This window comes from Rhyacophila brunnea, unplaced genomic scaffold (assembly GCF_057557595.1).
Source record: "Rhyacophila brunnea isolate RB1 unplaced genomic scaffold, BYU_Rbru_1.0 scaffold_22, whole genome shotgun sequence".
NCBI lineage: Eukaryota > Metazoa > Arthropoda > Insecta > Trichoptera > Rhyacophilidae > Rhyacophila > Rhyacophila brunnea.
This window is the reverse complement of record NW_028232882.1, coordinates 24058442-24202620: the sequence shown is the minus strand read 5'-3', so window position 1 is coordinate 24202620 and position 144179 is coordinate 24058442. Positions and strand designations below refer to the sequence as shown.

The window sequence follows — 144179 nt, the reverse complement described above, 5'->3', positions numbered from 1 at the left end:
GATACTCAACAACTAAATAATTAAAAATCGCTAAAAATACACCTAATTTTACTGCGTACACCATTTGGAAAACGCTACTGCAGTGCACCACACTGCCTTTACCCTTAGCGATAAGTAGGGGGGCCCGCTTCAGGATGTGGGGCCCATGATGGTGATAGTATATTAGTCTATGGTGAGAGCCATAGACTCATACACTACACGCTGCCAACTGTGTTATAATAATTAATTATAGTACAACAATATAATTTTGATTCCGCAAAACAATATAAAATGGTAAATCATAGAAAGTATTTGTATTCTAAATCTGCCAAAGATTTTGAAAAATGTTCGGTGTACAGTCCTACCAGAGTCCTAGGTGCAAACTTATCTGAAGAATGGGATGGGGGAGCTACTGTCGAAAACTAGGTACCCAATCAAGACTCGTGTAACTGGACAAAATCTGACATTCGAATGAAATTTTCAAAATGGCGTTCTATGGTAGTTCGTAGATCCATTTTTGGCCATTCTACTGATAAGTTTGTAGGTTTTTACCTGCGTATACCTACTATAGTTTTTTTTTTAAATAATATTTGTTTACTCCAATATTAACATCGATAAAGATGGTAGGGTGAAGTAAGGTTATTTGGTGATAATTTTTAAAGAAGCGCCATTTACAATCTTATTTTTTATTATAGAAAAATAAAAGACATCGAAATATCAGGACAATATAAAATTAAAACCTTATAAGAAATAAATATTACACAAAAGCCAGGAAAATACACGATTTTTTATAGTTTAGTTAAGGGGGGACATGCTCGTCGAAGGTCAAAATTGAGTTTTTATTGTATTTTCAAACCATGATTCTGGACACTCCTTAAACGTTGTAGATAATCTATTTATATAATTTTGAAGCCTTATTATCCTTTATAGTTATTTTGAACATTTGATGACTGCATAAAGTATTTTTGTTACATAAAATAGTATTCTTTTAAACCTCTCGCTCTAATGTTTTAGAATATAGTCATATTTCGGTACATAACTGTGCAGCGGTGTTAAAATTTTTTACATTTATTAATTTTTAAACGCATTTATAAAACCATTAGTATAATTTATTACGAGATAATTTTTGTAAAATATCCACGATAAAAAATTATATTTATAATCTCTGTGATCCCAAATTTGACAAGAATTAGGCATTTTATTATTCAAAAAATCGGCAAGATTAACACATTTGAAGATAATTTTAAAGATACTTATTATAAGCTATGTCTTTGACCATTCAAGTGTGATAAACGTCTTATGAATAATGATTGCTTTATAATAATTATTGACCTAAGAATAAGGGAGTGTTTTTTTGAAATACGCCATTTCTTTTGTCATTCCCCAGTGATTAAGCTACAACATACGGCCGTAGCCATAAATTGACAAACTATAATTGAAGTAGGGAGTAAAATGATATTGACGCGCGTGTTTGAACATATACCGTTTAAAAAAAAATAAAAAAAAATTCAGTTAGGTACATGTTCAAACACGCGCGTTAACATAATTTTACTCTTTACTTTAATTATAGTTTGTCAATTTATGGCTACGGCCGTATGTTGTAGCTTAACTACTGGGGAATGACAAAAGAAATGGCGTATTTCAAAAAAACACTACCTTATTCTTAGGTCAATAATTATTATAAAGCAATCATTATTCATAAGATGTTTATCACACTTGAATGATCAAAGACATAGCTTATAATAAATATCTTTAAAATCATCTTCAAATGTGTTAATCTTGCCGATTTTTTGAATAATAAAATGCCTAATTCTTGTCAAATTTGGGATCACAGAGATTATCAATATAATTTTTTATCGTGAATATTTTACAAAAATTATCTCGTAATAAATTATACTAATGGTTTCATAAATGCGTTTAAAAATTAATAAATGTAAAAAATCTTAACACCGCTGCACAGATATGTACCGAAATATTACTATATTCTAAAACATTAGAGCGAGAGGTTTAAAAGAATACTATTTTATGTAACAAAAATACTTTATGCAGTCATCAAATGTTCAAAATAACTATAAAGGATAATAAGGCTTCAAAATTGTATAAATAGATTATCTACAACGTTTAAGGAGTGTCCAGAATCATGGTTTGAAAATACAATAAAAACTCAATTTTGACCTTCGACGAGCATGTCCCCCCTTAAGAACAGTATAGGTAATTTGGTGGTGGTGGGTATTTAATTTGGTGATATTGAGTTTTTTTGAAGATTTGACTACCTATTTACAATGCAGCATCATAATTTACACAGAAATCGCACATGAATACGTTGTCAATGGCACCCGTTTGACATGTTTCATGATATTTTCCCATACAGATACAACATTCAATCCATTTCGCGTCGTAAGAATATGTTTTTTAACACACTCTACAAATCCATTCGTCATCATTTTGTTGTGATTGTTTTTTTGAGTCGCTAGCGGAGGAAGTGAAGCAACTCGAGAGCATCCAGGTTGTTGCACCACAACTACTGGTTCTTCTTCAGCTACTTCTGGTTGTTCTTCTTCAACCGGAGTTAGGCATTTTGCCGAAGAATCTCTTTTATTTTTCACAGGTTCTTTACACCTGGCAGTTGGATATACCTCTTCAATAATAACGCTAGTCTGAGTTCTACATGTCTCCGGTCGTTCTGTTAACCGTGATGGAGTCAAGGCCTCCGGATAAATCGAATTTGGATTAAAGGGTATGATGCATGCCTTTTCAAATCCACTTGTGATGTTTCTCATTGTAAAACTCGCCACAAATGCTGGATTAAAAATTGTATAAATTAAATCTGCTTGGTTTGTCATTTGGAAATGATTTCATATAAATATTGAGTTGTTTCGTCCAAGCAGCTTTTAATGGTCTGTAAACGGAAACGTCCAAGGGCTGTAAGAGATGAGTTGCGTGGGCTGGGAACGTAAACAAAAATATTGCATGGTCAGTTGCCAATTTTATCACATCTGGATTAATATGCGACGCATGAGAATCCATTAGAAGGAGAACAGGTCTAGTAGGCGGAATAGCTCCGAATTAATCCATCCTTTTGGAGATATTCTCACCATCGAATTCGGAAAACAATCTTTGTTGAGTAAATCGTTCCACCTTTTCTCTTTAAATATTAGGAAAGGGGGAATCCATGTGCCATCAGCACACACACAACCAACAAAAGTATGAGTATCTCCTCTTTCAGCATAATATGTTCTTTTATAAACAAATCGTTTGCCAATTTTTGCTACAACACGACTTGCTTTAACGACATAATTCATCCCATTCTCATTGACATTCCAAATCTGTGACGGCTTATTTTGCAGATTCAGTTTAGTCAACAGTGCTCCCAATTTTTCATAAAAATCTTAGAGAATTTGCGGATTGGCCATTGATGCACGATATGCTGAGAGATTTTCAGGCACACGCACTGACAAACCATATCTTGCTTTATACTGACTCCACTACCACTTACTGGCTGAATCACTTTTCGGGTTTAACAAACTATCGCGACCTACAGACTTGGCGATTTTATGAGCCAACTCCCTTATCTGGAAAAGGGTCAATCTGAAACCCAACTCCTGCATATTATTAATATATGTGAGCAATCTCTGTTCATGTTCTACTATCAATGCAAAAGGCCTTCCTAATTTTGAAAAATGCGTCGCTGAATGGCTGTCTTCTCCCTCGTTCTTCGAAATAAATCGTTTTAAAGATGACCGTGGAATACCCACGGCTTTTGCCGCTCTATATAATGTAAATTTTTGATCCCTCACCAGGTCTGCCGCTCTTTGTACGTCAAAAAATGAATACGTCCTGTAACATTTGTAGCCAACTTCCCTTCTCTCTCTTCTTTTAGGTGCCATCAAAAAGGTGGTAGGTAATTTGGTGATAGTCTGTATAACCTGGAATTATTTTTTATAACAAAATTAAACACCCGTAAGACAATATAAAATAGTTTTTTGTAATTTTTTTCACTGGTTAATTCATTTTTTTTAAATAAGTCTCTAATAGTGGCCTAAAAATGTAGGTACTGTCGAAAAATGACAAATCTCTTAAAATTTCTATGATATTTGTAAGCCTATAATGTTTAAATTCACTAAATAATGACAAAACCGTATTAATGGAAACATATAATAGGCCATGAAACATGGAAAACAATTATAAAAACACAAATAATGTGAATATTACCTTGATACAGCTTAAATGTTGGAAAACGAAAGATTTTAGTTGAAAAATGTGTCAATTCTCCGAAAGGCGTTTAATGCAAACACGTGTGCGTCAACCGATAGCTAATAATAGCACTTTGAAAATAATTATGCGAAGTCAAAGAATTTCAAGGTGTCAATAATTGTCAAGGCATTTCCATGTAGGTATCAAGTTATAGCTAACTTTGTAGATCAATGACCGCGACAATAATCTTTGTATATCTGTTCTCACTTAGTTAGTTAATATAATAGCCTAATTATTACATAATTATAAGTGCTCGTCCGTAGTCATCTGGCGGGCGCGGCGCGGCGGCGTCTTGCGAAACTCAAACGTAAAACCGTGTGTATTATCCTCCAAAAAAGACACTGTCTACAAACATTTTAAACACGGTTATACGTTTGAGTTTTGCAAGACGCCGCCGCGCCGCCCCCGCGCGATCACTACGTTCTTGCACTAAGTTGATAAAATAATAATCAGTACGTCATGATGGATAAAAAGAGAATTATTTGATTGTAAGTTTTTGACCGAAGCACATCGCTCTGTGCTGTGATTCGCATTATTTTAACAATTGTACATATGTACTTACGCAATTTAAATAAACTCACACCCTTCATAATCACGACAACGACTTCTCATCAGCTCTCCTCATCACCACACCATTGGCCCTCACATCGACGACCCCTACAGTGGTGAACCCGACGTTCCACGCAACCGCAAATTCAACATATTCAAGACAATGCCGAGAGGATACGACGACACCCACAGCCCCGCCGCAACCAGTAACAGCGAACTTTCAAAGGCCGTCGGAGAAGTCAATAGGGTCGCTGTACGAATCCCACTCTTCTGCCCAGAGGATCCAGAGATGTGGTTCTGCATGGCAGAAAAGAGTTTTACAGCATCAGGAGTCGTAACAGAGGAGACCAGGTTCGGGTACATCCTGGGAGCATTGGACCCACGGTATGCGTCCGAAGTGCGAGACATCATATTATGCCCACCAGACGAGGGAACATACCAGCTCTTGAAAAAGGAATTGATTCGTTGCCTCAGCTCCACTCAAGAGCAAAAAACAAGACGGTCTTCTAGAACACGAAGAGATGGGGGATCGGAAACCGTCACAGTTCCTACGTCATTTAAGGACTCTTGCCGGTACCGCCATCTCCGACGAAGTTCTGAGAACCTTGTGGATAGGTAGGTTGCCACACACCATGCAGGTAGTGCTCGCCACCCAAAAGGACACAGATCTGGACAAAGTTGCGGACCTTGCTGATGCCATGGTGGAAGCCACAGCCAGACCGTCAATCTCGGAGGCAACTATGGAAGCGCTGATTGAGACCAGGATGCGGAAACTCACGTTGTCATTGCAGGAGCAAATGACAAGCATCCGAGATGAAATCGCCGGCTTCCACAGCCGCGACTCACGTCCACGGGTAAAGAACCACGGCCGGCGATTCAACAGCCGCTCACGAAGCCGTAAAAGTGGACGTTCATCCAGTCGCAACAGAGAAGATACCAAAGGCAAATGCTGGTACCACCATATGTTCGGAGCAGCCGCACAGAAGTGCAGACAACCCTGCAGCCATCAAGAGGGAAACGCTCCGGGCAATCACTGATAGCGGCCAGCAAATACAGCCCAACGCCAATCCGCCTATTTTTCACCGACCACAACACGAAAATACAGTTTCTAGTCGACACAGGTGCTGATCTCTGTGTGTACCCACGTTCTAAAGTTCCGGGACGTCTAACAAAAACGACATACGAGCTGTCAGCGGCGAACGCTACGGTATTCGCTGCATACGGGAACCTTCCGTTGACATTAAACTTGGGCCTACGACGAGACTTCACATGGAGGTTCGTCATTGCCGATGTTAGTAAGGCCATCATTGGAATTGATTTTTTAATCCATTTTGGATTGTTAGTCGACGCCAAGAATAGACGTATGTTAGACCAAACCACTCATCTCACCACTTCCGGAAACCGCAGTACGGGAGAGGTCCTGTCGATCAAAACCGTTTCAGGCAGGTCTGCGTATCATGACCTGTTGCAACAGTTTCCAGATATCACACGTCCCGATGGCACAGTCAAAAGGCCGCATAACACAACGAAACATCATATCAATCAAACACCGGGACCACCAGTGGCTGCGCACCCAAGGCGACTCGCTCCGGACAAACTACAGATTGCGAAGAAGAAGTTTCAAGATATGATGATACTTGGGATTGCTCGACCATCAGGTAGCAGTTGGGCATCGCCGTTACACCTGGTCGCCAAATCGAACGAACAATGGCGTCCGTGTGGTGACTACCGAGGTCTGAACGCCAGATCCATACCAGATCGGTATCCGGTACGTCACATCCAAGATTTTGCCCAAGCTCTCCGCGGGAGGAAGGTATTCTCCACCATCGACCTGGTCCGAGCATACAATAATCCCAGTCGCCGAAGAAGACATACCGAAGACTGCCATTACGACACCTTTGGCCTATTCGAGTTTCCATATATGTCGCTTGGTCTCCGTAACGTGGCGCAAACCTTCCAAAGATTCATCGACGAAGTACTACAAGGCATGGACTTCTGCTATGCCTACATCGATGACATCTTGATCGTTTCAAGCTCAGCCAATAGTGACGCCTATCAGTGACGCCTCAGACACCGCTGTTGGCGCAGCACTCCACCAATTGGTCGACGATCAATGGGAACCACTTGCGTTTTTCTCCAAGAAACTCAATCCAGCCGAGCAGAAATATGGAGCTTACGACTGTGAACTTCTAGCGATCTACATGGCAGTCAAGTATTTCTGACACATGGTAGAAGCCCGATCATTCGTCATATACACGGACCACAAGCCCATCACTTTTGCTTTCAGGCAGAAAGCCGAGAAGTGTTCTCCACGACAGTTTCGGCATTTAGACTTCATCGGACAATTTTCCATCGACATCCGTCACATCTCTGGCAAGGACAACGTTGTTGCTGACGCTCTTTCTAGAGTGAAAGCGATTGCCGAAAATCCACTCGATTACGCAAGCCTGGCAGCTGATCAACAAAAAGATGAAGAGCTGAAGATATTCCTACGCGACGGATCCTCCTTACAACTGAAACAGGTGCAGATTCCGGAAGTTAACGTAGCTATCTTTTGTGACCTGTCTACTGCATACGCAAGACCCTTCATCACCAAGCCGTTCCGTGAAGCTGCATTCAACGCAATATACCGACTTTGACATCCTGGCATTACCGCGACCACAAAACTCGCAACACAGCGTTTCGTGTGGCCTTCTATCGAAAAGGACTGCAAGCGATGGGCTCGCAGTTGCATTCAATGTCAGAAAAATAAAGTTACACGCCATGTCTCAGCACCATTAGGCGCGTTTGTGCCACCGTCAATTCGATTTGAGCACGTCCACATCGACATTGTCAGCCTACCACCGTCGGAGGGATATCGATGCTGTTTAACATGTGTAGACCGCTTTACTAGATGGCCAGAAGCCTTCCCGTTGAAAGACCAAGAAGCAGAGACTGTGGCACGAGCATTTTACTCCGGATGGATTACGTGGTTTGGAACTCCAGTCCGAATCACTACGGACCAAGGAAGACAGTTTGAGTCACAGCTAATCGAACAACTAAATCGTCTGGCAGGTACAACTCACATTCACACCACCGCGTACCATCCCGCAGCAAATGGCATGGTCGAGAGGTTACATCGTCAAATGAAAGCAGCCATCAAATGCCATCAAAAAAAGCGTTGGACAGAGACACTACCCACATTCTTGATGGGAATCAGTGCAGCTTGGCGAGAAGATCTCAAAACTACCTCAGCCGAGCTGGTCTATGGCAAACCTCTACGGTTACCGGGCGAATTCTTAGGGTCAAAGCAACCCAACGACTGCGAACCAGCCAATTTCGTCAAATATCTCCGACAACATTTTTATGAGTTGCAACGCGCCGAAACAACGCACCACGACGGGAAGCACTCATTCATGTTCAAAGATTTGGATAAGACCTTGCATGTGCTACTCCGAGATGACATGGTCAAAGTACCTTTGCAGTCGCCATACACTGGCCCACACAAAGTTATCAGCCAGAATACCCGGACCTACGTCATTCAAGTTCGAGGTAAGGACACCACAGTCACTGTAGACCGCCTCAAACCTGCATACATAATGGTAGAGGAGGATGACAACTCATCAAAGGAGAAACCGGCACTGAATGATCCAGCACCAGAAAACATCAGCCAGCATGATTACGTCACACGTACAGGCAGACGTGTACACTTTCCTGACCGTCTAGACCAGTGCTCCGCAACCGGTGTGCCGCGAGACGATGCTAGGTGTGCGGAATTTTGTTGAATTGAGGAACGACGTGACGCTAAAAATGAATTTCGCCGATGTTCCATTGAGTATTTTCTGGATTTCGGTTAATAATATATGTAAGGCCGAAATCCCGAATGCTGAAATCCCGAATGGCCGAAATCCCGAATGGCCGAAATCCCGAAAGCCGAAATCTCGTAGCCGAAACCCCGAATACCGAAATCCCGAATGCTGAAATCCCGAATGGCCGGAATCCCGAAGGCCGAAATCCCGAAAAATAAAAAAATACAAACGTCAATAATTGCGCAATCTTGAATTACGCAATTTTTACCAGAGAGACAGAAGCTCATTTTTTTGCGGAAAATGGGTTTTGCAGATTGTGCATTTTTTTGCAGGAGAGACAATTTTGTAGAACAAATGAATTTTGTCTCTCTTGCAAAAATTGCACAATTCGAGATTGCCCAATTATTGGTGTTTGTATTTTTCGGGATTTCAGCCTTCAGGATTCCGGCCATTCGGGATTTCAGCGTTCGGGATTTCGGTATTCGGGATTTCAGCTTTCGGGATTTCGGCCATTTGGGATTTCGGCCTTCGGGATTTCGTCCGGCACCCGTCGTCACCATACCATTGGCCCTCACATCGACGACCCCTACACATATAATATATTATGCCTTATTCTTGAAATTTTTCTGACGGCGGGTTATTTGAATACACTTTATACAAACTATCACCAAATTATCTGTATCACCACATTACCTTACCATACCCTACCTAGCACTGAAGTATGATTTACGACAACAGTACTATAATGCCAGCGCTCCATTGGCGAGCCAAAAGTCCGACGACAATAAGTCTTCAGATTTTTCTACGTTCTGCTACTGGCCAACAGACGTTCAACGAAACGAGTATATAATTAATTTGACGAGTAAAACAGTCGACTTTGACAGCATAGATAATATACGTATATCTGACAGTTAAATCGTGATGGCGTTAAATGATACCGACGTTTTATGTTTTTTGGGTTATTGGGTGGCAGATAATGTAATAACGAAGCAAAGGGTACACAAATACTGGGTGAAACATTGGATAAGGAAACGAACGACATTATCCCACACAAATTTAATACGAGAATTGCGTTTGCAACCGAGCGATTTCCGCAATTATTTGCGAATGTCGGAGGATGTATACACAGAACTGTATAATTTGGTCTCCCCATTTATTAAGAAAAAAATACTATGATGAGGGAAGCTATTTCTCCTCATGATAGATTATGTGCAACCCTGCGATTTTTGGTTGCCGGCGGAACATTCACTGACTTGCATTATAGAACTGCGATTGGAAGACAAACTCTGGGCAAGATAATTCCCGAAACTTGCCAAGTCATCATTGACGTTTTGAAAGGAGAATATTTCAAGGTGTGTATTATATTATACGTCATCTAATAAAGTTGGGTAAATTTACAAATATATCATTAACAAGTAGACATTGGTTGGTCTTATAAAGTGAACGTTTAGTGGATTGTTTTACCTATATAAATCATAGACGGCAACATCATAAGAATGGCAGACAAGATGCATTTGAGATAGGTATATATATAGTCACAAATAAGGCCATCGTTGACATGCTAAATATTCAATAGACCATTAGAATGCTGTACCTAGCCAGGACTCTCCATATAGGCTGTAAGCAAGCTGCTTAATTATTCCTGTTGAATGTATTGTAATACTAGTCATATTCTTCGAAAAGCAAGCATGGAATTTGATTTCTAAATGAGGCCACATAATAATATAGGTTTGCTAACATAGCTCAAATACTTACCATTTGTTGTATCGCTTAAGCTAAGGTTTATAGGCATAAAAACAAACAAAAAAACAAATATTTTTACAAGATATTTATTCATACAAAAAACATTAATTTATTATACCGGCTTTTGTACATTTTTGCTTAATATACGATAAACTGGTTGAGTATGAACAGTAGTTGCTGGCATTATTTTGTCACTTTGTCCCATAAAGGCAACTTCATGCATCAGCTTCTCGGCCAGCAATCTTTGTCCCTGTGACATCGATCGTAGTTTCATGGCCATCATTTTGCCAAAAACATCAAATTCATCTTCAGTCTTGCTTAGTTTGTCGGTGATTAATTCTAACACTTTCTTGGCGCTATCATTCGATTTTTTTCGTTTGAACGATGGGGGTTCTGGTGCTCTATTGAGATTCGACCTTGGAGTAGTCGACAACGTGGATGTTGAAGGCGAATATTCTATCTGTAAATAAAATGTTGATTATTTTTTGTTGCAGTTCCCTGATACGCACGAAGAAATGGAGACGATTGCAGAAGAATTTAATAGTAAATGGCAATTTCCAAATTGCCTGGGTGCAGTTGATGGGAAACACATTGCAATCGTGCCACCTGCAGGCGCCGGCTCCCACTTTTATAATTACAAACATTTCCACAGCATTGTTTTGATGGCGATTGCAAATGCTAATTATGAATTTATTTATGTTGATGTTGGAACAAATGGACGTATTTCAGATGGAGGCGTACTGAGAAAATCTGATTTTTTCAAACGTTTAGACGAAGGCAGATTAAAAATACCTGCACCAAAAAAATATTTTAATACTACCGGAGCTGTCACATGGCAAGAAAGTATGATAAGCAATAGATAAATTAAACCAATGTAACAATTTAGTTAAAATGTTTTACCTCAATACAATCTTCGTTGTTTAACGAGTTGGAGTAACTCTCATCAGGAGACATGTATTCCAAATCGTCCACCATGCTGGATATTGAGCTCGATTCTGTAAAACAAAATGTAAATTGTTAAAATACAACATAATACTCAAACTTGTTTTTTATTATCTCTCCCCTAAGTACCCATTCCTTCATACGGTTAATATTGATATTGGTATAATTGGTGTAATCCAGTATATCGGGTATTTTCAAAATGTGTTTTCCGCTGTATTCCTCATAACCAAACTGTACCATTAATTTTGATTGATGATTGACGATTTATTGATTGTCTCTGAAGGAACCTAACTCGAGCGATTTTTGATTTTATGATCATTTCTTTTCTTCTTCTTTCGACCATGTCCGATCATAATATGGACCTCCACGGAGTGGAGGTTTGTATTGACAGATTTTGTTTTTACGAGAAATGGATGTCAGCCACTTGCTCAACATATTAGGTCCATACTCTGACTCATACACAAATTGAAATTCAATGTGTACTTGTCAGACCCAGGATTTGAACCTGGGACCCGACCACGACTCAATAAGCCGCGCTTCCACCGCCATGATCGTACCTATATATTATTATTTCTTACCTACCTCAGCAAAGAATAAGTAATTTTATTGTGACTAGAAATGATTCATAGCTGTATGTTTTAATTGCTTAATAGTTGCTAATCTAATGCGATGTCACTTTCAGAGCTACGACAATGTCATAGTCTGCACGTGTATAATAAATAGCTTTAAAGCATTCCCTCGTACCTATATATTATTATTATTTATTACCTACCTCAGCAAAGAATAAGTAATTTTATTGTGACTAGAAATGATTCATAGCTGTATGTTTTAATTGCTTAATAGTAGCTAATCTAATGCGATGTCACTTTCAGAGCTAGGTACGACAATTTCATAATCTGCACGTGTATAATAAATAGCTTTAAAGCATTCCTACGTACTTCCATTTGGTCGTTCAAGAACTCCAAATTTTTATAGTACCACAGTTTGGGTAGATAAACTGCGTCTGTGCCGGCTCCGCTTCGATATGATGTCCTTACTTTATTTCTCTCCTTTCTGTAACCCGACCTCAATGTCTGTATTTTCTTTTTGACATCGTTGACCGTTGCCTGCGGCTCCACTTTGATTAATATTTCCAAAAGTTCCGCATACGCCAAGGACTTGGCATCACGATTCTTGTATAGTGGGCTGGTCGTCTTCCACAACGACGGGTTGTCTTTAAAACAACTAATAAAATCTTCCAAGAAACTTTTCGAATGCACTCGTAGATCTACCATTGTTGTTTTCGATGTCCGAACACTTTGAATGACAGTAAAATAATGATGGCGCTCATAGACTAATATATGGCGCTGTCGTCCGTCGGCATAGATATAAATAATGTGACGGTAAAGCGTGGTGAACGTACGAATTTCAGCGGCTCGGCGAGTAAAATATCAAACATGTTTGAAATCCAACGAGCCTGGTCTGCGGATTAAAAAGTCCGCAGACCTGGGGTGCTCCACGCGAAAAAAAAGTCCGAAGACTGTAAATCGTCTGACTTGCGTGCCAATGGAGCGCCGGCATAAAAATAATTAGGTAGGTACCTACGTATACTATTATGTACGTTACTACGCTCAAAATAGGTACTATAATTTAGAATATCAAAAAAAGATTTAATTTCAAAGAGATTGGACAATCTTCATTCTTCAATTCTGAATTCTTTAATTTCTTTGTTTAATTTCTACGTTAAAAATAGTTCTTTAATTTCGGTGTGAAAATAATAAATTATTTCGTGTGAGGAAAATTAGTGAGCTGAGAAAAAATCTGGCGACATTAATAATATACCTCGTTTCGTTGAACGTCTGTTAGCCAGTAGCAGAACGTAGAAAAATCTGAAGACTTATTGTCCTCGGACTTTTGGCTCGCCAATGGAGCGCTGGCATTACCTTAAAAGTAGTCTATGCTCTTTCTATGGTTTATGGTACTTTGCATAGATAATAGGTAAATTGCATGTACTTTGTTTTCTGTTGATTGTCGATTGTCATTCTTCCATTTGGGCATTTCGGATTTACGGAAATGTCTTCATCAGAAGATGAATACTGCAGTAATACTGTGAAGAAATTTCAATGTAATGTATCTAACAATTTTACAGTGTAATATTAATCTTATCTGCCAATTTTCATGTCGAAATTTTTAGAACTGTCACTTCAGAGCATGAAGTTAAAAATAACAAAAGTTGTTGTTTATCTCTGGAAGAGTTGAAATAAATACTAATAATTAAGATTTTGGTAATTTTATAGTACTTGTACTGTAACCCAAAAATGAGTAGGTTGTATTAGGTTTTGGTTTGGTTTTTTTTGTTAAAACACCTCAACCAAAATGACGATATGGAGTACTAGTTATAATATTACCAAGATTTTAAACCAAGAGTTTATAAGTTAATTTGATTCATTTCTTTGTATAATAAATACAAAATTTGCAAAAGGATGATTTGAACCTATTTTATTTATATACTTGGCCCAGTCGTTCCTGTCAAAAAAAGGTGTTTACCTAGAATGTTTCGCGTGAATTTTTATACTTATGTATTTTGTGTTCTCTTTTTGAATTTTCACTTTGCCACCTCAAGTTATTGGCGGTAACGTCGGAAAATGAATACTTATAAACAGGTTTCTGATCATAAATCTATGCTAAAATAAGTTAACCAGTAAAATAAAGTAGAGAACATTTACTATAATTTATATCCTAATATATTTTTACGTTAGATGAGTGGTTTGGACGCAGGAGAATGACATATATTCGACTCTATTGTGGCCCATGTACGGAAATTTGTACATATGCAGTTTGCCGCACTTTTATCACGTTTATCACACTTCACTGTGAAATGTTGTATCGGAAATATATGGTCGTATATTAAAGACCGTCCAACCTCTTTGGCTCGTATAGTACTGAGATAAAATTCATGTCTAAATAAAACAGTTCTTGTCGGTGTGTTTACAGGAAGCCAGTGGCAAACAAATTTTGAAAATAGCGGATATACTGGATTATTAATTGTTAGGTTAGGATGGGTTAGGATCTAATAAAATTGGAACATTATTGTCTGCAATGCTCCACGAACAACATGCATTTTTTTCATCTCGATAAGAAAGCTCACGGAGAACTGTGCTACGGTGAAATGTAATATGTACAATTTTAATTTACATGTAAGCCATTGTGGTCTAGTGGTGAAAACAGTTTTACAATATATGAATACATTGTAAAATAAGAGCATTCTCAATCAGTGATACTTTAGAACAGCGATTCACAAAGTGTGTCCCGCGGGCTAATTATGTCCCGTGAGATTTATGTTGAATCTATATTATTTTTTATTCTTCATATTAAATATAAAAAAATACATTTAGAATTAAATATCTTCTGGCAAGAATGAATGGTCAGACACTTTGATATTTGTGTATGCGGATGTGCGAACTGAGGGGGTTCAGTGCAGGTGCAGTTACGGGCCACAGTTGTTGTGTTGTCAGCTGTCAAATTTTACCGGTTATGTTGAAAAATATAGTTAAACATGCTCATCAAATGGCTTTTTTATTTGGAAGTACCTATATTTGTGAAAAAACGTTTATAAACAAGTATATTAATTAGATAAAAATGTATATTTAGTTAAAAATATAAGTTTACACTAGCTGAGCCAGCTGGCTCTCGCCAGTCTGTCTCGCTAGGTCTTGGAGACGGCTTGGCGGTGTTGGATTTTAATATAATTGTGAAGTATGCATAGATGGCGCCATAGTTTTCTCTTCGGGATGGGTTTTTTATTCACGTCAGACAGTTTGACATTTCGCTGATAGTAGTAGAATGAGGTTGCGGAATCCTTCATCTAGCAGTGGATTGATCCTAGTTGATGATGATGATGATAACGATATGAATATGTAGATAAATATAATTTCACCGATTTTGATAAATACAGCAATTCAAATGACAGAAAGGAGTAGAATATGGCTAGGGAGGCCTTTATCCAGCAGTGGATTGGATCAGGTCGATGGTGATGATGACAATATTAATATGTAGATAAATATAATATCACCGATTTTGATAAATACAGCAATTCAAATGACAGAAAGGAATAGAATCAGGCTAGGGAACCCTTCATCCAGCAGTGGATTGATCCTAGTTGATGATGATGATGATGATGATAACGATATGAATATGTAGATAAATATAATTTCACCGATTTTGATAAATACAGCAATTCAAAAGACAGAAAGGAGTAGAATCAGGCTAGAGAGGCCTTTATCCAGCAGTGGATTGCTTCAGGTCGATGATGATAATGACAATATGAATATGTAGGTAAATATAATATCACCGATTTTGATAAATACAGCAATTAAAATGCAGAAAGGAATAGAATCAGGCTAGGGAGGCCTTAATCCAGCAGTGGATTGGTTCAGGTCGATGTTGATAAGGATGATATAAATAGGTATAGTATCACAAATTCGTTTAACTGCTAGTAGTAGAATCAGGTTGCGGAACCCTTCATCCAGCAGTGGATTGATCCTAGTTGATGATGATGATGATGACGATACGAATATGTAGATAAATATAATATCACCGATTTTGATATATACAGCAATTCAAATGACAGAAAGGAGTAGAATCAGGGTAGGGAGGCCTTTGTCCAGCAGTGGATTGGTTCAGGTCGATGATTATAATGACGATATGAATATGAGGATTTATATAATATCACCGATTTTGATAAATACAGGAATTCAAATGACAGAAAGGAATAGAATCAGGCTAGGGAGGCCTTTATCCAGCAGTGGATTGATCCTGGTTGATAATGATTTAAATAATATGTATAACACCAATTATTGTTGAATACCTTTTAAATATTTTTGGGTTAAATGAGCTAATTGAATGTATATAAGTTTCATTGGTTTAAAAAATTATCATTTAACAGCCATAAAAAAAATGTTACGTTATCAAACTTTGAAATAATATTCAATGGTTGATCCAGTGTTGCCATGTCTACTGAAATTTCAGTAGATCAACTGATATTTTTCGCCAATATACTGAATTTTTGATTTTTTTTCGAAATTCAAGAAATCTACTGATATTTGTGTTTCCCCATAATTGTAAATTAACTGATGATTCTTTTAATAATAAACTTGAAATGATTTACGCATGACCTTTTTTGATGTTATACACTTCTAAATTGACATAAAAAGCATTGTAACTCTACCCAAGAGCGCCATTTTACCCATTAATATCATCATTGTTTACAATAAATTAATATTATTAGTTATTGTTATTCTTATTAGTTTTAAATTATATCTAATAAACCACATTTTTCAAAATCTACTGATATTTTATGAAATCTACTGAATTTTTTGTCAAAATCTACTGAAATTTTAAATTTTGACTTGGCAACACTGGGTTGATCGCATAGTCAGTGTTGCCATGTCTATCTACTGAATTTTAAAATTTTGACTTGGCAACACTGGGTTGATCGCATAGGTTGATACCTTTTCAATATTTTTGGGTTATAATGAGCTAATTAAATGTATATAAGTTTCATTGGTTCAAAAAAAATTTCATTCGACAGCCTTACAAAAAAAAAACAAAAGTGACATCAAATTTTAAAATATTATTCTTTGCGTTGAAATGACGTACGCGCGCACCCGCAGTGAAATGAAATAAATATTTTTAATGTGAATTCGTATAAATGTTATTGTTTATTTGAATAATTATAGTTATCTATAGGTACTTGCTATAAATGTGAGTTATTATATAGTGATGTGCATCTTTAAAATCATTATAAGACGTAAATAATCTCAGCTACAACTTCGTAATGATGTCGGAATGTAGTTTTTAAAGTGATTTTTTTGTGACTGTGTTGAGTTTTATAAAATTGTGCTCACTTCGAATTACAGCCACTCGAATGCATCCGATAAGTAAATATGTGGTGAGTAAATTGGGATAATGTATGTAAGTACACATAGCGTGATAAATTCGTAGTGTCAAAAGACTTCCTTTCCGTCAGAGGTGTAGAAACTTAACTAAAAACAAAGAACTTAATTCATAAAAATTTAAATAAATCAGTTCTAATATGTTTATCGGTTTATCTTATTATGATTAGTTTGTGAAAATCGATTGTATATATCGGTTAAAACGCATTTTATATTTAAAGCAGCCATCTTTGGTTAGTCGGTTTGAGTGTTGCAAACATTGTGAAAAAATAAATTTCCGACATAATCAGTTGTCAATAAAGTGGCGTGTCGCTGGAAAATGTATCGGGAAATGAATAAAAATCACCGATTTTGGGTGGAATTTCGTCAAACGGCTGTCAACTATGAAAAACCCATTTTTAACGATCCGAAAACTGATTTTTTTTTTAACCCATCGGACGTGACGAATAAGGCACACAATCGTTCGCCAAATATCGGGAAAGCTGTAGGATAATAATATATAGGAGATAATGAAATATTTTTTTGCCTTATGTTTGTATATGTTGTATTAAGTGCCGGGAGGTTTTATATGGCGGCAAGTGAGAGGCTGCATATTTTTATCAAAAATAAAACTTATCATTTTTTATTTATTTTTTTTAAATATATTGAAGTTTGGGTGAAATAGAAATAAGAAGTGATTAAAAAGAAAGGGTGGCCCGCCAAATGTTCTTGATTTCAAAATTGTCCCTCAGACGAAAAAGTTTGTGAACCCCTGCTTTAGATTAAACAAATACCTATTTAAATACTTTCTAATTGACAATGGTCATGTGTATATTTGTGTAAAGTATACCGCTCAATTTATGTAGTTACGTTTGTAGGTGGCTTAAGTGCACCAGTATTTTTAACTATACCAGTGTTGCTATCACAATATGATACAATTTTACCCTATGCACACTCCCATATAGCCGGGATCGCAGACGGGAAAAACAAAAAAAAATTATAATTAGAATCTTTCATTTTGCAGGCATGAAAGACAAATGGGTTCCCGATATAAAACCTCAACCTGTTTCAAATGACTTAGATCACACTTTCGATGATTCTGCAGTCACAATTGTAGAACCAAAATCGGAAGAAAAACCAAAAGAGAAGATGAAGAAAGGAAAGAGGGTATCCAAAGCTACCGCAAAGAGTGTTGCGAAAATCACTGATCGATGCGTCACATCCAAAGCTACCGCAAAGAGTGTTGAGAAAATCACGGATCCAAGCGTCACATCGAATACAGGTAAATAACTCCACATACCTAACACACAACAGTGGCGAAGGGTGACTTTTGGAAAGAGGTAGGCTGTGGAGATCTGGAAGAAGGCATATCTTTTATTCTTTGATTATTTATTTCCTTGTTTTCAAAATTTTCAAAGAGATCGTGGGAGCATTTTAAAAATGCTTCTTTCATATATTTCCCATAACTGAACTGTTTCTTATTTGGTACAGCCATTTTTGTGGGTAGCAATGAAATTGTTTGTTACTGTATTACTAAGCTTGAGTATTTACGTACAAATTGATACCAAAATTGCTCCGATCAGATGAGGCATTCTCTCGCTACAGTGGTATCAAGCATTGTAAATTGATCAAAATCAGAGGTTCATGGTGCGGTTTCCTTCGCCACCTGATGAGGTCAGTGCGATAATATTATGTGTGATGCATAAATCCTAAAGACTGACCTATGCAATTATACACTTATATTAAAACGTTATTCTTGAAGTGTATTTGCCTGCAATTTTTTATATAGTGCGATATGTCATTTAGGCATGAACTTCATTGTTTCCGTTTCTGCATCGATTGGTAAATATTACTGGTTAGTTATATATTATTTTTAAATAATTTCAAAAACCGAAGAAAATACGCATGTCGTCATTATTTTTTAATATTAAGTATACATTATATACTTATACATACTTATATTTATTGGTAAAACATTTTTTTTCGTCAAAATAAATTCACGTGCCATGCAAAATCATCTGCCTACTGGTGGCACGCGTGCCATAGGTTTGCCATCCCTGCTATAGACTGACAGGTTACGTAACGTTAAGTCCATACGAAAAAATAACACAATTCCTAGAGAAATAATCCGACACTTATTTATGTGAAGACAGATCGCGAGCCTAATACTACAAGGTTCTAAGTGTTCGTCCTTGAAAAAACAAACTCAACAATGAAGTAGTATTCTAAGCTGCCACATTGTTACTTTTATTTCGTCAAGGACAAACACTTAGAACCTTGTAGTTCTCCACTCGCGAGATGGGTATATTTTTTTAAACCTTTGCAGATTGCAACATTTATTATATGACATCTGTTTGTCATTGGTAAATTAAATTATTTTTATAGAATATAAAATAATCAAGTGATTATAAAAGATTAAGTAGGTAGGCTTTAAATAATCGCATACTATGGAATCTTCGCCACTGATACACAACACTAATATGATGCTTGATCAAAACCATAGAGTGGCTGGGCTCATTCTCATCAATGACCCACAGTCAGGGTGGAGACAGAGATACAAAAACTAGTTGTACGCTTCATACAGGACAGGAAACTTGACATTCTAGAAGCCGGAAGGCAAACGAAAATCTTGTCAATCTCATACGAAACGGAGGGATGGTGTCGACTTGGATTAAAGACCTTGGACATTCAAAACAAGAGGAAGCGGCTTTGGACAGACCTGGATGGCGATAGATGCTAGTGGGGGCTTAGTTTTGTAGCGCCAGAATAAAGAATCAGAAGAAATAGCTCCACCTCTATGATACCTAATACCTCTATGAGCTCCACATAAACCAATGTTATTTAAAATTAGAATGAATGTATTCAATTATTTTACTGTAGTAGACATAGACATATCGCGAACCTAATACTACAAGGTTCTAAGTGTTTCTTTGTAACAGAAAAAACAACAATAAAGTAGTACAGGTGGCTTACGACTTTCGAACGTTCTACTTTCACACAATTCGCTATTTCGTACATTTCTTAAAATTTAGATTTTTGTTGATAAAACAAAAACTGTGTACTTCCATGCAGTCACTCCTCTCTCCTCCGCTCCCCGTCACCTTCTCAAATACGTAAAAGGGTGGTAATGAACTATCTCTTAACAAATTTATCAAGAATACACCTGATTGCTAATACGCCTCGTTAGCTTCATTATACCCATTGATAAATAAATATTTTAAAGTTGTACACTTTTTGATGTTGTTTTTTTACATCCCCCTACTTTCGAACATCCAACATTCGAACACATCAGGAACCAAATACGTGCGAATGTCGAGGGCCGCCTGCATTCTAAACTGCCTCACTTTTATTTTTGTTTTACCAAAAATAAACACTTCGAACCTTGTAGTTCTGCATTCACGATATATTATGTTAAATACAGGGGTGTCGCAATATGGCCTTTATGTTATCTTTCCATTGGTGTAGATTTTGTAGGGGGTTGAAAAATATCGGTTTTCCCGGTCCTCGAAATTTCTCTAAAAGACCCTATGTGTCATTATGATGCCATATCTCTTCTCATTATGCAAATCTACATTTAATGATCCGATTAAAATATTTTTAATTAGTTTTATATCAAATGTCTTTTTGTTTAACGTGCGTGTAAGTTTAATTTAATTTCCAATAATTAACTTTAGGTATATAGTAAATTATATTCAGTAAAGTTTTTATTGGAGTTTGCAATTTGCATACTTTTTCAGATCAAGAAAACGTGCAACGCATGACACGGAGCACCTCCCGGGTACCGTCGATTCCAGAGTATTTGACTGAGTTAATCACAACGTATTTCTCGGGTGCCGCCGCCGTGCCACAGATAACGCCTAGAAACTTAAGGGGCAGAGGAGCGCGGAGAAGGACGTCCACTGGTGGCAGACGCCGGACTCCCAACCGCGGCAGGCGGTCGCGTGGTCGGGCCAGCTATGCCAACAATTATATCAATTTGGGTAATAATTCTTTTATAACCATCGAGGAACACTCAACTCTGCATGATATCGACCCTTAATCGGCAGAACAACGTAAGCGACAATTCATAAATTTTAGAGAAGGTTTTTTTTAAATTATTCCCGTAATTAGTTCCAAAAATGAATTCTGTTAATGTGGTTAATAATAATTGGTTACTGCCTATACGGAAATTATAAAACAATTGTATTAGTGCTTTTAGTTTTCGAGATAGTGGCGGTAACGCTGTTTTGCTTATGTCTATGATGCAATATTTTTTCCAGGCCTGTCGCTTACGCTATTTGGCGTAGTCGTTTTTATTTATAAATTTCATGCTAATTATCATGACAGGGCATTACTAATTAGGTATTAAAATAAATAACATAAGTACCCATTTATTTTACGAAAGGGGGCGTTGTTAAATAAATTAAAAATACTTTGACTTTTTAAATTAATATTTTTGCTTGTAGATACTTAATCACATATAGGTAAAATAAAAATAAATGATTGGTATTTTTAAGGTTTCGCTTATATTATTAATATTATCAAGTATTGTTATTTTTCAAAATGAAATAGGTACGTATCTATTCGTACATAATTAAATATGGGGACCTACTAATTATGATAAAATAAAATTCAACTATTCAGTTTTACAAAAAAAATATTGTCCCACATTTTTTAAGCAGTAATCGCTGTATTATCCTCATTCACATCTTCCTGATCGGATTCCGGTAAAGTATCTTCCACTGATAATCCATGTGGCAGTTTCATAAACTCATCCGTCATCTCTGAGGGATATTACATTTAACACAGAGACTTTTAAGATCGTTATACTCGATCTCCGATATTGGTGATTTAGCACTATACAGCAAGGGTGGCTGCGCTTAAAGCATCACAGCACTTGATCGGGATCTGATGACATTTTCTAGGTCTAACAGTTTAGTCCTACTGTCACCAGAGTAGGTACAATATTTGGTAAGTTTTTTAAATTATGCCTTTCGTAATTCACCAAATTTAATTTTGAAGTTTGAAGGAATGCAAGTAGCAGCGAAAGATTTCCAGTCACGGAATTCTGCATATGACATGATGACCTAGCGTTGAAAATGATAGTGGGTCATTCTGATAGTGCCCAAACTACTCTGAATATAAATGACTCAATTGTCGCATGAATCGAATCAACCGGCATCGTAGTACGACCAGTGGGTCTATTCTATACTTATCGACCGCTAAAGTGATAGATATTATCAAACTTAGGGTAGGTTTATATAAAAGTGTTAGTACTTATTGCAACAATTACAATCAACGTATTGTAATTGTTACAATACGTGCTAATTCTATAATACAAACCTACCCTAAGTTTGATAATATTTATCACTTTATCACTTTAGCGGTCGATAAATTACAGAATAGACCCACTGGTAATAGAAAATGTATTTCTATCAATTCAATGAAAGTTGAATTTTTCATAAAATAAGATAGCATACCCAGTGTTGCCCGGTTCTTATTCTGACCAATCACAGTATAATAATTCCTTGATTTTTTCCCGCTTTGTCAGTCCTGTCCAAAGATTTGTGCATGATTGCGGAGATCTCATTACTGCCACGTTTACCATCAGTTTCACCCCATAAAAAGCAGTATCCATTATTTGTTCCACTTTCGTAGATACTTTCATTATAGTATGCGTATTTCGACTAGGGAGTGTTTAGCACCTTCTCGAGGTCAAAACTTGCGCACAAAACGTCATTGTGATTTTTACTTTTGGCCAGATCATTAAAGAACATCTCCTTGCATTTATCCTTTACGGTAAGGGGACATTTGTAAGTATCCGTTTCAATTAGCCGAAGTCTCTCGTCACCAGACATATTTGTTACTTTCTCGCAAAAAGAACACTATTATCGTTTTTGGTAGATGAAAACCCAAGTTGAACTTACTGTCTATTAAATACGTTTCTGAAAACATTCCGAATCACGACATTAGTGGATTCATTCAAATAATCCAAATTTTCAGTATAAATTTTATATACATTTTTAACATTTCAAAAATCTACAGGAAGATACTATTCTTCGTAGATTATTCCGACAGTAGTGACATGGAACGGCGGGTAATTATTGTTTAATAAACTCTATTACCAGGTTTATTTTATCTCAGCCAGTTTAACTGGACGGCGCGAGCTTTGCTCCCAAATCGGTTTTCGAACAACTCACTACCAGACGGACCACCGAATAAACCGTACCGTAGCTTACACTATCAAATAACGTCGGTTACGTTGTTTTGCTCTACTTTATAATGCTATACAAGTTGAAACGCTAAAAGGCACAGACCCTAAAAAAATGTCACGCGATTGAGATCGGGCTCTAATATTTTTGTTACTTACGCGCTAGGTGATATTGAACAGTTCTCAATTTAAAACGCAATTTACCAAAAAGTGTCGCTTACGTTGTTCTGCCGATTAAGGGTCGATATATTAAAACACATTTGGTGCAAATATGTTTTATTTTAAATGGTTGATCAACTCGCACCGTAACCAAGGCATCTGCATCTATTTATGAATGGGAAGTCCATGTAGGTACCTTCTTTCGACCATGTCCGATCCTAAACCTAAGCCTTCACAAAGTGAAGGTTTGTATTACAAGATTTTGTTCTTATAAGAATCATCTGTCCAATTCAAGCTTAACTGGATGGTTTTAACAATAATTTTTTTTTCTATCATTTTAATTACAAACTAGAACAATATGCTTATTTCTATTAGCTGATTAACCTCTTTTTGCAATAAATTCATGATAAATGAAATTAGACATGTCAACATTTTTTTATATTAGTACATAATTAATCAGTTTTTAATAATTATCCCTTTGGATGCTATGATGCTTTTCAAAATCCTAGCGAGAAATACAACCATTTATAATTTTATTATTGTTGATAAAAAAAATTTGGTATTATTTTTAAATGCCTTATCTTTCTTATTGATTGTGCGAGAACGGGTTAATATTTTAACACTGAGCGTGCGAAAGACTAATAGCAACAACTTGTGGTAGGTTGAATTAAGTAGGTGTTGGATTGAATAAAGGATTAAATGAAAACTTGCCGATTGATGATAGATGAATCCACATTCCCTGCTCACACATGCGGTTTTTATAATTTGTCACACCCGTTTTTACTTTGCTCGACTTTGAAAGTTTCTTCGAACGTCGTTCTAATAGTTTTGTCAGCGGAACCTACCGCCATGATGGAGACAGGACCGCACAAAGCCAAAAGTGACAGTTGTTGGTTTCATATAAAATATATATTTCCACTCATTATAGGTTGCGATTCTGATGATGGTGACAATAGGCAGCCGCTTTTTTCTTCACCTCACTCTGCCAAACCAGTTATGTTAAATGTAAGCTATAGTTTATTACTTATTTAATTATATTTCTTCATTGAAAATACATAACTAGATGCCATTATGTAGTTTCAAAGTCACTAACCTCCGTTTTTACTTTTTTTTGATATTTTTCTTAATTTTAATTCTGTAAATCGGCTTCTTAAGGATAAGCCACACACAAAGGAGCATGGCGGGGCGCGCGCACAAATTTCACAAGTGGCGCAATGAATCATCGAAAATAATATGTAATCAAATACGGCAGAGCACACTGGCACTGTCGAGGCGCTGCGCCCGCCCGTCTCGTAATTCAACGCACACAGGTGGGGTGCATGCATCTTTTTGCTTCTCAGCGCGACGTTTTACTATGTATTCACAGGCGAAAGGGTTACTGGGGTCTCTAATTTAGCCGCCTGCTGGAGCGTCGTCAACAAGCGCGCACTAATAAAATTTTCAAAGTCTTCGTAAATTAGTAATAATATTAAAATAATTATTATGTGAGTATGTAATTATGTGCCGCCAAAGAAATAATTCAGATAGATAATAAAATATTGTATTATTCCATTATGAATCGCGAGTGAGTGAATAAGAGCCGACAAAGGACTAAAATTATAATAATGCTTCTTCGGCCACCTGAACCTATGCCAATAAACAATATTATAGGCAAAGAGGTGTTGCGCGGGACGCGGTGTATGATTTCTGGCGAGAATGCGTCGCTTAACTCACTTTGGCCACGAGCACTCTGATCCGCTTGTTTTGGTGGGCTTTGTCGCTTAGGGTCAAAAAATGATTTCTCAATTTTCTCTACTTCGAGCCAAAACACAGTTAAATTTAAATTCCATACCACAGAATACCAACCTTATAAAGAGCTGCCTGCCCTGAGAATTTATGTATTTAGACTTATCAATATATTCACGCCATACACGGATATTATGTACTAATGAATTACTTTAAGTCATTTTTTGATACTTTTATTTGTCACTTAACGTGATAATAATATGTAACATTCAATTACGTATATATGTACATAAATGTACAGCAGTGGTGAAGGGTGGAGATAGTCGGTGGAGATCCGACATAAATGGTGCACACTAAACTTTGTCAGTCACACTTATTTATTTTTTACAAATTTCTGATGGTGTTGGCAGTCAGTACAACTGACAAAGTTTAGTGTGGACTATTATATATTATACCTCCACCCTTCCCCACCCTTCGTCAGACATTATAATCCTGTTATTTAATTGTAGCAATAGTGCATTGTTAACCGATGTTATAATTTTTAGGATTCGGTGGCGGATTTGGAACACGGAGGTTCGTTCTCCGAAACTCTGGACAGCACCCTCGAAATGGACAATGAAGAATTGTCTGTCAAAGTACACTGGAGAAGCAAAGACTATCTCAAATTTAAAATTAGAAAGGTAACAATTAATATTTGATTTTTCACATCCCATTTTTGTGTCTTTCCTTTCAATGATGCCAATAATGTGTAGCGTCCCACTCTACTCAGTCATGATTCAGTCCATTGCACGCCTCAGTAGAAGGCACACGCGCATTACACACTTTTTTTTTATGGTTGCTTTAATTTTTCTTGTGTGTGTGAGTGTGTAATGCGCATGTGGTTTCTACCGAGGCCTGCAATAGACTGAATCATGTCTACAACTGTATTCATACATGTATCGGCGGTGACTTGCCGATATTGCAAATCTCTGTCTATGTTTTGAACAAACAACATTAATGAGGAGCTGAGGATTGAATGAATACAAATGCACTGGTGTTAATCGGAACTTAGAAATGCCAACAATATTGTATTCACTCCCACGCACGCTTCCCAGTTGGAGACGCTATGTATAGTATTTAGTGGCCTTTCAGGTTCCAGAATCTGGTTGGCTTGAAGATCAGAAACTGAACCATGTCTGACTTCACTTCTTCATTCTCAATATGATAAGAGGTTGCGCGATCTGTTTTTTTTATCTTCTCGTTACTCATAAAGTTATACCTAGCATCTGCTGCAAGTATCTGTCCTCAGAGCTCAGTATACAGTTGCTCTGAGCCTTGGTAACATTTTCATAACTCTCCACTGTAAAGCAGCATCGTTAGAATGTAAGCATTGAACTGACAGCATTTGGTTTTAACAGAGTACACCCGTGGGTCCCAGACATTCCTCGTTGTTGATAGCTGAGTATTTCTACAACCATTTTCCTTGGAAAGCGAGCTCTCTTTATGTGTACACAGATGCGATTTAATCCATAGAGTCGGAACATCAAAAAACCAAACTGTTGAAATACTCAAGCCATAACGAGTGAAATAAAATGAATTGTGCATAGAGGGCAGTTACTTAAAATTCCTTCATTAATGCTGCTACAAAAATTCTCTTTCCAAGATATAAGTACCGCTTCCGCAATAATATTTATGACACAATATTATTTAACTAAGACATATTGTCAAAATGATTTAGTGTTCAAAAGTACTTAGCACTTAGATTGAAGTTTTGAGATTTCTCGCAGTAGGTTCCTACCGACTTCACAAAGCTTGGTTTTTGTACATGCGATTTCAACCATATGCGTGGATACTTTTTCAATGTTGTTGGCGAAAACACCAATTAGGTACTTAGACACTTAACTAATGTCATAAACGTAATCCAATCCCGGCGGTATCGGTCTAGTTAACTGCCCGGTAGGATTTTATTGCTTGGGTCGAAAATGTTTTTAAACGATCGACACATTAATAGTTTTGCTCGATATACCCGAGAAGTAACTCGTTATAAAAGTGAATAAATGTATGGAGAAAATCATAAACTAAAATGTCAACGAATGTTTCCTCATTACATCCGAGATCTCCCTATTTCCGTGATCGTAATAAGCAAGTTCGACTGTATATGAATTGTATTTCTCATTTGACAGCACCAGAAATTGACAACGGTTTTCGAGCATCTCGCTGAGTTGGTATGCGAACCGATAGATCATATCCTGTTGACCCTTGGAGATCGACTGCTGAGGCCTCAGGATACACCTGCACTAATTCAATATAACATCTGCCAATTTATCGGTATGTCATCAATTATAATATACATCGAACTTAATGTCTTATCTGTCTGTAGACCAGCAAGTATTGATGGGTGAATACCGGGTCGCAAATCACAATATATTATGTATCATATCCAAGGTCCATTTAATCAATTAACCTCTGATAAAGCAACTATTACATTGTTAAACTTTTATGTTAAATACTTTAATAATAATTTAAATTTATTTAGTTTACATAAATGTTTTGTACTATAAACATTGTAGTATCGTCATCAGCTATGGTCGATCCACTGTTGGATGCCCTAGTTTTTTGCTGCCACGTACATCAACAAATTTTTTTGACCTCGTCAATCCAGCGAGTTTTAGGGTATGGTTGTTTAGTGTCCCATGTGTACCTACTACTGTATGACGGCATTTGTCTAGTGATTGTCCAGTCGCCGAGCGACATGTCCAGCCCATTACTATTTCGTCTGTTGTGCAAGCGCACTCTTGTTTACCTCTTATCCATTGGTTACTTCCATTGTAATTTGGAGACACGGTTGAGGTCACCACTGTGGATGTATGTGAAGGTGGATGAGCGATAGAGGAGTGAAGAAGTGAAGTCTGAGGATGATGTAGATTGTGTGTTTATTTGCGAGATGGACAGAAGTACAGTTTACATAGGTACATAACAATATTACACGATATAAGATACAATGAGGATATATCGGAGTGAGTTTACGAAGTGAATATTACGAGTGAGTGATTTGTTCCATCATGATAGCCTTTTATTGAACCCGTCATGATGGAAAATGCTTACACTCAGTATCTCAGCCATTTGGTGAGAAAATACATTTTTAGTATCATCATCATCATCAGGGGCGCGACAACCCGGTGTGGGTCCTGGCCTCCTCCAACAGCTCCCTCCACCTGTCCCAACCCAGTGTGGCCGCTTTCCAATTTGGTACCCCCAGAATACGGCAGTCACTGGCAGCTCCATCTAACCAGCGAATCTTTGGCCTCCCTCTTCTTCTACGTCCTATTGGATTGCTGGACATCACCCTCTTTGCCGGTTCATTGTCATTCATACGGTGCACATGACCTAGCCATCGCAGTCTCCCAATCTTAATTGATTGAACTGCGCTGCAATCTTCGTACAGCCCGTAGAGCTCAGCATTATATCTTCTCCACCAATTGGTGCCATCCCTGATCGGTTCATATATACGGCGGAGAATTTTTCTTTCAAAGATGTTCAGGGCTCGTTTATTTCGCAAAGTTAATGTCCAGGTTTCCGATGCGTAGGTGAGCACTGGCTTTACAAGTGTCTTGTAAAGAGTGCTTTTAGTTCGGCGAGATAGTAAGCGGGACTTAAAATGTCTTAACAGACCAAAGTAGCATTTATTTGCACACATGATTCTCTTGTTGATTTCTTCTGTAATATCATTGTGTCAAGTTACAAGAGATCCAAGGTATATGAAACTGTCGACCGTATCAAACTTGTATGCACCAATATCTAACTTTGGTGCGACTTCTCGTGGTGTGACATAGATAGGCATGAATTTAGTTTTTGCCTCGTTTATTTGTAAACCCATTCTTTTGGCAGAGGCTTCTAGTGCTGTGAATGCCTTTTTCAGCACCAATTCTGATATGGCAATGATGTCGATATCATCGGCATACGCCAGCAGCTGCACAGGCTTAGTAAATATCGTGCCGCTGCCACAGGCATCAATCTTTGCATCCCGTATCGCCTTTTCTAGCGCAATATTGAAAAAAAGGCATGCCAGAGCGTCACCTTGCCTTAGGCCATTCAGTGATATAAATGGCTCGGATATTTCCGTTTGAAGCTTTACCCGGCATTGTACTGGTGTCATTGTCATCTCTACAAGTTTAATTATTTTCGTCGGAATTTCAAATTCTCGCATTGCTTCGTATAACCGGTATCGATTAATGCTGTCATAAGCTGCATTAAAATCAACGAACAGGTGATACGTGTTAATATTGAATTCAGTGGTCTTTTCTAGAATCTGCCTTAGAGTGAATATTTGAGTAATTTATAATATTTTATGATATTTGTAATATTTTTAATATAATAAACATTAATAAATATCGCCGAGGTAAACAAAGTGCTTGCTAAGTAGTAATTTGATTGTGTGAAAAATGTATACAAAGAAATTGCGTGTATTACCCATTAATTAAATAGATAATTGAATGAATTTTGAAAGCGATCCGTATGTCATAGATTCTGCTGACACTGCTTGGTTCTCATGGAACCATCGATAGCCACAGTGATATAATATATAATTATAAAGGAGTTTAGCCATGTAAACGCCAGTTCAATTAATGTTTAAAAAACCTCATTGACATTTTCAGAAGGAGGCGTGGTACCTCACAGTGTCACAAACATCGCCCAGGAGTCGGCACTGAAGTACGGGGTCACCGACATTGCGACCACCGTTGACCCCAATCAATTGAAAATCAAAATTCAGACAAAGACCATGAAGTCACCCATAGAAGTGGCGATAGGAAAAGATCAAGTAAGCACATTAACATCCGTGCAATTGCTCAGTAAGACAATTGAAAAGCAACGGATTTTTCACTACAGATGTTGTTTTGTCTTCTTCGTTTGTGTGTCTCTCACTGATGAGGATTGTGACTCTTATTAATAATGTTCTAGTTATGTTTTTAACAATAATACTTGTCTATTAACGTATTTAAATAACTTCATTATTTTATATTCTACACAAATCATATAATTTGCTAACGACATGTTCGTATTATAGACTGACATATAGCCATTGGCACTAATGCGTAAGCAGCTATTAGACCATTGACACCAACACAATCAACCAAAGGCTTCAAATAATTTGGTGAATTTCATGCATACAACACATACATACAACTTCCCACATGTTACAAAAAATATACCTACACAATGTCATAACCCATTGTCTTTATTAATATTGTCAGGATGCCTTCGATGTATGCCGATAACCTCCTTTACACAACTGTGAAAAATATCCCTTATTTTGACCGTTCAAATTTGTGGCCTGTATCTATCGAGTCAAGGCTCATGTTATTATTTTTTTCTTCCAGAAAATGTCAGTTGCGATGGTGAAATTCTCGGAGGAGATGGAAATTCCGCTGGCAAAGTTGAAATTTTACTTTGACGGCGATATAGTCGACGAGAATTCCACGCCTGAAAGTCTGGACATGGAGGGCGGAGAGTGTATAGATGTCATTGTTCATACCTGATTCTTTTTAATAATTAATGGTTTTTTACATAAATATCTCAAAATTTTCCATACATCGACTGTTTAATCTGCAAACCGGCTAAATCCATTTAGGCAAATTGTTCAGGAAGGAGAAAAAACTTAATTTAGTGAGCGGGATTTAACAATTCTAAAATTCATTGGAAATTTTTTTTTTACAAATAAGCTACACTACTGTCCGACAAGAAGATCTAGCCAATAACTGGAAGTCGGCGGAGTCGAAGTGCGATTAACTAAATAGGAGGGGCTTGTTAGTTCACAGTTTTAACACGAGGACAACTCGTCGATAACCAGAAGTCGATGCAATCGAAGTGCGGTTAAAATAGGAGGGGTTATTAAAAGGGTCACAGTTTTAACACGTTGACAAGAAGACTTTGTTCGACAGTATGAATTATTGCACTGTCTTAGCATCCTTTTTATATATAAAGAAAATTTATATTATGAGTGGAGTTGTTCCATTTATGATATTGGAAATTTGGCACCTGCAGTTGGCTGTTTTGTGTGAAGAACGATAACGCATTTATTTATAGGTTTAGGAAATTGAAATTTCGTGTGTGCATAGAAAACGTGCTTTATAACAAAATTCCATCAAAATCTCATTTTTGGTCAAAAGTGCGGTTAGCTGGTTTGCAGATTAAGCAGTCGACGTGTGTGTATGCATTGGTATCCATACAGGATCTGGATCCGTTCAATAATGCCATTGTAGTTATCAGTTTACAGAAAGTTGAAAACATTTTAAATTAATAGATGCCAACTGACCAAAATTGGTTCGTTTTGTGTAAATACCATCTACTTGCATGAAACCGGCAAAAAGTCAAAGTACAAAATATTTAACAGATACCCTCCATGTGTAGATAAATACTTAAAAATAAATTGTTATTATGTTTATTACGCCTCTCTTAAAAGCCTTCTAGGCATTTTGATTTTACTAACAGTTATCGTCAATTTGGTTATAGGACATCTGTAGACGTGTTAGGTGACATTTTTCTGTCAGAAAATGTAGGATGATATTGGGTGGTCAAGTCATCCAACTGTCGAATTGACCCCATAGGCCTTGTCCAAATAGCGCGTGTCTCACGTCCTATACACTCAAGTACCAAATTTGTGCTGCGTTCTTATAACGCGTTTTAGTTGGCAGTGTGTGACATACTACATTTTTAAATAGGCATAAAAAACGAGCGCCACTCACAAAGCTCCTGAGATTTAACGTCAGCTAACAAGATGTATTCTCAGCATTGTACAACGTAGGTGACGTAATTTATTTTGAAATGGCCATAAAACTATCGTTTCAACTTCAAAGCGGTCGTAATTTATTTTGAAATGGCCATAAAACTATCGTTTCAACTTCAAAGCGGTCGTAATTTATTTTGAAATGGCCATAAAACTATCGTTTTGACCTCAAAGCGTTCGTAATTTATTTTGGAATGGCAATAAAAATGTGGCATTGTCGAGAATCTAGTGAGTGCTTGCGCTTGTCATGTGACAGATGACATGCCGCTAGTCAAATCGTGCCATCTGGACAAGACTTTAGGGTCAAAGAAGCGTATCTTATTTTTCTATTCTTTACAGGTGAACCCAAAAACAAGTAAATTTACATTCCACTGATATTACCAAGACAGTATTCACAGGTGTAACATATTGAACTATCTTTTATACTCTCTTGATAGACTCTTTCACTTATGCTAGAAACACATTATCATCGCGTCATGTGAGCTCACATGCTAGAACTTTTTTTTTTATTGGGTCTCAACAGGGTGGATGTTAGCCTTTTTGTCTTTTTCGAATTAAAAATTAATTAACAAAAGCCAATCAAGTCAAAATAGCCAAAAACGTAGTTCGGACCTTTTACGTAGGAGGTGTCGAAATGTTACCTTTAGCATACATAGCATATTTAAAATCTAATTTTATAAATTGCAATGAGACTAGGGATTGCAATACCGAATGAATATTTCAATACCGGTATTTCTTATTAAATATCGGTATAATACCGGTATTCATCAAAACACATTTTCGACAAAAAAAAGTAGGTACCTATCAATAAATATAGCTGTTGAAATCTATTAGAAACATTATTTTATAGCAACCTAAAGTACATACTTACATTTTTTATTATGTTGACCTTTATGCATATGTATAGATCATAATATTTTAGAACTGCTAGAATTTTTACAAATAATATAAGTTCAGGTATGTACAGGAAAATCTCTCTCAAATTCATATCAATGATGGATCAATAGTCATAGAATAATTGGAAATATCTGCCATGGATGTTTTCTTTTTCGAAATATGTTAATTCCTCGCGACAATTCTATAAGTATCTTTGAAGGATTTTGTCCTATTGTTATTTAACTTTGTTGGTTTTAATCGATATATTTGCATTTATTCAGCATTAATCTTATACACTAAATTTAATATGCAATATAGTTGTAAGTAGTGAACAAAATAACATGTAATTCATTTTCGAAAAACATAAACGTGTATGCTTTCTTAATACCGAAAATACCGGTATTTTGGATTTGTGAAACCGGTATTTTGGTGTCAATAAATAATTGAATACCGGTTTTAAAATACCGGTATTGCAATCCCTAAATGAGACAATAATATAATGTGAAATCTCTGCATACACTAATGAAGGATTTATTGGACATTGGGATATCCATATTATATGCAATAATTTATGATTCAATTTAATTATACATGTTAATATATCTCTTATTCATTGTGAATAAACTACTAAAATCTGTGCTTTGGTTAGAAGCAGATAGAGATTTCTATGAATTTATTAGTAAACAAAATGCTCTCTAAAAAATTTTTTTGATTACATTAAAACGTAAAAAATATGATTCTTTTTTAATTTACCGTACTGTACTAACTAACCAATTCACCGAAAAATGGTAAAGCATGTTCTAATTTCAACTGCTCAAAATTGAAATATGTGGTTGGAACATTAGATTTCATTGTGATGACCATAGACCAGTGGCGGAGGGTGGAGGTAGCCTGTTAATATCTGACTTAAATAGTGCACATTAAACTTTGTTAGTCATGTGTATTTGTTTTTATTGAACCAAGACTACAATTTACAGATGGTGTTGGTTATTTTTAAAAAAATCAATTAACCCTGCCCAACCAAACCATAATAGTTTTGGTATATTTTGGGCGATCCCACAAAATTTTGCACACTTATTCATTTTTACTTATTTGTTTTCATTGAATTAGAAACACATATTACACAAGCTGTTGATTAATTTTTTTTAAATCATTAAGCCCTGCCTAAACCAAACTGCTGCCAAAAAAAAAAAATATTATTCTATCTATGAAATATCCAAAATTAGGTGTGTATGATTTAATGGCCTAATTTTAGATAGTTTGTAGATAGATAAGTATTTTTTGACTATTATTTATTATGGTTTGGTTTCGCAGGGTTTAATTGAATTTTAAAAAATAACTAACACCATCTGTAAATTGTAGTCTTAGTTCAATGAAAATAAAGACGTATGACTCGCAAAGTTTAGTGTGCACTATTTATGGCGTATCTTGTCGGCCTACTTCCACCCTTCGCAACTGCCATAGACAAATATCACCCAAAATAATTGTAATGTCTAAAGGGGTTTTTCTTTACCTGATTATGCTCCAGCATCAGAATATAAAGCGAGCACAATGTTGCGCCAATTCCAACAATCCATTGCCACGTCTCCCACCTTCTAAGATAGTGTGTAGACCACTTTTATCGCATCGCTGCATGGTGAGGAAAGGTCGACCACAACGACTGAATCCGTGCAGCTGTGCTTCAAGAGTGTGTGTCGCCCTCTTGGGTTTTACTGTGTATGACAGGAAAAAACAATTAGAAATACTTAACGACTGTTTATGAAAAAGGGTGCAACCCTAGATTTTTTGTGTTTTTGTAAGTGCTTTTATTAGATATTAACAATGTATACAACTAAATACACGTTCTGTAAAAAGGAAGTAAGCCGCAAAAGCTGAATTATTATCTAAATTCAGGTTTTAATTGAGCTCTAATTAAGTTTTAATTTAAGGAAAAAAACATTTACCCTCAATTTTAATGATTTTTCTTTAATAACTTATTTAATTATTATTAGATCGCACAGATATTACACCAAATCATCAATCATCATGCATGCGATGTCTGTGCCTATTTTTTTTTTTTTTCTTAATATTGAACCAAAATCATTCAGAAAATGTTTTTTACCCCTCCTGTAAAATTTGTTTTGTGAGGGTTACACCCTTTTTTCTAAACACTGTCGTTAATCTTTGGTTTTACTTCGAATTGAATGAAGTTGACATAAATAATATTATATAGATATGTTTTTCGACTCAAACACGTTATTATTATGTATAGTTGTTTTATTAAATATTTGTTGAGATGTCGCAGATGCCGGTACTTTAAAAGTGAGTGACATCAGTCATGTCACTGGTCTGCCAAGTGCCCAATTTTATACGTTCCATAATCAACCCCAATTCTACGGTTTTCAAAGGACCCTAAAAAACGATAAATACGAGTTATATAGACAGTTTCCAGGTTTCAGTTTTCTTCATGGGTGGCATTTTAGTTGCTACTTATTATTATAAAATTATTATATTATAAAAATTTGTGATACTAGATGTGAGACAAGCTCGAGCGCCGACGGACCTATACAAACAAAGCGACATCACTGAAAGATCTGTATGTATCATAAACAATTCTACGAAAACGAAATGAAAAATATTCAACAAAAACGGTCAATCGGGATAATATTTAGACGATAGATCGAGGAAAACGATAAATCAGGGAACGGTTAATGCGGGATTATTTAACATTATTCTTATGGGTGTTTGGCGGGACTTTTAAAAATGAACCATCCGTGCGGGAAAACAATTTATGCGAGAACGGTAGATTGGGGTTCCACTGTAGTAGTTTTTAAGAGAGTTTCACTAGAAACAGAAAAATATAATTTTGCATTGAATAATTTCAAACAAAACATCTGGATTAGTGTACATAATCGTGTATGTCCAGATTTTTATGTTTTGAGAAAATTGAAGGTGAAATGAACATACATTTTTTAATGAGAATCTTATTTAGAAATGTGATATTCTATTCAATTGTTACTTGTGTGGTAAACTGTTACATTGCAATAAATGATTTGTGTCATAACTTGTGTTTTAATGAAATGACTTTCTTTCTTTTTATTTCCTGATTTTAAATGGTTATCATACATACCAATGGCGAAGGGTGTAACGTGAACGTATTTGTTGTGTGAACTAAGACCACAAATTGCAGATATTGTTGGTTAGTTATTACAAATCAATTAAACCATGCCTCAAACAAACCATAATAGTTTAGGTATGCTATGGGTGATCCGACAAAAATAGTGCACACTTTTTCATTCATACTTATTTGTTTTCGTTGAATTAAGAATTGGTACATATTACAGATGTTGGTTAGTTTATTAAATTCATTAAGCCCTGCCTAATCTAAACCATAATAGATAAAATATATTTATCTATAATATATCTAAAATTATGTATGTTTTAATGGCAAGACAAATATTTTTTGACTATTATCTATTATGGACTTGGTTTATGCAGGGTTTAATTGAATTTTAAAAACTAACAAACACCATCTGCAATTTGTAGTCTCATTTTAATGAAAACAAATACAAATTACTGAAAAGTTTAGTGTGCAGTATTTATGTTGCGCATCTTAACAGCCTACCTCCACCCTTCGCCACTGGTACTTACAAATCATATCATAATAAATAATTAAAAACAAATACCACAGACAAACGATCATCCATGAATTTTGTTTGTTGTCTGGCCTAATAATTTTAATTCAAAACTAAATAGAACATTCATAATTTTCTTAGAAAAACAAATGACAATGATTAACTATCAAAAGAGGACCAAAATGAACATTATCAATAGAATTTGGTTTAAAACATTTCTTTACCATGGAAACTGATAATGTTTTTGTTGCTATGGGATACATGATGTGTTTGTACATTGTTTACATGACTTAACCTCAAATAAAAACGCTAGTTATGAAAAGATAACACAAAATTTATTTAATATTTTCACCATGAAACCGTACAGCAAATATAATGTGAGAAGAAGTGGAGCGACTACCGTTTCGCGGTTTCCGGAAACAATCAAGAATGTCAACGAATGCACAAAGGTTATCAACACCATCAAAGACGAAGAGCAGAGTCATTTTCATTTTCCACCTTTGATGGAAGCCAAAAATATGAAAAGCGTCCCAATTAAAGAAACATTTGGTTCTCCGGCACCTACTGATGGTATGAATCTTTTTTTTTGACTTATTGAAGCACAAGGTCAGTCGGACTTATAACAATCCTTATCATGTCGTCGCTATAGTACTTGTTTTCCGAATAGACCAAATGTCGATTGTTCAGGAAACGAAAAACAAAGTTCCCTGTCTTATATTTCAATATCAGTTTATATATCAAGCACTCTGTCTCCTTTTTATGATTGCCACATTATCCAAGAAGAGATTTGATGAATAATATATTAGTATAATTCATTAAACTAAGAGAAAATACGTTTTATTTACAAGTAAACAATGTGGATATACGGATCATTCTCAGCGCTGGCTCCGAAAAGTGGATATTCGGAACAAAACAAGGACATTCGGAATGTAAGACCGTAGCTTATCGTTGCATGGACCACGGTATACCGTGTGGTCAAAAAGTACAAACTTAAAAACCTAATATTTATTTACGTAATTTTTAATAAATTCACTGATAGGTACATGATTTTTTGTAAATAGGTGATCAAGTTGTATCAATGATCGTTTTTACCTAATTTCATAGGTAATTATAAAATATGCCATTCACCATTTTCTGTTTACAAAATTGGGAATCAACATAAAATTATATACCTAATTATAGTTATAAAAAATCTGTATCCATAGATTTACGTAATAATAATGTAGGTAGTAAAATTTTCCTAATTTCTATATTAAAACGGTGGCAATGATATTTTTATTGGTCACAAATAATGCTTCATTATGGATTTTAATCGAACTTGATACAATTAAACTTATTACAAACCATATATTGCATATTATATACTATATGTTTTATGTGCATGGAACAAAAAATAGGGGCATGTGTTATTTAATAACCATTGATTGCGAATATATTATCCTGAGTATAATATTATTATATAAAATATTCACTCACGAAACCAGAATTAATCTTAATAGATCGTACATTTACTAAAATATCTATTGGATAGCCAATAGTATTATAATTATACTTAATGAAAATACAATCAAATGTACTATTCAATGGAAATCCACCAAAAAAAAAATAGGTATAAACATACATCTTATTAATAAATGAGATTAAATATTTGCGTACATTTTAACATGAATAGCTATAAAGTAAATTTAAAACAGAAAAAGTTTTGATTATAGACATTAATAATAATTATTTTTTAAGACAGTAGTTACCGAGTCACACTGTACAATTCGTATGACCGTTGGGATATTATCTCTGTTTCTCAGTACAAAATACAGTAATTTAGGTTAAAATACTTACTTCCATAACTCTGCTGTAAGTTCAGAGCAAACTGGTGATGTACCAGACAAGATTGATAACTTTAAATTTGATAAATTCACTATTTAAACGATAGAAACTTAAAATAACACAATAGTAGTCAAAATCGCGCGCTTTGAAAGACGAAAAACAGACATCAGTCACATATGAAGTGAGCGACATTAGAAGTACACAGCGCTATATGAAAGCGATATGCGAGAGTGAGACCGAGCTATTCTATTTGACATTCGGAAAATAAGCACAAAGCAATCGTTGCGAAACATGGCGTATTCGGAGTTTTTAAAAAAATATCTCTGTTTCTACATGAAAATATACAATTTTTATAAATGATTTCGATGTAGTTAGACAAAAGAAATATAACTGCATTAAAATGTCGATTTTGACAAAAATGGATATTCGGAAAACAAGTACTATAGCGACGATGTGCCAATCTACTTGCTTCTACATAGGTAATGTCAGGTCTGCTGAAATCTTCTGTTAGTAATTTTTATCGGTATTCTAGGACTCGAAGAATCCTGTTGGTTTGAAAAAGAGAGGCAATGTATATGTCACCTCAAAAGGAGGTTTCTTATTAGATTTATGAGAAACGGTTGTCAACCATTCATTTTATTCATTAATATTATATAACATTACGAAGTACATTTTGAAAACATTCACATAATACAGAAAAGCAGTGTATATGTTACGCCGAATCTGCGAAATTGACTATTACATGAAATGGGCAAAATTTTACCTAAATCATGAAAAATGCAAGCCCGTTGCCTTATTCATGAATTAGGCAAAATATCTGCCAAGTGCGTGAATTCGGCAGTAATTTTTCTGCCTAGTTCATGCATTGGACAAATTAGATAGTAGCGCTACGGTGGTGTTTTTTGCAACTAAACCAAATGTGTCAAAATGCTCATGCATTGGTCAAAATAGATGGTCGCGCTCCGGTGGTGTTTTTTGCAACTAATTAAACTAACCAAATGTGTCAAATGTCATTGATTTTATAAAAATATACCAATCAATAACTACAATGACGTTCATATCCATTTACTATGCCCAAAAAAAATCTAGAACTATAATATATGATAACGGAAGAATTTTATTAAAAGGTATTTTCGCGATTTGATTCGTGCTTGGGTATCAATCGTGCAACGGTCGATTGTTTGTTTGTGATAGTATGATCTGTTAGTTTGTTGACACTTGTTAGCTAACCTCAAAGTGGACATTCAGTTGAATTCAGAATTACAAAACCTAACCTAACCTAACCTAACCTAACCTAATAATAATAATATTATAATATGTCCAATTATAACTCATAAAACCATCCGTATTAAAATTACTTTTTCTACTGTCATGTTGACAGCTTAAGAATTCCATACCCTGGTGAATTCACGCACTCGGCAGATAATTTACCTAATTCATGAATAAGGCAACGGGCTTGACTATTACATGAATTAGGCAAAATTTTGCCCATTTCATGTAATAGTCAATTTCGCACATTCGGCGTAACATATACATAATTTGAATACACCTACTAGATTTATTTTTTTAAATACGATGCCCTACTGGACTAACCACTGCATTTGCGCCAATGTGCTTTACCAATTACGCTACGGACACCCTACTTAATTACGACAAATTTAACTTGTACCTAGTTCTTACATGAAATGCTTATATGTAAATTATTCATTGAATATGTAATAGAAATGGTTTATTATATTATAGGATTTGGATATACGGAAGTACACCGTGTGAGACATATTTAAAGAATTTATAAAATATTCACTTATGAGGTAGAAGTGGAATATGTCGAAAACTGAAGCACTTTGAACAAATTTATTGCCCTCCCAATTGGTGTCACCAATGGTACGTCATTACTGCAGCGTAGGAGAACAAACACTTGCTAACTTCTTACATAGTTATTAGGGATACACAGATCGCAAGCGTTCTAAGTGTCGATTTTTAATCAAAACGTATAACCATTAGTTCTATGCCAGCAAGATGAAAGAATGTATTAGTTCAAAAGTTCTCAATTTATTATGACAATGTTCTGGACTCGAACATATTGAAATGTAAATTTGCCAAATGCGGGATTTGAACTTGCAACCCATGGTAACAGAACCTTGATTATGAAGTGGTGAGCTTGAAGGCGTCTCATTTTTATCTTTTAATGGGTTTAACCTGGAGTTAATTTCCAAACCTTTTCCTTGGTGATTCTTCCCAGTGTGATAAATGTCTCATTGAATCAAGCATTAGCATATCCAAGGAGTAATATTTAACTACCGCACATATATAGGGAATTAATTTTAATACATATTATATGGTCACTATCAATATGCCATGCCACATCCACATTCGCCGAGACTACACAAACAAGGCCGAGCACCTGAATGTAGCAGTCGCGCTCGACCCTCCTTGTGTACCAAATAGTATCAGAAACGTCTTGACGAGAGTATGGATACTGCATTACTCATTACGTTTTTCGTTATTATTTGCTTGTTTCAGGATATGATGAACCAGAATCGAGGATGCTTCGATTAGCATATTTGCCGCCGAAAAGGAAAGCGAAAGAGAAATTTTATGGACCGGTAGACGAGCACGGACAGTTACGCTTTCCGAGGCAAAAGACCCTCGCGGAAATTGAAAAACATAAACTTTTACAACAGCAGAGAGACAAAAAATTAAAACCTTTAATGACAGGTGATTAAAAAAGCCACTTTAGTTAGAGAAACTAATGTCGTAAGTCATGAATTTGATTTTTGGATAATTTGTAAATATGTTAATATTGTGTACTTGAGAATCATTAGTCTATAGCGGGCATATTCAATGTGACAATCACACCATAGATAGGCCATAGGAATTCAGTTGTGAAAATGTAAAAAACCCATTCATTGAGTTGTAATATAATATAAGAAGTATTCGTATTAGAAGTATAACGATTCCCATTTTTTTTTCTTTAACCAGTTTATGTGAAAGTTGTCTTCAAATAAACGACAAGAATGACCAAATATCACTCATAGATAACCGCAGGAGTGAGAGAAAGAGAAGATATGAATTATTACACTTTAAACTGAGACGTAGTTTCGCCTCGTGTGTTAGGCTCTTTGCAGCTCAGAAATCAGTCAGTCTTAGCAATCAGCCAATATCAGGATATATCCATTGCGGCCTAAACCTAAGTCGACTTGTTTTCAAGTGTTCAACAATAATTTTACTAGAGCGATATAGTTCAATAATCGCCGCTAATCCTTATGGATTGTTTTTTGCGCAATGAAATGAACTCGAGATACTATCCAATTGTTTCACCAATCCTCCATAATATGACATTGCAGATATGCAATATAATTATGTCACTGTCCCCTAAAAGTTTTTATAATCCCTCGAATATCTGATTCAATCCTTCTCATTTATTTATTTTAAGGAATCGGTGGCATATGTACATAATTTGGGTCCTGAGAATATTTAGCTCTAATTTATTAAGAATGATATCAGAATTTTCTTAGTTACAAAGAAGAAAGTCAATAGTGGGCAAAAAAGACAGATAACTTATCATTTTCATGACCGATACGAATTTAAGTATTTCTTTATGATAGTGAAAATAAGTCTTGTTTAATTTGTAACGCTTCAGTGTCCTTTACCGAATTTCCTTATTATTGGCGCGTTTTGTCGATGCTGCCTTAATTTCTCAACTTAGCGAGGTCACTTCTGATATATGAAACATTGTGTTTATTAATTATTTCTATCAAAAAATGTTGAAACAGACACTGTTGACACACTCACTCAAAGGTTCGTAAACAACCGACGGCCATGTTGTTATAATCGTTGTCAGTGATTGGCCTAAATGGACATGGCTGAGTGTGATATAATTAGTTTGGTGGATGTGGGTGAATTTGAAAAAACTGTCCAACTAAAGTACCGAAGTTGAAGAATGACAATGAGAGTGTGTGGTGGATCGCTGCCAGTTTTGGATACCGAATAGTAGATAACAACCTACAGCTGCTCAATATGATAAGTATAAAATAATAATAGTTTTGTGTTGTAGGATTCGTTCCGCTTATGGACCTGATCAACGGTGAGTATTATAGAAGGAAGGCGCAGGAAAGAGAAATGAAAGCCCAAAGAATAGCCGTAATGAAATTGCGCAAACAGCAATTGAAAATCATTGCCAGGGACAATGAAATAAAGTATATAACATTAAATATTCATATTTAGTATTTTTGTTAATTTTTTTTATGTAAACCCAACGAAAACACGCGAAAATTTTGATACCATTTTTAGTTCATCAAATTCCGGCATATTACCGGCGATTACCGGCGTGGCGTACTGATGCTGTGTTATTGTTATGATTGTTCTTACACAATTTGATAACGCCTTATGCCGGGTCCACACTGGCAACATGTCGCCGGCAACCTCACTAAATTTTACGATAATTATCATAATTGCTTAAGAAATTTTACGATAATTATTATATTTATCGTAAAATTTAACGAGGTTGCCGGCGACATGTTGCCAGTGTGGACCCGGCATTAGATACACTTCCGGCGGGATTCGAACTCTGCATCCATTAGGTGTGCCTTACCAATTGAGCCACCTGCGTCCTACCTAATTACAACGAAATTGACTAGCATTTATACAGCCGAAACGCTTCATGAATTACGTTAATATTGGCAATCGAATTTTGTGGTTTGACTCAAGTTACCAATAGTAGTTACTTACTTCGATTCCTAGCCGATGTCGGGATCTATCCAAATTTTGGTCTTAGCACACTTGCACAATTCACAAAAATTGAAAATGCAACATTCTTAATTTTAAATTCTCAAAACTTATGAATTACTTATTATGAGTGTTCCGTTTGATTGTGGATCGGCATTGGGACTTCGTATCGCGCTTCTAGCTGATGAAAATGCACTGTAATGGATTGAGACTCTAACGGTGTCTCTCTAGTGATAATTTCTTCTCGACAATGGGATTTTGTATTTGTATTTTTGTGAATATCTCAATACTGTCACCTACAGCATGCCACCGTTCGAGGGAATTAATGAATGGAACATTAAATATTACACTAATGAGCATAACTTTTAAAACACTAATAACATACATTTAGTTTTTTTTTTAATACTTCTTTAATATGATTGCAGATTTTTGGCTCAACTTCAGGCCACTTTACCGAGTACTCCTGAAGAGCAGTTAGGAATACTGTTAAAGCAAACGGTTTCTGAATGCATGGTTTCCATCAATTGCGATGACGCTGAGAGGATTCAGCATTATATCATAACTGTAAGTCAAAACGAGAAGAATTAATGACAGCTCAATATTATTGATTTATGGGGCATTGTCAATTTTACTCAACGGTAAAGTTGAAATGAGGACGTTAAAGTAACAATCGTATGGTTTACCTGTAGAATTTAATATTAATTATATTTTCATTTCTTGTAAAATGGAATTCTACCAAGTAAATGCTAACTCAATTAATAAATCGTATGGTTATTCATAATACAGCCGATATACACAACACATTGAACCGTCCGGTTTCATTGTTTATATTTTTTTCGAAAATTATGTTATGAAATATACATATATTTATGGTCAGAAAAATCAATTATTCAACAGTCTATTTCATTCATTGATATACTACTGGATGAGGAGTTCCCATACAAGTGTCATTTTAAAAATGTACCACAAAAGATATTACGAATATCGTCTTATAATATTTCCTTGTAGGTATAATGCGTTAAGACACTTAACATGGATTCCCGAATTTCACCCGTATTGCCCTGGCTGTAAAACTAAATTTGCCTTCTTGGAATAGTGAATAGTTTTCGAAACAAATATTAAGTGAGCTTATATCGAGTTAAGTCTGTTGATATTAAAACAGTAAGTTTTAACACTGGCCGAGTCGCTGAAAATCGGGCGTCATTTTAAGAAGCATATGATTCATCCAGTAGTATATCAATGATTTCATTACTAAAACAATTATTTATTCTAATGGATTTAAGTTTTGTACTATTCCATTTGAATTTTTTGCGACCCGGGTTTTGCCTTTCGGCATCTTCAGGCACTATGTACACTCACCAAAAGGCAACGCTGACAATGAATACAATTAACTCTAACTTATATAACAGATCAATACAATAAAGTAGGTAAAAACTTTATCACCTACCTAGTAAATCAGTAAAAAAATACTGATATCATAGATATATCTTATTAGTTAACTCCATGAATTCCCAATACGTAACCATTGTTCCCAGAATGGACAATTTTACACCTCTTGCGTGTAGTATTTTTATTCTTTATAATTACTAATGATCTATTATTAGGTTTTGGTGATTTATATATTATGCTTATCGAGTGTATTATTATTGATAAGGTAGGGGGGTTTTTACAACTATTTTTAATTTGTTTGTTATATATCTTTTTGTTATATATCAGCCTTGGTAACTTATTTTTAGCTGCACTTTCATTATATAAAGGCTTCATACAAAGAGGTTTTCTTTAACATTTTCGAGTTATCTGATTATTTTTTTCAGCCATATACGGACAGATTCACGTCACATTATCCACCAACATGGCTGCGTAGAGCGAAAGCGAAGCTATCACCGGAGCACAGTAGATTGGCTAAATCTACGATACACTCGGTTCTCTTTGAAGCCCTCGATTCAGAAATAGTCAGGTCGTACAAGCTGGCGATGAAAGAGAGCATCTTGCGTTACATCTTGAAGGACCCACGTGAGAGGCTACGGTTGAGCATATCAAAGTTTCCGGCATTGTGGCCGGCACTGACAATTCGCGCACCCATGCCGTGGCATGCTCCCGCCGTCATCGCTAAACAGAGACTCTTCTACGCGTACTTCCAAGGGAATACAATTTTGTTGGAATTGAGACGGCTATGGGATGAAAGGTGACTGATCTGTCTTATTCTCGTCTGCCCAACGCTTATAAAACTTAGTATAATCTCAATAAGCAGGTACACTAATTATACTTGATTATACGGCTTTTTGCTGTAACCACCTGTTGTTGGTTATAGCGCAATTTTGATTTGGAGCTAAACTTACATATTTTATAACATGCATAATTTAATGAATAATATTGGTGATGGAAATATTTCGACTGGGTGCAGAACGATAACAACACATGAGTTAATTCTAAAGCCCAACGCAACGTTTGATTTTTCAATCCGCCCAAGGAGATTGCACATATTCTTTTCGCTAGTTGGATTAGCGTAGTTGTATATCGGATTGAAGATTTTATTGCCTCCAATCGCGAAGTATCCTTCCAAGCCACAGGACTTTATGGATCTATTCAGGATTTTCAGCCGTTCACATTTTGGATACCTTTAAAACTCAAAATGGAGTTTGTTATGGGTGTATTTGCACTTTTCTATTAAAAAAATAACAAACACTTATTTTTTTAGTTAGGTATAATTATAGTAATTCACCAATTTTTTTAAAATATCACTCAAAAATCTGGTTTCTTCTTTACGACATCTTTTACTTATTTTTTTAATGTCATATCTACGGAATAATGAAACATCAAAACATGATGGTGGCTCTCAATAATGGTTTTTCTTTAAATCATTCTACACGCCAAAGTATAGAATATTGTAAAGGGAGGGGCTCTTTTCCTTCCTTACAATCTATTTTGGTGGAAGTGTGTATGGTATATTTTATCTTTTAACTCTTTACAGTACAATAATTCATACAACGCGAGAATAATAAGTTTCGGGTTTAAAAACTAGAACTACAGCATAGTCAGACCATGTACCTAGGTCAATCGAATAGCTCACTTGACTCTGATAAGGCTTACGGCTAACCGTATTTATCCGTTTTCAGAGTGCAAGCAAGGCTACTGTAGTGAACTAGGTGAATTAGATCTCTTGATGCAGCCAAGCTCGACTTAATTCTAATTGATAACTGAATGTCAAACAATGCTTTTTATAGTTAACAAGTGACCCCTTCTCTGCCATTTGTGATAACGTTTGCTGAGCGCTGTGGTGGGAGTGCCTGGTAGTAGAAGCGCGCGGTAGTGGGGCGGGGCGCCCGGATGGTGCTATATGCGACGTCCGAATGAGTGAAAGAGAAAGTATTTGAAAGCCTCTGCTCAGCGCTATAATATAAAATTCTCTATGGCTATCAATTCAACCACACTAAAAAGTTAAAGAATCGAGAGTTGTTGAATCTATAATGCAAATCATCGTTGCGCCTTCAAAATCGGCTATGTGCATAAATTTCACAAAATAGGTTTTTTGCACCAAAAATTGAATAATTCTTTCTATACCAAGGAAAAAATATAATGATTTTGATAACAGGTATTCTGGAATTGCTATAAAAAATATTTCATTGTTGTAGGCGACAGGCATTGTAATTCGCATTGTTTTTAGTCTCTCCTGTAAAGTTTTGAAAAATACACAGCCGATTTTGAAGGTGCAACAACGAAATGCATTGTATTTTTGTCAATATAAATTACAAAAGTGAATGACATTTTAGATATCATACGATGCTCATCTGCGATATGAAGAGAATGCAAGACAAATCGCCATTTCCGCTGTACTGCGATGTGTTTGAGGAAAGACTGACAGAGTTGTGCACCGAATCGCATTCCAAACTGGTAAACGAGTGGATTTGCGACGTCGCCGACACCATGGTGAAGTACCGTGATGAGTGGGGCTGTTACGCTCCCATCCGCAGGGAAGACACCTCCGCCAGGGTGGAAGGATTCTTCAGAACCGTGAGCGGTCTCATGTCGCTACAGCTGCGAGGCCTCGTGATCAGGAGCTTGGAACACTTTGCTGAAGAATTCGCTATGTACAAGGTAATTGAAGTTATAAAAAATAACACAATATTTGTGATTACTCTTCTTAGATATTTTTGTTTTTATTTAAAGCTTAATTTATTAAAATTTCTACATTTGTAATATACCAGCTATATAGACCAATCGCTCTGTATGGGTGTGAAATCTGGAGCCTAATGGAGAAATAAGAGAAGGCTGTCCAACACAGAACAGATAATAAATAGAATTCTGATAGGCTATATACCAATACAGTAAATTTTGAAGCAGAGTTTTTAATGTGTGAGTGTCCTACGAAAATGAACCACGCATTATAGACGTGCAATAGTATGTGTAATACACCAACATTAAATGAGCGTCAATGCATAAACCGAGAGCAGTTGTCAGGATTCGACGTATGACATATTCTTGCTGCTGTAAAAAAGGCATTGGCAGTACCTAACAGGCCAAATATAATTTGCGAAAAAAAAAACAAAAAACTACAACATCTCTAAAATGTCAGTTGTAACGCTTGACAAAATTCAAGGTAAATCAATGGTAAAATCATTAACTAATATTGTAAAATGTTTTAGGAACATTTCGATAGATGGCAGTATGTGTCCTATTTTGAAATTATTTGTTTTGACCGAATTATTAGTACTATGTACCGAGATATCTCGTATCTGGCATGGATTGGATTAAATTTATCCTGTATTCTTCCTTACTCGAGATCGGTTGCCTCCTTCTCCTTAACCGTTAGGTATTTCAGTTCCCATTATTTCTGAGTTCCCTGCTATCCAAGTATTTGAAAACAGCATTCTCCAAAGAATACTTGGACCGGTTAAAAAAAACCAAATGTGGTGGATCCGTACGAATGCTGAGCTCAGCAAATAATTTAAGGCCAATATAGTCAATGTCTTGAGGGTGTGAAGACTCAGATGGTCCGGCTATGTTGTTTGATGCGATGGATCTAGAGCTCTCCATACAGTTTATGATGGAACCCCTGTGGGTACTCGGGCCACGCCTGAAGATGGGCGAATAACGTTAAGAGAGATGCAGAGAGGCTGAGTGTGACCAACTGAGGAGAGATATAGCTTGGAATAGAGATTCGATTGCTCAAAGACATAAGACCAAAGTCTTCTCTACCAGATGAAGCTTATATGACGAAAGTAATGTTGAAAAAAGGTTAGGTACCTACTAGAGCTGACAATTTAATTAAGTTGTTTATTAACTAATGGCGGTACCGGGCAGGCCATGATATTTTTCCTGCAGTAAGAACACAATATGTTAATCGTAAAATGACGCTTTTAGTGAAATCAATGTAATGTCAATAATTATCATAATCTGTCATGACAGAGGTATTTAAATCATTATTCTAATAGATGTCTCTGTGTGGTCAATATTTTATTTCATTTAAAACACTCGACCTTGGCTAGTACACTGAGTTTAAGGTCAAACGCGTACACATGCTTATTTTGTATGGTCGGCCTTGCGGTCATGGTCATATAGAATCAAACCAAGAGCTCCCGGATGGAAGGCCAGCGCCTATGCACTGCACTACAAGCGCCGTCTAGTTAGAAGGGTTTGTGGTTGGATAAACTGGAACTTGCTTCAGCGATTTTGATGGGGTAACCACAGAAGGCGAAGGGCGTCTTCAACATCTTTGGGTTTTAGCCGAGAAAGACAAAAATAAGTAAAGTTACCTTCTGGCTGTGGCTGTCAGAAGATACAATTCTAGATTTTGGAGAAATATGTGATAGGTATACTTAAACATGTATAATAATATGTTATCTTCAATAGTTATGTATGTGTCATAATATGCATTAAAGTTTTTTCATGTAAACGAAACACGAATTTAATACTGGTAATATTTGAAGACACTCAGCGGGCTTTATATATTTTTGGCGTTCATTGTCATAATTCTTGGTCTAAGGTGACTGACTTTCGAATTCCTATCTTATGTGGTTATACCCAATTTAATTTAATTAAACTAGTGACCACTAAGTAAGTATGTAATTTCTTTTTGAACTTTAATTTTCAGGAAGGAAATGACTTTGGCGACGTTTACGAAGACTACACGCTGAACCAGCGACCTTTGTTATTACTGAAAGTGGTTCCAACAGAGACCACCGACGGTGAATTGCTTTGCTTTTCGCCATCTCTTGATAAGGTCGCTAAATATATACGTTCGTGGTGTACGAAGATCATCGAAGTCAACAATAATATACCGAAAATAGAATGCATTTTATTTCCAGGTATTAATTAATTCTGTACCTAAATATTTTTAAACATAAAGGAGATTTTTATATGATTTGCTATCATCTAGGCACCTACATTATTGCATCTATACACCCAAGTCAGTGGACAAGGCGGTGTGATTTAGTGTACAGTAGAACCTCGATATAACGGATTAATGCGAGATGAGGGGGTGTCCGGTATATAAAAACACACAAAGCTATGTTTATTCATCTTCTGATGATATATCCAGACATACTCGTTGTGGAGTGATGTTAATGTTCGATGTCGACACGCTTGCTTTCGGTAATCTTGCTTTAAAAAAAGAATCAAGTTTTGTTTGCACTTTTGAAGTCTGCTGTTTTTCTTATAATCAACTCTCTACAATTGCAAAAATTTGTGTAATATGCTTGAATTTCGTTATCTGACGAATAGAGCAGGACTGCATTACGACTGGTATTAAAATGCGAGAGCTATGATGTTATTATCACGCGCAGAACATGGTTTACAAGCGGTTACACTTGGATTTATAACAACTTTAACACTAACTTTAAAAGGATGTTTTTCACAATCTTCACATTTGACCGAATATTTTGTGTGTTATATCCAAAGTCTATTATATCGAGGTTCTACCCCGTTAAATGTGCATGGATTTACTCTTGACAGTAAGTGTTATGGCGGCCATAACAAGAAAATGTATGGGTAAACGTGTATTATCATGCAGTTGGCAAGATTTCATCCATGAAAGTTTGGAAGCTTCTGAATTTTCATGCGATAGTAAAATTTTTTCAATCTGCGCCTGCTCAGTAGAATGACAGTGGCGAACCTGCAGGCAAAAAAACCAACTACGAACGAATTTTCATGTTGACCGATTTTCACTACCTGTCAAGAGACAGTCAGCACTTTTACGTGTATACAGTCATTGTCACGATAGTTTAAAATACTCACTATTGCTACCAGTAAATCCATGCACGTGTACAGGCGCTATTTTAGTATTTGTATTTTCATATTTCAGAATTTTTTAACAAGCATTTATGCCTCTTTGCTGTACAAGAGAAAGAGCAGTACGTGACGCATCTGATCAATAAAACGCTCAGTCACTTCACAGCAAACCGAATTGGCCCCACCACCTATCTGAACCTCTATGACCAGTATAAGTTTGTCCTCAATGGAGAAGCACAAGAGGAGCTCATGAATATGTATGAAATCGATCCGTTTCCACTGCTGAGGGTATTTATATTTTATAAACATACTATGAATATGAATGGAGCAATATAGTTACCATTTTAAGAAAACTGATCAGAGACAGGGATTCTTACGACGCATTTAGACCAAGCGAGTGAATGTTTGTTCTACCTCTACTCCAGCGAAATTCTCTTGACGTAAATGCTTTTTGTTGAGCGAGCATAAGAATTTCGCTGGAGTGGGGGAAGAACAAACATTCACTCGCTTGGTCGAAATGCAGCTTTAGATGCTCCAATTAAGGCTAAAAATATTGACTAAAAAGTTTCTATTTGCAAGAATGCTCTGTAGATGACAGTGGCGAAGGTTGGAGGTAGCCTGTTAAAATCCAACATAAATAATGCACACTAAACTTTGTCAGTCATACTTATTCTTTTTCATTGAACTAAGAGTACAAATTGCAGATGGTGTTGATTACATTTTAAAATTTAATCAAGCCTTAATAGATAATAGTTAAAAAAAATATTCGTCTTTATAAAATATGTCATTAAATCAAGCATTATTTAAAATAGAAGAATATTTTTTATCTATCATGGTTCAGTTCAGGGGTAACATGAATTTTATAAAAGACGTCACCAACACAAAACAAATAAATAATGTTATGGTATGATCCATCGGTGGCGAAGGGTGGATGTAGGCATTAAGATACAACATAAATAGTGCACGCTAAACTTTGTCAATTCAACAAAAACAAATAAGTATGTCTGACAACTGTGTTTTTGTTGGATCTCCCCACTCTACCTACGATGGATTGGTTAGGCAGGGCTTATTTGAATTTTAAAAACTAACCATCACCATACGCAATTTGTACTCTTAATTGAATGAAAACAAATAAGTATGATGAACATAATGTGCACTATTTTTGTCCGATCTCCACAGCCTACCTCAACCCTAGGCAGATGGTGGGCTTTCCCTCCCATACTTCCCAGGTCTTAAGATCTCATCGTAAAGCGTAGAACACTGAATTATTTTTGAATACGTGATGCTTTGTGAAAAATACCAACTCCTAAACCTTATCGTTCGTAAAGGGGTCCAAATAGAAGAATTTAAAGATATGTGGCCAAATGCAGAGATGTCGACGTCAATTAAGACATTCTTATAATAATGCCGATTGTTTTTCTCACTTTCACTAAATTGCGGAAGGTTAAGCGTTGCTTAATGATACTTAAGAATTACTAAGCATTCGGACCATGGGTCAAAAGAGCAGAACCTCATTGTTCCGGTCACCGGTCAAAGATGGAGATCATTTTGATGATTATCAACCTTCTTATAGGAGACGGTACTTAAAGGAGAAGATAATATTATTAAACTTATTTATAATTCAGCATGAAAGTGTGTCGATTTTTTTGGCCCCGTTTTTGTAGGAGCACGGTTTTATGGGGAGTGGCTTTATTCAATTGATTTTCTGTTGGGCATGCTAACATACTGTAGCTGTTTGTCAGCTGAAGAAATCTTTATTCCGCAATGTATTTTTTTGGGATAGGTATAAGAATTCAAACGCAGCTCAAAGAAATGTGTATCGAAAAATGTTACTTGGGAATTGAAACATTGTGCTAAAGGAGTCTTGTAAATCTTGACATTTTCAATTAGCTCCTCGTCCCTACTAATTCTGGGTTTCGAACCTGTAATCTTCGCATGCTAAATTGCTGGTGTGTGCACTCAGCTCAGTGGCAAAGTGTATTATTTTCAATTGTGGAGTAGAGAAAGAAATTATTCAATCTGTAATGTGATTTTATTTTTATATTATCGCTAGGATTTCGGTAGAAAAATTCGCAGCTTTGAGGCGCTGCGTGACGAGATTGGGTTCCTGAGGCGTCACGTGCCGCTAAACATGATCATGCTGGACTGCTGCACGCTGAACGATCACATGTGGGACGCCGTGTCCGAACTCAGGCTACACATTGTTGATTACTTCACAACCATCAATAGAAAACACAATAGAGGGTTAGTTCATCAATTCAAAGAACCTTTTTTTATGTTACCTACATATAATTTTCCAAAAATTAAGCCTGAAATGCGGAGTTCCAATTTAAAAAAAAATTTTGAAGTCGATGTCAGATGAACAAAACAAATGAAAATAGGGTTGCTGTCATTCATATTACGCATAGAAAAAATGGTTGTTGATTATTTATTTTTTTACCTTGTTTGATTCTACGAATATGATACTTTTGGGAAGTTATATTAATAGATTTTTGTTTTTACGAAAAATGGATCTTAGACACTTGTTCAACCAACTGGCTTTCATAGTCCAGTATGTAAAGCGCAGGCTTTTCACCCGGGTAACCGGGTTTGATCTCGGTGAGGTCACAATATATTTATGTGATTTTCTGAAAGGTTGGGTTAGGGGAGGTAGGTGTTTGTGATTGTTTCTCTTCTATTACTAATTAAACAACTATTTCACTACACTATCTGTCATGGTCTGTTTTAGTGTTAAAAAGAATAAATATAAATAATATTATATCCATACTCTGGGAACATTTTTGCCAGAACCGGGATTTGAACACAGGACCCACAATATTATAATCCAACATGTTACCGCTTGGTCATTGTAGCCGTGAATATAATAGATATTTAAACAAAAATAGTCCCTCGTTTAGAAGATAAAGACGATCTCAAGTTCAACCCTTTTTAAGGCATGTTTATAATGGTTTCAGAATCTGTGATGTTTACCAATCAATGTCTCAGAGGGCTTCGGAAATGCCCGAGACGACGGCACAGTTGGTAGAGCTTCTCAATTTTATTTGCGATTGTCGAGACCTCACCATGTACGAGCTGAAAGAGAAATCCAGAATAACTGCTGATAATGTTATTTTTCTGATGGAGCACGCTGACTTGATCCGTAAGTGTTGTTATGCTGAAATACCTACTTGTTTATATATTTTTTTTTTCTTACGTGTTCGATTACTGAATAATCGAAAAGCTGATGATTGAACAAAAAATTGCACTGGTAATCAAGTTGAGTAAACCGACTTCCGAGTTATAATTCTATTTTGAATTCTATATTATTTTTCTTATATGCTTTCAGCCGAAGATATCATTTTAAACAGTCGTGTCTTTGTGTGGCCCTACGATATGGATACGGTGATTGAATTATCGCTAAAGACTCTGAACACGAAGCGAAACATGGCAGAAGAGGCTCTCAAAGGACGGCGGTTCATCTTTGACGAGAAACTACGAAGGCACGAGAGGTTGCTGGATGCATTCAGGAAATTGGATCCGCCACTAATCAATATGGAGCTTATGAAAGACTATGTTACGAGAATCGATGAGATACATAGTAAATTGATGGTACTTATATAATCAACCTATTCCATTGATTTATTTGATTTTGAAGAGAGAAAACATACCGTCGCTGTTCAGGCATATGTTGAAAAATACATTACGTACCAGTTATTATTTTGTATTTTTAGGAGGATAAACACGAAGCGACAAACATAAATGAAGAAGAAAAACTGTTGGACCAAGAGATTTCAGTTTTCTTTATTCTCACTCAAATGCTGACATCTGTTGATCCATTTTATAAGCTATGGCACACATCGCTGGACTTCCATGTTGGATATGACAAATGGTAAAGAGGTTGTATTTAATTTAAAGGCTTATCTTGATGCGATGATGCAGTCTGACCTAGATGCTATCTCGCAATGGTCTATATTGAATAAACTTGAATTCGCTACCTCTAAATGTAATATTATTTCATTCAGTCGTTCAAGGCACACCTTATTGTTCCCATACACATTGTCTGGTATAATATTGAGTAGGGTAACGGAGATAAAAGATTTGGGTGTATTGTATGATGCAAAGTTCACTTTCAATCAGCATATTCTTGACATCAGTACTAGATCTAGCAAAATGCTTGGTTTTGTAATGAGAGTTTCAAAATCATTCGAAAACGTCCGAGTGCTACGTACATTATACGTATCATTTGTGTTGAGTATTCTTGAATATGCCAGCATTATTTGGAGTCCTAATAGGTCCATCCACACAATTAAGTTGGATCGAGTCCACAATAGATTTCTTAGATTTCTCTACTTAAGAACATACGGGTTCTTTCCTTATGATAATGACAATAAAATGAATTTCCCGACTCGTTTTCTTCTGGGTATGCTGTCAATGCAATCCCTGTCTACCCGAAGAGTGATTGTTCTTTTAAAGCATTTCTTTTTACTTCTTCGTGGGTTCATTTACAACCCGTATATACTGGCAAATATTAATTTTCATGTTCCCACCAATATCACTCGTAGCTCCACGGTCTTCAAGATACCTCGTCGCAGGACAGATGTTATGTTTCATGATGCTGTGTATCGTGCAATTAGCTTATTTGATGGCACCATAAAGGTTGATTTGTTTTTTATTAACTATATAATGTTTGTGGACGTATTAAATAGGCTAAATTTATAATTGTATAAATTATCATATTTCATTAATATTTACACATGCTGTCTTTTTATTGTTATTTGTAATTAAGATATTTTTATACATTTATATTTATTATGTATTATGGCGCATTGGCCAATAGCTGTAATGCCATAATACTCTTTTTATAAATTAATAAATAAATAAATAAATCTTATGTCCTATGTTCATTGTATGCAGCTCTCTTGTGATTGACAATAACTACTGATTCTCTAGTTTACCCTGCTTGGCCTGCCTGTGACGTATCGGTTTACTTTCGTTTCACTCGTTCTCGTAACTTAATTACATGGGAGTAATACGCGCGTGATTCCTGGTATATAGCACATGTCAAAACAAGTGCGGGACAAAAAAAATAATTGCCTTTTGGCATCTTCAAGTGCTATACGCACTCACCAATGGTAAATGCACACTGTAATTAATATTCATTTAAGTATATAACAAACCAATACATTAAAATAATGTGAAAACCTTATTCCTGAATAAAGAAGCATAAAAACTAGCATTGGGAAAAACTTTTAGTAGATACATTAGATTAGACACCCACTATTAATACATTCTATAAGTGGATTATAGCGCCTGTACCTACACGTGCTTGGATTTACTGTCAGCAATAGTGTTTATTTTAAAATATCGTGACAATAACTGTTTACACGTAAAAGTGCTGATTGTCCCTCCAATTTCACGCTTCATGAGTAAGCGAGATGCGATGTTGTCATTTTATAGTACTATTTTGACAGGATGTATTGAAAATCGGTTAACCTCATAATGAGTAGTTCGTTTTTTTACTTGTTCTACTGCGCATGTGCAGATCTTACTTGCGCATAAAAAATCAGAACAATTCAGAAGCTTCCAAACTTGTTTGATTCATGCACGCAATCTTGCCAACTGCAGGATAATACATGTTTCCCCATACATTTTCTTACTGTGCACAGTAAATCCATGCACATGTAAACGGGGTATTGACATTTCATCACTCATAAACAATGGTATGTACAAGGTAAAATGTTGGGAATTTAACACTAATTACATTGCAATAAGGGTGATTATCAGATGTCTATACCTCTTTTGTAAAAGTACCCTCTTTGTGTGGAATGGTGTATCCTGGAGGTACCTATATAAATGATGTTTGTGATTGCCTATAAACTACATCTTTCGGTGTTTTTTGACCCAAATTTGTCACAAAATAATATATTTGTTCAAAATGAGTGAAATCAAATATTTTGTCAAATTATATTAGTCCCTTTCGGTCTTTTGGATTTTGCCTTTGATATCCAATCGATTCGATTTTCCCAAGCCATGCAAAGCTGGACATACAACATCTGTACACTAACCCATCGATATATCAAAATCAAATTGACATCTATATCTTCCGTTCTTTCAATGTTAGAATTTATATGAAAACAAATATATGACATCTTTACAGGTACTACGGGCCGTTCACCCAGCTCAATGCGGAAGAGATAAAGGAGGAAGTGGAAGGTCAGTGGAAGCTCTTGTACAAGCTGAGCAAGGTGCTTTTCGAGTATCCGGGAGCTAAGCGGGTGGCAGACATGGTCCGGGCGCGGGTCGATAAGTTCAAACTGATGATACCGGTGCTGCAGGCCATTTGCAATGAGGTGATAATCGTATCTATTATTATTGTGTGCGGCTTGCCCAATAGAATAAATTTCGATCGTAGTGATAGTTATTGGGTTTTTGGTAAATTTTGACCATGTAGACATTTTATTATTCTTAAATGTTATTGACTGTCAATTATTGGTAGTGTAGTATTAGTATCTACTGTGTAAATTGTGTTTTATTAATAATTCAGTGGAACTACATTTTTTTTTTATACCACGTTCGATTCTAACATCATGTGGGCTTCCATGACGTGGAGGTTTGTATTAACAGATTTTTGTTTTTACGAGAAATGGACGTTAGTCACTTGCTCAACCTATTAGGTCCATACTCTGACCAAACACAAATTGAAAAACAATAATATGTTTATTTGCAAGACCTACGATTTGAACCTGGGATCCACGACGTTATAGGCCGACGCTTAAGGCGCTCGGCCATCGCGGGCTGATTTTACATGCCTGGAATTCACGTAATTCATGTAGTTTCCGCAGTCCCGTTTCATTATTTAATATTCGGTTTAATGTTTTATTTCCTGCAATTTATGTCTGAGATATTTAAATTTCAATTAAAATTGCATATTGAAATTAAAAATTCTATTTATTTTAGCACATTCAAATTAATGCATGGCAATCGTTGAAATGAATTGCAGACGCTTGTGTGCGTTTCTATTTATAGACATGTCTACAGTGCCGGGGCCAATGTTGTATAATGTGATTAATGAACCATCTTTTATTTTAGCCAATTAGGGGTGAGCATGATATGGCATACACCCACGGTGGCCGCGCGGCTTAAGCGTTGGACTATCACGCCGTGGGTCTCAGGTTCGAATCCTGGGTCTGGCAAGTACACATATTGTTTTTCAATTTGTGTGCGAGTCAGGGTATGGACCTAATAGGTTGAGCAAGTGGCTGACATCCATTTCTCGTAAAAAAACAAAATCTGTTAATACAAACCTCTACTCTGTGGAGGCCCATATGATCCTATTAGGATCGGACATGGTCGGAAAAAAAAAATGATATGGTATTGTTTGTCATTCTGCGTGAATGTTATGATCGCATGTTGCCGACGTTTTTCATTCCTTTTGTTTACATAATTTTTACATTTCGTTTTTTTTGTTCAAATAATGTCTCAGGAAAGAAAAATATTATCAGTTCATTGAAAAAACTTGTTGAGATAATATGCACCAAACCAATTTGTATGATTTTTAATATGATATTTTCCTTCTATGTATTTACATTTTTTTTGTCAGACCCTTCTGATATGAAAAATCTGGGTTTCACTGTTTTTGGAAGGACACCTCTTATATTTTATAATGATTTTTTAATTCAAAGTATTCCATAATAATTTATATTGTACATCTCTAATCAATCTAAACTTTCAAAATTCTATACTGGGCCTTTGGTGACAAATCAACTGAAATCAGCTCTCTCAATAAACACTTTTCACCAGGGTCTTCGTGAGCGCCACTGGGAGAAAATATCAGAGCTGATCGGTGTGCCGATACAACTGAAACCGGACTCTTCCCTGTCAGACATGGTTGAGATTGGCATACACATACATGTTGAGAAGCTGGGTGACATAAGTTCTGCCGCATCCAAGGAGTATGCCCTGGAGAAGGCTCTATTGAAGATGAAGGAAGAGTGGCAGGGCGTACAATTTGAATGCATTTTGTACAGGTCAGTCAGAGATTAATGTTCTAACAACCATATGTATTATAGTTACTTAGTTATGTAGGGGTTCACATGAACCTATTTGGTGTCGATTGCAGATTATATTATTCAATGATGTTGAATTGGTTGGTAGATATAGAAAATTTTTATAATCTATATGTTCGTCACATTTAAAGATGGCAGCTTGTTTTAACTTTTTTTAGAATGTTCATATTATAACATACCGATGTTTGTATTTTTGTGATTGTTCATCTAAATCAGTGCTACTCGAATACTGGGGACAGTTAAATGTTGGTGTGCGCTTCCTCGATTCGTTGGAATCTGTCCGCCTCCTAGCTATTATGGATTCCAATTCTCTCACCAAACATCAGTGCAGTATTCCCGGATCATTTATAATTTTCCTCTTCATTGTGAAAAAGAGAAATTTTGTACTCAAAATCATTCAAAAAATTAACCTTCCTAACATGTCACTCTTTTCTCCTTATAAATTTTGTAAATTATACTATACTATATTATTATACTTATATATATTATCGTGTACTAAGAAGAAATTTTCAAACTTCATTCAACCATCTCAAAATACACACATTAATAATACATATTTGTTTTTTATCTGCGAAATTTCAAATATACCTTTATGGAATGAATTATGTTGGCAGAGAGACAGGCGTCACGGTCCTAACCAGCGTTGACGACATACAGCTCATGCTAGATGATCACATACTGAAGTCGCAGACCATGCGAGGCTCACCATTCGTCAAACCCTTTGAGGCTGAAATGCAGGCCTGGGAGGAGAAACTTATTTCCATGCAGGACATACTAGATCAATGGCTACAGGTTGGCGTCTCTTCATTTATTTTTTATTTACTGTTATTTCGTAATATTCCCATTTCATTAGTGCAATTGAGGTACGGAGGATTAAAGGAATATATGTGCATCAGTGACAATTTTGAGTAAACCGACTTCAAAGTTAAATATGCAATTTTAAATTTTACATAACATATTTACCGGTGGCGAGGGGTGGAGGTAGGCTGTTAAGATTCAACATAAATAGTACACACTCAACTTTGTCAGTCATGCTTATTTGTTTTCATTGAACTAAGAATACAATTTATAGATAGTGCTGATTAGTTTTTAAAATTCAATTAAACTGTGCCTAAACCAAACCATAATAATTTAGGTATCCTATGGGCGATCCGACAAATATAGTGCATACTTTTTCATTATTGATATTTCGAATTAAGAATACATATTACAGATGGTGTTGGTCAGTTTAAAAAAAAAAAGCCCTGCCTAAACCAAACCATAATCGATAAAAAATATTCTAAAATTATGTATATTTTGATGGCATAATTTTAGATTGTAGATAAACGAATATTTTTTGACTATTATCTACTATGGCTCGGATTAGGCAAGGTTTAATCGAATTTTATAAACTAACAAACATTATCCACACGTCATTGTAGTCTTAATTCAATGAAAACAAATATGTTTGACTGATAAAGTTTAGCGTATACTATTTATATCAGATATCAACTCCACGCTTCGCCACGAATGTTTACATATTTACGAAACAAATGAAAATAGTTTTGCATTAGGCACTAAAAATTTCTTCTTAATTAAATTATCCATGTACAAGATGTCGCATGATTTTCAGTATTTTTTGACCCCTCCAATTCCTATCGTCACACTTTGAACTTCCCACTGTATGTTAAAAATGGTTGATTTCAATATATTCTCATTAAATATTCACATTCTAATTATTCACAGTAAAAATGTTTATAATTTGTTGGTTTTGTGATGTCACATTTCTAGGTGCAAAGCGTGTGGATGTACTTGGAGCCCATCTTCTCGTCGGAAGACATCATGAGGCAGATGCCGACGGAAGCTCGCAACTTCAAAGATGTGGACAAAAAGTGGCGAGCGATCATGGCCGCCACCCTGAGGCATCCGGAGGTGCTCGTGGCCACAGACTATCCCGGGCTTCTCTCCTCGCTGAAGACTTCCAATACCTGCCTATCCGATATACAGCGAGGGCTGAATGACTATTTGGAGAAAAAGAGATTGTTCTTCCCAAGGTTTATATAATTTATAAATTGGACGATGTTGTGCAGCAATATTATGTATATGAGGTGTCTAACTACAAAAAGCGACAACTTCAATTATTTGTTTTAACGTGAGATTATTTTTTCCGATGTATTCTATGTCGAAATTAGAACCAAATGGCAATTTGTTTCAGCCGATAAACTCTTAAATGTAATAAATATAGGCAAAATAAAATTGGACGTAGCGCTATTTGTACCTCACTTTTTAATTTACTCCGCATAAGGCACATATTTCCGTGGCACTGCCACGAGTTTACCAGATGCTACAGCATGGGAGACGCCCTTTTCAATATTGAACGTTCCCTTATTGGTTGACTTAAACATGCGCGAAATCAACCAAGCTTTAAATAATATGAAACACGGACTTGGCGCTTTTTGTAATAAATCGAGACTTAAAATATTTTTTTTCGTAGGGTTATGTCGCGTTTTGGAATTTATAGATCAATTCATATTGTGTAAAATTATACAAAGAATACTTGCGTATTTTTTTCTCGATTTTGACCAAATGTGGACATCGCTTTTTGGAATTAGATGCCTCATATGATATAAATTTAGGTGTCAATTTTCACAATTAAATATTTGTGATATATGACGTTTTTGTGTTTAAAACTAAAGTGATTGGTTTTAATGTTAGTTTATATCATGTTGTATTTCTAAATTAGAATGATAATTGTTTATTGATTTTTGTTTGATGATGTTTATTAAATACCTCCTATTTGATGATTTTAACAAAAAAGAGTTATTGATACCACGTGATGTTCATTTTTCTTCTCTACCATCTGCATTATATTACTTGTGGAAAGACTTCACTGTCTCCAAATAAAATCGATATTAAATTAATACTATGTGAAAGAATCCAAAATCATTCCAAGAATTTGATACTTGAACATACGTTTTGTATTCTGAAAGTAAATTTATGCTGAGTATATGGGCCTCCACAAAGTGAATGAAAAAAAACCTTTTTCGGTTTCAAAGATGGATGTATCAATTACACTACCATAGGGCCTAAAAAGTAGTCTATATTGAAAACCGACTAAATATATTGTGATAAAATCAATAGCCACATACTGACTGAGCGAGGCGAGCAGGCATTTGCTTTGCAAAAATCGCAGCGGTTCGCAACAAAATTAACGTTACGCGAGGCAGCCGCGCGCAGCACCTTTGAGCATAGATAAACCGACAAGGATTGGATCGATTGCGGCAAAGCTCGGGCGAGGCCGTGCGTGCGTTTGTCTCGTGTACTGACTGACTGAGCATTTTTCCTTGTAAGGTTTTTACGTTTATATTATCTATGCCGAAGCTGCCTCTCGACTGCTCACTCAGTCAGTACGCGCCTATTGAGATGTTATTCTGTCAAAAATCAAATACCCCATGTTTATAGGTTCTTTTTCTTGTCGAATGACGAGCTTCTGGAGATTCTGTCAGAGACTAAAGACCCGATGCGGGTGCAGCCTCACCTCAAGAAGTGCTTCGAAGGCATCTACACACTCGAGTTCAACAACGACGACGAGATCACGGGGATGGTATCCGCAGAAGAGGAAATTGTTTCGCTCGCCAACCCCATCAACCCGGAGGAAGCGAAGGTAAGCAGCTGTCTTTTTTATGAATTATACCCCTCCAGATTATTTATATGCTGCCTGTCGGAGGGAAGTAAACAATGCCAATATTTACAAAGAATGCAGATGCCAACGCAGAGAATATTAATTTTTATACTACATAGCATATCAATGGCGAAGGTGGAGGCTGTGGAGATCCAATTTACATAGTGTACATTAAAAATTGTCAAACAGACATATTTGTTTTTATTAAAAATACCACCTACTAGATAAAAGTGGGACTCGAACTATTATCCTTCAGTGTCTATGTGAGTACTATTATTAATTAAGTTATCGATCCATTTATCCTTATTGTGAATCATTACTTGAGTAATGACTATGCTGTCTAAGGTTTTTATATTCTGCCAATAAATGGCTGTCAACTTTGTTCAAATTCCATTTGGTTTTTAGGATTTTTGGAGATATAAAAATCATGTTGTGTTGTAATTTTTCTAGGGAATGGTAGAACGTTGGTTGTCCCAACTGGAAGAGCAGATGTCGCTCAGTTTGAGGGATATTTGTCTTGAAGCTATTTCTGCATACCACACTGCTGTCAGATCTGAATGGGTACTTCAATGGCCGGGACAAATTGTGCAAGTCGGAAACTGTATTCACTTCACTACAGAGGTAAGCGGCAGACGCTTTAATAATGGGTATATTCCTAGTTATCAATCAAACGTTCATATTTGGTCATAAATTGAATGTCTGATATAAATTATTAAGTGTCAAAAAGTCACACTATAAAATGTAGAAATTTTCTATGTCCATTGCCAATACCCATTAAGATTAGAAAATCAAATGGGCCTCAAAAGAAATAAGGCTAAGAAAAATAAAATATAACCGGATGAAAGATAAATCCAAAGAGTGTCTGTTTTATATTAGAGGCATTATTATGTTGATACTGACCTGATCATGTTAAAAATCATTTAAATCTCGTGAATTATTTTACAAAGATTTTTTGTAGTAGTTACATAATATATCTATGCAACTATTCTATACACAAAGCATCGGCGGCTATCGATGGTAGTTTATCGTATTTATGTATTGAGACTGTTAATTTTTACAATAAGTTGACCGCCTGAACTGTCAAAAAGTGCTATGTTTTAACAGCACCTCTCTTGGGTGTGTTAACTTTTGGAGCGAGATAGACAGTTTTGACAGTTACGGCTAACTTATTGTAACAATAATTATAGTACTTCAATACATAAATATGGTAAACTGCCCTCAATAACCGCCGATAGCGGCCAATAGGAGCCTTGTGTATAGAATAGATGCGCTGAGTTATTTTCAAATTATGTGTAATGATACATTCTCAAATCTTGTGAATTATTCGTTGAATTAAAGAAATGGTTTATTAAATAATTATTAGCAAGTGCAAGTACGTTATAACTAAAATTTGGAGTGATCCTGACGTCGGTTGCTAATTAGAGCACTTAACTAATACCTTAATTAAAAACACAAAACCATTAGTCAAAATTAATGCAATTTGATAAGCATTACAATATGTAAAAACTACTAGTTAATTTCATCACAATTGGATACGACGCCCGTGGTTTAATTGGTAAAACGCATTGGCACGAATTCATGGATACGGGTCCCGTTGGGCGTCGTATTTTTTTCAAACATTTTTTATAGTAAGAGGTGTTTTCAAATTATGTATGTTAGTTCTATTGCTTTTATGTCTTAGGTAACGGAGGCCATAGAAAATAACACACTTGAAGCGTATTATGAGAAATGCAATCAGCAAATAGAAGACATCGTTCACCTGGTGCAGGGCAGCCTGGAACTTGGCAAGAGAGTTACCATCGAAGCTCTCATTGTCATAGATGTCCACGGTAAATTTATTTGACGCTACATTTTCTCTTATCTGCATTTCTTTACTGTACAATTTCACATGACTAGTGGTTTGTCAGTACAATAGACCCAATCTACAGGACTCTGGCGCTCTCTTGGCCTTGAAAATCTTTGGTCTAATGAAGGTGCTATGTTCGAAGTCATTGAACTGACAATGCATTTTGTACAAAACAGTAATAAGACCAGTTCTCATGTATGCTTCATTTATGATCAAAAGCATGGAACATGGTTGGGCTCATTTGAGTGGAGCGTGCTGCGTGGTATCTTTGGACTCATTGTACAGTCCATCAAATTGACAATACAGAATAATAATTGATACTTTTTTTTCGACTTATACGAGGTATAAATGAGAACTCTGCCATTCTGGGCAGTGTTGACCTGTGTGTCCCTGATAACTATCTTAGAAATAGAGACCATCAGTTGTTTATTCTCCCAAGGTGCAGAACCAACCTGCCACTGATAATGCCAATTGGGAGGGCGATAACTATGTTCAACGAAATTGCTTCGGGTTTTGATATATTCCACCTACGTGAGAATGAGTTTAGGTGGACGTTGTTTTATAAATTCTTAAAATAGGGTCTGCTTAACTCATCCGGTGTACTTCCTTGTACCTATCTAATTTATCTATCTCTTTTTTTATGTAATACTGTTTTATATTTCTTTGTTTCTAAATGTCATGTTGTGAACGTCTTAAACTTATAATTTGTAATGTCCACAATATGTTAAAAAATAAATAAATTGGATTGAATTGAATTGAAATTTTATAGATAAGGGTGTGATAAGGCGGGCTTCTCCCGGTGTAAAATAATCATTTAGTAATCATAAGTCGAAATGTAACCCTGACCTCTAGAAACGGCTTCATAAAACATCTAATCTGATTCCTTGCTCAACTACGTAATTTTTTTATTCATAAGTAAAGGCCTTCGTCCGGAGGTGTAATTAAGATAAATATAATTTGACTTAAAAAAGTATAAATGATGATGGATGAGAGAGATAATTTTAAGACTAAATATAAGTATTCATATATAATAAATTTTGCCGCGCTTGCCGGCAACGTTCAAATTTCCACGCGCCTGCGCCGGGGTGGTCCTCGTGATTCGTCAAATCAAAAGCATCACGCGATAAAATTTGGCCAATCACGAGAGTCCTTTTTGCTGGACGGCGTGGGTACGCGAAATTTGAAAAAGAGAAAGAAAGTAGTGAGCGTCTGGTTTTCAAATCGTACGGACCTGACGACTACAACTGTAAAAATCCCAAATATAATTTGTAAAACTAAAAATTAAGAAAATATAAGAAGACCTGTTACGAGCACGAAAGGCCGTGTTTTATTTACACTCCAATCGTTTAACTCATTTTTTTTTTGTGAATCCGGGGTTCGATGGACACCTGAGCTAGCCGCTGGAAACCCGGGTATCTCAGGTGGCAATAATTTTGTTCAATCAAACCACCAATAATATTCACATATTGTGATTTTTTTATTATGACCTATACCTACCTACCTACATAATAATATTGTTGGCTTTACAGGTCGCGACATTGTCAACCAACTGTGCGAGAAGAAGGTGTCGAACATCACAGACTTCCTGTGGCTGTCGCAGCTGCGTTATTATTGGCGGGATAATGCCATCACCGTTTCCATGATCACAACCGATGTGGCTTACGGGTTTGAATACCTTGGAAATACCGGCAGATTGGTTGCCACACCTTTGACAGACCGTTGCTTTAGGTAAATTTCACATACCTACATTATACTTTTTACCTTTCTGACTTTGATTGGCTACAGTCACTAGCGTCTTCTGGTAATGGTAATTAATGGTATTGAATGAATACAATAATTTTAATTTAAAAAAAAGATATCCCTCTGGTATTTTTCTTTTTTAATCATTGTGTGAAATGTTAAACATTATGAGCCAACGGTTGAGGATATTCTGGGCACAAAGAATTACTGCCTCCATACTGTAGGAGTTATCGGTGTGAGATTCTCCTGAGTGTGCCTCAATTGTTTTATGCAATTCTTCCAATACATTTTTTTTTGGGCAGTATGTTAAGTAAAAAGGGTGAATGTGACGAAGGGCTTTGTCAGTTATACATACTTAAATGCCATAATGCCCATAATACATAAATGGTTTGGTTAGGCAGGGTTTAATTGAATTTTAAAAACTAAAAAACACCATCTGCAACATGTATTCTTTGTTCAATGAAAACAAATAAGTATGTATGACTGACAAAATTTACTGTGCACTATTAACTATCAGATTTCCATAGCCTATCTCCACTCTTCGCCAATGCTATCAATCACCATTTATGGCACTACAACCTTCGGCGGGTCTTGGCCTCCTTCAAAAATTTTCTCCATCCTTGACGATCCATAGCCGACCCTCTCCAGTTGCTTTGACCGAGCATTTTTAAATCTCCCATGGCGCAGTCCAGCGATCTCATTTTCGGCCGTCCAGGTTTTCTCTTGATATCGGGGGTTGCGTACATAGCCTGCCTCGGTGGTATATCCTCCGGCATTCTATACACGTGGCTGATCCAGCGGAATCTCTGCATTTTCATATGCCACGTGATCTTTTCGCCTCCATAAAGTGTGTACAGCTCTTCATTATACCTTGACCTCCAAATGCCACTTTCTTAAACAGCCCCAAAGATTCTTCTCAAAACTCTCATCTCAAAGATGCCAAAGAACTATTATCAATAGAGCCCCTGAAATACAAGTATTATTAATTCAGTTCGATAAAAATGGGACTTTTAATCTTGAATTTCCTATTTGGTGCACATGGTCTCTAGCGTTCTCTATATGTGACTCGCTGTCATAGCGTAACCTCTCTTCTGAGTGAGGATCCGTTGTTCAGGCAGTCCTTCCGATTCTCTTGAGGAACTTTACAATTCTACTAAGTTTTTCTGTACCTATATTTATTTATTTTTACTTTACTGTTATTTTTAATGTAATAGGACTCTAATGGGTGCTTTCAAGTTGAACCTCGGCGGAGCACCAGAGGGTCCGGCCGGCACGGGTAAAACAGAAACCTGTAAAGATCTGGCTAAAGCTGTCGCCAAGAAGTGTGTCGTTTTCAATTGCTCCGATGGCCTCGACTACAAGGCGCTTGGCAAGTTTTTCAAGGTAAATATTGTACCATATTTTATCTGTAGACAGATACCACATGTCACGATATAGACACATTTTTTTTATGGGGGTTGTTTATTGATCATTCGTACAGCCCTCATTCATATGGTATAAAGATACTGTTAGATGGGGATGCTATCATAAAGAAATGAATCTAAAAACATCTGAGGTGTATATATCTACAATTTGAATGATATGTATATGACCTCTGTATACTAGGACGGCTGAGGAAAACTACCACTTTTTACTCTTTTTTCCATTTAATCAAGAATCAATTATTGTAAATTTTTGTTGGATGTATTGGTTGATCTATCAATACATTTCTTACTTAGTCCATATCCACTCCATGGCTGGAGCATGTGAATACCACGCAGTGTCTCAGACGATCTCTGTCGTTCGCCAATCTTCTTGTGTTTTACCGGGTCATGCCAGCATGCCGTAACTTTGCCGTAACTTGTGGATCAGGTGTGGGCAAACTTTTTGGACGATGGGCCAAATTAGGAATATTAAATGAACGGCGGACCGCAAGTAAAATACTACTTTTAGACATACATTATTATTATTATCATGAGAAAGGAATTTCAATATAAAAAAAATAATTATTCTCTATTAGCAATTTAATGAGAAGAATGAAACTGTTTTATATTTTTCAATATTTTTTAAATTTCAGGTGTTAATTTTGTAGTTGACATTCTTAAAACTGCTTGTAAATAAACGTTCATGGGTGATACTTGTTCGTAAAGAGTTTTTATTGATATTCATAATTGAAAATGTTTGTTCACATAAGGTTGATCCAAAAATAACCAAGATTTTTCATGCAGAATCCTTAAGTTGTCCGAATTAAGAATGTTGTCATTAGTGTATATTCAATTTTTTTTTTAAAAAGGCGTTAAAATGTAGAAAAAAAGTACTTTTTTCAGAAATATGATAAAGCTCGCGGGCCATACAGAAATACTTGGCAGGCCGTAGTTTGCCCGGGCCTACTGTGGATGGTATAAAGCAGCCTTAAAGAACAGGCAGGCCAGTTGTAAGCCCTCTTGAGACATCTGTAACTTTTTCACTTTCAATGTTACGAGAGGGTACACAATCCGCCTTCTTATCTCTCCGTCTTTCTTAAAGTCATAAAACCTAACACTTAAGTTTTTGTAATGCGTCGATGACGAGCTACTTTACAAGCTACAATCCAGCGAATTTACAATCTGATTTTAAACTCGCCCAGTGTCATCATCGAACCAGCTAACAAGCTGATTGTAAACAATCTACCAAGAAAAGTTGAAAGCCGGGCTACTTTAGACGCTACACGCTGGCGTATGGGCCGATCTGCGTCTGCGCAGTAGAGCGATAGTGGCGACCTCCCGGTAAAAAAACCAACTACTCAATACGTCCTGTCAAAATAGTACCAAAAATAACGGTTTCAACTTGCTAGCTTGTTGGTTTTTGAGCGAGTGGAAAGTTTTGTGTGTCATAATCACAGTTGCACTAGCTGACTCGCCCCCTTTTAAACTCGCAAGCAGCTTGTAAAGTAGCCCGATGTCACCGATGCATAATATAGTTCAATGCATAATTCAGTTTATTATGAAAATTGCAGGGCTTAGCGCAGTCGGGCGCGTGGGCTTGCTTTGACGAGTTCAACCGCATCGAGTTGGAGGTGCTGTCCGTGGTGGCGCAGCAGATTCTCAGCATCCAGATAGCCATCATGAAGAAGGTCAAGAGATTTACCTTCGAAGGCACCGACATATCCCTCAACCCCACTTGCTCAGTATTCATCACCATGAACCCGGGGTAAATATATAATTCATCACCATATTATTTGCTTGTAGCTTTTTACAGACTCAAGATTGTTTTATCTAATAAACACAATACAGTCATGATTGAGTGGTTCACAAGCATAGTGAACCAAGTCCATTCTGCTTTTTTTGAGTAAGCTGGGTTCAAACATAATATTTGAGTATTTCTAATTCTGTAAGGGTATGATTACAATTCTAAAGTGCTATTTTGAATACATTTAAGTTATTATGTAATGGAGATCATACCCTTACAGAATAAGAAATACTCAAATGTTATGTTTGAACCTAGCTTACTCAAAAATAACCAGAATGGACTTGGTTCACTTTGCTTGTGAACCACTCATATATGATTCACGAATCTTGTGTAATTGATACTGTGTAGAAACATATGTCATTATTTCCACTATTCATAAATGGTGCTTAGATACGAGTGGCGAAGGGTGGAAGTCGGCTGTTAAGTTAGTTTTTTAAAATTCAATATTATTTGAATATTTTCTACTATGGCTTGGATTAGGCAGGGTTTAATTGAATTTTAAAATTAACAAACACTACACATTGTAGTCTTGGTTCAATGAAAACAAATTAGTATGACTGACAAAGCTTAGTGTGCACTATTTATGTCGAATCTTAACAGCCTACCTCCACCCCTCGTCACTGATAGATACCTCCATAGTAACAATGTATCCTAACACGCTTTTTACGAGGATTGGTTCCTAGGACCAATCCCCTTGGGCCAATGCCTTGAAACCACATTAGCATATCGTCGCCGTAGATGTCAAGGGAGCCAAACCACAAATTTGGCAAAAATAAGTTAAGTACACAAAAGCATTTTAAAATCATCAAAGCAGTAGTCAGTGGATTTAAGCCACAAAACTCTTTTGACTACATTTTTTGTACATTTCAATATTCAGTGGTCAAGGGATATAACACACATAACTTCTAAGATACTATTTTTTTTTAGTTATTTGTACAAAATAATAAAAAGATAACACCACAAAGTATATTCTACGTTCAAAGTTTCACCGTTATATCTTTAAAAACAAAAAAGTTCAATAAAAAAATGTTTCTTTTTAGTCACATAAAATCTTTGCGCGCCTGTTTCTCGGGATTATGATTTTGTGGACTGGCTCCCTTGACATCTACAGCGACGATATTCTCATTAGTTTTCTTATATTTCAAAGCAATGTTGATGATATTGGTGTTTTTGTATGTAGGTATCTAATTATGGTTATTTTACATTATTCTTTTTCAGATATGCCGGCCGCCAGGAATTGCCTGATAATTTGAAGGTTCTGTTCAGGACTGTAGCGATGATGGTGCCCGACTATGCCATGATTGGTGAAATCACCTTGTACTCCAATGGATTTGTCAACGCCGGAGTGTGAGTGTTTTTAATAAAAAAAAAAATGGAGTCATATTTTGGTGTCATTACTTTCGCAGGCAATGTATTTTCTCTTTACGTTTTTTACTTTGAATTTTATAGAGTCAAATCCTTTGTCTTCAATTACACAAAATTCATTTGCATCTTCTATAACAAATCATCATCAGCCTGAATCTATCCACTGCTGGATGAAGACCTCTCCAAGCTGATTCCACTTATCTCGTTCTTGTGCATTGCGTTGCTACGTACTAACGCAGAACTTAACCATTTCATCGATCCAGCGGCCTCTAAGTATACCTAGCGGACATTTTGTACCTCTTGGGTACCATTGGATAACTAGATTTGTCCAGTGATTGTTCCTTCTTCGAGCTATGTGTCGAGCCCATTTCCATGTGAGGTTTTCAGCGAACTCTATTACATCACAAACCTTTGTCTGTTTACTTATCTAATCATTCCGCTTTTTGTCCTTTCGCATTGTGCCCGGCATGCACCTCTCCTTACCATGCTATGCTACTCTAAGTTTCTGGATTTCTCTTTTACTTAAGGTCCATGTTTCACACGCATATGTGATTACGGGAAGCACATACTGGTTGAACATTTTGCGCTTGAGGCACAGTGGGAGGTTATCTTGCGGCCAAAAGCACTCCAGCCCAGCTTTACTCTGCAAAAAATTTCATCAAAAATATACACCCATCTATTGTCACTTGTTGTCCCAGATAGATGTAGTTTTTCACTTGTTCGAGCTGAGTGCCATTAATGAGGATCTCTTTTTGGCCCGCAAAGCAGTTGAATATGACTTTCGTCTTTGTTACATTTATTTTCAAGCCTACTTTGTTGCTTACTTCAGCGAGTTTCTGCATTCTGCTTTGGAGGTCTTCTGAGTTTTGCGAGAAAATTACTATGTCATCGGCAAAGCACAGATGACTCAGGTATTTTATCCATTTACGGGGATCCCTTTGTCATTCCAGTCAAGTTGCATGAATAAGTACTGTACAGCTACCCCTGTATATAATATAATTTAGAAATTATTCTTGTTATTTTAATTAATTAGTCAGAAAACTTTTTGTATATCGTGGGTTAGTTTGTAACATAGTAATATTATGTTGGGGCTTTGCCCTCCCTTCGCAACACGCGCATGACGACGATGTGTAGAGTCCTGAAGTAAATAAGTAAGATTGAAAACTAAATTATATATATATAAAATAAGATTGAGAACTAAAAATAATTGAATTGTAGGTGCTTAATACTGTGCTAGATGAAGTGGTCTCGATTGATTTTTATTCAAATTCAACCATTACCATAATAGTAAATAAAAAAATATATTATGTGTAAAAATATGAGTAATAGTCACTCTGTTCTGTTTATGCAATGAAAGTTTACAGTTCAATAAGGCATCAACCCAGACATTCCCGTATAGAATTAAAATAATGATTAATCCAAGAGAGGGTTATTCGATTTTATGATACATTTTTGGGAACGATAATGGGTGCGGAGATATAAAGTCGTAGTCGCTTGGATGTTTCGAGGAGTGGGTTTATTTATCGATACAAGAATAAATAAATTCTACGATAAAGATGGCAGAGTGATGTTATAATCGCGGATACGGATGTACTGATGATATTGGTGTTATCGAGAGATTAATCGGACCGCGAAACTCGACTCGAGTGAAGTGACGGTTGACTGTGTCGAGTGACTGGACTTGTGATGAGTAGTGCACTTGCTGTTTATACAAATGCATTTCACATATTACAAGAGACACTGTCGCAATTAAGCAAATCATAATAGACCCTTCCCTACTGATCTAGTTATGATTGAGGAAATGCGGACTATCACTTCTGCTCCATTGTTTTGTTTTGTGGTATGATTGCTACACATTATAGAAGTTTTTATCTTGTTACTTTACTGATTTTCATGGAAAAAATCTATCTACATCGAATGGCATCATTAACCCAAAACCATGAAAAATAGATGATATTTGATAGATGATGTCAATGGTGTCCATACGCCCAACTCTTTCCTGACCTCAAAGTTGTTCACTCTGTGCTCTATCAATTTCTCCCAGGCTGCCGTAATTATTATACTGTATCTTTTTTAGACTGGCTGAAAAAATAGTGCAGACATACAAGCTATGTTCGGAACAGTTGTCGTCGCAGAACCACTATGACTATGGCATGCGCGCCGTTAAATCTGTACTGCTGGCTTCCGGGACCCTCAAGAAGAAGTATCCTGAGAGGAACGAGGCCCAGCTAGTGCTCAGGGCTATTGTTGATATCAATTTGCCCAAGTTTTTATCGCAGGTATTGATTTTGTTATCTCTTTAGGATGATATTTTATAATAATCTTTTGTATACAAATATTTTATGTGACCATTAAATGTTGATTCGCACGGTAAAAAAAGATATGGTATAAGGTATATGTTACACCCCCGAATGGTCCCCATTTGGGAATGTCTCTGTGAATCTAGAGAGGCCCGAACCATTATCGAGCCGACACATAGTAAGGGTTGATTGCGAAAATAAATAATAATATATAATACGAGGGTGGGTCAATAATTCCTTAGAAAAAAGCATTAAAACAGTTTTGATTTTTGTATTTTTTTTTTATTTCTCAACATAATCTCCTTGGAGCTCAATACACTTGGTTAGACGTTTCTCAATTTTTTTTAAACCGTCAGAAAAATAAGTTTTCGGAAGGTCCTCAAAATAAGCATTTGTCCGATCGATGACTTCTTCATTTGAAAAAAAACGTTGTCCACTTAGCCATTTTTTTAAGTTTGGGAAAAGGAAAAAGTCACTGGGGGCTAAATCTGGCGAATACGGTGGGTGGTCGACCAATTCGAACTTCAATTCTTCAATTTTAGCCATTGATCGTAAACATGTGTGAACACGGGCATTGTCCTGATGAAAGAGGATTTTTTTCCTGTTTAAATGAGGCCGTTTTTCTTCAATTTTGTTTTTTAGCTGGTCCAATAAAGATGCATAATAATCCCGTGTTATTGTTTTTCCTTTTTCCAAATAGTCAACGAAAATAATTTCACGTGCATCCCAAAATACAGTAGCCATAACCTTACCAGCTGATTTTACGGTTTTCGCCTTCTTTGGACATGGTTTGCCTTCGCAATCCACTGCTTTGACTGTTCTTTCGTCTCGGGAGTATAGTGGTGTATCCATGTTTCATCTACAGTCACAAAGCGACGAAAAAATTTATCCGGATTGCGTTGCATGATCGACAACAGGGTTTTAGAGGCCACCACCCTATTGCGTTTATTGTCGACTGTGAGCAAACGCGGCACCCATCTTGCAGAAATATTTTTCATGCCCAATTTGTCATGTAAAATAGAAATGACGCTACCTTTTGAGATCCCTGTAACCTCAATTATCTCACTCAACTTTAATCTTCGGTCACTTAACACCATATCGTGGATTTTATTGATCATTTCTGGTGTAGTCACCTCTACAGGACGTCCTGAGCGTGGTTCATCCTTTGTTGATGTACGACCACGTTTAAATTCATTTAACCGGTTATAAATAGTTGCAAGTGAAGGAGCAGATATGCCATGAACTAAATCCAACTCATTTTTTATTTCCTTTGCTGTTAACCCTTTTATATTAAAATGTTTAATAACAGCTCTAAACTCAATTTTCTCCATTTTCCATTTTTCCATTTTCCACAAGCAAAATTTTTTTTAAAATGAACGAGAAACACACAACAACCCGACCAATCTGATTGAAACTTCGCAGCATACTGAATCGGTAGTGCCGCTGCATGAAAACAAACCGCTTACAGTACTAGTCGCGCCACCTGTCGGCTTTTCTAAGGACTTATTGACCCACCCTCGTAACAAAACCGGCAATGCTGTTTGAGCGCCAAAATTTAATAAAACAGCAATGTCGCAATCTTGTCCATTACTTCGAGCGTAAAATTATCGCTTAAAGCGGTGGGAGACTGCAGGCAGCGCTAAATTATTACAGCGGAGAGATCGAAAAGAAAAGATCTTGGCGTGCATACGCAGAAGAGGAGGAGGTTCAGCAGCGATTTTGGGAAAACACGAGAGAAGGATTCTGTCATCGTAACAGAAAAGAGTGTAATTTTGACGCGCTCCAAAAACAAATTTATTAAAATGTAGTAATCCTAGCTGTAATTTTTAAAATAAAATCGCCGTTTCCGACCATAATTCCGGTGTAATTTGTTCATCCCTGAAGTCCATACACAGACGAAAACACCAACATACTGAGCGAGGAGATGAATGCCTCTTCTCGCTCTCGACTTGGACGGAGATGTCATATATAATGACATAAATAGTTTTACTAAAAATTTCACTGATTGTCCCGGTTTAGATGATGCTTGAAATATCTCATTTTGACCATTTCAAATGTGTAAATTGAACAGTCAATGAGATAGTAATTAAAAAAATAATCATCATCATCATTTATGGCCTCCTTCAAGAACTTTCTCTATTCTGGACAATTCAGCGCTGACACTCTCCAGTAGTTTTGACCAAGCATTCTTAAATTTCCAATGGCGTAGTCCAGCCATCCTGGTCTTCTCTTGCCCTCGGTGGTTTTTTACATAGCTCATCTTGCTGGTATATCCTCCGGCATTCTATGCATGTGGCCGATCCAGCGCAGTCTCTGCATTTTCATATGCCACATCCTGATATTTTCGCCTCTATAAAGTGTGTACAGCTAGAAGATAAAACAATGATATTGAATTGAATTTCCTGTGTTTCTAGGACGTTCCATTGTTTATTGGAATATACCAGGACCTCTTTCCCGATATTGATGTGCCGATGCCCGACAGAAACGAACTAACTAAACACATAACCGATGAACTGGTGAAGAGAAATTTGCAAGGTACCCCTTGGTTTATGGGGAAGATTATTCAGGTGAATTGAATTTTGTTCAGTATACATCGCATTTCGTTTGCGTATGACAATACATTAAATACAAAACAAATAAATCATGTTATGGTATGAACTATAAGTACCATTAGTGAGTGTGCATGGTGCCTGAAGATGCTGAAAGGTGAAACCCGGGTCACAGAAAAATGCCTCAAATGGAATAGTATAAAACTTTTAGAATTTAAATATTACATGATTAATTTGAAAACACTTCAGATCTAGAACTAGAAATGATCTTTATTGAAAAAATACTACTCCCGATGAAACCGTCGGTTATTAAATACCTTGATTTAAAACACAATAACTGATACCCAACATTTTACACAATTTGATAAGCATTTCATGTAAAAACTACTATGTGGTTAATTTCATCGTAATTAGAAAGGATGCATGTATAATTGGTAAAGCACATTGGCGCAAATCCGGTAAATACAGGTTCATGACCCTTTGGATGTTGAATTTTTTGAAAAATTATATTTTCTAGTAGGTAGGTATATATATATCTGAGCTGTTTTAAAATTGTGTATGGTCAATACATAAAGAATCTCACATTCTCAAATCTTGCGAATTATTTGTCCTATAAAAGAAACAGTTTATTACAATGTGACAACATGTCATGTTTGTTTAATTTTAGATTTACGAAATGATCTTGGTGCGGCACGGCTTGATGATTGTCGGTGATCCAATGGCGGGGAAGACGTGCGCTTACCAGGTAAATAGCGTGCACCTTTGTTCTATTAATTCTTCTTCATCTGATTTCTCTCGTAATGAATGATCGATCGGTGCAAAACTACTACTGTTTAAAAGTATTTTTTGAACCCATGAAATGCATGTAACTGATACATTTTTTTTTTTAATTCAATCCGTATTTTAATGGAATAATAAATTTTAATGAATTTTACTGTGGGGTGTTGACAGAGGAGACCTACAACAAATTGTATTTGTAAAAAAATATGTAAATTTAGTAAAATACAAATATGACCAGTACAAATACATCTAATCCGTTTGCATTTAAATTGTATGTATTACATTTCACCGTATCACAGTTCACAGTGAGCTGTCGTAGCGGAAAGAGATGCCGATGTAGTATTGAGATCAATAAAATTTGTGTAGCATTGCAGACAGTAATGTTCCAATTCTATTATATTCAATAACAACATTAATTTCATATTGATTGGTATCAAATATCTTATACTAACGCTGTCAATATTGTCAGACATTTGATAGATATCATTTGATACTTACGAGCACCTACTATATTATGATTGTATTTCTCTCCCTTGTATTCAGGTGGTTTTTATTATGTATTTTTTAAGTATTTATTTAGACATACATTTTATCTCAGTACTATACAGCCATGGCCCCCGCATCCAAAAGAGGGCCCCCAGGCTAGGATCTATGGCGGGCCCCCTTACCTATCGCTAAGGTTAAGGGCAGTGTGATTTTTTACAGCAGTGTTCCTCGAATGGTCTCCATGGAACCCTAGGGTTAAGGGTATTCCGTGTATTTTTACCGATTTTTAAATAAATCCAGTTGATTTATTGAGTTGTCGGCACTCATAAATTATGAAGCCCTGATCGCGACCTCATTTTGTGGTAGGTACCCAAGTAATATGGAACCCTTCGCCAGAAAACACACAAAATAATTATATAACAAAATTCTACACGTGAATTATCATTTAATTATATCAATCAAAATATCACATCAAATTATATTGCACAGACACATATTTTTAAATGTTAATAATTATTGACTTAGTAGTGACTTTTTTTACTATTAGAGCAAATTTGTGGTGTGTTTTTCTCATTTAACTGGTCGGCTTGCCACGCCGGGCCCCCTCTAAGCCCGGGCCCCCAGGCTAGAGCCCTGTCAGCTCCCACCTTGTGGGGGCCATGTATACAGCCATCTATTTCCGATACAACAGCTCACTGTGAACTATGGTACAACGAAATGCATATACACAAATTTCAAGACACGCATCTAACCACCCCTAAAAATCACTCCTGCTAGACTCTATGTTACCCTTACGAAGATTACCTATAGTCATATTGGTTACAGTATACAATATTGCACAGAGTAATAAGTAGGCCTTGTTTGATTGGACAGACGTTAGCTGAGGCGCTACGATGTCTCCAGACGCAAAGACCGCCGGCGCGCCACAAAGAACGTGCTGCCATCTACAAGATTATCAACCCCAAAGCTATCACAATGGCTCAGCTTTACGGTTGTTTCGATTCTGCCTCGCATGAATGGTTTGTGACATGTGTTTTATATTACTATTTTGATGGTGTTATGGTGTTGTGGTGTCGAAATCATGCAATGGAGTATCTCCCTCGGTACCTCAATACAGTGACGTCCCAATACAAAATGCTGCCCCTAGGTAGCGCCAAAATGCCGCCCAATTTTTTTATATCGTATTTTTATCATCCTTTCATGACATCAATATCTAAGAAATGTTTTGTATCTAAATCTAATTTAAATGCCATATCTGCTTCAATAGACATTATTGCCAGTCTACGGTTTCAGATACATTTAAAAATACACCTAACAACTTCCAAAACTCGCGAGTGACTGGCAAACATATTTGGATAAATTTAAATTAGGTAAGTATGTAGGTAAAATTAAAATTAATTGTAGGTTTAATTCAAAGGTAATTCGCAAATCTGCACATGTCATTGCTGGTCACCAAGGACGCGACGTTCAAGGACAACAGAAGTAAACTAGACATCGTGAACCTGACAAAAAACTACAGTCCTGTTAAACCTTTTATAGTAACTAATACATTTTGTCTCCAACCAGTGAGCTGATGTTTGTAATGGAAAGATATTTCCGTTATTACTAAAATAAGGTAGCTATTTCCATATATAAGTAGGTACCTAATTATTCTCCTCGATTTGCCGCCCTTCGGGTAACTGCCGCCCCCAAGCGACGCTCAATCTGCCTATCCCCACGGGACGTCACTGTCTCAATATTGTCCACCCATCCTTGTATCGACACAAAGTTTTATGTAATGTGTACACAATGCCGAAATGTCAATACAGATTCTAAAGATGGTGGCTATCTACAACAGTTTATAGCTGTCATGTTTCAATACACCAACAGAATATTAATAAAATTATTAATCACTTGATTGAATTTAAATCTAGATTCTAATTGATTTGAGCTTTGTACTATTTATTCCATTTGAGTCGTTTTATGTAACTCAGGTTTCATCTTTCAGCATCTTCAGGTATTATGGTAAAATGCACATTGACAACAAAGACAGTTAATTCTCGTTTATATAATAATTAATTAATACAATAATAGAAGGTACAATTTAAAGGATCAATTATTATAAAAACAAATTTTGAGTGAGTTTGAAAGTGTTTGTAAAAATCAGTAGTAGATACCTACATTCAATGAGGTTTGATTTTTTTGCTGCGCTAATGGAGATGTTCTTAAAAATGATAATTGTACATTGCCCATCTGCAGTTTGGGAAAACTCGATACAAAATCTCATTGAATCAAACCACTCCATACTAAACAATCGATACCTCATTGGCTGCATACTATTTAATCCTAATCCGTTGACCAATAAATGACTCTGAATGCTTTACGAACTGCCTGAAAATGTATATGCATCAAATATAATATGTGAATTTAGCTAAAGGCCTGCCCAATATAGTAAATCAATGCCTACATTAGATTTTTATCACTAATAGAAGTGCATTAAATTGTCATTACTCGTAAATAATGGAACTAGTTACGTGTTGGGAATTTGATAAAATCATCTTCATCAGCTGGGGTCGTTCTGGATGATGGCCTCCCATACCCTCCATCCACTCTTCTCAGTCCCTAGTTCTTTGCTGTTACGTACATCTACCGAACTTTATGAGTTCGTCTATCCAGCGAGTTTGTCCCTGTGAGAGTTTGGTGCTCTTGTGTGCTGACATTAATTGTCCATATGGCCTCTATCATATCGCGTATTCTTGTCTGCTTTCTTATCTATTGGGTTCTTTTGTGATCTTTACGCATTATGCCCAACATGCACTTTTCCACGCCACGTTGCGCTACTCATTATGTTTATAATTTCTCTTACATAAAGAGTCCATGTTTCACATGCATACGTGAGCGTTGGTAGCACACATTGGTTGAACACTTTACACTTAGACACAATGGACGGTCACTTTTGAAGTTTCAAGTTTTGATTATTCAGGCACCAAAATGCACTAAATACACCTACTATGACTACTAAACGATTATTTTACACCGGGAGAAGCCCGCCTGTAACAGGGGTGTATCAGTATGTTCTTTCAGTTACTTCACTTTTACATTATCAAGTTCACGACTTTTGCTGTTGTTTTGCATTCAACCTCGAAATCGAAAAATTTGCAGATGCCTTGGTTTTACACTCACGGTGTGATATGGATCCTTCTAGTTATATTGCAAATTATTTGACTGTTTCTGTTTCTCAACATTTGTTATCTAGGTCGGATGGAGTTCTGGCGGTGACATTCAGAGAGTTTGCATCGTCGACTACGAAAGAACGCAAGTGGATAATGTTTGATGGGCCAGTCGACGCGGTTTGGATAGAAAACATGAATACGGTACTAGACGACAATAAGAAACTCTGTCTCATGACTGGTGAAATAATACAGGTAACAACTAGTCTTCATCTATTTAATCTAATCTAATTATGTATAAAGATGTTGAATCTTCTTCTGTGAATTCCCTACAAAGATCTCTGATCACTTTTGTATGCAAAAAACAATAAGATTGGTGGACCATGTTCGGAGTATGTATGAAAACTAATGACCAGTACGTATTACCGCGGCCGTAACAAGAAAATGCACGTTTAAACACGTATTATCGTGCAAGTTGCAAGATTGCTTGCATGGATCAAAAGAGTTCAGAAGCTTCTACTTTTTCACGTGATAGTTGGAACTTGCATGACGTATGCGCATGGGCAGTAGAACGATAGTGGGGGACCTGCCGAAAAAAAACGCATGGATTTACTGGCAGTAAGTACAGCAATAGTGTGTATTTTAAACTATCATGATAGCCTCTCTAATCTCATTCTTTGAGAGTAAGCGAGATACGATGTTGTCATTTTATGGTACTGTTTGACAGGTCGTAAAAATCGGTTAACCTCTCTGCGTTAAAAGTTCTCAAGTCTTTCCGCGGTGTAGTTCGTTTTTTTCCGGCAGGTTCGCCACTATCGTTCTACTGTGCAGGTACAGTTCTAAAAAATCCCAACTGTCTGCTCCCCAGCTTCCGAACTTTTTTGATTCATGCATGCAATGTTGCGACTGCTGGATAATACATGTTTACACGTACATTTTCTTGTTATGGCCGCGATAATATGTACTGTCTGCAGTAAATCCATGCACATATAAACAGGGTATAATACTGTCTTTCTTTAACATCTTTAGTCTATTAAAACGTTTTAAGTCAATGTTATATATTTTATTTACTCCAAGACCGGTGTCTTATTATTAAGACATTTTTAAGACGTTATCTTGCCAAACTGAAAGCACACATGTAAAGTCCATGCTTATCGATGCCTTGGAAACATGGGCATTAACTCTGAGAAATCAACGAGCTCTGAATATTTTTGAAAAAATCTTCACTTTATTTATGGACCATTCAGGTATAGGAATGCTGAGTTCTACAGTCTCTGACAATTTGCAATTTATGATTGAACTGACTAGATCATGTCGTCGGCCCTCGTAGTCCAGTACGAAAGCCGCTAGTCTTTCATCCATGGACTGGAGGTTCGATTCCTGGTGAGGTAAGAATATATTTATGAAATTTTTTCAAAGTCTGGGTGTTTTTGATTGTTTCACTTCTATTACTAACTACACTACTATCATTGGGCCTCATGCCCTGTTGTAGTGTTAAAAAGAATATATATATATACTTACTTTATATCATATCATATTTATATCATGTGCACCGTAATAACAATAAACTGGCAAAGAGTGTGGTGTGGAGCAACCGAATAAGACACAGAAGAAGAGACAGGCTGAAAATTTATCGTTTAGTTGGAACTATCAATAAATCGTCGCTTAAGAAACAACACCGCGGAAGTCGTTTAATTAAAATTTTCAGGGTAAACAAAAAACGTCTCAAAAAATTGAAAATTGATACCTTTTAACTTATTTTTTTTGTGTTTAGTTAAAAAAAAAATCATTTTTTCACCCAAAAAGAATTTTTTCATAGAAGGAACACGGTGTAGGATTTTTTTACCTACCGAATGTTATTCAAAACTCAAAACCGCGCCAAATGGGGACTTACGCGGTGTTGTTTCTTAAAAGACGAAATGCCGGCTACTTGGGGTACCAAAATGGAAAACGGCCACTATGGATTAGGTAAATGGAGAGAGTTGTTAAAGGACGCATCCAGGGCTGTTGCGTTTCTGATAATGAAGATGAATAAACGGTGTAAAATTACATATTAACTTCAATTCTTTTATGTTTTAATAATTATTATAAATTAGTTATTTTCCTTGTTGACAGATGTCTAACACGATGAATCTCATATTCGAACCTGCCAACTTGGATCAGGCGTCGCCCGCCACCGTCTCACGTTGCGGAATGATTTACTTTGAGTCGAAGGAACTAGGTAAATTACTTTTTGAGGACTACGTATTAAATCTTTTAATTGTGCCATATCCTAAGAGAGGCAGGCCACCGTCGCGATCTTCGCATTATCATCTGCTGTCCAGAACAATTTTACTATATATATAATAATTTAACAATGCTACGTTTACGATTGATGTTTCCTTGGATGACAAGTTGGGGATGCTGTTATTTTGTCCTCTCGCAGAACTTCTTAGTTCTTCCCCATTCGATTGACAACATCAACATTTGGTCATTCTAAGGAATTTTGACGATGCATCTATACAGCCACATCTCAAAGTCTCAACTCTCCGTGACATTTCCCGGTTTAGTGTATTAAATAAACAATCGTTTATGTAAGAGAAAATGTGTGATAAATACGGTGGAAATTCTTGTCCTGGCTGCGTAATATAAGAAAGACACTGGAATTATTGTATTTTTGTTTGGTTTACAGGATGGCATCCGTTGATGCGATCTTACAACAACATCCTGTCAAGCAGACTACTGCCTGAGCAAATGGAGCTGCTTCAAGATTTGATTGATTGGATCATGCCGGCAATATTCTCATTCCTTGAAGAGCAATGCAGATTCTTCGTCAAGACCAGCGAACTTCATCTGTTTCATGTAAATATATTTCTTTTCTTAAAAATAATGTCTCCGAGATAACTACAATGTGACAGAGTTAAAATCGTATGACAAAGAATCCGCCTAATTGGTACTTACGGATCAATCAACATTTCTCCAACCGGGATTTCAGTCCAAGACTGCAGTTTGTTAATTCTACAATATAATATAATATGCATGTATGATTTAATTATTAACTATAACACCCACGATGGCCGCCGGCTTCAGTGTTGAGCAGTTGCAAAGGGTGGAGGTAGGCTGTTAAGATCTGCCATAAATAGTGCACATTACACTTTGTTAGTCATACGTATTTGTTTTAATTGAACTAAGCTACAATAATTTACATATGGTTTTGGTCAGTTTTTAAAAATCAATTAACCCCTGCCTAAACCAAACCATAATAATTTTGGTATATTTTGGGTGATAAGACAAAATTGTGCACACTTTTTTATTCATACTTATTTGTTTTTATTGCATTAAGAATACATATTTCACCCATATTGTTGGTTTATTTTTATGAAATTCATTAAGCCCTGCCTAACCAAAATATAATACATAAAAATATTATTCTATTTATAAAATATTCAAAGTTATGTAGTATTTAATTGTATAATTTTAGATACTTTATAGATAGATGAGTACTTTTTGCTTGTTTATAGCTTGATTTCGCAGGGTTTAATTGAACTTTAAAAACTAATTAACACTATTTGTGAATTGTAGTCTTATTTCAATGAAAACAAATAATACGTATGACTGACAAAGTTTAGTGTGCACCATTTATGGCGGATCCTAACAGCCTACCTCCACCCTTCACCACTGGTGTCATGGGTCCCACGTTCAAATCCTGGGTCTGGCAAGTAGGTACACATGCTGTTTTTTAATTTGTGTATTAGTCAGAGTGTGGGGTAATAGGTTGAGCAAGTGGCTGACATCCATTTCTCATAAAAATAAAATCTGTTAATACAAACCTCCACTCTGTGGAGGCCCATATGATCTTATTAGAATCGGACATGGTCGGAAATATATAATTATTGCTAGTGAATGATGAGAATGACGATAATACTGTTTTAATTTGTTTTGTTCATCTGTCATCGTGCGCATTTCAAACTTTATTTTTTGGAAAATCTATAATTATATGTTAATGTTTCATCAAATTACGAATTACATTTCTACCTAATTTGAGGAATTATATTTCTATAAAATTATGAATTATATGTACAGTACTCTCTGAGTAATCCGCCACCCTAAAAAAAGTGTCCAATTAGGCCCTCCTCCCACGGCGCAACTGGTTAGTGATGGAACTCATAAACTGACCAATGTGACGCTTCGCACACGGCGCTACTGAAATCCACTTGAAATAATAATCACATAACCTCAAACTGTCAAACTGGAACATCAGCTGTTTTGTACAAAATCTGATGACACGCTCGCTGCTGCGTTTACTTGAATACAATTAGGTTATTTTAATTTTGCTTATCTTGTACTTTTGAGGTCTTTGGTTATTATGGTTTTTATAGCATGACACTTGTTACGCAGTGCTACCAATTTTCATCGAATCTACTGATATTGGTACCACTGTTTTACGTTGACTGGAAACTTGAGCGCGTGACTAGCATGTCGTGCCTTAGTGAATGCGGCGGATTATAGTGCATACATACAAAATATGGTAAAATTAAAACAGGTATTTCGTAAAAATAGTTTTTTTGAGAAATTTGTACTAGTAAACTACGGTTTTATTTATATTTAAAATCAAGTATTTACTAAATTATACATATTTATAAACTAAGTTTATTAACTAAATATTAAACAGGAAATCACTTGACACAACCAGTTGTTCGGTGAGGCAGATATTCTTGAATGGTTTAGGATTCCTGGGTTTCCCTATGACCAAAAGCTTCATTTTGTGTGTCCCGGTTGTATTGGAGCACGGCATAATTGTGATGCAGTCCTTGGGCACTTTCCTCCTTTGTAAATTACTTTCTTTGCGATGAACTTACGTTTTACGAAGGAAAGGTTTCCAAAATAAACCCGTCTCATCTGCGTTCGGCGGACTACTGAATTTTACAATCGAATACTGGCAAATTATAAAGCTTGATTTTGTGTTTTCAACTAGTAAAAATAACGGCGGATTATAGTAGTTGTTGGATAATCAAGCAGCGGATGACTGAGAGTGTACTGTATTTGTATTGGAATTTAATAGTATTATTTTTTGTATACTTTTAGTCATTTTCAAGACTTTTTACAACTATGCTCGAAGGAGAAAATCAAGTCAGCACTCTATGGCTCCTCTACACGTTTGTGTTCGCTGTCCTATGGGGAATGTGTGCAACTATTACAGGTAATTTTATTCTTTTAACAATTTAAATGCCATACTAATCAAATCTTTCAAACAATTGTAGCATACATTTCTGTAATGGACAAATAATTACAAACTCAAACTGAATCATGTGATTGGTATAAATAATTTGCAGAGAGTAAAGGGTTGAAGTCATACAGTTCATTCTTTGCTCTAATTTCGGAGCATAGGGTTTTAAATAGATGGTATTCCTGAAGTGTGTAGATCCCTATTCAACTGCGTATGCGTGAGAGGGATAGACAGTGATGTTAAAAAAGTGTTGATATTTCTTATTTTTCTGATTTAGATGTTGGCTTAATTTGCAGGAGACAGTCGCAAAAAATTTGACGTTTACTTCCGCAAGCTGATGGATGGAGCCGTGGAAGAGTTTCCGAAGCCGAAGATGGTGAAGATCGCCAAGAATCAGATGATCCCCGAGCGGGGCTCCGTTTTCGACTTTGTCTACGATAAGAAGAACGGAGGCACCTGGATCAACTGGGTGGAGACTGAAAAAGAAATCCCACTCTCTCCAACGCCAAAGTAATCTATCATTATCTCAAACACAGAAACTTTCAATATATAATACATGCTTGGTTTTACATATTTTTATTTTAGCACCAGACATCACTATTCATAATTTAATACCTAGTGTGAGTTGAAATTGAATAGATATCACTGTGTTTAATTTAAATACGCACTACATAGCACTGTGGCGATCAAAGAGTTCCGTGAGAACCAAGCAGGGTCAGCAAAATCCTGACATAGAAATAACTCTCAAATTAATATTATTTATTCAATAACTGTTTATACATTATTCACAGGCCGTCGGCAGTTTTGAATAATGCCGAAAATAACATTGTTTATCACATATATTTTACTTGCATACAGATTGCACACAATTGAATTACTACTTGCAAATAAGCACTTTTCACCTTAGCTTATATGAAAAATGCATTTTCTCACCGAAGGCCTGGGATAGTCAGTGTAAGCATTTTCAATCATGATGGGTTTCAATAAAAAGCCCATCACGATTGAACGAATATTACACTCTGCATTTTATCTTGGTAGAAAACCGTCACTAAGTATCATCGTGCCTCGGGCAAAAATACCTACCTCGCTGTTATCTTTTATTATTGAACCTATGTAAACTCTACATGACTTGACATTAACTCGCCAGCACCTGCAAATCTTCATTCTTCACTCATCTCCTCATCTATCATACACACTCCATGCCAAAGCACTAATTTATTGCATGTTGTGGTGAATAAATTCTCGTAATTAAATAATTTCTTTGCTAGCCAAGGTGAATGTAAAATGTCAAATAATCCATTTAAACTGGTATGTAATATGGTAATGGTAGTGATATTTTGTCCACCTATGAAGTTGTGGATCTTAGGCGCAGTGAGTAATGCGCTTGTCTTTCATCCGGGAGCTCCGGGCTCGATCTCGGTGAAGCCACAATATATTTATGTGATTTTCTCAAAGCCTGGGTGTATCTGATTGTTTCACATCTATTACTAAATACACTACTGTTTCACTAGACTACTGTAATTAGGCTTCTTGGCCTGTTGTAGTGTTATAAAGATTTATGATATATATACTTATATATCTATATATTAAAAAAAAATCAGGTCTGACAAATTCACATGTTGTTTTACAATGTGTGTTTGGAACATGAACCCGATAGGTTGTGGATAGATCCACCATACCTCTTCGTGAGGTAGCCAAGATCAATATAGAATTGCAGAGCTGATGAAAGAAAAGCACTGAATAATTGCGTATACTCATTTAGTGCTAACACCGCGACTGGCGCGTTTGGATTACTTGGCCATTAGATATAATTTTAACGTGTTATTTAAATGTGGTAATTAAAAGGTAATTAAAAGTTCAGCAGTGATTGTTCACCACTGCCTTATACAGCATACAGAAATATAAAGCCTCTTGTCTGATTATTTTCAGGTGAACGAAATCATCATTCAGACTAATGAGAATGCCTGCATGCGTTTCTTCCTGCATCGGCTGATATCGCAGCAGATCCCCGTCTTGCTGGTGGGCCCCACCGGCACCGGCAAGTCATGCGTCGTGCAGGGACACTTCATGGATTTGCCCAGAGATAAATACATCACCAACACCATCAATTTCTCCGCAAGGACTACTGCAAATCAGGTTGCAATTGATTAGTTTACTCGCATTCAATGTGGAAATTTACGAATATTATGAAAATTTTAAAGCTAACCGATTTTTATATTTCAGACTCAAGATATAATCATGTCCAAGTTGGATAGACGGCGAAAGGGTGTGTTTGGACCGTCCATGGGCAAACAGGTAAAAATCATCCATATTTATTGAGGAGTCATTAATATGATAAGCTTTGAAATATCTTTGTATTTATAATATTAATACTATCGACCGAAGGTACTTGATGGTATTTGAATTTAAATTCTAATGGATTTAAGTTTTGTACTATTCCATTATTCTGAAGGTGCTGAAAGGCGAAACCCAGGTCGCAAAAAGTGACTCAAATGGAATAGTATAAAACTTAAATCCATTATAATCTTTGTATTTATTTAATATGCATTTGATATCGACATGTGTTTCATTCATCCTATTAAAAATGCTTTTTTGTGCAAATCTGTGCAGAGGGTCATGGGTGACTCGCCTTTTATATCGAATGTAGAAAGGAAAAAGGACGTATTCCACACAAATCAAATTTTACAATAGGCACAGAAACGTTTTTGTTTTGGTTTTCGGTCAAAGTTAAAATGAAAAATAGACGTGATAATAATAAATTAATAATGGTTTACATTATTCCTAATCTGTAATTAGTTATTGCAGGGCTAAATTTAGATAATAAATCGGAATTTGCAGTTTACATCCTTTGGACACAATATGTATTTAGTCGTGTATAACGTTATTATCCAATAAAACAGGACAGGGAACCTGTGTATTAAAGCTTTCTATAAGTCTTCATGTTGACCTTTTCACTCTATATGACAAAACTTTTGATCGTGGGTTTTGGATACGGTCGCGATAAACAAAATTCCGCAATTAACTTGGGGGATATGAGAAATAAATCAATTGAAAATATAAAATCATTTTATCAATAAACTAAAAAAAAATAATAAAATAATAAACGTTGTATATAAAATAAAAGTATTATAACTGTTAAATAATCTGATTATGACAATTCCTGTCACGTGGCACATGTCAAAATAAGTGTGGAACACAAAAAATAATTTAAAAAATCGATCGTGATATACCTGTATCGCGATGAACGAAGGTTACCTGTATTAATCAATTTCAGGTGTGGTAATTGTGCAGGCATTCCATTTAACATATATTTATCTGTACTGTCATAGTTATTTAAGTATTCTGTTATTTCAAGTGTGTCCTCTTTGTGGATGACTTGAGCATGCCTCAGAAGGAAGTATACGGGGCACAGCCTCCTTTGGAGCTACTGAGGCAATGGATTGATCACGGGCACTGGTACGATTTTAAAGACTGTTCCAAGCAGGAATTGGTTGATGTGGTGAGAAAATGTTCATTTTATGTTTCGATCCATCAGTATAAGTTGTCCACTGAGTTAGGGCGCCACATGCTAACATTTGACATATCAATTAATACTTTTTATACTGTGATGAGCTTAGGTCTAAATTCAAAAAATTTTTTTTTAAAGTTTTTAAGAATTCTATTAAAAAGTTTAAAAATTACAATCCAGTTATTGATATTCTATCTTTCACCGTATTTCTAGCCGAAGGCATATCTTTTATTCTTTGAATATATTTTCCTTGTTTTCAAATTACTCACAGAGATCGTGGCGTGGAAGCATTTAAACCACTCTTCTTTCATGGTTTTTCATTTTTAGAGATTATGTTTGAGGAAAATATCAAACAGTTGTTATATTTGAAGGATTGCCGATAATTAATTTCATAACATTTGTTGATTGAATATTTTTATTTTTAATTCCCCAATCCTAAGGACCGACCTATGCAATTGTATATTTACATTAAACGTAATGATTATTCTTCAAAATGATTTGCCTGCAATTTTTTATACAGTGCGATTTGTCATTATTTATGCATGAATTTCGTCGTTTCCGTTTGCGCATCGATTGGTACCTAAACAGAATATGAAAAACCGAAGAAAATACGCATGGCTATGTCATTATTTTTTAATATTATATTTATATATGTAAGTAGGTACTAAAACTTTTTCATAAAATAACATTTTGACGAAAAGCCATCTTGGCGATTATTTATTTAACTAAGTCAAGCCTAACTAGTGACTGCATCGCGCTCATAGTAAATAATACATGAGAGTAAAATTTGATGATTTATGGTAATGAGTCATGGCAGCTTATGAAGGTTCAGAGCAACTGAATGCTGAGTTTCGAAAACAGGTACTAGCGATGGATATTGGCTGTGCATTGTGGTGTAACTTAGCCAGAAACGGGGTAATACGAAAGCGGAATATGCAGCTTCTTGTCTCATCTATGCTGAAGATGGGACATTGGTCGCAAATAAACTATATAACAGCTCTACGTCTCTACTCTCTCTACTCTACTCAGCCTGTCAATTACCTACGTGGTCGCAGCCATGATTTATTCTGGATCGGAACCGTTCCCTCGTGTCAAGCCTATCAGGCACCATTAGCGAGGGGTGCAAGACTAGTCAATGCGCTCCCCAAAGATGTAGACATTTTCGGTGACGTGCTATGTATTTTGTATTTGAAATTTTATTTTTCTGTATTAAATTGAACTTATGCTTTTTTTTATTAATTATTATTATATATTCACTTCTTCTCTCTTGTGAGGGTAATATTTGTTATAATGTAAATCTCATGTTGTGAATGTCTTGAATTTAGATTTGTTATGTCCACAATGCTTTGTTTTCTTAAATAAATAAATATCATATAAATGCCTTAAGAAAGTTTTAACAAGTCTTACCATTTCTTGAAATTAACTTTTAATAACTTTTAAAGAAATTTCGATGAGTAAGCAAAATGTAATATTGATAATATTGTTTTCAGCAATTCATAGGGGCCATGTTGCCCCCTGGGGGTGGGTCGAATGCAATTACCAGCCGCCTCACTCGCCACATGCACATCATCTCGGTGGACTCCTTCGAAGATGCCACGTTGTATAAGATCTTTACATCCATTATCGACTGGCATTTCGAGAAAGGATTCCCTGACAACCTAACACGGCTAAATAAGGTATGTTGACCTAATAAGTTCTGTGAGAGGGTCAAGGAATACAAAGACAAGTGAGGCGTCTAATTACAAAAAGCGACAAGTCCGCAATTCAATATTTTTGGGAAACAACGTTTTTATGTTTCAAGCTTCAATTATTTGTTTTAACGTGAAATTATTTTTTCCGTTGTATTCTATGTCAAAATTAGATCCAAATGGCAATTTGTTTCAGCCGATAAACTCTTAAATGTAATAAATATAGGCAAAATAAAATTGGACATAGCGCTATTTGTAACTCATTTTTTAATTTACTCCGCATAAGGCACATATTTCCGTGGCACTGTCATGAGTTTGCCAGACGCTGCAGCATGGGAGACGCCCTTTTCAATATTGGATTCTCTTATTGGTTGACTTAAACACGCGCGAAATTAACCAAGCTTTAAATAATATGAAACACGGACTTGGCGCTTTTTGTAATAAATCAATACATAAAATATTTTTTTTCGTAGGGTTATGTCGCATTTTGGAAATTATAGATGAATACATATTGTGTAAAATTATACAAAGAATACGTGCGTATTTTTTTCTCGTTTTTGACCAAATGTACTTTTCGCTTTTTGAAATTAGACGCCTCAAGTCTAAAATATGAAATCGAGACGAATGTCAACAGTTTTTTTGCACCACAAGTGCGGTGTTAACATTGTCCAGTGTTGAGTTTCTGCAGAGTAGATAAAAACTAACTACTGTGTTGGTTGTGGGAGATCATGGTTTCCCGAAGCACTGGAGGGACCTAAGGGGAGGCATTGCTGGCACCAGAAGTAGTAGAGGAGCAAGTGGGCAATAAAGAAATATTAAAAAAATATTGGTTACACTTATCTCCTTGACTATACCAGTGGCAAGGGTGGATGTAGGCTGTGAAGATCCGACATAAATAGTGCACACTAAACTTTGTCAGTCATACATACATAATTGTTTTATTGAACTAACAATACAAATTGCAGATGGTGTTGGTTAGTTTTTAGAATTCAATTAAAACTTGCCAACTAATCTAGCTTGCCCAATTAGCAAGTGCAAGTACGTTCTAATAAAAATTTGGAGTGATCCTCACATCGGTTACTAATAATTAAGGTAATATAATACTTTGATTTAAACTAACTGGAGCAATCGAGTGAAGGAGCTGACTGGGTGCAGCGTTCACTCTGCCCTGAGAGAAGCACAGGATCAAGGTGGGTGGAAAGTCTTGGTCGCTCAAAAGACGCCCAAGGAGAGAGAGAATGCAAGAACCGATTGCCAATAATTAACACAATTAGAAAGCACTTAGATAGGACATGTATGCCTTAGTGGTCAGAGCACATGGGCATGAATCAGGGGGACGATGGTTCTAACGTGCTGGGTGTCGTATTTTTTTTTTTAAAGATATTTTCTAGTGATTGTACATTTCTCAGAAGTGTTTTCAAATTATGTATTGTAGTATTTGATTATTGTATTTTTGGTTGGGGGTTCACGTGTTCATGTGCTCCAATGGACTAACTGCCACTGGCTATAACTTAAAGTTAGACAGATTGTCAATCAATGTACCAGCAGTAGTAAAACTATGATGTTTTACAGGCAATTGTTGCAGCCACGATGGAAGTTTACAAGGCAACAATAAAACTGTTTCTGCCGACCCCTGCTAAATCCCACTACCTGTTCAATTTGAGAGACTTTGCAAGAGTTATAAGGGGAATTTTGCTGGTGCCTTCCACCCATTTGAAGGATATCGATAAACTTGTCTTGCTTTGGGTCCACGAAACGTACAGAGTATTTTACGATAGACTAGTCAACGACGAGGACAGGTAAATTATTTTTTAATCAATTTGTAACACCGTTTTAAAATTGTATCATTGTGTTAAATTTTTATAAAACAATGATTGAATGAATGAAATTTTCATAACGGTTTGGTTGGGCCGATTATGATCCCAATCCAATTCTTAATCCTGAACAAATATCTCATACCTACTATCCTCATTTATTGTTGTCATCCAGGTGCTTAACTATTTAATGAGTCATCAGTCACTCATGATTGATACAAAGGCAGTTATTCGTAGACCACGACCGTGTCAACTGTCGTCCAAGCAATAATTCAATTCGAGTCTCCTTACGAACTCAGTCAATTAGACCACCTATCAAGCTGTGTTACCAGCACAGGGTGTCTCATACATAACACATATGTTCGACCTACGACGCGCTAAATCTGATATGGTTTAAGTGAACATTGCGTCTCATCATTCATACAAACTTGTCATCATCATTCATACTCATAAATGTAATAGTGAGAGTGAGACTCAGAACAATCCACCTACTAGGACGAGAGTGCATAAAACTGGGACCTGCTCCAGACAGACAGCCAAACAATATCATGGTTAGTGCCTGGATTGACTCCCGTTTAAACCGCCCTCCCCCAGCCTCCACATCCACAATCATCCCAAATTACAGTCCACTAAAAGTGCTGCCACGGTTAATCAGTAGTCGGACACCGGTAATATAATAGTCAACTTTCTATTGAAATGATTCTGTTCTTTCTTGTTCATCGTCACACCCATGGCTCATTCTGGAATAGGTACTCCGGAATTCTTGATTAGCTTTTTCCAACTTTCCATATCCTCTAAAAGCCTTGTGGTGAATACTATTGGTTATTCAGTGAATTCCTTTACTTGGTCACTAAGTGACCAAGTAATGAACAGTAACAACTCAAAAAATGTAGTTTTGAGATACGAGGGTGGGTCAATAAGTCCTTAGAAAAGCCGACAGGTGGCGCGACTAGTACTGTAAGCGGTTTGTTTTCATGCAGCGGCACTACCGATTCAGTATGCTGCGAAGTTTCAATCAGATTGGTCGGGTTGTTGTGTGTTTCTCGTACATTTAAAAAAAAAATTTGCTTGTGGAAAATGGAAAAATGGAAAATGGAGAAAATTGAGTTTAGAGCTGTTATTAAACATTTTAATATAAAAGGGTTAACAGCAAAGGAAATAAAAAATGAGTTGGATTTAGTTCACGGCATATCTGCTCCTTCACTTGCAACTATTTATAACTGGTTAAATGAATTTAAACGTGGTCGTACATCAACAAAGGATGAACCACGCTCAGGACGTCCTGTAGAGGTGACTACACCAGAAATGATCAATAAAATCCACGATATGGTGTTAAGTGACCGAAGATTAAAGTTGAGTGAGATAATTGAGGTTACAGGGATCTCAAAAGGTAGCGTCATTTCTATTTTACATGACAAATTGGGCATGAAAAATATTTCTGCAAGATGGGTGCCGCGTTTGCTCACAGTCGACAATAAACGCAATAGGTTGGTGGCCTCTAAAGCCCTGTTGTCGCTCATGCAACGCAATCCGGATGAATTTTTTCGTCGCTTTGTGACTGTAGATGAAACATGGATACACCACTATACTCCCGAGACGAAAGAACAGTCAAAGCAGTGGATTGCGAAGGCAAACCATGTCCAAAGAAGGCGAAAACCGTAAAATCAGCTGGTAAGGTTATGGCTACTGTATTTTGGGATGCACGTGAAATTATTTTCGTTGACTATTTGGAAAAAGGAAAAACAATAACAGGGGATTATTATGCATCTTTATTGGACCAGCTAAAAAACAAAATTGATGAAAAACGGCCTCATTTAAACAGGAAAAAAATCCTCTTTCATCAGGACAATGCCCGTGTTCACACATGTTTACGATCAATGGCTAAAATTGAAGAATTGAAGTTCGAATTGGTCGACCACCCACCGTATTCGCCAGATTTAGCCCCCAGTGACTTTTTCCTTTTCCCAAACTTAAAAAAATAGCTAAGTGGACAACGTTTTTTTTCAAATGAAGAAGTCATCGATCGGACAAATGCTTATTTTGAGGACCTTCCGAAAACTTATTTTTCTGACGGTTTAAAAAAAATTGAGAAACGTCTTACCAAGTGTATTGAGCTCCAAGAAGATTATGTTGAGAAATAAAAAAAAAAATACAAAAATAAAAACTGTTTTAATGCTTTTTTCTAAGGAATTATTGACCCACCCTCGTAATTATGTTTTAATATTTGAATATTTTACAATACACATAGATTTGACAAGTTTTAAAAGGAAACATGTCAGAATGTATCTATTTAAAATTGAAACGTATGGGCAATCGCCAGTTTTAAATGGAAACAGTTCGAAATGGTTCTGTACAAAACTGGTTTTGTTTGAAAGTTTGTAAAGTTTCATATGGGTTTTTCGCTCTCAAGGTATCTAAATTATTTTTTTCGAATTGTTTTTGTACAAAACTGTCAAGAGCTCATTTTTACAAATTTTGATACCAATATCGCGAAATGTCGAATTTTTGACTTGTTACCGTTCAATACTGGGCCATCGATTTTATCATCACCTTTCTGCCTGGCTTGTCATCCAAAACAATTCTTTTCTATTCTGTTAATGAATGATTTCATTAGTTTTGTCATCTTGTAGGCAAAGGCTCTTCAACATCGTGAAGCCAGCGGCTTACAATAATTTCCGCGTCAACTTGGATAAAGTCGCATCCGAATACGTCGGTGAAGGTGAAAAATTAAACACTAATCATTTGAAGAATCTCTTCTTTGGAAACTATATGGAACCTGACGCAGATCCCAAAATATACGATCAGGTAAAGAACAATATTATTTAGTGTGGAACATTGCATCAAGTGAATAATAAAAGATAGTGCTGGTGTCTTTTTTATACGTGTTTCAGGCCATCTTCAGCATGTCACCGCTTGTATAGTGCATACGCAAAATAACTTTGTAACCAATTTTAAGACTGGGAACACTGAATATGTGAATGTGAAACTAATCTCTCATTTATTGGAATTTTTCATTCCTAAACACTTGCCTATAAATCGAAATTCAGGATATCAAAATGTACATATGTAATATGATTCGGTGTTGCCTAATTTACATCTTAAAAAACGTTGCAAATCGAATATTTAGATTCATTTTTTAATTCCATTTATGCAATAAGAAACAAGAAATATTCATACACAGCAATAAAAGAAAAAAAAAATGCAACAGGTAACTGAAAATGAATGAGAAAAAATGATTCATTTTCTTACAAACAAATATACAGAAACTCCAGAAATTCTCCAAAAAACTCCATATAGTTCATTCTATTCGTTTTTATGCCTACGTTAACCTCTAAATTGGTGAATCGTGGGTTGAAATCCTGCGCCTGGATAATTTTTCAATCAATGTGCAGATATTGTAATCGGTTGACTTTCTTGTAGGTGAATGATCTTGATCTGATGGTGGAGAAGATGGATTATTATTTAGAAGAATACAATCTGCTGTCACCGATACCGATGCAGATGGTCATGTTCAGATATGCGCTTGAACATATATCCAGAGCCTGCCGAGTTCTCTTGCAAGATAACGGTTTGTGAAGATTATAAATTATTTTAATAATGTTTATCCAACTGTATTAAAAATACATTTTTTTTAATAAACTAGTGAAAATTCGAATTACATACAACATAATTCGAATTAGGAATTATGGAATAAGTGATGTTTTGAGAAGATGTTAGTATAATTTCCACAATATATTTATTATTATCATCTTTTGCTACACACCCCAGGGAAGGACCCAGGCTCTTCAAATAGTAGATTTTAATCTCGACGTAACCATAGACAATGCCGAATTTACTCGTGAATATTATCATAATTATTTGTTGTGGCTTTCACAGTTCATTTTGTATTGAACCAAAAGAATGTGAAGACAAGTAGAAAGAGGTAATTTGTAATCGTCATACACTGATTGCCTATGAAACGATTACAGAAAGCATTATTTCCATGTCGTCTTTTCATACTTAAATTACTTAAAAACCCTGTTTTTCTGATATTGCATAATTTTGTTTGTAACACACATCATTATTGAGAAGATAAAATGTAAATATATTCAAACTTCATTCAGACATGTAGCATTTGGCAAGTATTTTAGTTTATGTCTTGAGGGGTCGATGTAGGAGAGGGATGATGAGGTAGATAAAGGCAGCAGCGGTGTAGATGATTGTGGGTGTTTATTGTCTTGATGCGGAGTACAGAGAGTTACAATGGTCGGTGTTAAGATTAACAGTGTAGAGCAATGGTTTCCAAACTTTATGTTACTACGCCTCACTTTAAAAAAAATCTAATCTTGGCGCCCCCCCCCCTTTATTTCATTAAATAATACACACCTTTTTAAATACCATAATATATCAGAAATTATCATTTAAGTATATCAATCATCATATAGGTATCACATCAAATTGCTACGCATAACCACATATTTAAAATATTTAATAGCCTTGAAACAAAGCAGCACCTGCGCCAGCGACTTTTTTTACTATTAATAAAATAATGTGAAAAGTGCATTAGCAAACTAACCAAGAACTCAGTAAATAGATTTTTGTTTGCTTCAATGTATCTGGCGCACAAATCATTTAAAAGTGGAAACATGGCAAACTTATTTTTTTTGTAATTTTAATTTCCAAAGCTCCAATATTTTATGAATGCCTTCACTTCGTCTTTTTAAATCAGTGAATGCATTAGTGGTCCGTGCATTGTTTAACAACAAAATTATCGTACCTAAACAAATTTGTCTCAAATTTCAACATTATGATTTGACCCTTTTATTTCATTTTTTCACGAGATAGCCAGCGCGCTTCACAATATACTATAAAAGTGAGGTATTATAAAATTAGTCTCCATATTTTCAGACAGGTTTGCAAACAATCTTTTATAGGACTGTTTTATGTAGTTTATATCTAGCGGCCGTTTTATAAAATAAGCATTTGCAAACTGCAAACCTGTGGTTATATTAATTGTGTGAAACATTTCGCGCCTCCCTTCGCAACACTCCGCGCCTCCCGGCTTGGAAATCGCTGGTGTAGAGTAATCGCGGAGACCGAGCCACGGTCCGGTAGTGACAACTACCGATTTACTGTGAGCAGGTGACTGTGTCGAGTGCAGTAGTGAGTCGAGTGATGGACTTAAGATGAGTGGTGGCGAGTTATGGATTGTCCTCGCTATTTATACAAATGAAATCATTACATTACAAGAGTCATTGTCGTAATTAAATAAATCATAATAGACTCTGTTGATCTAGGTTATGATTAAGGAAATGCTGACAATCGCTTTCGCTGCTCTGATTTGTTTTGACAACAAAACATGAATATTGAAGTGTGTCACCCTTGTAATGCTGAGTTGATATGATTGCTACATGTCTGAGTGCAGACTGTCGAGAGGATAATTGTGAGATTGACATCTTTATAGAAGGAGATTTTCTTCCTCATCTTTGGTTGGACCACTATGGGCCATCAATTAATGCTTTATTCAATTAACAACAACATTAATTTTCTGTAATAATGGTTTTGTTTACATTTATTTTTAGGTCATTTATTGCTGGTAGGAGTGGGCGGAAGTGGGCGAGGCAGTGCTGTGAAGTTAGCTGCAAGTATTTTGGAGATGAACTGTTTTCAGGTAGATCGCAGTTCAAGTAATCCTATACACCCAAGTTAAATAATACAATTTATCTTAATAAAATACAGTAAGATAATGAAATAAAAATGCCTTTTTTCATAGAGTTTTTTTATGAAATTTTTTTTTTTTTTTTGACCATGTCCGATCCTAATAGGATCATATGGGCCTCCACAGAGTAGAGGTTTGTATTAACAGATTTTGTTTTTTACGAGAAATGGGTGTCAGCCACTTGCTCAACCTATTAGGTCCATACCCTGACTCACACACAAACTGAAAAACAATATGTGTACTTGCCAGACCCAGGATTCGAACCTGAGACCCACAGCGTGATAGTCCAACGCTTATGCCGCGCGGCCACCGTGGGATCAGGGATAAACTTCTAATATGCATTTGCCAATGGATGAATTGAGCATATCATTAAACATTTGATATATAAGTAAAAAATGGTTTAGGAGTTTTCACATCACCACAAACATATTTTTGTGAATAGAATTCAAACATGTAACTTTTTGTATGAAAATTTTATTCCTAACATTAATTACAATCCATAGACTAAAAACATTAATAAAAATAAAAAATATTATTTATCTTTCATGAAATAGTAATAATGGATCATTTCAGAACATGTTCTCATTTACAGAATGTTGAAAACAGTTATGTAGAATTTACAATCGCATATTTAACTTTGAAGTCCACTAAACTCGGTCACAGATACAGTTGTATTTGTACAATTCTCATTACCTCAATTGTCTAATAAAAAGATTACAAATTCTCCCATTGGTTGTATTGCAGATACAAATATCGAAGTTGTATGGACCACCGGAATGGAGGGAAGACATCAAGCGTCTCCTGATGAAAGCGGGGCTCTCCGGGAAGCCCATCGTGTTCCTCATCGCCGATAATCAGATCCAGTATGAGGGCATGGTGGAAGACATCAACATGATAATGAACACGGGGGATATACCTAACCTTTATCCGTCTGAAGATAAAGCGGAAATTATTGACAAGATGCTGAACAGTGCCAGGGATTCTGTAAATAAATTTAATAACTTTTCTTTCATGTGACATTCTATCGAATGAATGTCTCTATTATTTGACAGGGCTTGTGTACGGATTTGTTTAAAATGGGTATCTAATAAAAATACATTATATTCTCTGATTAGTGACGCATGCGAAGACAGACTGTGCGATTTGGAGTACGCAGATGACAGTCATATTTGATTAGATCAAACGGAGTTGAATAAGTCACGAATAGATGCTTCATGTCAATGGGACATGTGTTCTGGATGCCGCCGGATAGTGCAACACTCCGTAGCCTTGTAGCACCGCCTTAAGGATTCTGTCAACCCTCCCTCATCCTGCAGTGGTGCTACAAAAGCGATCTACACGCTGCAGGCCTCATATGACGGGAGGCGCGAGACATGGCATGGCCTCGTGCTTGCCCTATTCCCCAATTCTGGGTGAAGTAAGTAATTCAGTTATCACCAGTAAGTGATGTGCGCAGATTTATAAGCTGATAAGGTAGGCACTATGAATACTTCAAAATCAGTGGTATTAGAAAACTATCGAACCTGACACTAATGTGGTGTGTTTATAAGCTTGTATTAATTGCAGGGTCAATCTGAAACTACGCCATTTGCGCTGTTCGGATTGTACGTTGAGAGAGTGAAGGCGAACCTGCACATCGCTTTTGCCATGTCTCCCATCGGAGACACCTTCAGGAACAGACTCCGGATGTTTCCCTCCCTCATCAACTGCTGCACCATCGACTGGTAAACTATCAATATGTACATATCGCACCGTGAGTGCTTGGTTTTCTGCAGTATCTGCAAAAGACATATTTTGGATATATTAGGGTTTGAAGTCTTCGTTTTGTTAGGAGAAATAGAGTTTCTAAAAAATCCATAATATTTGGTTTATATATATATTATATTGCATGTTCTTTCAGTTACTTAACTTTTACATTATCAAGTTCACGACTTTTGCAGTTGTTTTGCATTTAATCTCGAAACTGAAAAATTTGCAGATGCCTTGGTTTTACACTCAAGGTGCGATATATGCAATACTGCTAAAACATACCGGAATACTAGATAATTTCAGATTCGTCATATCGCTGTAGCAATTCTTAAAATTATAACACACACACACATAGAATTGGCAAAGAATTGTATATAAATTGGCCATCTATAATGAGATCTTTGATGTGGTTCGATGTAATGAGTCAGTTTTATATTAACTATTCTGCCCTAATAAATGAATACACTGAACTTCCTTTTTACATGGTTTTTTTTTACACGATTTCGAAATAACACGGTGCAAAACTATCAAATCTGAATGCATGTTGGAGACCAATTTGGCCAGAATGTGTTAAAACATAGTGAATAATTGTTCTTACCTTTAATTTTTTTAAGTGTTTTAGTGTATACTTTTTTTACACGTTTTTTTTAACACAGTATCGCGTGGAATGTATCTACCGTGTAAATGGGGAGTTCAGTGTATGTAGCTTTAACCCGCATTTCCACCAAAATGAACTTGAGGTTGTGACATTGTTTGTTTTCTATAATGGTTGGGCCGATTATGATCCCAATTCAATCCTTACACTCGCACAAATATCTCATACCTACTATCCTCATTTATTGTTGTCATCCAGGTGCTTAACTATTTAACGAGTCATCAGTCTACTGTGATTATACACAGACAGTTATTAGTAGTCCGTGACCATATCAACTTGTTACCGTGTGACCGTCGTCCAAGCAATAATTCAATTCAAGTCTCACGAGCTCAGTCAATTAGACCACCGATCAAGCCGTGTTACCCGCACAGGGTGTGTCATACAAACTTGACATCATCATTCATATTTATAAGTGTATACCTTGCGAGTGATAACCAGAACCATTTGCCTACTAGTGCGTGAGTGCATGACCCAGGACCTGCTCCAGCTATAAAGCCGAACAAGGTTTCAGCCCAATAGTTTTTCTTCTCCTTGGTGCCGTCTTCTATGGATAGTTGGCTAGAAAATTCCAGTACACATAGCTATCTTCCACACATCATTTCTAAACATTAGATATGTGTAGGTCAAGTCAATTTGTTAGGAGATTCATTGAATAAAAACGGTCATGTTGTTAAATTGGCTATATGAGTCTGGGGCTGCACTTGTGTCCTCTCATAATGGTCCCGAAGTATTGTAGTTTTCTGGTTTTGAAACTATGCAAAAATTCCCAGTCCTTTCCCATTTGATTAAGAACTTTTATTACATTTACCACCCGGTCAGTCACGGGAATTTTGAGGATGCGTCTATATGCCGTACGCGTAATGATAATCTGGGCCCGTTTCGTCTGTTTTATGAAAAATAAATATGGAATAAGTACATATTATGTTTTATTTTACATAATACAATGTCTTTCATGAAATTAATGAAAATCTCTTTAGGTATACAGCGTGGCCTGAGGAAGCTTTGGAGAAGGTGGCCAACATGTTCTTGAAGCAGATGTCTAACGTATCAGATGACACTCGGGAGGCTTGCGTCAAAATCTGCAAACTCTTTCATACCAGTGTCACGGAATCTAGTGCCAGGTGAGATTAACCGATTTTCACGACCTGTCAAATAGTACCATAAATGACAACATCACGTCTCTCTTACTCTTGAAGAATAAGGTTAGAGAGACAGTCAGCACTTTTAAGTGTAAACAGTTATTATCGCGATAGTTTCAAATTCACACTATTGGTGTAAGTAAGTAAATCCATGCACATGTACAGACGTTATTATAACCCGTTTGCATATGCGTAGATTTACTGCTAGCTGTACATATTGTCGCGTTCATAACAATAAAATGAAAATGTAAACACTTATTGCAGTGCAAATTGTAGCACTGCATCCATGGATCACACAAGTTTAACGGCTTCTGAAGTGCACAAAACATGCACGCAACAATAATAAACACGTCTTTTTGATACTTGACAATGTTTTATGTATAGTTATGAATAGACTGAAATGTAAATCGGATCTGAATGATACAACTTTACTGTACTTAACATATTTTTGGCAAAATATCGATATATAACAAAATGTTTATATTTTAGATTCTATGAGGATCAAAAGCGTAAAATATATGTAACACCAACGTCATACTTGGAACTTATCAAAGCGTTCCAAGCATTGTATAAACTCAAAGTGGAGCAGATAAACCTGGCAAGAAACAGGTAAATTTATAAGTATATATTTGGCCAAACTTCAAACAAAACGTATGTGTAATTCACAAGATTTGAGAACATAATATTCTTTCTAATGGATTCAAACTCTGTACTATTCCATGTAAGTCGTTTTTTGCGACCCGGGTTTCGCCTTTCGGCATCTTCAGGCGTCGTGTACACTCACCAAAGGCAAACACACACTGACAACGAACACCCTTAACTCTACCTTATATAGTAAATCAATACAATAAAGTAGGTAAAAACTCCATTACCTACCTATTTAGTCAGAGGTTACAACAAAAAATACAATAAACAAAATATGAATAGCTGAAGTGTCAGTAAAAAACCTAATTAGTAAAAACCCTATCTTATTAATAACAATACACTGGACAGCATATTATTATAATAAATCGTCAAACCTAATAATAGGTCAAAATTCTTTATAACAATAAAAATACTACACTCAAGAGGTGTAAATCGTCAATTCTAAGAAAAATAATTAATCGAGTCAACTAATGAGATATTAGTCTTAAATAATACTCTTACAAGGTACCTACTTTTATATAACTCACCTCACAAGGTACCTACAAAAAAAATCATTTGAGAAAATACGACACTCGGCGAGCCTTGAACCCGCATCCATTGGATTCGCGCCAATGTAGGATGCACATTGGTGCTAATTAGGATGAAGTTAACTAATACTTTTTACATTTCTGAAGAGATTCACAAATTGCACTAATTTTGGCAGTCGGCTTTTGTATTTGTAAATCAAAGTATCAATTACTTTGATAACTACCGTTGTTAGGATCTTTCCAAAATTTGAGTAGGTGCCTACACAAAAAAAGTCATTTACTGTGGAGGTATTGAACATGTCAATATAATTACTATTCGAATAAGAATGAATCCTTGGTGTTGAAGAATGACTATAGAAGTTGGCCAACTTATGGTCGACAAACAAAATACTTTGTAAAATAAGTAAAGGATGTGTTGACTTTCAGGTACATATCAGGTCTGGAGCAGCTTGATTTTGCAGCTGGGCAAGTGGCCGTGATGCAGGAGAAGCTGACGGCGCTCCACCCACAATTGGTGGACACCTCCGATAAGACAGAGAAGCTCATGATCAAGATTGAACAGGACACCGTTGTTGTTGAGGCACAGAAAGAGGTAATTGTCATCAATGAATGAATGTCACACCCGAGCATAGGGTGGGCGTTTAATATAACACAATGATTTATGACAAAGAAGTTTGGGGGGGGCAATCATTTTTTATAAAAAATATGATGTCACAAGACCAACAAAATAGAAACCAATTAGGTTCTAAATATAAAATCTGCGTGTGAAAGAATTTTAATTATTACTTCTCAAGAGAGCCAAAAGATTGAGTTATGAACAATTTTGTATGTTAACAACTGTTTCTGTGTCAAATTTACTAATTCAAAGGCTTGTTTGTTTGACTTGTTCTTTCTCTCATGTATGCATATACATATTATGAAGTATGGCTAATTTGATATATTCAAATCATTTAAAAAATACACTCCCTTTACTTTCGCACATAGAAATTTTCCGTGAATATATTGTACTGATATTGGACATTTGAGTTGTATAAAAGCAAAAGAGCCACTGTCCAGAAAAATTCTAAAATTCTAATACTAAATTTACAATTAATATTCTCCATATTCTTGTGTATGTGTACAACGTAACAGGTGAAATTCAATATCCCCAGAAAACCGTGAAAAATGAATTTATAAATTCGGTTTACATGCAGTCACCACTGTCTACACGTAGTGACGCTATTGTTTAAACCAGCCAATTAGGAGACAGCATAAGAAATTAGCAAAATGGCCACCCTATATTACTTGCAAATGTTGAAATGCAAACTCACCACTGTCCATCACCATATCATTAAATTTAGTGACTTGTATTATATTATTAAGTTTAAAAATAATTGTTTCTGTATCTAATATCTATAACAGTTCACTTAAAACTCACATGTTCGTATAAAGTATTAGAATTACCCCAGCATCAGTTTTATTTGATTTATCACGAAATGACTTTGAAGGACAGTGGCGTTATTTGCTTTTATACAATTCATTTAATGTGAATTTGGCTTACGCGTAAAGAAAAGCCGGCACAGCTGATTCGAAAATACGCTGTGACAATTACGAAAATAGATAACAAAATCAAAATTTCACTAGTCGCGTGTGCTCGCCTTACACACTCATTTTAGTCACATGTCGCTCCAATGCCACAGTTTGCTGACTCCTGGTCTAGACGGCTGACTATACTAGTCATTACTGCGGCATCACTTTTATTGTATTTATACTGAAATATGTGACTTTGAGTTATATAGCAAACTAGTTAATATGTTAATTTATAGTTATTATGATCGTAAACAGATAGTCGGGGCTGACGAGGCTCTGGCCAACGAGGCGGCAGCCGCAGCGCAGGCAATCAAGGACGACTGCGAGAGCGATCTGGCAGAGGCTGTGCCCGCCCTGAATGCGGCAGTCAACGCCCTCGACACCCTTAGGCCCGCCGACATCACCCTCGTCAAGTCCATGAAGAATCCTCCATCCGGAGTGAAACTCGTCATGGAGGCCGTCTGCGTCATGAAGGGGGTTAAGAGCGATCGAAAACCCAATGCCCTGGGTAAATACTTTTATTATAAACTAGCGAGTAACCGGCATGCGTTTCAATGCATACGAATAGAAGAAGATAGATTAGAAGAAGAAGAAGAAGAAGATGGTTGTATTAATTCAGAAACCTCCGTTGATGTGCACACAACAACTCGCCAATGTTTCATCGCAATCGGATGAATAGTATAGAAACCATACGAATAAAAGAAGATAGAATGAAGAAGAAGATGGTTTTTCTAATTCAGAAACCTCCGCGGGTGTGCGCACAACAACTGACGAAAGTTTCATTGCAATTGGATGAATGGTATAGAAACACATACGGGACAGACAAACAAACATTCATTTTTATATACATAGATTTAGACTTTACTAACTTTACTACCAACCACAGCTGGAAAAATGTAACAGGAACTTCCTTTTCGGAGAACGATATTGTTAGGTAGATGCTTGGAAGTAGTGCTGGATTTGCAGGGTTGATATTTTATTCGTGGGGTTACTGCCAAACGTTGGCAAGTCTCAAAATCATGTTACGGAGTAATTGCAATTTGAAGTTTGACACGTCCTATAAAATCAGGCAAAATACTAATTTCTATGTGCTTTTTGTGCATGTTCTATTTATCGGATGACCTTGATTTTTTTTTTAGCATACATATTAATATAATATAAACCAGAGCGTTGGAGCGGACCCTTTTTTGAGTTGCTCCGCTCCAGGAACTAATACTTACTCCGGCTCCGCTCCGGGTGAAAAGTGTTAATAAGTAGGTATGTATAAATGTTAAAAAAATAAAAAAATAAGTAGTTTTAAAATAATCGTCATTTTCATTATTAATATTAAACAAAACCCGACAGCAAATCGTCTCTCATTATTTGCCTCTTCTGTCAAAAAGTGAGGTTATTTATCACTCGGCAGTGTTACCGTATTTCAAATAATTCCAGTGTTGCAAACTGTCAAAATATAGTATTTTCATTAGATTTTAATAATAAAAAAAAACATCCGGAGCAGAGGAGCACTCCAAATTTTCGGTGCTCCGGGTAAAATCACATTCCTCCAGTGCTCCGTGCTCCTGCTCCGAGCTCCGCTCCAACGCTCTGATATAAACACATAATCCATTTAAAATCCTAAATTATCGACTTACCAACTTTTGACAGCAACCCCACATTATATTATGTGAAAATAAAATAATTGAATGAAGGCTATAAATTTGTTGTCCACGCCCACGATGATGGAGTGGTAATGTATCAGCTTCTAATGTCGTGAGTCCTGGTTTTGAGTTCTGGGTCTGGGTCACATGTTTTTCAAGGTGTGTTTGGACCCAAAATGTGGACCTAATATGTTAAGCTAGTGGCCAACATCCATTTCTTGTAAAAATAAAAATCTGTTAATACAACCTTCACTCTGTGGAGGTTCATATGATCCTCTTAGGATCGATCATGGTGATGTAATGTAATAAGTTTGTTACTAGATAAAAACAAATTTCTTTCTCATTTTGATTGTAGGTGTAATGACAGAAGATTTCTGGGGTCCATCGTTAAAACTCTTGGGCGATTTGAAATTTTTCGAAAACTTGAAGTCATATGATAAAGACAACATTAATCCGGCCATTATGAAGAGAATCAGGGAGAGGTACAGTTTTATTAATTTATTCACTAATAACATTCACCAAATCGACTTCAAAATAATGTTTTTACAGATCTGCACAAAATACCCGTGCTCATTTCATTCTTCATTTCTTTATTGAAAATGTAAAATTATATGTATATAGAATAATAATAATGTCTGATTATATAGGACATTTAGGTATACTATATAGTGTCGTGGGTCCCAGGTTCGAATCCTGGGTGTGGCAAGTGCACATATTGTTTTTCAATTTATGTATGAGTCAGAGTATGAACCTAATAGGCTGAGCAAGTGGCTAACATCCATTTCTCGTAATAACAAAAATCTGTTAATACAAACCTCCACCCTGTGGAGGCCCATATGATCTTATAAGAAACGGACATGGTCGGAAATAAGAACATTTTTCAACGTTTTTATTAAGTCGTATTCTTATTTGTCCGGTGGTTGTTTGTCTGGTACAAATCTTGCAATCGATTTTCAACTAACTTCCCGACTAGCTAGACATTTGAAACTTTTAGAATATATCAAAACACGATGCCAATGCATTTTTTTAATACTTTTAGCCATTTTAAGTAGAATTAAATTCATTTTCAGTTAATTCTGTTTTGTATGAAAAGTTATTTCGGAAGAAATCCGTAATCCAATCCACTGTTATTGGTTGCTAGGGTCCTAACAACTAAATCTAATATATAAAAATTAATATTTGTGTGCTTGTTTGTTCGTATTTAATGCGCAGCCATACCGTTCATCCGATTGCGATAAAACTTTGTCAACTTATTGCTTGCACTTGCGCGAAGAGTATAGGCTATACAAATATATAAAAATGAATGTCTGTCTGTCTGTCCCGTATGCGTTCCTATACCATTCATCCGATTGCGATGAAATTTTGGTAAGTGGTTGTATGCACACCCATGAAGGTTTCTGAATTAGAAAAATCATCAGCTTCTTCTTCTTCTTCATTCTATTTTCTTTTATTCGTATGGTTCCTATACCATTCATCATATTATTGCAATGAAATTTTGGTAACTGGTTGTATGCACACCCATAAAGATTTCTGAATTAGAAAAATCATCATTTTCTTCTTCTTCTTCATTCTATCTTCTTTTATTCGTATGGTCCTTATACCATTCATCCGATTGCGATGAAACCTTCGTCAGTTGTTGTGGTAACACCCGCAAAGGTTTTTGAATTAGTACAACCATTTTCTTCTTCTTCTTCTTCTTCTTCTATTCTATATTCTTCTATTCGTATGCGTTCCTATTCCATTCATCCGATTGCAATAAAATTTTCGTCAGTAATTGTGCCAACACCCGCGAAGGTTTCTGAATTTGTACAACCATCTTCTTCTTCTATTCAATCTTCTTCTATTTCTATGCGTTCCTATACCATTCATCCGATTGCAATGAAATTTTGATCAAGTGTTGTGGTCACGCCGCAAAGGTTTCTGAATTAGTACAACCATCTTCTTCTCCTTCTATTCGTATGCGTTCCTATACCATTTATCCGATTGCAATGAAAATTTGATCAAATGTTGTGTTCACGCCTGCAAAGGTTTCTGAATTGATACAACCATTTCCTTCTTCTTTTTTCATCTATTCTATCTTCTTCTATTCGTATGCGTTCTTATACCATTCATCCAATTGCGATGAAATTCTGACCAGTTGTTGTGCGCAAACCCGCGAAGGTTTCTGAATTAGTACAACCATCTTTTTCTTCTTCTATTCGTATGCGTTCCTATACCATTCATCCGATTGCAATGAAACTATGGTGAGTTGTCATGCGCACGCCTGCAAAGGTTTCTGAATTAGTACAACCATCATCTTCTTCGTCTATTCGAATGCGTACCTACACCATTCATCCGATTGCAATGAAACTTTAGTGAGTTGTCGTGCGCATGCCCACAAAGATTTCTGAATTAGAAAATCATCTTCTTCTTCTTTTTCTATTTTCTTTTTCTTCTATTCTATCTTCTTCTATTTGTATGCGTTCTTATACCATTCATCCGATTGCGATGAAATTTTGACCAGTTGTTGTGAGCACGCCCGCAAAGGGTTCTGAATTAGTACAACCATCTTCTTCTCCTTCTATTCGTATGCGTTCCTATACCATTTATCCGATTGCAATGAAAATTTGATCAAGTGTTGTGTTCACGCCCGCAAAGGTTTCTGAATTGATACAACCATTTCCTTCTTCTTTTTTCTTCTATTCTATCTTCTTCTATTCGTATGCGTTCTTATACCATTCATCCAATTGCGATGAAATTTTGACCAGTTGTTGTGCGCAAACCCGCGAAGGTTTCTGAATTAGTACAACCATCTTTTTCTTCTTCTATTCGTATGCGTTCCTATACCATTCATCCGATTGCAATGAAACTATGGTGAGTTGTCGTGCGCACGCCTGCAAAGGTTTTTGAATTAGTACAACCATCATCTTCTTCTTCTATTCGAATGCGTACCTACACCATTCATCCGATTGCAATGAAACTTTAGTGAGTTGTCGTGCGCATGCCCACAAAGATTTCTGAATTAGAAAATCATCTTCTTCTTCTATTCGTATGCGTTCCTATACCATTCATCCGATTGCAATGAAATTTTGATCAAGTGTTGTGCCCTTGCCCGCAAAGGTTTCTGAATTAGTACAATCATCTTTTTCTTCTTCTATTTGTAAGCGTTCTTATGCCATTCATCCGATTGTGATGACATTTTGATCAGTTGTTGTGCGCACGCCCGCGAAGGTTTTTGAATTAGTACAACCATCTTTTTCTTCTTCTATTTGTATGCGTTCTTATACCATTCATCCGATTGCGATGAAATTTTGACCAGTTGTGCGCACGCCCGCAAAGGTTTCTAAAATTAGTATTATATAAAATACAACGTTTATTGTTTGTTTGTTCAATGCAATTTTGATTTTTTTACTACATATTAATAACGTCAATAACGTTTGCATATTTTGGATTCGATTTTAATTTAGTGGTCTTTTGTTTGACATTTACTCCTATTAGAATTATTTTCATATTGCCATATTATATAACACAGATATTTTAATATCAAAAAAACAATTACCTCTTATTATTTTTTTAAATATCTAAGATAAATATACCCACGAAGCGACCCTGTGCGAAGCCGGGTACTTCAGCTAGTTATTAATATATACGTGCGTTACTATGGAATTCAATATGAGTGTCAAAATGACATTTCAGTATTATTTCTATCAAATACAATTTTTTTTGATCGTATAAGCTAGTCAAGTCAAGTTTATATGATTCAACAGAAGGATCGGACATGGTCAAAAAAAAAATGTATCATTCCAAATGTAAACAGCATCTTGATACTTGTTTCAATGTAGTCGAGATGACAGCTCGAGATATATTATAATATAATATTATATAATATATATAATATTATTATTGCTAGGTATATTCCGGACCGGGACTTCAATCCGGAAGTCATCACAAAGGTTTCGACGGCTTGCGAGGGCCTGTGCAAGTGGGTGCGGGCCATGGAGGTGTACGACCGAGTCATCAAGGTGGTGGCGCCGAAGAAGTTTGCCCTAGCCGAGGCTGAAGGAGAACTGCAGGCTCAGATGTCCACTTTGAACCAGAAAAGAGCGCAGCTTCAAGGGGTAAATTATCACTTTTATAAATGTCACCTTGTTAAATGTTTCCATGTGTCGAAAGATCATTGCCAATTAATGAATTGAGAGGTACAATTACAATTAAGATTAAACAATGATAATGACTGCACATGGGTACCTGAACTGAGGTATTGACCATGTTGATTGACAAACTATTAGAAAGAGAATTAATTGCAAAATGCACTAGTGATCACTATTTTTGTTTCACTATGTTCAGTCATCATCATCATTAACCACGGTCAATTCACTGCTGGATGAAGGCATCCTTTAGGTCCTTCCACTCTTCTCAATTACTAATTCTTTACTGCCGTTTATATCCACTGAACTTTTGAGTTTGTATGTCCATCGGGCTTTAGGGCATCCCTGTAGTCGTTTAGTGCTCCTTGGGTAGGTACAACTGTATGACGGTATTTGTCCATTGGTCATCGAGTGATATGTCCATCATATCATGTACTCTTATCTGCCTCCTTATGTCTTCGAGACATTTATTTTTAAACCCACTCTCCAGCTTTTATTTGCAAGCTCCTTTATCCTATTTTGAAGTTGGTATGTTGAGTAGGGACACAAAACTGAATCATACGCACTAGCTTGAAACAGGGAAGGACTGAACCATCATTTTTATTTTATTATGGTTGTTCAGTTTGTTTACTTATTTCCACAAATCTGTCAGGTTCTGGACAAACTGCAAGCGCTGAATGATGAATTCGCCGAGTATACCCGCAAAAAGAAGAGCCTAGAAGATGATATAAGCGTCTGCACGCAGAAGCTGGAAAGAGCCGAGAAGTTGATTGGTGGACTGGGAGGCGAGAAGTCTAGGTGGTCGCATCTCGCACATATACTACACGAGTCGCTCTCCAATATGATTGGTGAGACATTCACTCGTTTGTTTCCTAACCTTATTTAAGATTACTTGCTTAAGGGGGAGAGGCACGCCAGCAGAGAACCTAGCGGAAAAATTCGAAGCTTGCAATTTGAGATTTTTTTTGATAATTTAAAATTTCAACTGTATTAATTAATTAATATGTATCTGAAAACATTAAAAAGATTTTATTTTTTTAATTCAAAGATAAACTTACAATTATTGTAAAAATATGTAATAAAATTTGAATTCATTGCAGGGTCACATCTTATTATTACATTATAATTTATGGTCATATTTGTTATTAAAATTTAGTTTATTAAGTTTTCAATTTTTCGTCGTTTAGATTTTTGACTAATTCATCGTTTTAATATTTTTTATATTTATCTTAAAAAACATCGATTTTTATAAAAATATATAACTTGAAATCCTTTTTATTTATATCAAATCGAGCTTCAATATTGGGACCATACCTAAAATAAAATTCGTGTATGTTCGTGCTGGCGGATCCACCCAAGTCCCAAAATTTTGTGTTGAACATATCAATATAACCTACAATTTTATTAGCCATTGCGATAGCAGCATGTAGTAAAACAAATATTGTGTTACTGTTAGTCACTCGATATTTGACAGCTCGCGGGGCTCTGTAAATTAAGGCGAGCGGCGGCCGTGACGTAATTATTTTTCAAAACAGTTGCACCTTGCATCTCTATTCTCAATATGTAATTGACGTACTCTGTCTTGCTCTAAAAGTTAACACAGCCAAGAGAGGAGCCGTTAAAATATAGCACTTTTTGACAGTTCAGACGGTTAACTTATTGTGATAATTAACTGCCTGAATACGTAAAGTGATAAGTGTGATATATTTATTACATTTAAATCTTTTTGGATGTTAACTGATATGTTAGAATAGCCTCGCATGGGTGTCTTATTTGAAATGAGAGTACAAAAGATTTTAAAAAAATCAAATTACAAATGACAAAGTCATGTTGAAAACCTGATTTAGTTTTTATAAACCCAGAATGTCAGACTAATCGTCGCTATATGATTGGTTTGTCGAATATCCATTTTTGTCGAAATCAACATTTTAATACAGAATGATTTTTTGTATCTAAATGGACTAGAATCATCCTTTTCTTTAAATTACTTTGTAATGAATACAGCATTCATATGGTGTAAAAACAACAATTTGAATACCTCCATGTATTTAAATAAAGGATAATGAAATTTGTTTTTCGTCTCCTGAACATTTGACATTTGGTCTATTCGACAAACCAGTCTTACAGCGACGTAATGGTATCACTAGGTCTTAAATTTAAATTTCACATTACGAATGTATTTATAATTTTGTACGGCAATCATATTTTGAGAAATTTCGAATTATCAGAATTCGATTTATTGCTTTACTACAGATGAGTTGTTATATTTTAGGTGATGTTCTTCTGTCAGCTGGATTTATTGCTTATTTGGGTGCATTCACTGTCAATTACAGAAATGAACTCGTCGCTCTGTGGAATCAAAAATGTCAGGAATACGGTGAGCTTTTCATATATTCGTATGTCTAACACCCTAGATCGTTGATTACATTATAATTGCCAAATGCATGTTGTGAATCTATTGCAGATGTACCGTGCACAGGCGAATTTTCTCTGATCACCATTCTGGGAGAGCCTGTTACGATTCGTGACTGGAACATTGCCGGGCTGCCCGTCGATAACTTCTCAATTGAAAATGGAATCATCGTCAACAAATCCAGACGGTGGCCTCTCATGATTGATCCTCAAGGTAGAAATCTTTTATCGAATTACGTAAAATCATATTATGTGGCGAACCTATCTTATTCATCAAACAGATAAAATAAAGATAGCTATATAACGCATAAGCCCATTCAAGTATAACTATGCATATGGCCTGAGATAAAAGTCATAAGAGATCTGTATTTAGCTCAGTGTTTCCCAATGTATAACATTAATAAGAGGTTTTTAACAATTGTCACATTTGACCGGATATTTTGTCTGTTATATCGAGGTTATACAGCATGAACAATTTGAGTAGGCAAATTTTTAATGGAATACTAGTGTACCGACTGCATATATTAATTAAAATATAAAATTTGAAGCCCAATTATTACAGTTTTATAAAATGCCTAATGTTCGATAAATAATTGTTTACATATTATTACAGAGCAAGCCAATAAATGGATCAAAAACATGGAGCGAAACAACAATCTGAAGGTCATAAAGCTCTCTGACTCGAACTATATACGAGTTCTGGAATTTGCCATTCGCGCCGGCACGCCCGTCATCCTTGAGAACATCATGGAGACTCTGGACGCTATCCTGGAGCCCGTCCTGGAGATGAACATCATAAAGAGCGGTGGCCTGGAAAGCATCTGCCTTGCAGACAATATGATCGAGTACAACAGGAACTTCCGCCTCTACATCACCACTCGCCTGAGGAACCCACACTATCTTCCCGAGATTGCTGTGAAGGTTAGTGGCCTTGCAGTCATTCCACATGTTCAGTTACATGACTATTAATTATTGCGTAAGGCACTACCCTTTCATCCAAGGGCTCGTGATTCGATTCCCGGTGAGGTCACAAATACCTTTATGTGATTTTCTCAAAGTCTAGATGTTTATATAATTATTTCATTTCTACTACTATACTACTGTTTCACTAGACTATTATGATTAGGCCGGATAGCCTGTTGTAGTATGTTTAAGGAATTTGAACTAGGTATATAATAGTTGGACATTATTTTCAATTTAATATTTATAATAATACGCATTTGCCAAACAAATGAAGCTTAGTTGAGTTGGTAAACTACATAGAAATTAACATTGCTATGTTGGCATTTTCGATTTCCTAACTCATGCAATGACTGTTTACTAAGTTTACTAGCTCACATGCATGTACGATTTTACTGAATTTTTAGCTAAATAATAATGTCAAAGCGTTGTTTATCTATCCATCATGACGGATTGTCTTTTTATACGCCCTGCAAATTGGCAAATAAATGTCATAGTAGAAATTTAATGTGAAATTCTTTTCAAATAAACCATAGGTCCTTTTTTTTGTTTCACTTTTATATATTTTGACTGCATCTATAGGTATAGAAGAAGATTTCAATATATTAATTAGTTTAATACCTTTTTGTGTATGAGCATTTGAATAATTAATGAAATGAGGTTATATTGTTACAGGTGACCCTATTAAATTTCATGATTACACCTCAAGGATTACAAGATCAACTGCTTGGTATCGTGGTCGCGAAAGATCGACCGGAGCTTGAGGAAAAGAAGAATGAGCTTATTATAGAAGGCGCTAATAATAAGAGAACTCTTAAAGCGATCGAAGACCAGATTCTAGAGGTATTGTGCAATGGACCACAAACAATCTGTGGACTACAGTTATCCAGAATATATCTCTAATTTGTTTTGTTTTATGTTTTCCACCTGTGCCTTCATATTTGTCAAACGTGGATCTTTCATCATTATTGGTATCACAGCCAACTACAGATATCGGCCACCTCCATAAAATGATTGCATTTCCCCTTGTCTATTGCATACTCATCCTATTTTCTCAGCACCCTAATGCTGTACAAGTTGGTACATTAGTGATCTTAATTAGACTTCCGCAACTCACGTCACGTATTCCGCTAGAAATTAACAAAATTTACAAAACTATTACAACATCGCAATAAAGTGAAAAAAAGTTTTTATTAAATAATTTTACTGAGGTTTTCACTACGATCCGTTGTCATAATAATGTGGCGTCTCCTCCTCCGAGTGAAAAACCGTTCTTTTATACAACTTTACGATGTTACCGATCTCTTCTGTCCTCATCAATGTCAGGCCTCATTTCGGTTTGTCGACGTTCACATAGCCATCTGAAAGTTGCAGCGTTACTCTGTGTCGTTAAAATTTGAGTCAAATCAACAAAATCACATTCATCGCAGAGCTGTGAATCAAATGAAGACATCAAACCTTTTACCCATTATGTGGCCTGAATATCAGCTTGAGCGACTTGATGAACTAGGGCAACGGGTGTGGCGAAGATAGTATGTACTTACTTCATTATTTCTCCTTGTTTAGGGATGCCCTAGGTGAGAATCTTTTTCATTATGAACTCGTTCCAGTCCAAGAATTTTTTCATCTACTAATATGGCATTCCCAATTGGCCAGCTTGTTTTGCTACATCATCTCATTTTATTGCCATCTGAGAAAATGTTTATTGTCACATATTTTTAAATAAGAGGTCATCCATAAATAATTTTACACGCTCAGAGTGATAATATAAAAAGAGTGGGTATTGTTCGGCAAAATGAAGCCGTGTTTCTTGCATATTATTATAACGCACAGTAGAACCTCAATTTTATTATTATTAACTTAACTATGAATTTATTTTATATACCACCATGTTGCTTCTCAGTACGGCTACCAAATTTAAACAAAACATAGTTAACCATATTGTCTACTAAATTAACTAAAAATAATTACCACTAACTTTATATTTAACATAAAAACAATAAATTTCAGCAACACGTACTCGCAGTTTTTAAATTACTGTAGTCATCCAAATCAATATTTAATTCTATCTCACTCTAATGCATATTGCGGAGATATAAGTGTGCCAAATGCTTTCGCACTTGCACTTATGGTTCGTTTTTGTTTAGGCCTGGGTCACACAATTTTTTGGAATTTCAAACTTAGATAATATTATTACTTAATAGGTACAAGAGAGAAGTCATGTATTATTGAGTTACTGCTTAAAATACTAAATTAACAAATGAAAACTGTCAACTCAGGTCCTTTCCTCGGAGGGTAACATCCTTGAAGACGAGTCAGCAAACAGAATCCTATCGTCCAGCAAAGTTCTGTCGGAGGAAATACAAGAGAAGCAAAAGATTGCAGCTATCACCGAGATAGAAATAGATGAGGCACGCGCGCAATATATTCCAGTTTCCAAGCACGGCTCCATCTTATTCTTCTGCATATCTGATTTGGCTGCCATAGACCCAATGTATCAATACTCGTTGGCATGGTAAGTGAAGATATCGCACTGTGAGTGTAAAACCAAGGCATCTACAAAAGACATATTTTGGATATATTAGGGTTTGAAGTCTTCGTTTTGTTAGGAAAAATAGGGTTTCTTAAAAAAAACCATAATATTTGGTTTATATCTACATTATATTGTAAGTTCTTTTAGTTACTTCACATTTACATTATCAAGTTCACGACTTTTGCAGTTGTTTTGCATTTAATCTTGAAATTGAAAAATTTGCAGATGCCTTGGTTTTACACTCACGGTGCGATAATATATCTTCAAACAGTTTTCGTTTCTTGATTCCCCTTTCCTTCAATACATCTGCTCTGTACAACCAAACTATTCTCAGAGCCTGATAGGCAGTAACAGAAATTAGTTTACCTATCTCACCATGTAACTTATGTAATTTTATATCTGACCCTATTTGCTCCTCAGTTGGATTACCGGCAAGATCACAATATATTTATGTGATTTTCTCACAGCTTGAGTGTTTGTGATTGTTTTACTTATGTCAGTGGGCCTTATGACCTGTTATAGTGTAAAAAGGGGTCAAGTCATAAAATGCAGTCTTGCATCATGCTAGGTCATGCCAGCATTCCATAGCTCCGCCATATACACTATGTGGATGGTATTGAGTGGCCTTGCAGGATGCCAGAATTCGGCTGACTTGAAGAACATGCAACCCAGATTGAAATTCTCTTGAGGCATGTGGCCGTGCCGGTTTCAATGTCGCCTCTTCACTATCAGCATGATGAGAGGCTGCTTGGTCTGCTCTAGTAACTCCTCATCACCTAACGTTATACTGGTAGTGTGTTGTTACAGTTTCTATTTCTGACTTACAACAAAAATATTCCATCACTTTCTCTCGCTCTGGTCAAGCCGACAAGCACATTGTCTATTCTTGTCTGTTTGCTTATTCATTAGTGTCATTTGTGATCTCTCCACGTTATACCCAATATTCACCTATTTTGTTTCATCACTCTATTATTCACCTAACTGTTTAAAAACAAAATCTAACATAGCGTCTCTGCTGAAAAGACCGTGTCCTGTTATTGTGTAGTGCAAAACACAGGTGCATATTTCTAAACATAATTTTTTTTGTATTTGAACATAACTTTATATAGGTATTATATTATAAACACTTCTTCATGTACTATTATAATATTATCTCTCTCAATATTTATTTCTTTTGTTTGTGAATTGTTTCATTATAATATGATGTTATTTGTCTAGGTTCATTAATCTGTACAATCAATCCATCGTCAACTCTCCGCCCACGGACGTTTTGGAGCAGCGCTTGACCAGCCTGAATGACAACTTCACCAAGAGCATTTACAGAAACGTCTGCCGCAGTCTGTTCGAGAAAGATAAATTGATTTTCTCATTCGTTTTGACTTTGGGAATTTTGAGATCGCATGTAAGAAAAATGATAATATCTGAAGTCTTTTAAAATTATATATTTTCATTAATACGAATTTAACATTCTTAAATCTTGTATTGAATATTATGTAAGCGTAGTTTTTATCACAGGCTCCCAGGTCTGGTACAATTCACATATTTTCGATGTGTATTTGGATCCAGAGTATTGCCCAGACCTAATAGGTTAGCGAGTGGCTCGCATCCATTTCTTGTAAAAACAAATAATTGTTAATACAGTGGAGTGTAAATGCAATTTGTAATTTTATTGTAAAATAATGAGATGTCCGGGGTTCCGGCGGCTAGCTCAGGCGTCATAGAACCCCGGGTTCACAAAAAAAAAAGATATTTTAAATTGAGGAGAAATTAAATGAAACCACGTCTGTCTTGTGCGTAACTTGGTATTGTCTTATATTTAAAAAATTTTTTTTACAGGTTTATACATTTAGTTTTTACAATAAGTTTCGCAGGTCCGTACACAGTTTACAAGGGACGCTTACTGACTTTTTTTCTTTTCAAATTCCTCGGACCCACGCCGACCAATAAGAAGGACTCTCGTGATTGGCCAAATCTGATCGCATGATCTTTGGATTCGGCAAATCACGAGCCTGACCCTGGCGCCGGCGTGCGAGGATTTCACCTTTGCGCAATGCACGGCAAAATTTACTGTATTTGAATACTTATATTTTATATATTATATTTAGTCTTAAAATTATCTCTTTCATCCATCATCATTTATACTTTTTAAATTAAATTAAATTTATCTTAATTACACCTCCGCCCAGTATGTGATTTTCACACACCGGACGAAGGCCTTTACTTATGAATAAAAATATTTACGTAGTTGAGCAAGGAATCAGATTAGATGTTTTATGAAGCCGTTTCTAGAGGTCAGGGTTACGTTTCGACTTATAACTACTAAATGATTTTTTACCCCGGGAGAAGCCCGCCTGTAATAGGGATGTATCAATAATTTAATTTCAACGCGTATCAAGATGTCTTCCAAATTTCTTTGTCATAGATTTAAAATAACTAACTTGATTATTTGTGTTCGTTTTAGGGGGAGGTTTTAGAAGACATGCTGACATTTTTACTCACCGGTGGAGTTGCGTTGGAGAATCCTTACCCAAATCCCGCTCTTGAATGGCTCTCCGATAAGTCCTGGGCCGAGATTGTCAGAGCCTCATCTATCAGCGGGTATTGACCATATCGACTGCTTAATCTGTAAACCAACCAACTGCACCAAAAATGAGATTTTGATGGCATTTTGTTATAAAGCATGTTTTCTATGCTAACACGAAATTTCAAACTCCTTAATCTATAAATAAATGCGTTATCGTTCTCCACACAAAACAGCCAACTGCAGGTGCCAAATTTCTAATATCGTAAATGGAACAACTCCGCTTTTTATATAAAATTTCTTTATATAAAAGGGAAGCTAAAATAGTGTTTTTTAATTTTGGAATTATTAAATTTCGCTCGATGGTTAAATTATCTTTTTTCTCCTTCCTGAACAATTTTCCCAAATGGAGTTAGCCGGTTTGCAGACCTTATCACTGTCAGCCAATTTTTACTAGGTGGACACTTGTAGGCCTGCTATTTTTGGAAGAGTTTATCGTGAATATTTTCATACTAGAATGATAAATATTGTTTAGAAAATATACACAAACAGTTCATTCAGAAGTTATGACGTTTACAAGAACCCGCGAGTTAACTCGTCCATGGCCTGATGTGATATACATGCTTTGGCGAGTTAACTCACCCGTGGCACTAATCACGTGCAGTCGATATGTTTAAAATATGTCATATTTAGATCTGCTGCACATTTATGAATTTTGCAGTCAATTCACGGTCAGCATATTGATATCTTAATGCTGACATTGAATTGTGTTAATACCTTTTATTATTTTGCATACTGTTTATGCAGGGTTTAATGGAATTTTAAAAACTAACCTACACCATCTGTAATGTTAGTTAGTTCAATGAAAACAATAATGAGTAACAAAGTGTGCAATATTTTTGTCGAATCTTCACAGCCTACCTTCACTCTTCGCTGCTGACTCACCGTAATATATCGCCATTTGTAATTGCCACCATAGGTACTTCAAATTTGTGATGTCCTACCTATAATTTGATTCTTATTGCATGCAAGCATTAAACATGCAGCTTTGTTTTGACTATGGTGAATTGACTGCAAAATTTAGTCTCTGAGGGGCAGGAGTATTATAGTAAACATCTTGATTATCTCTGGTTATGGTCTGCATGAGATAATAAAGTCATATCACTTATGTATATTTTCAGTCTTGAAGATTTTCGTGTCACATTTGTGGAAAACATCGAAGCGTGGAAAGCGTTTTATGACAATTCCAATCCACACACCATACAGTTTCCATCACCGTATGAAAATGTCACGGGCTTGACTAGGCTTGCTTTACTTAGGTAAGAAAATGTAAAAATATTTAGTTTTATTTATAGTAACAGGTCATAACATTACGATACCTTAGTTCTATAGTGAAACAAGTCAAAATACCTTTTTCTGAGATAATGGTGTTTGACAATTTTGCACAAATTTTCATTTCAATGTTATTTGCCTTGATTTTTGAAGTAAATGTGTTTATTTTTTATTTAGTTCAAAATGAACTTCGAAATTCTACATTGAAATTTTACAGACATTCCTGTTTATAATTGAATTAAGTAATGATTAATCCCTGAAAAGGTGATTCGATTTTATGACCCGTTGAAGACATTTTTGATTATTTTTTTTTATTGAATTATAAAGAGAAAACCTTTTACATCGGATGGCATTATTAACTCAAAAATTTTGAGTTATTTCAGTATAAAACTAGGTTATATGTAAATTCTACATATTACATTTCACCGTAGCACAGTTCGCCATGAACTTTTTCTTATCCGAAAGGGATGAAAAAATTACACGTTCTGTATTTCTAATTTAATTACATACCAATTTTCTAGTGTCTTTCCCTTGTATTTCGGTAGTGTTTTAGGTACAAGTTAGTTTATTGGAAGCCAGGCGGGAACCGCACCAATTTCATAACCGATTTTGGCGAAATTCATGAATTCATGAATGAAAACCCAACCTAACCTAACCTAACAATTCGGCTATTTTCAAAATTTGTTTGCCCCTGGCTTCCTGTAAACCGACAAGAACTGTATTATTTAGACATGAATTTTATGCCGGTACTATACGACCCAAAGAGGTTGGACGGTCTTTCATATACGACCATATATTATTTCCAATACAACATTACACGGTGAAGTGAGATACGGCAAACTGCATACGTACAAATTTCCGGACACGATAAAACTAGGGTATCGATTCGTATGTTGAATTTGTGTTTTTATAATAACATAAAATATGATAATATAATATGGCATTTGACAAAAGCGAAATGTTTCTTTTTTATGATTACTTTTATATAGAGCAAAAATTTCTATATTTTTCTACCAATACAAAAGATGTTGAAGAAAACCATACTCGATGGAGACGGAGCCTTAACGTAGGAAAGTGATGGCAAAAAAGAATAATTAGAACAAATTAGGCTGTTGGTTGGACAAAATTGGTAACCTTCATATCCTGCTATCTTGTGATAATCACAAAACTGAATAACCACAATTTTGCTGATTGGGCTTTAGAGCAATTTGAACAGACCCATTATTTCACGAAAAAGTTATCTTCAGCGATGAAGCTCATTTTTGGTTAAATGGTTTTGTAAATAAGCGCAATTGTCACATTTGATTCTTTTACTTCGACAAACAAAATATTAATATAACAGCTTTAAAGTGATTAGTATCACGTGTGATGACACTTAATATGTTATAATAATGACCCCGACATTCAAATTAATCTGTTTTCCCATCACCAGGTGTATACGTCCTGACAAGATGACCCCGATGGTCCAGCATTACGTCGTGTCCAAGCTGGGGCAGAGTTACATAGAGCCACCGCCTTTCAACCTGCTAGAGTCGTACGATGACAGCACCTGCTGCACTCCCCTCATATTCATCCTGTCAGCCGGCTCCGACCCTATGGCGGGTCTCCTCAAGTTTGCCTCCGAGAAACAGGTCGTCAGCCTAGAGACCATCTCTCTAGGACAGGGACAGGTAGAGACATGTTCTCGACTATTTCTTTAGGACCAGATACTTAGTCATACTTAACATCAAGCAGCCAAGATCGGCTGTTTAGTGACTAAAGACTACTCTCGTGGGACATTATGTAAAGGACTGGGCTCTCACCCGGAGGTACGGGCATGATTATGTGATTTTCTCATAGTCTGGATGTTACACTGCACTAAACTGTTAAAAACAAAATCTGTAAATACAAACCTCCACTCTGTGGCAGCCCATATGATCTTATTAGGATCGGACATGGCCGAAGAAGAAACTGTTTCACTTCAGTACTGTCACTTGTACACCCACGATGACTGAGCGGCTTCAGCGTCAGTCTATAACGTGATGGGTCCCAGGTTCGAATCCTAGGTCTGACAAATACACATATTGTTTTACAATTTCTGTTAGTCAGTCAGAGTATGAACCCAACAGGTTGAGCAAACAAAGCAAGCAAACAAAGCTCGTAAAAACAAAAATCTGTTAATACAAACCTCCACCCTGTGGAGGCCCATATGATCTTATTAAGATCGGACATGGTATAAAAAAAAACTGTCGCTTTAAATCTGTGTATTTTTTGATATATTTGACTATTTTGATAGTATTTTATTATAAAACACCAAATGCTCCCCCCTTGTTCGACGCTTGCATTCTGATGGTGCTGCTTTACAATAACGAATCATTGCAACTTACGAAAGCTGAGAGCAAAATGTTTACTGAGCGTTGGGAACAGATGCTTACGCCAGATACTGGATCTATGACTTTAGAAGCACTTAGGAGATAAGAAGGCGGATCATACAGCCTTTTGTCACTTTGAAAGTGAAGATGTGAAATTTCACCAACATAATATTGTATTGACGTCAAGCGATGTGCGATCACAATGCGTATGTCTATTCTCATTAATTTTCACAATGCCAATGAACAAACAATTGCCCATTTGAAGTACACATAAAAATATGCGCGTGTAAGAGCAATAAAGACTTAATTTTTGCAGTAATGTAGATTTGATATACGTCTGATATTCAATTTTGAAATTACTTGTATACCAGGGACCGATAGCTACCGCGATGATTAACAACGCTATAGAGACGGGTGGCTGGGTGGTTCTTCAGAATTGCCACCTTGTCAGCAGCTGGATGGGGGAACTCGATCGGCTCTGCTCTGAAGTTATTGATCCTCAATCGACCCACGAGAACTTCAGATGTTGGCTCACCAGCTATCCTAGCAAATCATTTCCCGTATCAATTTTGCAAAATGGTAATTATGATCTGTGTGACTCATTTTACCGTCTTTTTCAGTAGATCATGGTTTCGAATATGTCAGTTTGGTCGAATTCACATGGTATTTTATTCAATCAAAGTGAATTAACCCACTCGGGCAGACAAAAAAGTATTTATGGACGAGACCTAAATGGATTCAAATTTTTTTCACCTATGACGTAACTCGATGGGTGTTTCCAAAATGTTTTCAGAGTAGTTAAATTGCTGGTCATAGAAAAATTGATATTCTATATTATTAAAGATGGCGGTCTGTTTTGATACCTTGTTATAATGCATGTCTGGCATACTGTTGTTTGTATTTTTGCGTGATTGTTCATCTAAATAATAATAAAATAAACTGTTATTTTTTATTCATCAAATAATTTCAAAAATTTAAGAACTTAATATTCTTTATTGAACTATTGATTGTAATTTGGAAACACCTCAGAAACATACATATTAGAAAAAATCTTGAATAAAGTATGGCGCCGGACAGGACTTAATCCTGCATCCATCGGATTCTGGCCAATGTGGTTTACCAATTTAGCCACAGTTGTATAACTATTAGGGCTCAGATATACGACACTGCAGTGGGTATGCGTCGACGTAAGTCGTACTTGTTTCCAAATGCATCCAATTAGAATATCCAATTGAATAAAAAAAATACAATTGGGCATTCTAATCAGATGTATTTGGAATCGAGTAAGACCTGCGTCAACACACGCTAACTGAAATGTCGTGTGTCTGAGCTCTTAATTAATTTCGTCGTAATTAGGAATGGCACAGGTGTCTAAATTGCTAAAGCACATTGGCCGAAAACCGATGGATGCAGGTTCGAGTCCTGTCCGGTGCCATATTTTTTCTAATAAGTGTATTTCTGTGAAGTATATAAAAAATATTTATAAATATTTCTTTCCGGAACGTTTACATACATTCAATTTATGTTCTGATACAAATGTCCATATATTTTTTTTTTCAATGTTGTAAAAACATTGTTTTTTAATATATAGCAATTTGTTTAATCGTTAAAAGTTCATTTTGAAAATTTGATTCATTTAAGGGCACAGTTACAAGTATTCTGCATAATATAAACTAGCCCCATTTCATTCAGATATACATAGATATGGTACCGAGTGGTAAATTATAATATTATGTAATAATGGGGGTGTTTGGATTATTAATTAATACATGGTGAAATGAGTAGGTATATGTTAATATAAATTGCCTATGTTTTCTCTTCAGGTGTAAAAATGACCAACGAAGCACCAAAAGGTCTCAAAAACAACCTGTTCCGATCGTACACCTCCGACCCCATTTCGGACGGGGAGTTTTACAGCAGCTGCTCCCGCACCGTGGTGTGGCGCCGGCTGCTCTACTCGCTGTGCTTCTTCCACGCCCTCGTCCAAGAGCGCCGGAAGTTCGGCCCTCTCGGCTGGAACATTCCCTACGAGTTCAACGAATCCGATCTGAGAATCAGCGTCATGCAACTGCAGGTCAAATATTTTTTTTCGTTAATAATTTGAATGACACCTCTCTACGGATTACTGAAACACAAATTAAATCGTGTCCGGAAAATTGTACATATGCAGTTCGCCGTATCAAAGTTCACCGTAAGCTGTTGTATCATAAACAGATGGCCATATAGCACTGAGATCAAATTCATGTCTAAATATAACACTTAAAAAATATGTAATAAAAACCACCAGAATACAAGGGAAAGACAAGAAAATAGGTAATTAAAATAGTATAATTAATTAGAAATCATCAGCCTGAATCTATCCACTGCTGGATGAAGGCCTCTCCAAGATAATTCCACTTCTCTCGGTCCTGTGCGTTGCGTTGCCACGTACTTCCGCAGAACTTAACCATTGCATCGATCCTTGCAGACATTTCGTACTTCCATGTTGCATGTTGTACCTCCATGAACAACGCATCATTTTTCAATCTCAATGCTATACGCCACCTGATACAGCTATCTGTTTCCAGTTTGACAGCTCACGGTGAGCTTTATATGGCGAACGTGCAATTTACATGTAACCAAATTAATTATGTGTGTTGGATGTGTTTTCAGATGTTTTTAACTGACTACGATGATATACAATTCGAAGCTCTCACCTATCTGGCGGGAGAATGCAATTACGGAGGAAGAGTTACCGACGATAAGGACAGAAGACTGCTCCTCTCTCTTCTCTCTCTGTTTTACACCGATGAAGCTGTCGAGAACCCTAAGTAATATTGGATTTTCACAAGTTTTAATGGATGCAAACTTTCTTTACTAATTCCATAGTTCTGATAGTTCCATAGTTCTATAAATTGAGACTGCTGACAAGAGTTTCATTTGACATCAGAAAGATAAACCATTAACTAGAAACTAACCCAGAATTAATTAAATTAGTGTACTATTCATCATTTTAACGAAATTCTATTATCATAATAATACCTTGGCTGAAATTTAATTATGTGTATTCAAACGATTTCACATTTTTTTAGCTATTCTTTTTCGCCAAGCGGTATTTACAAAATCCCCACTGACGCCGACCATGAATCTGTCATTGAATACATCAAGAATCTACCACCAATCCAGATGCCGGAAGTTTTTGGACTGCATGAGAATGCCGACATCACTAAAGATAATCACGAAACATCGGCTGTGAGACTATTTTCATATTCAATAAATCATTGTAATGCCTAGTCCAGACCAAGATGCATCTGCACGTAAACAAACGAGGCTATCAGCTTCAAAGTAAAGTTGGTAACTTCGATTTTCGCTGTCGTATAAATGCACGGATACAAACATTTGTTTGCAACTCAATTGATACACATCGACACCTGCAAGTTTTGACATTAAATTAAATGTGGTTTGGATAGTCCATATCGTGGGGTTACTGTCAAAAGTTGGTAAGTCTCGATATCATATTATCGAGTAATTGCAATATGAGAGTTTGACAAGCCCTCTAAAATCAGGCATAGTATTAGTTTCTTTGTGCTTTATGTACATGTTCTATATATCGGATGACCTTGAATTTTTTTCTAGCATACATATTTATATATAGTACACATAATCCGTTGTTAACTAACTCTAAATACCTGAATTATCGACTTCTATATCGAGACATACACGTCACCGCGGTCGTTTCTGGAATACCGCCAGCATGCAAAAAGCGCGTGGCGTAATATTGCGAACGCATACAGCGCCATGACGTAGATGTCAATATATAGAATGCGCATAGTACCACCTTTTGGCAGCAACCCAAATCATACAAATTTGTGCACTTTGATCAAGACAACATTTTACAAAATCATGCATCCCTACTTACTACGAAACAGTAAATATTCCTAAATATAGATCAACTTGTTTGCTTGTCAGCTCATTTGCGTAAATTGTCTTCCACCCACGGTGGAGTAAAAAAACTTGATTATTGATTATAAACAGTTTTTATACAATGTTTATTTATATATGGACAGATATTGTATGTTGCTCTGGTGTAGACATGAGATTCTTTTTATATTTCTTTTATTCCCAAAATGTCCCACTGAGGCGGACGAAACCGGTCCTAATATATTAATTAAAGTGGAATAAGTACTATAAAAAAAAAAATTGCGTTTTATTAAATAAAAACAACAATTCTTTTTATAGAAAATAGATTATTTTAAAAACCTCAGAAAACTGAAATAGCTTATTTGTATAGCAATCTATTTAATTGTATTATTTTTCAGTTACTATACGGTACTCTTCTGACGCAATGCCATATAGCTTCAGGGGTGGTGGCTGGTGAGAGCACGGACGGAGGAATTGTGGATTTAGTGAAAGACATCATGGGACGGATACCGATGGAGTTTGATGTCGCAGAAGTCTCAGGAAAATACCCCGTCTTGTACATGAACAGCATGCATACTGTTCTTAGACAAGTTAGTGGTTACATTTTTTTGAATTTCATTTATTCTTGTTCTTATAATATATCTTTTGACTTTATGGATTAGATTAGACCAGGGATGGCGAACCTTTTTACGTATGCGTGTCAAAGTTTCCCCAATATTATTTTTTGACTGTCTGACGTGGCGAGCAGTTTTTCGAGTAGATCAAGCAGGGAAAAAAATAAAAAAATTGTTATAAGAATTCTATTAAAAATGTTTAAAATTATAAGCAATTGAGTTGTTGAATTTTATTAATATAATATCTACTTAGTTTGGTTGTTTACAAACAAATTGACACCAAAATTTCTCCGATCAGATGAAGCATCCTCTCGCTACAGTGGTCTCAAGCATTATAAAATGATTGTAAATCGATAAAAATCAGAGGTTCGCGACACGGCTTACTCCGCCGCCTGATGAGGTCAGTGCTATATTATTATTATGTGCGACGCATAAAATATAAGGACCCACCCATCTATGCAATTTAAATTAATTATAATGCTTATTCTTCAATAGTATCAGCTGCCTGTTATTTTTTATACAATGCGATCTGTCATTATGCATGAATTTCTTCGTTTCCGTTTACGCATCGATTGATTATTGGTAAAAATTTACCGAAGAAAATACACATTTTTAATATTATATAGTATATATTTAGACATTTGTAAAAAAATATTTTTTAAATTACATATCTATTTTTTTTCTCTTCAACGCAAAACATTTGCGTGCCATGCAAAATCATCTCGCGTGCCATAGGTTCGCCATCCCTGGATTAGACCATAGTTTCCCAAACACTCAAATGAAACACTGTTTTTGTTTCTTTTATATTGATTTATTAAGATGCTTGCTGTTTTCCGTCTCCGTCATCTTTCGATGAAACAGAAACAGACTGTTATCACGTCATGACAGTTCACAGTAAGCTCGTGCCACAGGTAAAAAGTGTGCAATGTCATTTCAACTGCAGGCGTGATAGAAGATTTTTTTATTGTATTTAAATTTACACATATTCGAATCACGAGATCTCGCGTATCTTTATTTTAGTCGTAAAATGTGAAGTGATAGATTTAATTTGATGAGATCCATATATGAGAAATAGAATAAATGATAAGAGTTAGTCCTCTTACGCTTTGTTGACTGATCTCCGGCAACCATGGTTGCCAGCAACAAATAACTGTCGCTGGTTACTGCAACCATGTATGTAAAGGCTGATTTCTTGAAAAACTGGCCATTATCTATAGATCACAAAATCAGTTATTTCAAATGAAAATTGCCTATATAAAAAGTCAATCCCAATATTCCTGGATTTAAGAATTTTAGAACCCAGTATTCTAAAAACAACAAATTCTGAAATTGCACACTTTATTCTTTATTCTAACATCAAAATGTCATTGCTAAAATTTTACACCACTGTGTGTGCAATAGTGGGAAGATTCAAAGATAGGACAGATCATCGCGAAGATATTATAATGGTAGCTTTATAGTCTCCGTATCTATAGTGGCTGTGACAAATGGTAATGTTTCTGTTGAAGGAACTGATCAGGTACAACAGACTGGTGAGCGTCGTGAAGAGAACATTGCACGGAGTGCACCTCGCCGCCCAGGGCCTAGCTATCATGAGCTCCGACCTGGAGAGCTGCTACGACGCCATTGCCAAGGGTCTCATACCGCAGGAGTGGGCGAACAAGTCGTATCCTTCATTGAAACCTCTGGGGTCTTATGTAGTGGATTTGCTGGCAAGGTACAGTGGTTTTTATCTCGTAAAAAATCACCATTAATTCATTTAAGCAGAGAAATAAAAGAAAACCTAGGTTATCAATCCGGAATGGTGTAAAGACAGCATGTTATGGCTGTGTCGAATCCCTTCAAAACCACGCTTAATAGTGACACCAAATATTCTTTAATGAGATTTACAAATCACTTGGACTATAATTAGAGGAATTCATATTATGATTTTTGTTGTATTAAAACACTTGAAACTCCACAACATTTGTAGTATGATTGATTTAATAGCCATAGAAAAATGAATATTCTGTAAATTAAAGATGGCGGCCTATTGTGACATTTTGATATCATATACATTTAACTTTACTGTAGTATTCATGATTTTTTGTGATTGTTAAGTAAATATTCTAAAGAATGATGGCAAATTTATTAAAATCTTGTTTTACACTTGTAACAGTGTTGCATTAGTGGTGTCTTTATCTCTTTGCAGCCATAATAAACCTTAGAGCGCAGAAGGGTGATGTTTGCTACTATTGAATCAGCAGTGAGTCTAAAAACGGCTCCACATAGTGCAAGATAAAGACGCCTTAATCAAAGTAATCATTAATGTCAGGGGAACCTGATATGGTGTACAAATGAGAAAAATCTGCAATGTGAAATGACTCTAGTATTAGCTTTCTCTCCTTCCTATTTACCGTTTATGGTGTGAATCATAGCCAGTCTCTCCAAGCTGTCAACCCTCTCTCCCCATTCTATGACTCTTGAAAGAAATCATTGTGCCAGTCAGATTTGGCTCTTTTGTGTCAAAATTTTTTCGACACATGCTTGATCCGTGGAATATTGTCCCTATTCACACGTCATATGAGAACAGTTTGTAATTGTACTTTTAATCTTTTTTTTGTTTGCAGGTTGAAATTCTTACAAGATTGGATTGACAATGGCCCTCCGAGTGTGTATTGGCTGTCAGGGTTTTATTTCACGCAGTCGTTTTTGACAGGCGTCTTGCAAAATTACTCGCGGAAAAATAAAATACCCATCGATCAGATGCACTTTGAATTCGAGATCACCAAATTCGAGTCTGATGTACCAAAGGAACCACAGTTTGGTGTCTACAGCAAGGTACCTAATAATTAATGGGTTTTTATAATAATTTGTGAATTGTGGTAAGCAACGAATGTCGCTTCGATATAACGAAGGTGCTACGTTCCATGGTGTGGATCAAATCTTGTACAAAATACTGCTGTTTTGTCTCGGAAACCTGATGCATGATCAGAAACATGGAAAGAGTGTTTAACTTTTTCGAGTGAAGCGTGCTACGCAGTATGTTCTGATCCATCAATGACACACAGTCGGAGCGGAGATGGGGTTACAATTAAGAGCTGTACGCTTTATAGGCATATCAAATTGGGTCCATCTTAAATGGTCGGGTCATGAACATTGGATGGACTAGTCACGCATGATAAAGAAACTGACATTCGGGAAGCTGAAAGGAAAAATGAATGATCAATCTCGTACAAGGCGGAGGGATAGTGTCGATTTGGACTTAACTACCTTGGATATTCAAAACTTAGGGTAAGCGACTTTGGACAGACCCAGAGGCAGACAGAGGTCTCGACTCATATAGAGTTGTAGTGGCATGACGAAAACCAATAATTGTATGCGACTATCGTTAAGTTTGGTGAGTCGCTTTAATTATTCAACATACCAAAAATTGAACCAATTTTTGGGTTGCATATTCAAGATAATATCCTTCTTCCTATGTCTATGGTAATATAGTCTTAATATAAAGTCCTCTAGACTATTATGGAAGAGATAATAATACAGTAATGGTAATGAATAGAATATTCTCAGAATCTTTCTATTTCTCAGAATTATTCTGAGAGATATTTTTTTTACATTGATAATTTATTGTGATGCTGGGGGGTGACATCTGAGACATTGGACTTGTATTAGCTGTTCCAAGAGGTCTGCAACAGAGTACACTTCCAGGAAATATTTTGTCAGAGTTGGAAGTTTTAAACATTTTTTTTTCTATGATGGGTTCCTGGAGATCATATTTTTCAGAACAGAAAATTCTTCTGAAGTATGCAGCTATTGTGCGGTTCTGTAAACTTATTTTATTACCTACTAAGCACCTCTTCGTCTCGTGAGATTTGTACAAGGTCTTGGACGAAGTCATATCTGCATTATCGAGACCACTTCTAAGAGCTCTAATCCGCTTGAGACTATTACTAGAACCATCATATCTTGGTTACAATTTTTATAGTGCTGTATTCAGTGTTATGGACTACAGCGGGGGTAGGGGTGTAGATTTATACATGAAAATGCGGGGAGTGCTGTAGTTCCCCAGATCACCGTTATGACATCCGTAGCTATGATATAATGGTAGGGCTATTGTAGTCATAGTTGTCAGTCGTATGCATCTTGTATTTCGATTTCAAATGTTTTTTTATAATTTCGCATTGGAAGTCGAGAATCATTTGATGTGAGTTTCAGCAGTTCTGTTTCATTGTAGTACATTTAATTTCTGTCTTACGTTTTTTACTTCCTTACTTTACTTAAAATTGGGGTTTCACTGTACTCATATAAATGGTAAAAGATTAATTAACTGTTGCACGACTAAATGCAAGTAAAATATTATAGATCTAAGAGTTTGCATGTATTGCTAGCTCGAAATTTATTTGTATAAATATGCTATAATAATTTTTTTTTCTCAATGGCAATATTATATCATTACATGCAGCAAATAAAGGAATCCTTCGATGAGAGTGTATTTATTGAGGTAAGAATAATCATATTACAAGCATCTTTCAGATGCCATCTTTATATTAATTATGTCAACATATAAAGGAAACAATTAATGCGAAATCTGCCACACACAACAATCTGAAACATAGTGAAAATAATAATAGTGAAAAATTTCACTTGTGTCGCATCTGCTCCGCTAGACACATTTTTATTAAATAGTGGATATTTAGGTTGTTTCACCATTGTCAAAAGATTTCAAAATTAAAAATTTGTCCTCGCCAAAGTATTCTACGTAGGTACCTACAGATATTTAGAAAAACAGACAGAGAATTGTTTAATTAAAAACGTCTTGTTTACCGATGTTTAAATAAATAATAACATACGACAATGTGAAATTTGGAATTAGGTATAATAATGAAACGAATATTGATGATGAATTTATCGTCTGTTAATATTACGTTTCATATTGTTATCAGGGTCTCTTTCTGGAAGGAGCGAGGTGGAATCGAGATCGACAGCTACTGGATGAATCGTTCCCCAAGATTCTCTTCGATCCTGTGCCGATCGTCTGGCTGAAGCCCGCAAGAAAGGACAAGTTCAACCCGCCGCCATCGTACATCTGCCCCATATACAAGACCAGCGCGAGACGGGGAGTTCTGGCCACGACGGGACATTCCAGTAACTTTGTCACCAATCTGACATTCAAGTCTGACAAACCGGAGAGGCACTGGATCAACAGGGGTGTCGCTTGCTTGACGCAACTCGACGACTGAGAATTTTGAAACTGATAATAATATTTTAAATGTTGAAGTAGAGATTGAAACTTAACGACTTCAGTACTCTGTTTTTTTTGTTCATTACACAGTACTAATTTATTTATAATTAGACATTAACATTTTAATGATGTAAAGAAAAATATTACATGGTTATGATGTCACTTGTTTTTTTTTTTTAGAATTATTAGTAATCATGTCCTTGCTTTTTCGTACAAGGTGATTGTTAGTAATTTTGAACAATCACAAAACACCCAGGTTTTGATAAAAACACATAAATATTGTGTCCTGACCGGGATCGAACCTAGAACTCTAATAAAATAAAAAACTACTTACTCTTACAAACTCTTAAAAATACTGAAATAAAAAACCATATTATCAAAATCTGAATCGTCGTGCGATTACCTATATATTTATTTATATATTTATCCAAAGCCAATAGAAAGAGTGATTGAATGAAAATACGACAGGAGTCGTATTATATCAAATTTTTTTCTAGTGTCTATATTATCTGAGGTATTTTCAAATTATGTATGTTTAATTTGATAACAATTTACATAATTTAGTAAATTTGAATCGGTAACTACAGAATAGTATATTATTTTCTGTGTTGGCGACTCTTTTTAAATATAATCAAAATGGTGGTTTGCTGTTTTACTTTGATTACACACGTGTATAAGTATTATTTGTTATATAATATGATTGTTGTTAACACTAATGCTAGGCATTTTTAAGTCTTGTTGCTGCCATTTGAATTGGCATTGCGAAAGGCACTTAAATTAATCATTAGCCTCAGTAACCTTTTGAAAATAAACCAATTCCCTTCAAATTCAATTAATTTACTGAAGGATTTTCATTTATTAAGTATATGAAGGAGTGGGTTTGAATTTTAATCGTATAGTTTTGATCACTACGTCGGCAAATATATTTTGATATTTATTATAAAATCATATCGTGCTAGTCATATTTTTGTAATGTCATTAATTGTAATTTAATTTATTATATTTTTGAATTTGTGTGAAAAATAAAAATAATATTTTGGTACCTAATGCTTTGTGTGTGTTTGTAATAAAAATGATTTTGTCAAAATATTAGTTTTGTATTATTCTCTGTTTGGAGACAAACCTGCTAAATTAAAATAATTAATATAATTTGATACCTAACCTACAATTTGATTAGTCATGTCATTGCGATTGCAACATGTGTAAAACAAATATTATGTTACTACTAGTCACTTAATATTTGACAGCTCGCGGGGATCTATAAATTGAGGCGGCAGCTGTGACGTAATTATTCTTCAAAACAGTTGCACCTTGCATCTCTATTCTCAATATGTAATTGGCATACTCTATCTCGCTCTAAAAGTTAACACAGTCAAGAGAGAGGCTGTTAAAAGATAGTACCTCAAAAAGAAATGAAAGTTGTTGCACAGCACCGTGAGATCATAACCTGAAGTATGTCCATTCATGGGATGACGATGCATGCCATGCAACAGTGTTGCCTCTTAAACAGTTGAGCACATATCAGACTATCAGATGACTGAAATGGGCGCTCAATAGTAGATGTGGACAAATCATTATTGAGATATCCCACAACCCTTTTACCCAACCCAACCAAATACATATTCGGGATTCAGGAGTTGAAGGTGAAACTCTGGTAATTGTTGTTTGAGTGGTTTGGACTTTGCGACTTTATTAGGTACTGAATAAATTGTGATTTGCTATTTATTGACATAAGCACTACTGAATAATACGTTAAAATGAATATTCAATAAATTGCGAATCAACATATTTTATTAAGTATGCAATAATAGGATACTGGCTAACTGTAGGTGAAAATGGATATTCAACAAACTATTTCTTTTATTCAATGAATAATTGACAAGATTTAAGAATGTACCATTCTAATTATTGAACATACATAATTTTGAAAAACACTTTGAGAAAATATATTATAACCTATAAAAAAATCTTTTTGAAAAAAGTAAGACACCCGGCAGGATCGAACCTGCATCTCTTGGGTTTACGCCCCGTGCGCATCGTCCATTATGCTACAAGGTAACATACTAATTATGACAAATTTTAACTATTGGCCCTTAATACCTGCTCATCAGCGCTCTTCCAAATCAAGCTACTATTGGCAATCGGTTTTTGTTTCTTCATCAACAGTCAGCTGTGGATTAATTAGGCAAGATTAATTACTAAATTGAGGTCAGCTCCTTTATCGCAGACCTATATGCTGACAAAGCTTGGGTTGTTGGTTGCCACACATAAAAAATGATAAATGCGTTATAAAATTCTTATTCATATTGAAAAATGATCTTTATCGCTACACTCTTTTTAATGAAATATTCTGGATCTAGCTTTATTATCCGAGAAGAAAATTACAATTGAAGACCTGAGAATGAAAACTGGACAAAGACCAAATAGTGAATTTTACAGGAGAGCTTATAAACTGATTTAAAAAATATGTGTGATCCTATCATTCAAAAAGTGAATGTAACATGATAGTTAAATTGGTTTTAAACATGTTATAATCAAAATAATTAAATATTTGCAGATAAATATTTTTTTATCAATTAAATTGTGTTTGGTCTTTATCTTGTTTTCAATATCAATTTTATTATTTTATTTTTAAATACTAATTAAATGAATATTAATTCCGTTTTTTGGCTTATTTATTTTTATAAATGTTTTTTTATTACTCATAAGTAAAAATGTTACAAAATATGAGAGTATCAACAATATTTTTCATTCATTTTGGGGATCAATATCTCAACATCGTATATCTCGTTCTGAAACTCTGAAAACTTTAGACTTTTTGGTTTTTATCCTGTTTTCACTCTCAGGTCTTCAATTGGTTGACAATAGTTCAAGGGCAAATGATTCAGAAACAACCTCAGACATATATTTATATTCTCCCAAGGTTTTGCAAAACCTTTGAAACATTGATATTAGAAAAACTTCTAGAAAAAAAAATTGGACAAAGTGGGACTCGAACTCATGTCTTTCACTTTTCGGGTGAGTGCTTTGTCTTCTAAGGTATCATTAAGCTATCTAAGACCTTAATTGAACATAAAGCAGATTGCCTCCTGATTGGTGTAATTTTAAGTAGATACCTCAGATTAAAAGTAAATATAAGAAATAATCACATGAATCATAGACGATGCGTCCAACACATTCAATCTAAGGCAGTGGTTTCCAAACTTTATGTTACCATGCCTCCCCCCCTTTACTTCATTAAATAAACAAGGTTTTACTACTTATATTATATTCATTTTTTAATTAATTTGTTTTTCATGCGATGAATGTGCTTGTTACACATTCAACACTATCAACACAGCTTCGAAACAAAGATTCTTCTGGATAAGAAGTCACACAGGGATAGCCGGAAACGAGGAAGCTGATAAATACGCTAAACAAGCCACAACAGATAAAAGACCTTTAACCTACACACACTTCCCTCTAAGTTACGCAAAACAAAAACTAAACGAAGACACAATAGAGCTATGGAACCACAGATACACAACATCCGCCACAGGATCAATAACGCAGAAATTTATTCCAAACATAAACTGTGCCATCACTCTTGCCAGGAACTTAAAAATATCACACGAACTCACACAGATACTAACAGGCCACGGAGCGGTGCGAGCTTATCTAAAAAGATTTAAATTGAGGGATGATGACTGTTGGCCATGTGACGGCAACACATCTCAAACTGTGTGGCATATCATCAACGACTGCTCTATACTAGAAAGGGAGCGATGGACTCTCAGTACTCGATGTAGATAGCATAATTATGAAATTTACCTCCAAAAGCCTCACGAAGTACTAAGCAATAGAACAACTCAAGAACACTACACAAAATATTTAATCCTGGCCAGAAAGAAAATTAAAGACATAAATGGAGGAACCTAATTAGCTCCACATCAACGCAACTAACCCACCCAACCACCTTGTACGAAATGGTTATTAATATTAAAAAAAAAAAATGTGCTTGTTTATTAGCACAATCAATTTAAATAGTAGTCAATTCAAATTCATCATAGTTCATTGACAAATGGATTCTATCATGGGCCCCACATCCTGAAGCGGGCCCCCAGGCCAGGATCTTTGGCGGGCCCACCCACATATCGTTGAGGTTAAGGGCAGTGTGGTGCTCTAATGTAGGGTTTCCTAAATTATCATTTTGGTATCACATCAAATTTTAACGCATAACCACATATTTAAAATATTTAATAGCCCTGAAACAAAGCAGCGCCGCGCCGCAGGTGACTTATTTTCACTATTAATAAAATAATGTGAAAAGTGCATTAGCAAACTAACCAAGAACTCAGTAAATAAATTTTTGTTTGCTTTAATGTATCTGCCGCAGAAATCATTTTAATGTGGAAACATGGCGTACTTATTTATTTTTTTGTAATTTGGATTTCCAAAGCTCCAATTTTTTATGAATGCCTTCACTTAGTCTTTTTAAATCAGTGAATGCATTAGTAGTTCGAAAATTCGTTAAAATTTCAACCAAATAGACAAGTTTAACAACAAAATTATCGTTTCTTAACAAGTTTGCCTCAAATTTCAACATTATGATTTGACCATTTTATTTCATTTTTTCACGAGATAGCCAGCATGCTTCACAATAATATAGAAGTGATGTATTATAAAATTAGTCTCCATATTTTCAGACAGGTTTGCAAACAACCTTTTATAGGACTGTTTTTTATGTAGTTTATAACTAGCGGCCGTTTTATAAACTATGCATTTGCAAACTGCAAACCTGTGGCTACATTAATTGTGTTAAACTTTTCAGGCCTCCCAGTTTGGAAATCTCTGATCTAAGGTGTGCGAAAAAATCAGAATTAAAAAGTTGAAGCGAACTGGAAGATGAAGTGAACTAGTATAAATACACCTAACTAGTGGGTATTACAATACAGTGCGCGTTGATTGAAAACGTATCAAGTTTTAGTATGACAATTGCACTGACTGGCATAGTAGTGTGACGAATCGACAGTTGTGAAAAAAGATCACGATGACGTGTTCCGATGTTCTCAGCATTAGGAATAAATAATTACAAGATAAAAAGAACTTTTTAAATTTTCTGTTGAATCATATAAACTTGACTTGACTAGCTTAAACGATCAAAAAAAATTGTATTTGATAGAAATAATACTGAAATGTCATTTTGACACTCATATTGATTTCCATAGTAACGCACGTATATATTAATAATTTAGTTGTTACGACCCTAGCAACCAATAACAGTGGATTGGATTACGGATTTCTTCCGAAATAACTTTTCATACAAAACAGAATTAACTATAAATGAATTTAATTCTACATAAAATGGCTAAAAGTATTAAAAAAATGCATTGGCATCGTGTTCTGATATATTCTAAAAGTTTCAAATGTCTAGCTAGTCTGAAGTTAGTTAAAAATCGATTGCAAGATTTGTACCAGACAAACAACCACTGGACAAATAAGAATACGACTTAATAAAAACGTTGAAAAATGTTCTTATTTCCGACCATGTCCGATTCTAATAAGATTGTATGGGCCTCCAGAGAGTAGAGGTTTGTATTAACAGATTTTGTTTTTACGAGAAATGGATATCAGCCACTTGCTCAACCTATTAGGTCCATACTCCAACTTGTACACAAAATGAAAAACAGTAATATGTGTATTTGCCAGACCCGGGATTCGAACCTGGGACCCACGGCGCTATGCCGACGCTTAAGCCGCACGGTTTCTTATGGTGGAACAATTTAACTTTGGACATGCACAGATGCGCTTTCTTCTACTGCACATGATTTACGCAGGGTGAATGTGATTATTGTTAGGTACGATTTTTACTCTGGACTGCACTTACACCAAGCTTATTGTATTGGTTTCTCTTGCTGAGCGTCGTTCCAACTATGTCTTGTTTTCTGTCAAAAATATCGAACTTCAGGCTAATATGGTAGGTACCTATGTTTATAACTCATTTTTTTTTACTTATGTTTTATATATTGGTATTGTATCGAAAGAAAAAATCGAAGTAGGTAAGTACCTACGTATTGAGTCGATGACATTGAGCCACTTTACAAACCACAAGCCAGCGAATTTACAATCTGCTTGTAAACTCGCCCAGTGTCATCATCGAATAAGCTAACAAGCAGATTGTAAACAATATACTGAGAAAAGTTGAAAGCCAGGCTACTTTACACGCTACGGCGATCTGTGGCTGCGCAGTAGAGCGATAGTGGCGACATCCCGGTAAAAAAGCGAACTACTCAATACGTCCTGTCAAAATAGTAGGTACCAAAAATGACGGTTTCAACTCGCTAGCTTGTTGGCTTCTGAGCGAGTGGAAATTTTTGTGTCATCATCATAATCGTAGTAGCTCACTTGCCCGCTTTTAAACTCGCTGACTGGCAGCTTGTAAAGTAGCTCAGTGTCATTGATGCATAGATGTCAAAAAGTATCTTTACTTTACATGTATGATGGGCGATGGCCCCTACTTAATATTATGCTACCTAGCCAGTAGCTGTAAACATGTTTTATGCATATTTTAATCGTCTGTTCCTCAACTAATATTTTCCACATTGAAACAGAAAGGTATTCAGACCCAGGGCATAGATATTTGTGATGTTCTTTTTTATTAGCCTCAGAATAACGGTTACTGCCCACATAATGATTTGGGTTTTAGTTTTAAAAGTAACGGTAAATTATAAGGATCGAATATCGTATCCGGTATGGAATATATACGAATGAATTATCATACTACAGTTTTTATTGATAATATTAACACAAATCCATGCCAAACTTTCATTATAAATGAATTTATTTTGGTCATATTATACCTACCTAAGCTTTAATATTGTCAATTGATTCTTAATACATTTCAAACATTAATGTGCCAATTAACTTAAACATTATGGTGGTGATAAAAATAATTTGAACGGTGCAAAAATAGAATTCATAATTACAGTATGAAGAGTGGACAAAGAAAATTAGTTTTATCGAATATCAAAGAATAATTCAAACGGAACAAAGTTTGACAGTTGAATCAGTTACAAAATCCCGCCTGTTCGATCATTGGTTCAACTCGTCATTGGCGTGCGCCAATCATTGCGCGACTTCTTCTGGGAACGTACATTCATTGGAGGTATTTTCATCCAATACGACGTCGTCTTCTTACGTCCAATAATATGTACGGAAGCCAGTGACGTTGCACCAATCAACGCAGCCGAAAGTAGCGTCCATGATACATCTCCCCCCTATCCAGCGCCATCTTGAGCATATGATCAGTTTAGTTTCGCGCCTTGATATATTTGATTAAAGAAATTAAAGGTAAATTTCAGGATTCAGTGAATAAATATTGTATAAATAGCTAAAGTAATACTGGTTTTCAACTTATATATAAAAGTTTTCACCCAAACATTGTTATTTAGCTCGTTATTCATTAGTTGTGAAAGTCACTCGTTCTACGGAGAGCATTGTTTTGGTGATTTCGTCATAGCATTGTGATCGAGGAAACCATGCGTAATCTATGAGTAAACTTACGCTAATAGTTCGTAATTGTCGATTTGTGTTTTAGTTGATTCGATATGGCCCGTACGAAGCAGACAGCCCGTAAATCCACCGGAGGCAAAGCGCCCCGTAAACAGCTCGCCACCAAAGCGGCGAGGAAGTCCGCCCCCAGCACCGGAGGAGTCAAGAAACCCCATCGTTACCGCCCCGGTACCGTCGCCCTTCGTGAGATCAGACGTTACCAGAAGTCCACCGAGTTGCTGATCCGCAAATTGCCGTTCCAGCGCCTCGTAAGAGAAATCGCCCAGGACTTCAAGACTGATCTTCGTTTCCAGTCCGCAGCCATCGGGGCTCTCCAGGTTAGTTTCAGAGTGTATTATTTATTATATTACTCCCCTAGATTGTTCTAGAACTTCTTTGTAAATATTACACTAGGTACTTAAACTGCTAAAACGAATTTGAAAATTTATATCCTTATAGCATGCATCATTCTTCCATTTAATAAAATAGTAATTGGCAAAAAAAAATCTATTAACGACTTCATCATATTAGAAATGACATTGAAGGAATTTACCACAGGTTTGGCTCCTTTTTTTGATTGTAGTGAATTCTATTCGTAGGATTGTAATATTATTGAGGAAAGGTCAGCGTAATCGTTTTGTAGGCAGTGAATTGTGGGTTTCAATCCGGATGTAAAGTCAAATTTTGTTATTCAGTGTGTGCTTACGATTCAGGACATGGATCCAATACACAACGTACCGACCCTTATGAAAAACGTATCGTAGATATAGGTACTTAAAGGTCTATTTGATATCATGGAGCAGGAATCATGATTTTCTTTTTAAATATAGTCAGTTCTTTTGTTAATGGATGTGACTATCTGTTCTGCTGATTTGACTGTATTTCGAAATGACAAAGCAAATTTACTTGTGTTTATTTATAACCAATGTTTTTTTGCTGCCTTAGCTTAATACCCCGTTTACACTTGCATGGATTACTGCTCACAGTATGTTTTATGGCGGCCATAACAAAAAAATGCTCATGTAAACATGTATTATCGTGCAGATTGCAAGATTGCATGCATGTATCAAAAAAGTTCAGAAGCTTCTGAATTTACACGCAACAATTGGACCGTGCAATATTACGCCTGCGCAGTAGAACAATAGTAGCAAACCTGCCGGTAATACTACATACAACACTATTGGTGCATGGATTTATAGAGATAATATCTGTTTACATGTAATAGTGCTGACTACCTCGCCAACGCTGCCTCCGGCTGGTTCACCACTCTCGTTGTACTGCTCATGCAAGTTCCTACTATCAGAACCTGAAATTTTTTACCCAATGTGTTGGCATTTTCTTGTTATGTCTGTGATAATACGTACCTATATTGTCAGCAGTAAATCCATGCAAGTGTAAACGGGGTAGGTATAAGTTTCTGTTGTGAAATTGTGAATCCCAATCCAGTTGCATTAATATGCTGATAAGCATTACCTTATCTGCTTATCTAGAAGTTTCCATCAAGATTATAACAGATTTCACTTACTACCCATAATAATTGATGATTCATACACAAATAATAATAATCTTGTTATTGTTGAATATCCAAATAATAAACATGCAGCCATAGTCAATACAATGCATTTATATTACATTTTTTTCAATCACTTCAATTTGATGTTTTGGAACTATAAGAGATTCTTCTTTCAAGATAAATCAAACTATTATAAGGTGGGCTGTGTCCAAATACACACATGTGAATCTGCCTGGTCCAGGGTGCAAACTTCCCGCATCTCAAAGTTTCAGTGAGGACACTGCCTCGCAGATACTGGCTTGGGACATTAACGCTTTTGTATTTCATGTACATCCTTACATGAAAGCCTGTGTTCCACGGGCGACTCGACAGTGGACACACTGCTGATAATTGTTATGTGTATGGATACATATCCACTTGTGTTATTGCAATGATACTAATTGCATTGCGTTTGTTTAGTTTCCTCAATTTGCTTCTTAAAACTAATTCTCCTCAGTTGTATGTAGATTGGAGCTCAAGGGAGGGGGCAATGGCTTTTTTATTGTTATTGTACATTTTACCAAGTTACTGTATTAATTATCAAACAAGAAATTCTAAAATAAGATATTTTAATTATTCAGTAAATCCTTGGTGGGAGGGAGCACTGACTCTAATATAACTTTATAAACAGTTATAATTTCTCTGCCAGTGAATTTTTAACAATTTCATTAGACTCAGTCTGTATTCCACAAATAGTATTTCTTTCTCTCTTCTCATGTATGTGAAAAAAGGAGATGGAGAATAAAAGTATGTCTTTCATTCCTATATCAATAGTCCATACAACATGTGCCAACCATTTCTAGTATGTATCCTTAATCTTGTGTTTATAAAACTCTTTTAAAATGCAATCACCCTGTCCTAATTAACGGTTGGTATAAGTCAGTATAAGACATGTCGAAACCAAAAACATATAGGTATAGGTAGGTATTTATGAATTTTTATTTTGTACAGAACTCTTATCGAATGTGTGATCATAAATTTTAATTCATTTCTTGAAATAGCTTTAAACCATTTTATCTGAAACACCAAAGTTGACTTTTTTATGTTTTTGTGTCACTATCGACTTAAATAGAGAATTATTAATACACTTTTCTACCCCATATTGTTTCATATTCCAAATATTTTATTTACTTTGTACTAGTAGATCTAAAACTGCCTATCTGAATATCAAACGTAATTCAATCATTGTTTATAAGAATGTAAGTTAAGTATTTCAGAGGAGTAGGTAAGATTAAACGGATTGATATGAATTCTATGCAGAGATTATACAATTTGCCCTCATAATTAAAATGATTATAAAACAATTAATGTGCTAATGATGCTTTGTTGTACATTTCAGGAAGCCAGCGAGGCCTACCTGGTCGGTCTGTTTGAAGACACAAATCTGTGCGCCATCCACGCCAAGCGGGTCACCATCATGCCCAAGGATATTCAGCTGGCCCGGCGAATCCGCGGAGAGCGCGCTTAAGCGTCTTAAATCCATAGTTCATAATTTGACGAGTTGCTTGAATGTAATAGCAGGTCACGCGGTAATTTTTCAGGAATACGAAAACCACTGCACCAAATTCCTCGGCCAACGGAACACACCCGTTACACTTCCAGCCGCAGCGCATTCGATAGCGCTACCGTCGGCTAAATTTGAAAGTTTCCATCCAAAATCGTGTGAGATGCGTTCTGTGAGTCGATTTCCATTTCTGACTCGTTCGGTCGAAGCTGTGACCCGGCTTTGCTCATGTACACTCTTCGTTTACTAAATTATTGTTAACATGACTTCATGAATAAGTAAATGTATTCCATTGTATCACCTCGAACCGTGTCCGTAGCTCTGGTCCGTATTTCGTAAGCGGGAACTGAAATTCTTGTATAATTTTTTTTAACATTTGTTTTTAAGGAAATAGATTTATTGCGGCCGTCCGAGCGGCTCTCCCCATTCACCCCCCGTCCATCGCAGGAGTGGGGTGCAAAATCGGAGAGGGGGAGTCGCGAGGCGGTCGTACCTTTTAGGCTAATTTAAGGTAGTCAAAAGTGGGAGCATTTTTACTCTAATTTTATTTTTTTTGTCATGGCGATTAAATGTATGAATGTGAGTTGTTTTTCATATTCGGCTCGGTTAGTTAACACGATAGATTCAGTACACACCGGGGTTTTTTCAATTCAATTTTAGTGTGATTGTGAAGTAATCTTATTTGTCTCATAGTAATGTTTATGTGTATTCAATGATACATTCTATTGTCTTTAATACTTGGTGTCAATAAAATAGATTATTGTAATACAAAACAATATTTTTTATTTAACCTGTCTTTCCCCAATCCCTCATTCCCGTGACATGTAGAAAGAAGTTTGGCTCTTGTCCGACACTTATCGAAGTACATAGTACCAATTATATAGAAAGATTTGGATTTATTTCCACAGATTAGGAAATTGAAATTTGAAAACTGTGTGATAAGAAAGGAATTTCCAGAATTGCAACTGGAGGTTTTTTTTTTTGTTTTTAACTTGTTTTATGCATGTAGTAAATCATAGTATCAAACGAAACTAAAAACCATGTCCATTTCCCATGAAAAGACAAAAAACATTGAGCCAAATTATCATGAATGAGTTTAATTTTACAATGGAATCCTCGAGAATAATGGTCATCGTGTTCTCTCCGTTTTTAGCAGTTTCTGCAGCTGGCTTTGTAAATAATATACTTAGGTAAGGATATTATGCAGGTCGCTTCTTGAAAATGGGTAAGTATGTACTTATGAGAGTTGAGTTGATATTATAATTATAATAATGCAATCGACCTCAGTTATTACGATCACACATATAGCGAGATCTCGGATGTAACGAGGAAACATTCGTTCACATTTTAGTTTATGATTTTCTTCATACATTTATTCACTTTTATAATTCTAATCTATTTATAATTTATTCCTTATCGGATATACCGAGCTAAAATATCAAAAACATTTCGACCCTGCAATAAAATCCGACCAGGCAGGATGCCGCCGGGTTCGGATTACGTTTATGACACTAGTTAAGTACCTACCTAATTGGTGTTTTCGCCGACAAGATAGAAAAAGTATCCAAGCATATGGGTTGAAAAAAAAATCCATGGTTTGTGAAGTATGTAAGTAGATACCTACCAGTGTTTATTACAATAAACAACTTCTTTTGTAGTTTATGAATCCTATGCTTGTTTCGGGGAAAAATTCTAAATGTGTATTTTTGTTTGAATTGCGACTTTTTGTGTTATGTGACCACTCATTTAAAAATACCTCTTTGATCAGTGATGCCACTGTACTATAATTATAGTACAATACTATAATTTAAATTCGCGAAAAATGTAAAATACTATAGTTTTACGACAAATATGCCAAAATACTATTATTTTAAAGGATTCAAGACGTAAAATGTTCCTGTACTATATATTTTTCAAAAATACTATTAATTTTTACACCTTTGTACTATAATCAGAATAGAAAAAGATGGCAGCACTGTCTCTGATAATATAAGAGTAACGCTTATACGAGCAAATTCAGTCAGTCCCATCTTCTTCGTAATAACCAAGTTTGACTGTATAACATTACAGTTAAATCGATCTTGATATTTTCAACAGGAAGCATTTTCATTCCTCGAGTTAATTTTTTTTATTACATCAAGGCAAGTTACTTGACTTCCTGGATCACCAAAAATGAATTTACAATGATATCTAGGTAGGTATGTATCTAGGAGCTGCTTGGCATGAATTATCGATAACATAGTCACTCGACCTAATATCAGATCTAGGTATGTATCTTTTTTATTAATTACTAATAAAAGCCTACTCCAGACCAAGAACATCAGCTGTACGTGAACAAATCACATTTGTATCGAGATGTTTTAAAATATGTTCTGCCTAGATA

General features: G+C 35.9%; 5 protein-coding genes across 5 annotated transcripts; 4 read left to right on the top strand and 1 right to left on the bottom strand.

The window, feature by feature from the left end:
• Window positions 1-7732: 7732 nt before the first annotated feature.
• On the bottom strand, window positions 7733-12798 carry LOC147070256 (uncharacterized). The gene is made up of 4 exons (XM_085949930.1): window positions 12194-12798; window positions 11214-11308; window positions 10509-10773; window positions 7733-7776 (listed from the first exon to the last, which is right to left on the bottom strand). Exons 2-4 carry the CDS (start codon window positions 11286-11288, stop codon window positions 7733-7735), a joined length of 384 nt encoding a protein of 127 aa, XP_085806056.1. The 5' UTR covers window positions 11289-11308; window positions 12194-12798.
• A 426-nt stretch (window positions 12799-13224) lies between these two features.
• Window positions 13225-32167, top strand: Rad60 (DNA repair protein Rad60). Its single transcript, XM_085949649.1, has 8 exons — window positions 13225-13359; window positions 18192-18449; window positions 20905-21147; window positions 24445-24521; window positions 25787-25921; window positions 27404-27548; window positions 29876-30039; window positions 30599-32167. The coding sequence occupies exons 1-8, from the start codon at window positions 13308-13310 to the stop codon at window positions 30755-30757; spliced, it is 1233 nt and encodes a 410-aa protein (XP_085805775.1). The 5' UTR covers window positions 13225-13307; the 3' UTR covers window positions 30758-32167.
• A 4680-nt stretch (window positions 32168-36847) lies between these two features.
• On the top strand, window positions 36848-85121 carry LOC147070254 (dynein axonemal heavy chain 3-like). Its single transcript, XM_085949929.1, has 32 exons — window positions 36848-37064; window positions 40842-41036; window positions 42376-42517; window positions 43472-43610; window positions 44861-45231; window positions 46817-47141; window positions 49138-49231; window positions 50347-50561; window positions 52327-52517; window positions 53228-53412; window positions 53599-53861; window positions 53984-54141; window positions 56410-56602; window positions 58053-58279; window positions 58933-59110; window positions 60089-60351; window positions 61760-61961; window positions 62430-62600; window positions 63661-63808; window positions 65355-65553; window positions 66780-66948; window positions 68540-68733; window positions 69991-70119; window positions 72215-72416; window positions 74852-75004; window positions 75654-75731; window positions 77126-77271; window positions 79488-79656; window positions 81517-81622; window positions 82073-82242; window positions 84466-84580; window positions 84904-85121. The coding sequence occupies exons 1-32, from the start codon at window positions 36848-36850 to the stop codon at window positions 85119-85121; spliced, it is 5925 nt and encodes a 1974-aa protein (XP_085806055.1).
• Window positions 85122-85891: 770 nt separating this feature from the next.
• Window positions 85892-131208, top strand: LOC147070253 (dynein axonemal heavy chain 3-like). The gene is made up of 33 exons (XM_085949927.1): window positions 85892-85915; window positions 86537-86743; window positions 86831-86902; window positions 87963-88106; window positions 89606-89791; window positions 91376-91602; window positions 94248-94422; window positions 95038-95185; window positions 97179-97267; window positions 98060-98299; window positions 98882-99039; window positions 100697-100840; window positions 101348-101467; window positions 102457-102622; window positions 103855-104107; window positions 105592-105718; window positions 109126-109333; window positions 110016-110211; window positions 111828-111989; window positions 112389-112696; window positions 113411-113578; window positions 115015-115250; window positions 116487-116670; window positions 117730-117866; window positions 120554-120791; window positions 121844-122051; window positions 123296-123546; window positions 124125-124282; window positions 124544-124703; window positions 125771-125962; window positions 127495-127703; window positions 128596-128806; window positions 130912-131208. Exons 1-33 carry the CDS (start codon window positions 85892-85894, stop codon window positions 131206-131208), a joined length of 6003 nt encoding a protein of 2000 aa, XP_085806053.1.
• A 7260-nt stretch (window positions 131209-138468) lies between these two features.
• LOC147070252 (histone H3.3A) lies at window positions 138469-142572 on the top strand. Its single transcript, XM_085949324.1, has 3 exons — window positions 138469-138539; window positions 138787-139078; window positions 141632-142572. Exons 2-3 carry the CDS (start codon window positions 138797-138799, stop codon window positions 141758-141760), a joined length of 411 nt encoding a protein of 136 aa, XP_085805450.1. The 5' UTR covers window positions 138469-138539; window positions 138787-138796; the 3' UTR covers window positions 141761-142572.
• Window positions 142573-144179: the final 1607 nt, after the last annotated feature.

Bases quoted from the DNA above. Each gene is read 5' to 3' on its own strand.
- LOC147070256 (XM_085949930.1), bottom strand. From the start codon at position 11,288: ATGGTGGACGATTTGGAATACATGTCTCCTGATGAGAGTTACTCCAAC. The intron at 10,774-11,213 runs GTAAAACATTTT...TTTTATTTACAG, and splicing joins ACAACGAAGATTGTATTGAG to ATAGAATATTCGCCTTCAAC. The intron at 7,777-10,508 runs GTGACAAAATAA...CTTGGTCCGTAG, and splicing joins AGTTGCCTTTATGGGACAAA to TGATTCGGACTGGAGTTCCA.
- Rad60 (XM_085949649.1), top strand. From the start codon at position 13,308: ATGTCTTCATCAGAAGATGAATACTGCAGTAATACTGTGAAGAAATTT. The intron at 18,450-20,904 runs GTAAATAACTCC...ATACTTTTTCAG, and splicing joins AAGCGTCACATCGAATACAG to ATCAAGAAAACGTGCAACGC. The intron at 30,040-30,598 runs GTAAGCACATTA...TTTTTCTTCCAG, and splicing joins TGGCGATAGGAAAAGATCAA to AAAATGTCAGTTGCGATGGT.
- LOC147070254 (XM_085949929.1), top strand. From the start codon at position 36,848: ATGAAACCGTACAGCAAATATAATGTGAGAAGAAGTGGAGCGACTACC. The intron at 41,037-42,375 runs GTGATTAAAAAA...TTTGTGTTGTAG, and splicing joins ATTAAAACCTTTAATGACAG to GATTCGTTCCGCTTATGGAC. The intron at 79,657-81,516 runs GTAACAACTAGT...CCTTGTTGACAG, and splicing joins TGACTGGTGAAATAATACAG to ATGTCTAACACGATGAATCT.
- LOC147070253 (XM_085949927.1), top strand. From the start codon at position 85,892: ATGTCAAATAATCCATTTAAACTG. The intron at 88,107-89,605 runs GTGAGAAAATGT...TATTGTTTTCAG, and splicing joins AGCAGGAATTGGTTGATGTG to CAATTCATAGGGGCCATGTT. The intron at 98,300-98,881 runs GTAAATAAATTT...TATTAATTGCAG, and splicing joins TGAACAGTGCCAGGGATTCT to GGTCAATCTGAAACTACGCC.
- LOC147070252 (XM_085949324.1), top strand. From the start codon at position 138,797: ATGGCCCGTACGAAGCAGACAGCCCGTAAATCCACCGGAGGCAAAGCG. The intron at 139,079-141,631 runs GTTAGTTTCAGA...TGTACATTTCAG, and splicing joins CAGCCATCGGGGCTCTCCAG to GAAGCCAGCGAGGCCTACCT.